Here is a 144,179-nt window from a genome sequence, read left to right as displayed (position 1 = left end):
GCATCCAGCAGAAGTCCAAATCTTTTTTTCTAGTAGCCCAACATTCAGCCCTATGTTTCGTACCAGTGCCAGCAGCCAGCCAATGAACCTTTGCCAGCACCAGTGCAGATTAATATTTATTTAGCTACTTCCTTCCTGCCCCATGTAGTAACTGTGCCAACTGCCAGCTACTCATTAAAATTGTCCAAACTTTCTTTATCTCTACAGAGTGAGCGAAACTCACCAGGGGCCAAGTTCTGTTTCCAATTCCACAGCCGCTATGATGACATACGCACACATCCTGGCTTACAGCGTACTTTATAGCCAATCCTGGTGCATCAAAAAATATTAATTTTAAATGTGTACAGTCTGGCAGGAGGTGGTATTTGGGAGTGCAAAATGAATAATGATACGCGCCAAGGGAGTTGGGGCTGGCGACCCAGTCTTAGGTACATTATTAAACGACATTTTAAAAACTAAAAGAATTTAATGAAAAAAACAGTTGTCTACCCTGCCTATCCCTAGTTCTAGCCTTGTTGCTCATTAATTAGGGCCTCACTGGGCCCTCTACACTCCTGGGCCTCCGCAGGGTCTGCTTCCTCTGTAGTTACGCCCCTGCATCTAGGGGGCGGAAGTGATGATGGTACTCTGTGTTTATGGGGCTGCTGTAAACAAAGTAAACATTTGGGGGTTGATTTACTAAAGGGCGAATTGCCAGCGACCGCTACACATGAATCGCACCACTTCACCAGGAGCAAATGTACTAATCCGCTAATTCACTAAAATGCAAAGTTTCGTCCGGTCGCCGAACGCTGGCAACTTTTCGGTAGCGTTACCTCGGCAGTGCGAACATTTCATAGTGAAGATGCGCTAGTGTACGTTTGTGCGTAGCTAGTGATCCTGCGCTTAGGTCAATTTGCACACGGCGTGTAATTTAAAGTTGTATGGACGTCTTTATTATAAATGTTGGTGCAAATGCTTGAAGTTACCACTTTTTCAAATACATGTCCAGGGAACCTTAATAAAGACAAGAGAGTTAATATAATGCCCTACACATGAGCCCAATGTAAAATGAATTCCGTATGTTATGAAATGTCTGGAGAAAAAAAAATAGTTTGTCAGCCAAAGTCAGGACTTTTGCAGGCAATTCCACTTCAAAAAAGGAAAAGTTTTTTGAACTTTAATGCATTTTTGGCTCACAGGATATGATGTAAGTGAAGATGTGAAGTGTAAGAGAAGATTGAGGAAGATTTAGCTGCTTTTTAGCACTTCTCCTGGTCTGAGGTGGCATAGGCGACCCTGGCGAAAGAGCTAACGTTCAGTAAAATCCACATTTAAGTGAATTTGCGGAGTAATGTCCATTCGTCAGAGCGAAAAGTGGTGCCTGCGAATTGGTGCCTACGCCTGTTAGTAAATTGAAGATGTCCCTGTGGGTGGCAACGCTGGCGATTTAGTAAACTGCCCCTTGGTGAGTGCCATTCAGTGCAATGTCCAGAAGAGATGTCCAAGAGGTGAACGAGATGGGAGCGGGTAGAGTTATGCAGAATCTGTTTAGGGACTGAGATCTCTTTCATATGGCTGAGGTGCCAGTTGCAGGTTCTAGTACTTGCTGTTTCTGGTGTAAAAATGATACTTTTACACAATGAGAAAACTTGTGTAAATTATAAAAGGCAATTAAAGGAGAAGGAAAGGTTAAAATTAAGTAAGCCGTATCAGAAAGGTCCACCTAAATATACCAGTAAACCCTCAAAGTAATGTTTCTCTGAGTCCTCTGTCAAAAGAAACACAGCATTTCTTTCCTTCCATTGTGTACTCATGGGCTTCTGTATCAGACTTTCTGCCTTCAGCTTAAACCTCGTTGCCCCCTCCCTTCTCTGTTGTAATCTGAGCTGAAATATAAGTGAGCAGGGAGAGACTCAGGCAGGAAGTGACGTCACACCAAGCTAATATGGCAGCCTCGCGGTATAATAAATTGAGGGTTTTTTCCACTAAAGATTCAGATTTTAGAGTTTTTAGTATTCAGATAAATACCCCCCTCTGTGTCCACACGCAACATTGTATATGTGCTTTACAATTTGCAAAGTGAAGTCAGAATAAACAGGCTCTTATCATGGTTTGATATAGAATTTGTCAATAAACGATTGCCTTTATCTAGCTCTGGTTCTTTTGTACAAATGCTGAACACATTCTGTAACTGTTTTTGCAGCTGCAAATAAGTAAGACATGGGTGAGAGATGTATGCCTTGATAAAGACTTACATTTCTGCAGAAGACTCCTCTGCATAAGCCTTACGGTAAAATGCAGTATTACCCACATGCCGTGTGAAACTAGAGAAAGTAGTTTGGTGTATGGTTTTTCTAAATGGTGTCGTTTTCAGTTTCGATTCATTTCAACTTGCAAATCATCTGCTTCATGTGGGTTAAAGTAGCAGGCCAAGCCGGTTGGTTTCTATACCCAAGAGAAGATACAGTAATACTGGGACACACTATCCACATTATTAATACAGTGCAGAGTGCAGTTATGCAACATACGCAAATGATTTTTATAGGTGTTTTAATTAATGACACCTATTTGTTTTATTGTCTTTTCTTGACCACATTTCTTTGGAGAGGCTATAGGATGGGCACTGGCTGACACAATCAAGAAGAAAAGATCTGCATCAGAGGATACAGAGCAGGACATGAGCATATACGGTGCTAGCGACCTGTGTTGTCTTAAAGGGGTTGTTCACCTTTACATTCAACTGGCAGTTAGGCAGGTTAAAAAAAGTTAAAAGGTTGAACTTGATGGACTGGTGTCTTTTTTCAACCTAACTTATCATGTTACTATGTTACATTTAGAGGCACATTTAATTAGGGTCGAATATCGAAGTCGAAGGATTTACCGCATTTCCTACGATTCTCCATCGATCGAACGGTTTTCCTTCGATCAGAAAATTGTTAGGAAGCCTATGGGGACCTTCCCACATTGCACCTCGGTAGGTTTTAGGTTGCGAAGTAGGGGGTCAAAGTTTTTTTAAAAGAGACAGTACTTCGACTACCGAATGGTCGAATAGTCAAACGATTTTTACTTCGAATCATTCGATTCGAAGTCGTAGTCGAAGGTCGAAGTAGCCAATTCGATGGTTCGAAGTAGCCAAAAAAATCATCAACGTTTTTTGAATTCTATTCCTTCACTCGAGCTAAGTAAATGTGCCCCTTAATGTTAGTATAATGTAGAGCAGTGATCCCAACTAGTGGCTTCTGAGCAACATGTTACTCTCCAACCCCTTGGATGTTGCTCCCAGTGGCATCAAAGCAGGTGCTTATTTTTGAATCCAGGCTTGGAGGCAAGTTTTGTTGTATAAAAATCAGCTGTACTGCCAAGTAGAGCCTCCTGTAGGCTGCCAGTCCACATAGGAGCTACCAAATAGCCAATCAGAGCCCTTATTTGGCACCCCAGGAACTTTTTTCATGCTTGTGTTGCTCCCCTACCCTTTTTCCATTTTAATGTGGCTCACGGGAAAAAAAGGCTGGGGATCCCTGATGTAGAGTGATATTAAGAGCCGATATGTTATTGATTTTACTTTTTCATTATTTGTCATTTAGCTTTTTATTCAGCAGCTCTCCAACTTGCAATTTTGGCAAATTTGGAGTCCACGCATTGATTTGAAATCAGAGACTGGAATATGAACAGGAGAGGGCCTGAATAAAAATCGAAATAATAAAAAGTAGCAAAAAAACAAATACATACGTAGGACTAGGAAAGCTCAAAAGAGGCAAATAACTCGATAACTATTTTAAAAAAAATGTAGCTTAGAATTAGCCATTCTGTAATTTTTTTTTTTTTTTGCATTTGGCTTTAAACTCAAAAGTGGTGGCTGACAAGTGAATAAGTAGGATTTCCCCCCTGTACCTGGAGATGATCCAATCAGGGGGATGACTTAAAAGGATAAAATGTTTTTTTCAAAACGCATCAGTTAATAGTGCTGCTCCAGCAGAATTCTGCACTGAAATCCATTTCTAATATTTAATTTTGAAATCTGACATGGGGCTAGACATATTGTCAGTTTCCCAACTGCCCCCAGTCATGTGACTTGTGCTCTTACATAGTTACATAGATAAATTGGGTTGAAAAAAGAAAGTCCATCAAGTTCAACCCCTCCAAATGAAAACCCAGCATCCATGCACACACCCCTCCCTACTTTCACATAAATTCTATATACCCATACCTATACTTACTATAGAGTTTAGTATTACAAAAGCCTTTGATATTATGTCTGTCCAAAAAATCATCCAAGTCATTCTTAAGGGCATTAACTGAATCAGCATCACAACATCACCCGGCAGTGCATTCCACAACCTCACTGTCCTGACTGTGAAGAACCACCTACGTTGCTTCAAATGAAAGTTCTTTTCTTCTCTTCAATCACTCTTAACTGCCTTACTGCAAGTTGGAGTGATATCATCCACTCCCTCCCCCCCCCAGCAACCTAACAACAGAACAATGGGAAGGTAACCAGATAGCAGCTCCCTAACACAAGATAACAGCTGCCTGGTAGACCTAAGAACAACACTCAATAGTAAAATCCAGGTCCCACTGAGACACATTCAGTTACATTGAGTAGGAGAAACAACAGCCTGCCAGAAAGCATTTCTCTCCTAAAGTGCTGGCTCTTTCTGAAAGCACATGACCAGGCAAAATGACTTGAGAGGCACCTACACTCCAATATTACAACTAAAAAGAATACACTTACTGGTTCAGGAATGAAATGTTATATTGAAGAGTGAATTATTTGCAGTTTAAAAAGTGTAATTTAGAAATAGAAAATACATCATACAAATCATGACAGAATCCCTTTAAAGTTGATAACTTAAAGTTAACTTAAAGATGAATCGCCCCTTTAATGATCTTCAAAGCAAAATAAGGGAGAGGTGACAGAGCAGCAATGGCTAAATATGGTAAAGGAGATTAAGGTGGCGAAATATGTGGTGGGAGTTTAAGGTCCAAACATATTTCATATTATTTCCCCCATATTATTTTCCCCTTCAGTCTGAAATCATCCAGCTTGGAAAATAACAGGAATAATTAAACAACACCCTCCATCTCAACCCATTTTTTAAAGTGACTTCTTATCACTGTGGGAGTGTAAAGTTCAAAAGTGCAACTGGTAAATAAAGGTTTTTTAGCACTGGGGGCAATATGATCATTGCAGGAAAGTTGGTTCAGAAAGGGAATCGAATGACTGACTGATATTTCCTTGCAGGAACCTCCCAGGAGTAAAAACAGGATGGTGCACAAGACTGGTAAGTAATAATAGTTATTTAAGAAATTAGAAATAATTGTGAATATATTTTCTCACGAGTTGACCCAGAAGAGAAATAGCAGCAATGATTCAGGTACATAAGGTAGGTGGAGACAATTAAAGTGTGTAGCATCAGTAACCAAGAACAGTGAGAATTTAATTTTGTTATCCAATTATGGGACCTGTTATCCAGAGTGCTCAAGGCCTGGAGTTTTCCAGATATGAAGTCTTTCTGTAATTTGTACCTTCATACCTCTCCTCTACAAAAAAGAAATCATTTGCACATTAATTAAATAGGATCATTTTGCCTCCAATAAGGATTAATTATATCTTAGTTGGGACAAGGTACTGTCTATATAGAGTCTATGGGAGCTTTCAGAATACAGTGTTTCTGGATAATGGATCCCATAACTGTATAAGCAAAGGTCTGTCAAATAGATCAGTCCAGTACCAAAAATAGGAAGAGGCACAGAATAGATTGGTTGGAGAAAGCGAGATTACTCTACTGCAAGAAATGGAAGTAACTAGTGGAAGTAGAGTTTGTGGAGAGATCACAGCATAGAATTGAATATAAAATGGACCAGAAGTAAATGGGCAGCAGCAGAGTAGTGTGAAAGCCTAAAGGATAAATAGAGGCAACATATAACAAAAGACTGAACAGGGAAACAATCGTTAAAAGAAGCAGACAGGTTCAGGAAGATCAAGAAGTCTCTGAAAGCTGAGGAGAGAGATTTGACTCTATGAAAGTTAAAATGGATGGTCTGAGTGATTTTTAAGTGTTAGGACATATGCACTCCTCCTAACAAAACAGTCACATGGCACATGGATCATTACATATCCAGCTGGGCCTTGTCCCATAATCTGAATCTGGTGATGACTGTACCATTTCTGCCTCTGTGAAACGAGTCAGTGGGAGTACAAAACAATGCACAGTAGGTTCAGATATATTACTGATTGGTACACTAAGGGGCCGATTCACTAAGCTCGAGTGAAGGATTCGAATGAAAAAAATTCGAATTTCGAAGTATTTTTTGGGTACTTCGACCATAGAATTGGTTAAATTCGTTCGAACGAATCGAACGAAAAATCTTTCGACTATTCGATAGTCGAAGTACTTTCCCTTTAAAAAAAACTTCGACCCCCTACTTCGGCAGATAAAACCTACCGAAGTCAATGTTAGCCTATGGGGAAGGTCCCCATAGGCTTGCTAAACTTTTTTTGATCGAAGGATTTTCCTTCGATCGTTGGATTTAATCGTTCGATCGAACGAAAAATCCTTTGATCGATCGAACGAACGTTTAGCGCTAAATCCTTCGACTTCGATATTCGAAGTCGAAGGATTTCAATTCGAGGGTCGAATTTCGAAGTATTTTTAACTTCGAAATTCGACCCTTAGTGAATCTGCCCCAAAGGGTCAAGTTTACTTATGGTCGAATATCGAGGGTTAATTAACCCTCGATATTCGACTGCCGAATTGAAATCCTTCGAATATCGAAGTCGAAGGATTTACCGCAATTCGTTCGATCGAACCAAAAATCGTTCGATCGAGCGATTAAATCCTTCGAAACGTTCGATTTGAAGGATTTTAACCCATCGATCGAATGATTTTTCTTTGACTCAAAAAAGCATGGGACCTTCCCCATAGGCTAACATTGACTTCGGTAGGTTTTAGGTGGCGAACTAGGGGGTCGAAGTTTTTTTTTAAAGAGACAGTACTTTGACTATCGAATGGTCGAATAGTCGAACGATTTTTAGTTTGAATCATTCGATTCAAAGTCGTAGTTGTAGTCGAAGGTCGAAGTAGCCCATTCGAAATTCAAAGTTTTTTTTATTCTATTCCTTTACTCAAACTAAGTAAATGGGCCCCTTTGTGTAAGAGTGTTTGGTTTCAGTGTGACTCTTATAAAGAGAGGCCGAAGGGCATTTTTGTTCTGGAACCGCTGCCATAGCAGCTCCAAAAACTCATGATCCAATTACCACCAGTTTCTTAATCCCACACCTTCTAGCCAGTTATATCACCAATGGAAGAGTGCATTGGACCTTTCAGAATGTTTTTGTTAGTAAAAGGTGTACTTCTATGTGTCCCTCTTAGGGTGGTGGCACATGTGCAGAGATTTTTCTCCATAATGCATAATTTTTCATTTGCTGACAAAAATTTAAAATTAGCATCACAAATCGGAGGCAATCGCAACAAAAATTTTAGAAGTCCACTTTGTTTCATTTCATTTCCAGCATCTGGTTTTACTTTTTCTTTAGACACAAGTGTGTGGCACCCTATGGAGGTGGGGGTTATTCTGCATCAATAGGTGCAGCAGCGCTCTATTTGAGGAAGGCAGCAGCCAGGTGCATAACAACATACCACCGGCCCCTCCCCCCGCCAAAAAAATTTGTAAAAAAAAAAATGTAAATTGCAGTATGATTTTGACACCGATATAGATTTATGCAGCTTGATTATCACCAAGTACAAGTCTTCTTCTTTTTTCTCTTATTCTTCCTCTTCTTCTTTCTTCTTCTTCTACTTCTTCTTCCTTTTACCTTATTGCAGAGGGAAAGCAAATCCATAAATAAGGAACAACTACTTTGATAAATCTGCCCCTAAGAGCGTGTAAATAAAACCCTTCTATATTTAGGAAAGCTTGTCTTTATTGTCTATCAGGGGAATAGTAGAGACTGTATGTAACTAATTTACTTTTACATCAATACTATATTGCACCAGCTTGGTTACCAGTAGCAAAGTACAGCAATACATTTTGAATAATCTACATCAAGTTAGAAATGAAAGCAAACCTATGACTGGTTGCCAGTGGCATAACAAGTGGGCATGGGCCAGCCCCCAGTAAAAAAAAAAAATAATTATAGTATACTTATATATAGTGCCAGGTATATAATTAATTGCTAGACTAAATGCCAAAGCAAATATCACTACTGAAATAAATGAATCATAAAAACGTATATCAAGTGCGTATATTTATAGCAGAAGTAGCCATTTCCAACTTCATTTATGCGTAGGGCATGGTTACTTTATATACTTGTGTAATAACCAGTCAAATATTCCAAGTTTCAGCCTTTGCAACAGCTAAAGGAAGTGAAACTCGTTGGCTTTAATCCATCTCACCCCCCACATCTCCCACAAACTTGTCTTGTGGTTTCAAACTGTCAGCTATATTGTGTGGTGGAATAGCCGGGGCCACCTTCTGCAACGCGCTTGTGATATCGCACTCTCTGTTTCTCCATTTTCTCCCTGAATTATGCCTTGGAACCTATCACACTCGAAAAATGAAACAGCAAAATGAGATTCTGTTGTTAACTTTCCTTTTGGGATATCAACCGACATCTTGCAGTACTACAGGACTCTTATACGCAGGGTCGGACTGGGCCGATGGGGCACCGGGAAAAAACCCGATGGGCCCCGCTGGCCCAGACCCGCTCCCTAGATTAAGCTTCCTGCTGCGTCCTCCCTTTTTCGAGCAGGTTGTGGCAAATACAAAGCATGCACATGCGCAGTACTGCGAGGGGGGGGACCCGGAGAGGGGCCCCGGGGCCCCCAGTCTGACTCTGCTTATACAGCCGCAAGTGCAGTTCCTACCAGGGCAATATTTATTTATTGGAACTTGAGAGCTTGTGCCTAGGATGGCAGGGGTAGATTAATATACAGATTACTCTAGGATATAGCCTAGGGGCCCATCTATCTTTTTTTCAAACATTATTTCTATTTTATTTATTTTTATTTGTAGTTTGGCGAATCCAGATGTGATGTTTTCTGTAAAAAGCGACTTCATATGCACATTGCGTGTGACATTGATCTGCACATTAAGAAGCACTGTAAGGTCCAGTGCCTAGTATGAACCCACTTCTACGTTTTTTAAATGGCCCCTATAGTGTCTTTGTTAACCCTGTGTATGCTTTTGCAGCATACATGAAATAAAATAATGATATGGACCTTTTACCGGGTGGCACATTTGTATTTGGTTTGGCATTGTTACAGATCACTAGATGAAAAAATAGAATAGAATTTTGCTTAGGTAATTAAACATACACAATGGTGACATGAAATCAGCTTACAGCTAGTCTTTTATCGTAGTTTAATAGTTATTCCTTTTACCAACTAAGCTGCAGGTATCTGCACATTTATATTAATATCCTTCCTAAGGTTCATATTCCTGTTAAACTACCAAGGTTTTCAGTCCTACCTACATATAATTCCTACCTAAAATCAGTGCACATATAGATGGCGCTGTAGAGCTTAAAACAATCGCCAGACCTTGCATTACAAAAAGAATATATAAATGCCGGTTCTTATTATTGTTCATCAAGGACAACAAAAAAATAAACAAGTTTCAGTTGGTCTCACTGAAGCATCAGAATGAGTGTGAGGTGCTGCTTTCTCTCCAACCTAGCAGGTGTTTAAAGCGCTCCTTTATATGTTAAGTGCAACCTTTAGGATTCTTTTTATTAAAGTGGTGATATTTTTATGATGGAGTGTGCTTTTGTTGTGCTTAATATTCTCTACTCACATAGGGGCAGATTTACTAAAGGGCGAAGTGAGTAACGCTGGCAACGATTCGCCAGTGTTACCACTTTCAGGCACTTTGGAAATTTACTAATGGGTGCAGGCGTAATTTCGCTAGCGAAAGAGACAGAAGCTATCGGTCATTCACGTTCTATCGCCTGGCGAATTTTCACTCTGGTGAACAAACGTTACTCCGCAAATTCACTAAGATGCGGATTTTACTGAACGTTACCTCTTTCGCCAGACTTGCCTTCACCAGCTTAGACCAGGCGAAGTGTATTGAAGTGCATAGATCTTCCTCAATCTTCTGTTACTTACATCATATTTTGTGAGTGGAAACTTCTAAGTTCCAAAAACGATGGCGTCTTTTTCATTTGTTCAGAGTGATAGGCTGCAAAAGTCTTTAAAAAAAGTATTTTCTAACATATGGAACATAAACTATACACTGGGCTCATGTGTAGGGCATTATAACAACTCTTTTTTCTTTATTAACATTCCCTGGGCTTGTGTAATGTAATGTATTTGCTGCAACATATACGTCCTTTAAATTTCCTGCCATATGCAAACTAGTCTGAGCGGAGACTTCTAATGAAGTTGTGCTAGGCATAATTGAACGCTAGCGCATCTTCGCTTTGATTGCCGAAGTAACGCTAGCAAAAAATTGCCAGTGGCCGGCGCCCTGGACGCAACTTTGTATTTTAGTAAATTAGCGTTGACTGAGCGAATTTTTGCGACGGTTGAGAAGCCATCACTGGCGAATTTTCGCCTATAGTAAATTTACCCCATAGAGTCTGGTAATACACTATAGACACCAGAATTATAAATCTGCCCACCCCCCAGTTCATAATTTGAAAAATGTTATTATTTGATTAAAATGCAGTCTATGGGAGACATCCTTTCCAAAATTCAGAACCTTCTGGATAATGGTTTCCAGATAAGGGATCCCATACCTGTACTAAGGAGGGACTTCTAAACCACCACCAGAGGCACATTTATCAAGGGTCGAGTTTCGAATTCATGTGAGTTTTTTAAAACTCCCATAAACTCCCATAAACTTGAAATATGACCAATCGAAATTTATTAATAAAATCAAATTTTTTTCAACTCAGACTAATTGAAACGACCTGATCAGAAAAAAGCATGAATGTCAGAAATGTTGCAAACATCACCAAATCGATCCCTCTCCCATTTACTTATACAGTAATTTGAGTTCTTAAAGGGACAGAGTATGAAACATCTCAAATTCGAATTTGAATTAAAATTCGAATCGAGTTTGGATATCTTACAATTCGAATTTAAGAGTTTTGAACAAAAAAAATCGAAAATTCAAATTCGAATTTCCACTTCGACCCTTAATAAATCGGCCCCCAAGTGTGAAGTTTTTTGCTTTCTTCACAAAGCTATAGTAAGACAGTCTACTCACTAACTACTAAGGTTAAATAGGATATCAGAACATGTGTCACTCTTTTCATGCCTTTAATTCTCTGTGGAGGTGTGGCACCCATAGCATAATACAAGTATGGGATCCATTATCTGGACTTATCAGAATTACAGAAAGGCTGTCTCCCATAGACAAATAATCCAATTTTTTTTAAAAAAAATATTACATTTTCTCTGTAATAATAAAACAGTAGCTTGTACTTGATCCAAAATAAATATAATTAATCCTTATTGGAAGCAGAACCAGCCTATTGGATTTATTTAATGTTTACTTGATTTTCTAGTAAATTTAAGGTATGGATGTTTTCTGGATAACGGATCTTTCCATAATTTGGATCTTCATACCATAGGGGGCCCATTTACTTAGCTCGAGTGAAGGACTAGAGGAAAAAAAATTTGAATTTCGAATGTTTTTTTGGCTACTTCGACCATCGTATGGGCTACTTCGACCTTCGACCTAGTCCCTTTTGAATTTCCTCATTAGTTATATTACTAGAATTGGGACTATTAAGAAGGAAAACCTCATTAACTAATTCCTCATTTGTGTGGACATACCAAAAATATGAGTTAAGAATCTCTGCTTTTTTTTCTGTTCTCATAAACCAGCTGACCCCCCTCTGATATTAAGGGTCCCACCCCCTCCTGCTTAATTTTTTTTACTATTTAAATAATTTTTTTTTTAAAAAAATATTATTTTTACTTATTGCTGCAATATCCCTTTCCATATCAATTTTAGCTTGTCCTTTTTTTGCATGATTTATTGTCCTCCTTGTCCCTTATAAATGTTTCGTCTGTCCCAGCTAACTTGAAAGCCTTAAAAGCATGCCTTTTCCTACCCAACTCAACACCAACACTTCTATTGAACCACAAAGGTTTTGTTTTGCAACAACGTTCCTTGCTTACAAGAGGAATATACTGACATTTATATTTATTAAAGGAAAACTATACCCCCCAAACAATGTAGGTCTCTATAAAAAGATATTGCATAAAACAGCTCATATGTAAAATCCTGCTTCATGTAAATAAACCATTTTCATAATAATATACTTTTCTAGTAGTATGTGCCATTGGGTAATCATAAATAGAAAATTGCCATTTTAAAAAATAAGGGCCGCCCCCTGGGATCGTAGGATTCACTGTACTAACAAACATACCAACAAACCATACATATTAGGTCACATGAGCCAATTAACAGACAGAGTTGTGTCTTTTGCTTCCACACTTCTTCCTGTTACAGTTAGAGCTGCAGTATTTCTGGTCAGGTGATCTCTGAGGCAGCACACAGACCATCACTAAATGGTGGCTCAAGGCAAGAGATGTAAAAGGGCAATATTTACTTAAATATATATTCCAGTTTGGTGAGATTCTTTAATATGCCACTTAATATGATATGAACTATCTGTTGCTTAATTGTTCATTTTGGGGGTATAGTTTTCCTTTAAGCAGCATTTTAAAAACATCCCATTTTTGTTCTGTGTTTAACCCTGTGAAAAGCATTTCCCACTTAGTATGTTGCAGAGATGCCCCTTATACTGTCAAAGTTTCCACATCTAAAGTTTAGTATTTTAGTTACTCCCTTATAGAGTTGCCTCTGCAACTGAATCTCAAATGTCATCACTATTCCCTAAATGCTCACCCACAAGAATGAGATAAATTTGATATTATTAGTTATTAAAAGATCCAAAAGAGGGTTATTCCTAGTAGGTTCTTAAAAGTTTTCATCCAGCATATTTACAAACCTACTCGATTTTTCTGACTTGGCAACCCCATTACTCCAATCAATGTCTGGATAATTAAAGTCACCCATAATAATAACTTGACCTAGTTGTGAAGCCGTGTCTATTTGTAAAAGTAGCTGGGCTTCATTCTCGAGGTGGTTTGTAGCACACACCAATGATCATTTTCTTTGTAATCTTTTGCCCAGTTGTAATCTCTACCCAAAGGGATTCCACCCCCTCCCCAGTTTTTTTACAGCTCTTACTATAAAAAAATTCTTCCAAATATTCAGCTGGAAGGACCTTATGGTAAATAAAGCATTACAGAGATTATGATGTGATCCCCTTATATATCCACTATTGTTTGCAATAGTCTAAGTGGGTAGAATAAGGGCATGAATAAGTGTTTTAGCAGTTGTCTGTGAAAGAAAGGGTTGTATCTTCAATATTATGGAGGAAAAAAGAGGCAGGCTTTGGTAGTGGCATTAATATGATTAGAGGATGGTAGGGTCTGGTCAAAGATAACCCCCAAGTATCATGCTAAATCAACAGGGTTAATGGTCATGCCATCTGTAGTTATGGTAAAAGGAGAAGAGGAATAGATCCAGGTTTAAGATCCAGGTTTAAGTGGATAGATTAAAAGATGTTTTTTAGCTAGGTCTAGGTTCATCCAGGAGGAGACAGCTAGGAGGAAGTTAGAGATCTGGGTATGAGTGTCATTGTCTGAATTTCTGGATGTCATCTGCATACAGGCAATATTTAAAGCAAAATGAACATATAAGGTGTCATAAAGATACAGTGTTTGGGGCAAACAAGAATATAGAGCCATGGGGAACCCCTGCAATGGGGAAGAGAATTTGTTAGTAAAAGCAACAGAAAGGTAATGGTTAGAGATGTAGGAAGAGAACAGGATGCAGCTCAATCTACCAAGAGAATAGAGAGTTCATTAGAATGGATAAGTCAACAGTATCAAAGCAGAGGAAATCTAAGAGAACGAGAAAAAAAAACCCACAATAAAATAAGGAAAAACCAAAGACCAGCTGCAAAACTGCTTAAAGTACTGTATTTCATGCTACAAAACACTATGGGGTATATTTATCAAAAAGTGAAGTTAGAGGTCGCCACGGTCCTCTAGAGTGAAATTCCACCACTCTCCATTCATTTCTATGGGATTTTGAAAGGCGTATTTATCAAAGGGTGAACTTTCACTTTCACCCATTGATAAATACTTTTAAAAATCCCATAGAAATGAATGGAGAGTGGCGGAATTTCACTCTAGAGGACTGTGGAGATCTCTAACTTCACTCTTTGATAAATATGCCCCTAAGTTTATTTATTTTGGGTGAACAACCCCTTGTGGAGGTATTGTTTCATGATTTGGTTATATTATACTGTATACATTGATCATTACGTCATGGATATACTTGTTACTTGTATTAATGTAATATTATATAATGTACTATTAATAAAATATATTTTTGAAAAATTGTATCAGTGTGCTAGGCCAAGGAGTTTATTGCTTGATTTGCCATGCATTGTGTAATTAAAGGGGTTGTTCACCTTTAAATTAACTTTTAGGGGCACATTTACCCAGGGTCGAATATCGAGGGTTCGACCGTCAAAGTAAAATCCTTCGACTTCGAATATCGAAGTCGAAGGATTTACCGATATTCCTACGACTGAATGATCGAAGGAATAATCGTTCGATCGAACGATTAAATCCTTTGAATCGAACAATTCGAAAGATTTTAATCCATCGATCGAAAGATATTCCTAAAATCAGAAAATTGTTAGGAAGCCTATGGGGACCTTCCCCATAGGCTAACATTGCCTCGGTAGGTTTTAGGTGGCGAACTAGGGGGTCGAAGAATTTTTTAAAGAGACAGTACTATCGAATGGTCGAATAGTCGAACGATTTTTAGTTCGAATCGCTCGATTCGAAGGCAAAGGTCGTAGTAGTCCATTCGATGGTCGAAGTAGCCATATTCGATCATTCGAAATTCAAACTATTTTTCCTCTATTTCTTCACTCGAACTAAGTAAATGGGCCCCTTCATATGATGTAGAGAGTGATATTCTGAGACAATTTATAATTGGTTTTCCTTTTTTTTTTTTTTTGTGGTTTTTAAGTTATTTAGCTTTTTATTCAGCAGCTCTCCAGTTTGCAATGTCAGCTATCTGGTTGCTAGAGTACAATTTACCATAGCAACCATGCATTGATTTGAATAAGCAACTTTAATATGAGTAGGAAAGACCGGAATAGAAAGTTGAGTAATAAAAAAGTAGCAATAACAACACATTTGTAGCCTTACAGAGCATTTGTTTTTTTAGATGCCCCCCAATTTGAAATTTAATTTTAAGCTGGAAAGACTCAGAAGAAGGTAAATAATTCATTTATTCATTCTATTACATACTAAGGGGCAGATTCACTAAGGGTCGAATTTCGAAGTAAAAAATACTTCGAAATTCGACCCTCGAATTGAAATCCTTCGACTTCGAATATCGAAGGATTTAGCGCTAATCCTGCGATCGATCGATCGAAGGATTTTTCGTTCGATCGAACGATTAAATCCTTCGAATCGAACGATTCGAAGGATTTTAATCCAACGATCGAAGGAAAATCCTTCGATCAAAAAAAGGTTAGCAAACCTATGGGGACCTTCCCCATAGGCTAACATTGACTTCGGTAGGTTTTACCTGCCGAAGTAGGGGGTCGAAGTTTTTTTTAAAGGGAAAGTACTTCGACTATCGAATGGTCGAATAGTCGAACGATTTTTCGTTCGATTCGTTCGTATTCGAACGAATTTAACCAATTCGATGGTCGAAGTACCAAAAAAATACTTCGAAATTCGAATTTTTTTCATTCGAATCCTTCACTCGAGCTTAGTGAATCGGCCCCTTAAAGTTAAATTAAAGGTGAACCACCCCTTTAACAAGAGAATTAAAGACAGAATATTTCATAGCATGATCCAACAATGTAATAAAAAAGACTTTTATTTGCTTTTCTTACTGCCCCACCTGCTACTATTCATGCCCATGAGCACAACTGCAATTCTCAGAAGAATATTCTCCATGTATATAAAGGTGTAAATTAGAGATGGCCCTTCCCCTTTGTCCTCAGATTAGATGTAATTAAACTTTATGGCATCAGCTTTCATCAGGTAAACACAACATGAAAGGAAATATAATATCCACTATCTTTCCACATAGCATTTTATAAGCAATAGCCAAGTAAACAGTGATTCATTTCTTGTATGCCCTTCTCTTAGCTACATCCAGTGATGTATTTTAAATGATTCAAAAAAAATATTTTTTTTCCTTTTGGAATAATGACATTGTACTGGATTGATGACACAGACACAACATTTCAGCATTTAGGTTTGATCTAAACTAAAATTAAAGTTAAAATACTTTGAAATTTTAATTCTGCTCATTAGTTTTCAGCAGGCGAATATTTTATGAAGGATTCATATAAAGAAGATATTAAGAAGAACGATAGAGAAGTAATATCCATTATGAAATGAAGATCATTCTGTTTCCTCTGTCTTACAGCACTTTCTTGCCAACAGATTCCTAAGTTATACATCACTATGATCGATTATCTATTAAATTAAGACCAGTAAGATACAAGAATGTTGGTTTATTATTTTGGCAACATTAAAGATAGGGGGTTCAATTACAGACATCCTAAATGAAGTGCTTAAGTGCATCCCGTGGTGTTTATTTAAAAAGCACATGCTTCAGGGGTCTGGGGGTAAGTACAGAGCCTTTGCCTGCAAGTAGCTTCCTAATATGAAAGTCAGAGTTTCTTCACACAGGGCAGGTTGAATATTGCAAATACATGGACATAGTAAATGGTCCCTTCAGCCTCGTCATACTGATAAAGTCTAGGGCCAGATATAGCTTAAAGGAAAACTATACCCCCCAAACAATGTAGGTCTCTATTAAAAGATACTGAGTAAAACAGCTCATGTGTAAAACCCTGCTTCATGTAAATGAACCATTATCATAATAATATACTTTTTTAGTAGTATGTGCCATTGGGTAATCATAAATAAAAAATTGCCATTTTAAAAAATAAGGACCGCCCCCTGAGATCGTAAGATTCACTGTGCACACATACAAACCACATGTAAGGTCACATGAGCCAATTAACAGACCGAGTTCTGCCTTTTGCTTCCTCACTTCTTCCTGTTACAGTTAGTGTTGTAGTATTTCTGGTCAGGTGATCTCTGAGGCAGCACAGATAGAGTCACGAAATGGTGGTTCAAGGCAAGAGATGTAAAAGGGCAATATTTATGTAAATATATATTCCAGTTTGGTAAGATTCTTTAATATGTCATTCAATTTGATATAAACTATCTGTTGCTTAAGTATTCATTTTGGGGGTATAGTTTTCCTTTAAATTAGCCCGCTGAAATCACACAAGGCTTCTGGACGCAATGAGAGAAGAGGAGAATCAATATGTTCTGGACGCAAACACTGAAGAAGATTCTGCTGGAGGTCGGGGGCTTAAATTTCAGCCCTACCACGGGCATTAGCCTATTCTCTCTCTCTCTTCCACATTCAGAAGTTTTGAATCGAAGTGGCGCAAACAGACGTTGGTGGAGTTCGGCTCAAAGTGCAGAGATTTGTGGCTCTTCAACGAAATCTGCAGAGTCTGTTCACGCAACTTCTGATTCTGATTTCAGCTACCTGTAAGCCCTAGCCGTAAAGATGTCACTATACATAAATATGATATGATTTGCATCCCATTCTGCCCCCACTTCTAAAGCTATACCATCTGGAATGACTTGCAAATACCATCTCTTGGCTTTTCAACAGATCTGCCTATCTTGATGATCACTGAGCACTTTTGAGGCACAAAAGCCTTTTGACTGTGAAATGCATGCATCCAAAGTTGCCCCTGAATCGTTATGTTGCTTGTTTGACCCTTTTCCAGTGTTGTTACATGATTAGTAAGTTAGGCTGAAAAAAAGACACGTCCATTAAATTTAACCTTTTAAGTCTATTTAAAACCTGCCTAACTGCTAGTTGATCCAGAGGAAGGCAAAAACCCCATTTGAAGCCTCTTTAATTTGCCTCAGAGGTGGAATTCCTTCCTGACTCCAAAATGGCAGGTGGACTAGTCCCTGGATCAACTTGTACTACAAACTATCTTTTATAACCTTGTATTCCCTTACTTGCTAAAAGCCATCCAACCCTTCTTAGGGCAGAGACACACGCTGCAATTCGGGGAGACTAGTCACCCAGTGACTAATCTCCCCAAACTGCCTTCCCACTGGATAGAATGAAAATCGCCGGCGGGGTGGCACTCGGAAGGCTTTGTTTTCCAAAGTCGCCCGAAGTTGCCTCACGGAAAAAAACTTTGGGCGATTTTCATTCTTTCTAATTTTTATGGTGTAGTTTTTATTTCTAAATAACACTGTTTACTGTTTACACTGAAAATAATTCACTCTACAATATAACATTTCATTCATGAACCAGCAAGTATATTTTATATGTGTCTAAGTGAGACCTGGATTTTACTATTGAGTCCTGTTCTTAGATCTACCAGGCAGCTGTTATCTTGTGTTAGGGAGCTGTTATCTGGTTACCTTCCCATTGTTCTTTTGTTAGGCTGCTGGGGGGGAAAGAGAGGGGTGATATCACAGTACAGCAGTAAAGTGTGACTGATGTTTATCAGAGCACATGACTGGGGGCAGCTGGGAAGCTGACAAAATGTCTAGCCCTATGTCAGATTTCAAAAAATCAGTTTGTTCTTTTTAGAAACGGATTTCAGTGCAGAATGCTGCTGGAGCAGCACTATTAACTGATGCATTTTGAAAAAAACATGTTTTCCCATGTGAGTATCCCTTTAAGGGTAGTGGCACACGCTGCAATACATGGAAATTAGTTGCCCAGCGACAGATCTCCTCTTCTTTGGGCGACTTATCTACCCAAAATGTCTTCCAACTGGCTAGAATGTGATTTGCGGCCGGGATAGCATGCGGATCACTTTGGTTTTCCGAAGTCGCCAAAGTTTCCTCGTGAGGAAATCTCCCCAAATCACAGCGTGTGCCACCACCCTAAGGAGTTGCAAAACACAATTGTAATTGCACTAACAAAATGTAACCATTTTAGTGTTTAATATGTGTTTTTTTAGGTACTCCACTAGGGGGCAAATTCACTAAGCCGCGAAGCGCCGAACGCTAGCGTTAATTCGCTAGCGTTTGGCATTTTCGCTACTGCGCAAATTCACTAACGAACGCTGGCGTAGTTTCGCTAGTGTTACTTCGCAACCTTACGCCAGGCGAAGTTATGCTAGCAACGAAACTACGCAAATTCACTAACTTGCGCAGTGTACTGAACGCTACCTTTTACGCTAGACTTCCTTCGCCACCTCAGACCTGGTGAAGCGCAATAGAGTAGATAGGGATTGTTTAAAAAAAAGTAAATTTTTTTTCTAAGTCCCAAAAAAACGCTGGCGTGTTTTCTACATGATGACTGATAGGCTGAAAAAGATCAAAAAAATTTTGGGGCTCCCCTTCCTCCCCCCTACATTTCCTGATTCATGGCAACTTACCTAGACAGTGGGCACATGTGTAGGGCAAAATAAAATTTTTATTTGCTGATTTGAAGGTCTTCTAGGCATTTGTAGTGCAGATACGTGTTCCTCCATTGAAATTTGAATTTCGCGCCGTATGCAAATTAGCCTTCGCTAGCGTAAGTTCGCTTTATATAGGGAATCAACGCTAGCGCAACTTCCCAACCTTACGCTACCCTTGTGCGCAACTTCGGATTTTAGTGAATTTGCGGAGCCCTGGCGAAACTACGCCTGGCGAAGTGCGGCGAAGTTGCGCCTGGCGCAACTTCGCATCTTAGTGAATTTGCCCCTATGTATCAAATTTGGAAACTTATCTAGTTACATTGTAACTTGTTCAAAGGATAATGGACTGTATCACTTGGGAAATCACGAGTTTAAAGACTTTCATAATTTTTTTTGTATTTTTTCACTTTTCTTCGCTAATTTTATTTATTTTTCATTTGGAACTCATTGGATCGTTCTGTATATAATTGTTACCTAATTATTGCTGATTGTTTTACCTTTAAATGTACTTTTGCACCGGGATCCACAATGACAAAGGGGCGTGCCTCGAAACGTTGCACTTCCACAATAAAAAAGTTTTTGTGTGCCTACTTTCTACAGATATTGGGAGGTTGTCGTTACCTCTATCACTGTGCACCAAGAATCTTTGGAATTATTAAGTACCGGTGTGCGAGTGCCAATTTGTGTCCGAAAATTACACTTTGCATCATATAAATGCAGTTGTGTCTTGTATCTTAAATAAAAGGACAAGATAACCATGAAGCCATTGGTTCAAAATACATTTGCATCTCTGTGTTTTCATATTTATTGACCTAGCTTTTCTTTTTTTATAGGTTGTACTGAATTCCATGCAAATAAATGAGCTTGCCCTCAGACTGCTGTCTTTATTTTTACAGACTCCTTGAATTCAGCACACACCATATATTGCAAGGTGGTGAGAGAATGAATTAGAAACATTTAAATAATGTTGTGTTTATCACCAAACCACTATGAATCATCTCCGACATTCCACCGCTGTTGAGTGGAGCTTTCAATGGCAGCTTTGTGCAAGCACTTCTATTTAGTATAGATAGGTTTAGAGTAAACACATACTTGTGAGTGCAGAGGACATTATCCTAAAAATAAAAATTCTCATTTGTGCTAGGAAACAATATGCTATATGTTGTGGGAAGTAAAACTGGCTTGGGAAGAAAAAAAATATTACTCTTTAGGTTCATTTCACTTTGGTGTGAGCAGCTAAGGTTATGTTTAAAGCCAACTTTGAGCAAGTAGGACTAGAACTAGTCAGAGCATTCACAGGGTTGGAGCAACATGTTGCCAATCAAACACTGGAACACACACAGTTGTCCCGGGCGCGGAGTGGTTGTGCGTGGGCCCCTGATGTGGCAGCCCCAGTGGGCCCGGACCCCTCAGTCCGACACTGCCCCTAGTCTTGGTTCTAGTTTAGGTATACAAAAAAGTTGGATGTGTGGGAGCACTCCAAGGCCAAAAAAAATACAATGGATGTGCAGCTGATCTGGCCAAGATAGTTACAAACATACAAAAAAGAAAACATTGATCAACGCACATTCCCTGGTTCCGTTTCACAAATGAATTTAGGATTTAACCCTTTAAGTGCCAGCCGTTTTTGAAACATTTTGTGCTCTCTCACTTTAGGGGCATTTTCTGAGGGGAAACCTATAGTTTACCTAGGAAAACTATACATTGTTTTTTTCGGTAGAAACTGAGCTTTCTAAATCTGCCTGAGTTTTCATGTATTTCCACCTGTGCAAAAAAATTTATAGTGCTAAATACCAAAAAAAAATGAAAAATTACCATTTTTCATCGTATATCAATTTATACCAGAAAAATATTTCATTTTACGGATGAAAATCCAACTGATTTGGAAAGCCTTATGTCTCTCGAACGTGCCAATACCAGATATGTATAGTTTTAGGGAGATTTAGGACTTCTGTACCTCAAAAACTCCCGGCAATATATTACCAAATTTTGAAAGCACTAAGGCAGAAAACGGCATGCTTTAGATTCCAAGGCAAAAAACTCCTGAAACCGTAGGTTTACCCCAGAAAACCATACATTTTTGAAAAGTACACATTCTGCCGATTACAAAATGGGTAACTATGTCTCTCTACTCCCAACTACCAAACATAAATGCTTGTCTGAACATAGCGGTTTTTCAAAAAAAAATTCTAAATTCTGAAAAATCATTTCAAAGGTTTTATTTTGCTGCTCCGCATATCCCAAACTATATTAGGTACCAAGAAAAAGCACCTGCAATATGATTGTCAGGGGTCCACTGAACAGTTTGATAACCATTATGCATAGGTTTACCAAAGTATCTGGCATTTAGAGACACCAATATGAAGTTAGCACATCCAAATTGATCAGGACTTTACTTCAGCTACTAAGAAATCAACACATTGACTGCATTTTTTGTGGGGTAAAAACACAGAAATATATGTTTACCCCCCAAACCCATATATTTTTGGAAAGTACACATTCTACAGAATCTAAAATGGGTACCCATGCCTTTCTGCTCCAAACTAATGAGTCGCAAGGCTTTCCCAAAATTGTCGGTTTTGGTGAAATATGTGAAAATTGCCTCAAACCTTCAACTTCCCAGCACCATATCACCCATGTATCATTATGTACTAAGAAAAAGCACCCTAAATATGATTGCCATGGTTCCTCTGAACATTTTGGTGGCCATTGTTCATAGGTTTACCAAAGTATCTGGCATTTAGAGGCCCCAAAATGAAGTTAGCGCATACAAACAGTCCCGTGGGTAACTTCAGCTAATGAAAAATCAACACATTGACTGCATTTTTGTGGGGTAAAAACACAGAAATATATGTTTACCCCCAAAACCCATATATTTTTGGAAAGTACACATTCTACCGAATCTAAAATGGGTACCCATGCCTTTCTGCTCCAAACTACTGAGTCGCAAGGCTTTCCCACAATTGTCGGTTTTGGTGAAATATGTGAAAATTGCCTCAAACCTTCAACTTCTCAGCACCATATCACCCATGTATCGTTACGCACCAAGAAAAAGCACACTAAATATGATTGCCAGGGTTCCTCCAAACAGTTTGGTGGCCATTGTTCATAGGTTTACCAAAGTATCTGGCATTTAGAGGCCCCAAAATGAAGTTAGCGCATACAAACAGTCCCGTGGGTAACTTCAGCTAATGAAAAATCAACACATTGACTGCATTTTTGTGGGGTAAAAACACAGAAATATATTTTTGCCCCCCAAAACCCATATAGTTTTGGAAAGTACACATTCTACCGAATCTAAAATGGGTACCCATGCCTTTCTGCTCCAAACTACTGAGTCACAAGGCTTTCCCACAATTGTCGGTTTTGGTGAAATATCTGAAAATTGCCTCAAAGCTTCAACTTCTCAGCACCATATCACCCATGTATCGTTATGCACCAAGAAAAAGCACCCTAAATATGATTGCCAGGGTTCCTCCGAACAGTTTGGTGGCCATTGTTCATAGGTTTACCAAAGTATCTGGCATTTAGAGGCCTCAAAATGAAGTTAGTGCATACAAATAGTCCTGTGGGTAACTTCAGCTAATGAAAGATCAACACATTAACTGCATTTTTGTGGGGTAAAAACACAGAAATATATGTTTACCCCCCAAACCCATACATTTTTGGAAAGTACACATTCTACAGAATCTAAAATGGGTACCCATGCCTTATTGCTCCGAACTACTGAGTCGCAAGGCTTTCCCAAAGTTGTCGGTTTGGGTGAAATATCTGAAAATTGCCTCAATGCTTCAACTTTCCAGCATCATATCGCCCATGTATCATTACGTATCACAAAAAAACACCCAAATTGTGATTGCCAGGGGTCCTCCAAAAAGTTTGGTGCCCACTGTGCATAGGTTTACCAAAGTATATGGCATTTAGAGGCCCCAAAATGAAGTTAGCACATACAAATTGTCCTGTGGGTAACTTCAGCTAATGAAAAATCAGCACATTGTCTGCATTTTTGTGGGGTAAAAACACAGAAATATATGTTTACCCCCCAAACCCATACATTTTTGGAAAGTACACATTCTACAGAATCTAAAATGGGTACCCATGCCTTTCTGCTCCAAACTACTGAGTCGCAAGGCTTTGCCAAATTTGGCGGTTTTGGTGAAATATCTGAAAATTGCCTCAAAGCTTCAACTTTCCAGCATCGTATTGTCCATGTATCATTACCAGCATAAAGCATCCTAAATATAAACATAGGGGTCTACTAAATAGTTTGATGCCCAATGTGCATAGATATACCAAACTATGTGGCGCACAGAGACCCCCAAATGACAATATGTATAGACATTTTCACGGCTGACGCGCTGGCTGCTGCAACATAACCACCCGGTGTGTGTATTATGCGACATTAGACCACCTAACAGTACAGAGACCCCAGAAAACCATATATTTTCAGAAAGTACACATTCTGACGAATCCAATATGGGTAAATAAGTGTTTCTACTACAAACTGCCAAACTGCAAAGCAATGCTGAACATAACGGTTTTTATCAAATTTCTGAAAATCGTCACAAAGCTTGAATTTTACCCCATTATATGCCCCACATTTCGTAACTTATCAGCATAAAACATCCTAAATATGAACGCCAGGGGTCTACTGAACACTTTGATGCCCAATATGCATAGATATACCAAACTATGTGGCGCACAGAGACCCCCAAATGACAATAGTGTATATACATTTTCACGGCTGACGCGCTGGCTGCTGCAATATAAGCACCTGGTGTGTGTATTATGCGACATTAGACCCCCCTAACAGTACAGAGACCCCAGAAAACCATATATTTTCAGAAAGTACACATTCTGACGAATCTAATATGAGTAAATAAGTGTTTCTACTACAAACTGCCAAACTGCAAAGCAATGCTGAACATAACGGTTTTTATCAAATTTCTGAAAATCGTCAGAAAGCTTGAATTTTACCCCATTATATGCCCCACATTTCGTAACGTATCAGCATAAAACATCCTAAATATGAACGCCAGGGGTCTACTGAACACTTTGATGCCCAATATGCATAGATATACCAAACTATGTGGCGCACAGAGACCCCCAAATGACAATAGTGTATATACATTTTCACGGCTGACGCGCTGGCTGCTGCAATATAAGCACCTGGTGTGTGTATTATGCGACATTAGACCCCCCTAACAGTACAGAGACCCCAGAAAACCATATATTTTCAGAAAGTACACATTCTGACGAATCTAATATGAGTAAATAAGTGTTTCTACTACAAACTGCCAAACTGCAAAGCAATGCTGAACATAACGGTTTTTATCAAATTTCTGAAAATCGTCACAAAGCTTGAATTTTACCCCATTATATGCTCCACGTTTCGTAACGTATCAGCATAAAACATCCTAAATATGAACGCCAGAGGTCTACTGAACACTTTTATGCTCAATATGCATAGATATACCAAACTATGTGGCGCACAGAGACCACCAAATGACAATAGTGTATATACATTTTCACAGCTGACGTGCTGGCTGCTGCAATATAAGCGCCTGGTGTGTGTATTATGCAACATTAGACCCCCCTAACAGTACAGAGACCCCAGAAAACCATATATTTTCAGAAAGTACACATTCTGACGAATCCAATATGGGTAAATAAGTGTTTCTACTACAAACTGCCAAACTGCAAAGCAATGCTGAACATAACGGTTTTTATCAAATTTCTGAAAATCGTCAGAAAGCTTGAATTTTACCCCATTATATGCCCCACATTTCGTAACGTATCAGCATAAAACATCCTAAATATGAACGCCAGGGGTCTACTGAACACTTTGATGCTCAATATGCATAGATATACCAAACTATGTGGCGCACAGAGACCACCAAATGACAATAGTGTATATACATTTTCACAGCTGACGCGCTGGCTGCTGCAATATAAGCACCTGGTGTGTGTATTATGCGACATTAGACCCCCCTAACAGTACAGAGACCCCAGAAAACCATATATTTTCAGAAAGTACACATTCTGATGAATCCAATATGGGTAAATAAGTGTTTCTACTACAAACTGCCAAACTGCAAAGCAATGCTGAACATAACGGTTTTTATCAAATTTCTGAAAATCGTCACAAAGCTTGAATTTTACCCCATTATATGCCCCACATTTCGTAACGTATCAGCATAAAACATCCTAAATATGAACGCCAGGGGTCTACTGAACACTTTGATGCCCAATATGCATAGATATACCAAACTATGTGGCGCACAGAGACCCCCAAATGGATATATAGTAGATAAAATTTACAAGGCAAAACAAAATAAGGCAGTAAAGAGTGAAATGAAAAAAAATCCAATAAAACCACAAAAATCAATGTTTTTTTTCCAGACTAGTGTTATCGGCCGTCAGAATCACAGTTTAAATATTTTAGCTGGGCCAAACAGCTTATACGGCTAGAAACAAGTGAACACAACATATGCAGAGCTGAAAATGCAATAAAATGGCTAAAAATTCAATAAAATGGCTAAAAATGCACCAAAATACCCAAAATTGCAATATAATCACCGAAATAACATACAAAAGATATTGCACAGTACGGTTAGCGAATACGCTATTCGTAATGGCAATAAAACATTTTTTTCAGCCAAAAAAAGAGACGATGCGATAAGAAAAAAAAAAAAGCCACAATGCCATGTATGTGCGTGTGCGTGTGTACAAATGGTAAATTACATGTTATGTGCGCGTGTGTGCGTGTGCGTGTAAGTGCAGTGAGTGTAAGTGACCCCCCCAATCCCCAAAAATGTATGTGTAAGTGTGTGTAAGTGTGAATCTAAGTGTGTATTACTGTAATAAGTGTGTGTTGGTGTGTTTGTGTGTGTAATTGTTGCACTAACCTGAAAAAGTCGCTGAAGATTGTTGCACACGATGTGGAGGGGTCCCAGGAAGACATCTGCAACGATCTGCGTGTTCCTGTGCTGTAGGGGCGGAGATCGACGGCGCAGTGCAGGCTGCAGCAGCAGGACAAGTAAGTAACACGTGCCTGCTGCGGCTTTTGGGCCCCTGGGCGATCGCGCCCCAGGGGCCACTCGATCCCCTGCTCTGCTCGTTGCCTAGGGGCAGGGGATCGAAGCGGAACGGAGCGAGCGGCTCTAACAGCCGCTCCTCCGCTCCACAACCCGGAAGTGCTGCAGAACGTAGAATCTACGTTCTGTGGCATTTCAAGTTACTTTTCCACAGAACGTAGATTCTACGTTCTGTGGCACTTAAAGGGTTAAGCTAATGCATGTATTTTGCAAAACAGGGGTTTTTAGTTACAAAATTATGACCATAAAATTGAAAAGCCACCATACCACGACAAGATAAACCCCATATGGTGGTCCTGTTTACCACTGGTCAAGTTTTTTCTGGGTTGGCATCTCCCTGCATAACTGCTTGTCTCAGGGTCAGTGTCTCCAGACCAAGGCATCGGCTTAAATGGGCTTGATCTTCAACCATGCCAATAGCATTTTATAAGGGGAGAGGTTTGCCAGTACCAAAGTTCAGGTATTCCAGTTTGGAAACGGACAGAAGAGAGAACAATTACAGAGTAAATAGAAATAATGAAAGAACAATTGCAACATTTACTTTTATTTAAAGGGATACTGTCATGGGGAAAAAACATTTTTTTCCAAAATGAATCGGTTAATAGTGCTGCTTCAGCAGAATTCTGCACTGAAATCCATTTCTCAAAAGAGCAAACAGATTTTTTATATTCAATTTTGAAATCTAACATGGGGCTAGACATATTGTCAATTTCCCAGCTGCCCCAAGTCATGTGACTTGTGCTCTGATAAACTTCACTCACTCTTTACTGCTGTTCTGCAAGTTGGAGTGATATCACCCCCCTCCCTTTCCCCCCCAGCAGCCAAATAAAAGAACAATGGGAAGGTAACCAGATAGCAGCTCCCTAACACAAGATAACAACTGAATGGTAGATCGAAGAACAACACTCAATAGTAAAAACCCAAGTCCCACTGAGACACATTCAGTTACATTGAAAAGGAAAAACAGCAGCCTGCCAGAAAGCATTTCTCTCCTAAAGTACAGGCACAAGTCACATGACCAGGGGCAGCTGGGAAATCTGTTTGCTCTTTTGAGAAATGGGTTTCAGTGCAGAATTCTGCTGGAGTAGCACTATTAACTGATGCGTTTTGAAAAAAACATGTTTTCCGATGACAGGATCCCTTTAAGGACATATGTCACAATGTTTTATATTATACATTGTACCTGGACTAATGGATTTTAGAATCCTCAAATCCTTATTCTTACTTTCCTTTCCCTTCTCACTTACTTCCTATCCCTACAATTCTATCCTTATAGTTGCTAGTTCTTAGCTTGTCACTATCTCAATGCTGGACCAACTCCTGTTGGCACCCGGACATCCTGATAGATAGTAGTGGATTTAGAGAAGGGCAACCCAGCAGGTCACCTAATAACTCAAACGGCGCTTAGTCCCCTTTTGTGAAAAGGGGTTTGGGTGGATCAGGGCAAGGGCTGGGTGGATCAAAGTGGCGGCAGAGAGGAACCAGAACCAGGGTCTGAAGAAATAATGAATCTGCCCCAATGTGAAAGGTCTAAATAAAAGGTACATGGACACACAAGAGTCATGGAATTCACATCTTCCTTGACATGTTGTGCCTACACACCAGATATAACACATTCTGCATACATAAAAGAGGGGGGAAAAAACTTCCAGCTCTCAAATTCAGCCCATATGAATCCGTTTGAATACATTTTACAAAAGTTTGAGGTGTTAGTACCACATTTTGGCCAAAATATGCCTCATGCCACATTAAGGCCCCTCGATGCCTACTATGTACCAAGTATGAAGGTGCATTTAAAAAATTTAAAACCTAACAAACCCCTTGCAAAAATGTACATAATGTGTGACTGAGTGGTACAACTGTGTTCACTTAACCTTTGCACCTCAGAAGCTATAGGAGAATTTTGATTAATTGATCTCTAAGCAATAACGTTGTATTATGTGCAATTGAGTGGTGGAATCATGCTCAGAAAGGCTAGTGAGACCAGCAAAGAAGCATTTAAGTCCCTGTGCCTGAATTCTTTTCCTGTAGACTGAGTGGCAGCTTGAAGCAATATTCCGCTACAATATATGCACAAAACGAAGAGAAATTGTGAGCCAAAATGTATTGTTGACCTACTGCTATTTTTTACAGTGCTCGGGCAAACCTATACTATGAAGTTGAATAGCTGCTACAAACTGCTAATAAACAGCCAGAAAACACAGGAAAAAACTTTCCAGCACTCAAATCCAGCCAGGATAAATCCCTTTAAATACATTTTACAAATATGTTAGGTATTAGTACCACATTTTGGCCAAAATCACGTGCCACATCAAGGCCCCCTCAGCCAAATAAAAGAACAATGGGAAGGTAACCAGATAGCAGCTCCCTAACACAAGATAACAGCTGCCTGGTAGATCTAAGAACAACACTCAATAGTAAAAACCCATGTCCCACTGAGACTCCTTCAGTTACATTGAGAAGGAAAAACAGCAGCCTGCCTAAAGCATTTCTCTCCTAAAGTTCAGGCACAAGTCACATGACCAGGGGCAGCTGGGAAACTGACAATATGTCTAGCCCCATGTCAGATTTCAAAATTGAATATAAAAAAATCTGTTTGCTCTTTTGAGAAATGTATTTCAGTGCAGAATTCTGCTGGAGCAGCACTATTAACTGATGTGTTTTGAAAAAAACATGTTTTCCAATGACAGGATCCCTTTAAAAATCCTCCTATTCATATTCCAGTCTCTTAATCAATGCATTGTTGCTATGGTAATTTGGAGAGCTGCTGAATAAAAAGCTAAATAACTCAAAAAACGCAAATAATAAAAAATGAAAACCAACTGCCAATTGTCTCAGAATACCACTCTACATCATACTACAATTTAATTTAAACCTGAACAATCCATTTAATTTAAATGTATACAAAACATTTAAGGCTCAAATTCAAATGAAAGTAAGGATAAAATAAAACAAAGCCATGATTGATTTGATCCATTTTACTTTAGCATGCGTTGGTCGATATTTGTATGTTCAGTATACATATCCATTGTACAGTATTCTACTAAGTAAAATGTTGGTGCTTTATGAATAAATGTTTATAATAACTGCTGCTCATTTGATAAAATTAATTTTAGGAACATTAATTTCAATTTCAATAGTTTAAAGGGAATATCATCCCAATTTGTTTTTTGCCTTACAAAAGAAAACATTATTCAAAGCAACTTTGCAATATACATTCATTAAATTTTTTCTATGTTTTTTTATGTTATGTGTATGGCTACTTAAAGCAGTCTGTCCCTTTCTATTCTCTGCCCTGATGGCTCAGATTGCTGATATAATGTAAGACAAGGCAGCTCATTAACAGACCTGTCTTTGCTGCTGGGGAACTAAAGGTGGCCAAACACGGGCAGATTTTTTACTTCCATACGGCCAATTCCAGAATGTTCTGACAATAACGGTAACTTATAGGATGGTTGATGGTGTACAAATGATTGTCGGACGAATGAACGGCTCAACATTATCGTTCGCAAAATTGATCGGATGAGTTTAAAAATTTTGATCGTTAAGGGATAAAGTCAGGCAATAGGTTTAATTACAGACATTTGTCGTAGAACGATCATTCTTTGCGCATGTCAGGATTGTAGCACAAGCCAACGAACATAGGGGCAAACAAAGTGAAAATTCCCCATTGTGACGTCATTTCGGAACTTTGCCAATTTACGGTCGCTGGTGTAACTTCCCTAGCGACATAGACTCTAGCGGTACTAATGCCAGGCGAATTTGCACTCTGGCGAATGGACGTAACTAAGCAAATTCACTAAGATACGGATTTCACTGAATGTTAGCTCTTGCACCAGACTTGCCGTTGTCAACTTAGACCAGGCGAATTGCAATAGAGTAGATAGGACTTCCTCAAAAAATAGTTAAAAAAAGTTCCAAAAAACGCTGGCGTCTTTCCTTTTTTCAGGGTGATAGGCTGCAAAAGAGTGTAAAAAATTGTTTGGGGTAACTGGCTTCCCCCCTACATTTCCTAACATATGGCACATAAACTATACACTGGGCTCATGTGTAGGGCAATATAACAACTCTATTTTATTTTATTAAACTTCCCTGGGCTTGTGTAATTTAATGTATTTGCTGCAACATATACGTCCATTGTACTTAAACTTCCAGCTGTATCCAAATGAGGCAACGCTAGCGCACCTTCGCTTTGCTTGCTGAATTAACACTAATGCAACTTCGCCAGCATTTGGCGCCCTGTTGTACGCAACTTTGGATTCTAGTGAATTAGCGTTATCCTGTTGAATCTACACCTGGCAAAGTGTTGCGTTGTGAGGGAAGCTGTCGCTGGCGAATTTTCGGAAGGGCGTTTTTTTCTGAAAGCTTCCTTTGTATATGAACTATGTAAAGAAATAATTTGTGCTGACTGCAGGAATATCACCCTATCACCTCATTTGTGAAAGAAGTTTATTATGACATAGCATAAATCCATATGTCTGCATGGAGCAGCAGGGTAGATCGTTTGTTGAACAACGTTCGTCCGTACACGAAGAAACTTTCGGCCACAAACCATCCACCGATGACTAATGTTTTACATCACTTCCTGTATGCTGTACATCCTGCTTCCGCCACAAGTTTATATTGCATCGTACGTTGATGTATAATCTTTCATTTCCTTCAGCAAACAATACGTTTATATCTGTCCATATGATCTTTCTCCGTGGATGGCATTTAGCATGGTAAAACAATCGTCAGGCAGTCGCTTAACGATACGTTCGTTCAACGAAGAACGATAAAAGTATGTCCGTGTATGGCCACCTTTAGCCTATTGCAATATAGTTTAAAAAGTAACAAACAGGAGTTAAGCAAATACTGCTTTCAATAGCAATTGATTTTACATATAACATTAAAAGCACTGAAAACATTTAATATATGTACTGTATATTGAAAAGCTGCTTGAAATTATGTTTTCTTTTATTAGGCACATTTTTATTTTGGGGTTGATTTGCCCTTTAAGGAAATATTTTTCCCCCCAAATGTTACATTTTTAAATATGTATGTACAGAAACCACATCAAACTTTACTTTAAAGAGGTTTTGTCTCCCCAAAAATAAAGTTTTCCTTTATGTTAGTGGTTGAGAATATAAGCAAATAAGGCCGAAGTGGGGGCACTCATTTTACAAAAATAATATGATTTTCAAGAAAATTGCAACTTTAGTGTAATCTGAGTTTGCAAGGTGTTTACGAGAGCGAGCCTATTGCGTAATTTTGTTTTACTGAACCACCATAATTATGAGCCATGCACTCAGTATGAACATTATGTGATATTTGTATTCTAAGCCTTGCCACAGTGGGTTTCTTTAAATAGAAGCTATACTTTACTCCCAAATTGCTTCAGGCAAGGGAAGCTGAAATGATGTTTAAATGCAAATGGTACTACAGTGAATACTGGCTAGTTAACATCAAAGCTTTACCAAAGTCTCTGCATTAATGAGCCTCTTTGTTTCCTCAATCAGACCTTAAAACAGGTTTCCAACCCATTGCCAAGGCTTTATCTTCATTTGGGAGGGCTGTCATTTTAAAACCATTTTTTTTTCACATGCAAAACAAGAGTATCTGCTTAATGGGGAAAAAATGTGCTTAGAAAACAAATGGAACTAATCCTTCTCATCGCTGCTTGTAACGTTTAAAAAAGAAGAAAATACATCACATTCGGACTGCTATAAATTGCGCCTGTGTGAGCAAACCCATTTTAAATGAATACTAAGAAGCTAGATAGCTGATGGGTTAAAGTGTTTATATTTGTGCTTTGAATTGAAAACTTTGAATAACAGTACTACAAACTCTGGCCCTTTAAGAACTCTAATTCAACTATTTACCACCTAAAACCTGCTTTTAAGGGCGACTGATCTCCTCTTCTTCGGAGCAACAATCTCCCCGAACTGCCTTCCGCTAGCTAAAATGAGAACTCGCCTGTGGCAATGCACTCGCGGCGCTTCCATTTCCGAAGTCGTCTGAAGTTGCCTCACGAGGAAAGTTCAGGTGACTTCTGAAATCGAAGCGCCGCGAGTGCATTGCCGCGGGCGATTTTTCATTTTAGCAGGTGGAAGGCAGGGAGAAGGCAGTTCGGGGAAATTGTCACCCCAAACAAGAGGCGATTAGACGCCCGGCGACTAAATTTCCCCAAATCTGCCGTGTGCTAAAGCCAATGGGAGACGTCCAGGGATCAATTTGGAGTTGCTTGCAGCCTCACTGACATCAGATTCGATTAGAGTTTTCGGGTCGATTCTATTCCCCATGATTTTTATAATAAATTTCGATTGGTCGAATTTCAAGTTCACATGAATTCAAAATGCGACCCTTGATAAATGTGCCTCATCGGTTATGGTGGCCAGACCTTTACATTTTTCTCTCCCTAACGACCAATTTTACAGCAATCCGACAAAACATTGCGAGGTTAGTGGGCACTAAACGATTGTGCATTTAACGGTTTTTCGTCCAACATCGGTCAGAAAATCGATTGGTCAGGTTAGAAAATTCAGTGTTCACATTGAAATGTATCCATTGTACAATTGTTTTTAGGGCCAAGCAGGCAGATACCTAGTTTTTACAGCTTTAACTAGACAATATCACTTGATATGGCTGTTTTAGTTGATGGACAAATCATACATTTAAACGATCATTTCAAGATAAGCTTGCTCCTACGATAATGAAAAGATCTTTTAAAAATGTTAACGTCTATGGCCACTTTTAGCCATAACTGTGCTGTAGTCTGTCTCCTGAATTGTCCAGGCTCCTTTTCTAAGAAATTACAGGTGTTACCGAGATTCCAGCAAAGAAGGAGATTGACAGATATACCTTAAATTATTAACAGATTCAAAAGGATCATTTATAAACTAAGAACTATGGTAGACTTGGAGATTAGGCTCTTGCTGTTAATCTGCTCAACCAGGGCCAACTAATATCCTGAAAATGCTTTCCCACCAACAATGTAAATCGGTGGTGGGAAAAACATCACTTCGGCTTTCCGAAGTAGCCTGTCATTACCTTGCAAGGAAACTACTGCCAACTCAGGAAAAATTATTCAATGTATACATTTCCCCACTGGCAATTTACAATATTGTTGGTGACAAAGCCTTTTCAAAGTTGTCTCCTGCATACTTTTGTGTTTTGTGCATGCACGCAGGCAAATGCTGTACTTGTCAGTGTAGTCACAGCAGGAAGCAGATCCATTTTTCATTGCATGAGATTCTGTGCCGGCAGAGAAACAGCCTGGTGTTTTCACCCCTTGCACACTGCCCTTTCTCTGTTCCTGAATTTTTGCAGGTCTCTGCTTCTGTTCAACAGCACTCCATTCACAAGCGGCGGGCAGAGTAAGTCATGTAGAGATTCATTCCCACACCCTTGTTCAGTAGCGGATTAATGACATATGGGGCCCCTAGGCTACATCGACACAGGTCCTTCTAGGCTACTGCTGGTTCCAGACGTGTGCAGGTCCAGGCGCACGTGCATCCATGCTCTCTACGATGAATCAGGTTCAGCATGTGCCAGTGATGTTGCTGGAACTGCACCTCGCCTGCGTTATTCTCCCTGCAGGGTCGTCAAACTGGACAAAGCAGTGCAAATAAAACATAAGTAATAACTGAAAAAAGCTAGATGGGCCCCTGATCACCCTATAGCCAAGGGTAGCCTGTGCATTAATCTGCCCCTGCTACACGGGGCTGGCCTACCCAGGGCCAACAGGAAAAAAACCCGGTGGCCACGGCCCAGACACGTTCCCCCGATCGGCTGGCCCCCAAAAAAACTATATGCGGCTACTCACGATGCACGCCTGCTTTCATGCATGTGCACTGGGCCCCAGCATTCATGCATGGGGCCCCGATGGTTTGGAACCCGGTGGGCCCCAATTTCCAGTCCCACCCTGGGCCTAGCCCCTCTGATGCTGCACATCGCAATAGACTGAGAAAAAGGAGCTTGCTGAATGACTCTTAGTATTCTGTACTTCTTCCCCCAGTCTGTTGTAAGTGACCCCTATAACAATGTTCTTTCTTGGTTATATGTGCAAAAAAAATAATTTTCTGCGCACATTTTGTGTGCGCAGGTCAGAATAAATGCAATATTTTTTGTTCTTTGTTCACGCCACAATTTGCTGTGTGCCCTAGCATCCGAATTTGTGTGCGTGTGATGAGTGCACAGCTTAGAGGTAACATTTCCTAGGAACCCTTTGTGCTACTAGTTAAGCAACTTCATACTGCTAATAAGGTTAAGGCAAGCCTTTGAAGTTTTTTTAACATTTAAGCACTGTTTTTTTAACAGTTTTACTGCATAATGGGGTCAAAATTGGGAGGAAATTATATGAATTATACGTTGTAGGGTGAAAAATCATAACGCTATCCCATTATTCATTTAATAAGTCGGCAATAAAGTAATCAAATCTTTCTTAGAGAAATGTATCACATTCTAAGAAAAAACAGGTTTGTTGCTTTATTCTGTGTTCTGTAGGATTGCGTTAAGAAATCAGCCCAAGCCAGTGTAGTAAAGACAGTCTGTTAAGCAATCTTTAATGTTATCCCAGGGTACACACATGGAGGACATATAATTGCAATTATGTGCAGTTATGGAATATTATATTCTATGGAAAACAGATGTTCTCTAGATATGTGTTTCTCATTATTAGCACAGCAATATGCAGAGGAACGATTACAGTTGGTTCTCTTTACATGATGCACTTTTACTGTATTTGATTTTTATATTTTAAGTTATATAGACTAGTCATTAGTAGTAATTTTTTCTTTCCCCTAAGGGCTCTTCCACACATTCAACCAAAGGGGAGCACAGGCCAGGACACAGTAAATTCTTCTGTATGGTCCTGTCCTCATGATGACGCAAGTAAGCGCTGAACGCAGGTGGAACACAACATGCTGTACATTCTGCACTTAGGGCTCTTACTGATGAGCGGTTGAAGCTGCGCTCCCCTGCGTTCCGTTTTTCTGCATTCAGCCGCAGGGGAGCGCAGGAATAGACGCATTAGGTTTTTTTCAATGGGGCTGTACTCACACAGACCCGTGTAGGCGAAAAATGCAGCATGTTGCATCTCAACCTGCGTTCGGCGCCTACACGCGCCTGTGTGAGTACAGCCCCATTGAAAAAACCTAATGCGTCTATTCCTGCGCTCCCCTGCAGCTAAACGCACAAAAACGGAATGCAGGGGAGCGCAGCTACAACCGCTCGTCAGTAAGAGCCCTTAAGCTGGCCATAGACGCAAAGATATGATCGTACAAATCGAGGATTCGTACGATTTTCGGCCCGTGTGTATAGAGCCCTGACATTTTTCGTCCGGCGGAGATCGGACGTTTGGACAGATTAAAAGATTTCTGACAATGGAGGGAGAAGGAAAGCGTTGCAAGGTAGGAGCAGCGAGTGTACGCACGCAATCCACCCACCGGTGCGTCCACAGATTCCGCTCTGGCCGCGGCAAACAAATAGTCCAAAATGATAGTCGCGGACTCCACCGGATAAAGTTAAATTCACTTGCGAACCAATATGTTAAAATAAATCCATCTTTATTGTGTAATATTTAAAAATAGCGGGCAGGGGATGATTTGCTCGATGCATTTTTGTGATGAAGTGACTTTATCGTCACGAAACGCGTCGAGCAAATCATCCCCTGCCCGCTATTTTTAAATATTACACAATAAAGATGGATTTACTTTAACATATTGGTTCGCAGGTGAATTTAACTTTATCTGGTGGAGTCCGCGACTGTCATTTTGGACTAAAAGATTTCTGTCGGCTGCCGATAATCTCTCTGTGTGTATTGCCGATCGTACGATTTTCAGAGGGGGACTGTCATTAGCTTTGGTCAGACATAACTTTCGTACGATTGCTGTCAGGGGCAGAACATCGGCTGATCTGTTCTTTTCTACTTTATTTGATCTGAATGGTTAGTGGCAGGTTGGGAGATGGGAAAGTCCGATCATACGATGATTCGTAAGATCGGATCTTTGCGTTTATGGCCAGCTTTACTGTGTCATCCTGAGAATGGGACTCTACGGTTGAACAGATTGAAATGGAAAGCAGGGGACCGCAGCCCAGAGTGCTTGTGTCGAACAGCCCTTATATATCCTGGAAACTTAATTCTATAAAACAGCAGTGCAAATTGTTAGGGCTCATTTACAACTGCCACAATTTCAGGAGAAATATGGCAGGAGGCAAGTACAGGGCACCATTGCAGCCTGCAGCCACTTCCTACCTTGCATGTTAGTTGGGAAACAAGTTACTTGTTGGAGAAAATGCCTGGGTGCACACTGCAGAAAAGTCCCATAGAATATCATGTAAAGCATACTCTGCTCCCTTCCATAGGCATTGCATTTCTCCTAACCTACTGTATATCTCTCAGTTTTGCAATTACTGAATCTTTTGGTATGGTGACCATCTATGACAGCAGGCAGGCACTCAAAGGACCAGTCCTCCAAACAGAGGTGTAAAAGAATTATGTAGTTTATTCAGTATTTACAGCATAGCCTTATTCTTTTTGTATCCTCACAGATACTTAATCATCCACTCCCTTAGCTGATGGTTCAAGGCAGCACACCTGAACCTCCTCCTATACTGGGAGAGTCTACACAATGACCATTGTTCTCTTTTGATATATTAACCATCTATGACAGTCTAAAGGCTGTGCCTCCTCCAAAGCCCCTCACGCCCCTCTTGACCCTCAATTTAAGGTGGCAATATGTGGTCTGATATAAGCTGCTAACAGACTATCAGTCAGGTCTAAAAATCCCATTGGTTCATTGATGTGGTCCTTGATGCGACCACCTGTAATTTCAGCGTTGTGATTCGATCATTAGACCCTAGGGCACACAATTGGATCAGCCCGATGTCGCCCTCCTCAGGGTGGGAGTATTGGGGAGAGATACGCTCATCTGGCAACATCTCTATATGAGTGGATCTTTTCATGTATGGGCCTCTTTAGGGTCTGGCCACACGGGTAAAAATCTTCTAACCTGTCCGATCGACTACATGACTGATCACTATGGTACGGAAACTACTGGGACGCTCCACACACATTCATTAATGACTTAGGGGAAGGTATTGTAAGTAATGTATCAGTGTTTGCAGATGACACAAAACTATCCAGCCCAATTAATTCCATCCAGGATGTGGCACTTGCAACATGATCTTAACAAACTGACAATCTGGGCAGCTAAGTGGCAAATGAGATTCAATGTTGATAAATGTAAAGTCAGGCACCTGGGATGTAAAAATATTTATACCCTTAATGGGACTGCACTAGGCAAATCGAATATAGAAAAGGACCTTAGAGTCCTTGTAGATAATAAACTTGGCTGTAGCAAGCAATGCCAGTCAGCAGCATCAAGGGCAAATAAGGACTTGAGCTGTATTAAAAGGGACATTGATTCACGGGAGGAGGGGGTCATTCTCCCACTGTATAGAGCACTGGTAAGGCCCCATCTAGAATATGCCATACAGTTTTGGTCTCCATCACTCAAACAGGACACTATTGTATTAGAGAGGGTACAGAGAAGGGCAACTAAGCTGGTAAAAGGTATGGAAAATCTTAGCCAGTGATTTAGATTCTAGCCGGCGGGAGGCAATTCGGGGAGATTAGTCGCCCCTGAAGAAGAGGCGATTTATCACCGGGAGACTAATCTCCGCGTCTGCCCTTAGGGCAGGGTCACACTTGGGGAGATTTATTCACCTGGCGACTAATCAACCATTCTTCGGGGTGACAATCTCCCCAAACTGCTTTTCCCCCTGCTAAATGAAAAATCACCTGCGGCCATGCACTTGCGGGGCTTCGATTTCCGAAGTCGCCCGAAGTTTCCTCGTGAGGCAACTTCGGAAACCGAAGTGCCACGCGAGCCGTTGCGCTGGCATTCTCTCATTATAGCAAACGACTAAATCTCCCCGAATCTGCACGCGTGCCCCGGCCCTGCTACCGGCTCAGACATAAAGTTGTAAAATAACTACAAATTAGGAGATAAACCATACAAACGAACAAAACATCAAGGCAAGGGAGGAGGGGGAAGCTGAAAACTGCAATTATTTAAAGGTATTTGCATCTGACATGAAACCCATACGCCGAGTATGTCGGCCGCTGTGATAATGACTAGCAGCGCATTCCTCTGGCCGGCAGTGCGAATAATGAAGTCACTGTGACTTTAAGAAGCGATTGCTCAGCCCCCGAGCCGCTCACAATCAGCAGGAGGTGCGCTTTGATCTGCCTTCCCTTGTGCTCACACAGTGCATCGCTCTCTCGTCACCTTCCATTGCACTACTTTCACTCGTCACAACTTCTCCAGCCTCCCCACAACTTTCTCATGCTGCACCGCCGGCCGTGACTTCCAGCAGCCTCTTAGTCTTAGCACTGCCTCCCCCTTCCCCTTCACACACGCAGAGAAATGCCCCAAATGAACAGCGCCGGGGAGGATGACTTGGGCGCCAGCGATGAAATGATCTCGTTTAAGGATGAAGGGGACCAGGAAGAAAAGATACGGGAGAACGGCTTTACCGAGAGGGACCTGGCTGATCTCAAGTCGTCGCTCGTCAACGAGTCCGAAGTCGCCTCACATCCCCGAGTCCCTGAAACTCATCCCGAGGTAAGGGCCAAGTCAAGTTTCGGGGGGGGGGATGCTTAAAAGTTTTCGGGGGATACCATAAGTGGGGAGGTGTACAACTTCTCAATCCCTGCTGTTTCCACAGGCGATCCGTCGCGCACAGGATGTCCAGCTGGTGTATCAGGACAAATTCTCCGCTCACATGGAAGATGGTAAGTTCCATTAGCAACAAACCCCCCTCCTCCTCCTCTCTCTCTCTCTCCCTCTCTCTCGTTTTCATTCAGGCACGAATCCTGCAGATCTGGGATAGATTGGCCAGGCTTGGGGGTCGCTTTACCTCAGAGAGTTAGGGGGTACCTGTGCCTGGACATGTTGTGGGTGGGCAATTATTTGTTTTTAGTCACAGTATCAAGCTTTTCTCTTCATTCCCTCTTCCCTTTGGGAAGTGAACTCTGGAGCAGGGGATTGTGGGATTTGTAGTTTTAACACCTGTGGAACCTGTGCAAGGATTGTATAAACAAATGCTGTAAAAAACATAAAAACAGGGGAGAAACTATGGCTGTGGCTGCAGGGGGGGCCCAGGAGTGTATAGTGGCCCCATGAAGCCCTAATTCATATCCAATTTTAATAAATATCGGTAAACGGGTCAACCTCTAGACATTTTAGGGGCCTTAAAAATAATTAATTGCCCGGAAATATCTAGTTCCGCCATTGCATAAGAAGTACAGGTATGGGATCCAGAAAGCACCAAATGACAGAAAGGCCGTCTCCCATAGACTCCATTTTATCCAAATAATCCAGATTTTTTTTTTTTAAAAAATTCCTTTTTCTGTGTAATAATAAAACAGTAGCTTGTACTTGATCCTGACTAACATATAATTAATCCTTATTGGAGGCAGAACCAGCCTATTGGGTTTATTTAATGTTTACATGATAACGTTAAAAAACCCTCCCCCCTACCTAAGTGGTACCCAGGGCAAATGCCCCTAACTCTTAACTCAACCCTTGGTTCAGATTCAGGCATCAGAGTTCACAGGCGCCATTTTCAGCCGATTCGGTAATCTTCGTAATGAGCCCGGCAATTCTCGTGAGTTTCAGCGCATTCGCACTTGTCGCTAAAACAGAAAAATGCTCCAACTGCACATGCCGGTCTCATTATGAAGATTTCTGAAGAGAAGAAGATGGCGCCTGTGAACTCCGATGCCTGAATCTGCACAGAGAGGTAAGTAAAACGTTAGAGGCAATTGCCCGGGTAACACTTAGGCTGGAGGGAAGGGAGTTTATGTAGGGTAGGGGATATGGTTTTTTAAGTTTAGGGTTGATTTCTCCTTTAAAGAGGTTGTTCACCTTCAAACACATTTTTCAGTTCAGTTGGTTTCAGATCGATCACCAGAAATAACGACTTTTTCCAATTACTTTTTATTTTCTATGTGCGACCGTTTTTCTAATATTGAAGTGTAATTTTCACCCTCAAAAGCAGCTCTGAGAAAAGGGGGGTCGCCGACCCTGTAACCTTGATACATTTAGTTGATACATTTCTTATCTTTGTCCCTGCTGAGCAGAATCCCTGAGTTTTAGTAAAGGCAGCTGTTAGAATTGATACAATAGTTGCTAATACTCCAGAGATGCTGCTTAGAAATGTAACAACGTAAAGTTGCAAAATTGTAACAGTTTAGAGTCTGCGCCTGAATTACTGAGCTGCCAGACTCAAACGACATTCAACTTTGAGCTTAGATTTTGACAAAACCAGTAAAAAATGGAAAGTAATTGAAAAAACTCTCTTTCTGGGGAACAATCTGAAAACAACTGAACAAAAAAAAAGTGTTTGGAAGGTGAACGACCCCTTTAAGTTACAAAGATCCAAATTAACCGGATAATTGTTAATAGATCAGTTATCTGGAAGCCCCAAGTCCAAAGCATTCTGGATAACAGGTCCCATACCTGTATGTGGATACATGAGACTGCTCAGTTAGATTTCATATTATCCAGTACAAGGGTTCTTCGGATACTTTAGCTACCAGCTTATTTAAAGGGGTTGTTGACTTTTAACAGTATGTAGAGCGTTATCTTCTGAGACAATTTGCATTTGTTTTTCATTTCTTATTATTTATAGTAGGGATGCATGAATCCCATTTTTTACTTCCTTGTTTTGTGACAAAAAGTCAAGCGATTTCCCTCCCCACCCTAATTTGCATATGCAAATTAGTAGGGATGCACTGAATCCAGGATTCGATTCGGAATTCTGCCTTTTTCAGCAGGATTCGGCTGAATCCTTCTGCCCGGCCGAACCGAATCCGAATCCTAATTTGCATATGAAAATTAGGGGCGGAGAGGGAAATCACGTGACTTTTTGTCAAAAAACAAGGAGGTAAAAAATGTTTTTCCCATCCCTAATTTGCATATGCAAATTAGGATTTGGTTCAGTATTCGGCTGAATCTTTCGCAAAGGATTCGGGGGTTTGGCCGAATCCAAAATAGCATCCCTACAAATTAGGATTCGGACTTGGTTCTGCTAGGCAGAAGGATTTGGCCGAATCCGAATCCTGCTGAAAAAGGCTGAATCTCAACCGAATCCTGGATTCGGTGCATTCCTAATTTATAGATTTAGAGTTAATTAGCTTTTTATTCAGCAGCTTGCCAGTGGTCGATAGGGTCCAAATTACCCTAGCAACCATGTATTGCTTTGAATGAAAGACTGGAATATGAATAGGAGAGGCCTGAATAGAAAGATGAGTAATAAAAAGTAGCAATAACAATATATTTGCAGCCTCACAGAGCATTTGTTTTTAGATGGGGTCAGCGACCCCCATTTGAAAGCTGGAAAGAGTTAGAAGAAGGAGGGATATCATTCAAAAACTATAAATACATTTTAAAAAAATTACATAAATTATGAAAACCAATTGAAAAGTTGCTTAGAATTAGCAGTTCTGTAACATCCTAGTAGTTGACTTAAAGGTCAACTACCCCTTTCAAATCTGGGCTGCTTACCCTAGTGGCACTTTGCACATTAAATTTTATGTATGTTAAAAAAAAATATGTGAACTCTGAATCGGAATGTCGTCAGCGTATCACACACAGAACATTTTCACTGTTCACATATATGTAGATATACAGTATGTATAACTATTTACACAGTCCTGTAAAATTTGGCAGTGTAGAACATTGTATACAGGGAGGAAATCATTATAATAATGAATAAAGAAGTTTAAATATACAGTTTTGAAGTGCCATGTGGCTTGAGATACTGCAGGAAGAAGGTCCTAGCCCCACAGAGCTTATAATATAAATTCACTTCCGGCCTATAAAGTTTGTAATCTGATTTCTCTATCGGAGGAATCCATGATTCCATAGAGATCAGTCTTTCTATCAGCAGCTGATGAGATGGCCACAGGAGCTCCATGCATCTAGTCTCCTGGTTTGTATTTAACCCAAGGCTCATGCTCTGAACATGCACTGAACATTTACATTTCCAAAACAGATTTGAAATAGAAATATTTCTAAGCTGTAATTATTTTTCCTATACAGTCATTTTTGAGTCCATTTTAAAGGAAAATGAAAACCTGATTCATTGGGGGTTCCAGTATTTAACCTCCAGTTAAACCGATTGCTATGATTTTTTCCCCCAGGTCAGTGCACTTCTAGGGAAAAAATGCACCAGTCTGGAATAAAAAAAAACCATTGCAGCACTGTACCCTCTTACTTACCTTTCCCAGGTGTACCTAGCCCAGACTTTACATTTTTGAAGTTTACGCTACTGCTCTTGTGTGAATCATAGTCTGAACAGCTAGTATACAGAAGTATATGGTGGGACTGCGCTGATTGTCTTTTTTTCCACCGGCCTGTGCAAATATATTGTGATTTTTTATTTTTTTGTGCCCCTGATGAAGACCCTTAAGGTCGAAACGCGTTGGGTTCATTATGATTTGATTTTTGTTTTGTAATTTTTGTATTATTTTTTCTTTTTTGTCTAATAAATTAATTTGGTTTTTCAAAATTAGGTGTGCGATCCATTCCTTTTTCTGTCAAATATATTGTATGTCAGGTGTCTAAAGGTGGCCATAGACATAACAATTGCGATCTTTCCAAGAAAGATTATTCATTTCAACACACACATGTAGAGCTCGGCTGTCAGATTTACAGGTAGAAACAATAGACGATTGACGATTCAGCATTAACAGTGGCCTGACGTTTGGGTGCCTTCAAAGGGTGCCTTGCCGTTTTGAGCGGGACAGTCCCGCTTTTGACAGCTTTTTGTACTGGAAAGTCCTAATTTCTCTGCATTGAACAGCCAAAAAAAGATACAATGTTTCTAACTTTATTGGCTTTTGGCAGAGAGCCCGGAATAGATACTTAAGATACATTTGTAACAGTTTTGTCTCTTGGGAGCCGAACCGATATCCAAGCCTTCTGCAGATGTTCGTCAGCTTGTCTCCCACCATACACCCACTGAATACTGTACGAAAATTTGTTTCATACAATAATAGTGGTGCATGTATTGCCATCTTTACATATTTGCACCCCTTGTCCTTTATCATGTGAAAGGTACCAGCAGTGTCTTGAGGCCTAGAAATTTAGAGGTACGGGTATGGGACCCGTTATCCAGAATGCTCGAGACCTGGGGTTTTCCAGATCTTTCTGTAATTTGGATCTTCATACCTATTAGAAATCTATTAGAAAATCATGTAAAATCATGGTTTTGCCCGCAATAAGGATGAATGATATCTTAGTTTGGATCAAGTACAAGGTACTGTTTTGTTATTACAGAGAAAAAGGAAATTATTTTTACAAATTTGGAGTATTTGGATAAAATGGAGTCTATGGGAGACCGCCTTTTATGTAATTCAGAGCTTTCTGGATAACTAATCCCATACCTGTACAAAAGTTTTGGAGGGTAATGATTCTTCAAAATGTTATGTCGTGTGGCCTGCCGGTAGGGTTGCCACCTGGCTGGTATTTTACCGGCCTGGCCGGTAAAAATTATGCTTGGTGCCAATGTTATTAATAGTAAAAAGCAAGAATATAGAAAGGCCGGTATTTTTTTCCAGAAAAGGTGGCAACCATACCTGCCTGGTAAGCTGCTTGCTGACTTCAGTTCTTATGCCTCCATTTTCGTTCTTCGGGAGAAAAGTGTACCAATTATAATAACATTTCGGCAAGCAAATCACATTTACCGGATGCAGCTGCAAATCTGCAAGCATTGCACCTACTTGTTTACATTGAGAGAGCTCTGTAGGAATGAAGAAGCCTTTGATTTCAATTCAAATGTTGCAAAACTACAACGGGCAGCACCCCACTATTATGTTAGCCCTTGGAGGGATGCTGAGATTTGTAGACCACCATGTTTTCTTTAACGTGTCAATTCTGCCAGTGTAAGAATCGTTGTCAGCCATAGTATTTAGTTGTACTGGATGAAGCACAGATTGTAAATTCCGTGGCATAATTAGATGTTACTGGGCCCCCACGGCAAATTAAGTTTAGTGCCCCAAATAGGAGGTTGTCCTGTTTTACCAATATATGTTGAAATTGCTCATTAATTACGGTCTTCCTATACCTCCTGGGCCCCCCTGTTTCCTCTGTAGTTACGCCCCTGCTTCCCAGCCATACTAGCTGCTAAAAATGTTGTTTGTGATCACAAAATATTATTTGTGCTCACGCACCACATCAGTGGCATTTCCTCTGCGACTGTTGTTTATTGGGTCAGGGGAGTGGTACTAAAATACCACAGGGGAAAATATGTTGTCAGAAAACTTTCACCTCAACACTGGAGCCAACAGAACAAGAACGCCATCCTTACTGTACCCGTGTTTTGATTAGTTTCTCTTGCCGACCTCTTTGTGTTTACCTTGAAGTGACTTCTTGTGGGATTAGTCATTGCTTTGCCTGTGATCATAGGGTAAACAAAGCTCAAATAAATCACGTTTGAAGTGCACAGATAAGTCCGATTGATCAAGAACAAAAGCTGGGTGTCTAGACCTCTGTTTGATAAGGAAATTTAAAAAAAAAAGAAAAGCCCTATTAATGATTTATTGATGAGAATATATTGATGCAATAAGGGATTTTGATGCAATACATTTAAATGGCTTATTTTGGAAGAATAATGGTGATTATTGATTACTATAATATAAAATTAGCCCATACACACTACATAGCCCTTAACTTTATTTTGAAAAATTGCAGTATAGGAAGTAAATATATCTCTTTATTTGCCCTCCAAGGTATTAAACACCAAGACGAAGGTATGTACAAAGGATCTGGATATCCCGGCTACCCATTCCTTATGTTATCGGATCCCTACCTTTCCAACGGATCTGTGTCGGCGCTGGTGAGTTTTGCATCTATTTATCTTAATTGTAATATGCAGAACAGTTTCTGGAAGGGCAACATATGCAATGCACTCAGCATTTATATAGTGTTGTGTATTTTACATAAATAAAGCAATTTTGAAAAAAAAAAAAAGACTTTCTGCTGTACTATATGAAAACACCTCAACTGAGAAAGTGATAGGAACAAACACTTTAGTACAGAGTAGACTTCTCAAGCTATTTTTCTGTTCAAATTGGACCCATGTTTATTTCAGAAACCGCTTTGCAGATCAAAATTTGCATAATAATTAATGAGGTATCACGTTTTAATGTAAATTATTATTTGGTTGGTATCCATATACATAGCAGCAATTTTATTGCTTGAGAATAGCATTCTCTACATTTTGTCTCGAACTTCTGAAACTCTTCATTACTTGTTCTCATAATATGTATTTGCTGTGTTGTGCTAAGGGGGTCTTGTGTGATTTCAGTCCATCGGAACATAAATGTTCATGTTCTGTTTAATTCTCTAGCAGTGTGCCTGGGTGAACATGTGTTCTAATAATGCTTTGAGTGGGAACAAAAGTCACTGTAATGGTCATTTTGTGTTCATGTGCGCATTGATCCAAGGTAGCTTATATCCAGATAGGGTAATATCGACGTGTTTTTACATTTTTACATCAGTGGGTCTGTTTTTAAAGGTCTTGATTGATTGGCATTGATTTAAAAGATTTAGGATTCTGGTTAGGATGGACAATGTAGGTAGCCCACTAGGGGCCTTTCATTAAGTACTACTTCAATTTGAGAGGGGATTTACACAATCCAACAACAAATATTGTGATTGGTCTCCATCTCAGAAGGTTAATTTATCTGTTGTGTGTCAGTCGGCCAGCCATCCTTTTGACGTGTCACTGACTGGAGAGGGTGTTGATGTTTTCCATTGCATTCTTTATCCGCCCAACCCAAAAGTGGTTTATATGAACTTTCTATTGTTATTATAGAAATCCAATAAAAAAAAAAAGTTTCCTCGAATAATACTGTAATACCTAGATCCTTTATAATTTGTCAGTTTGTATAGAAGTAGTAGGAAACTAAAGAGATGACATTTCCTTGTTCATTTTCATTAAAATGGGTTTGGTGTCTGATAATAAGCAGCATGTGGTATATATTAAAAAACAGATGTGGCCTTTCACATATAGTGTCCTACCCATACCTTCCACCATATTTGTTTTCCTTATTTAATTAAATGAACTCATATCACTCGGCTTACTTCTAGAATGATTTCCTATGTAAAACGACTATTTTTCAGGCTACATTTTAAAGAGAAATGTATTTCCTGTCTGAATAAAATCAACTATATTTTACGTTGTGCTAACATTCATGCAAAATTTGACTTTAAATGATCAAAAAAAATGTTATAATAAAACTGGTGGGAAACCAGTAGCTCTGTAACTTATCAATGCCATTCTCCTAGTGTCCCGTTTAAACATAACTTTTACAGCTGACTAATCTAGTAAAAGTCCACGCTCACAGAAAACAATCTTATTAGGTTTTTATCCCTTTAAGGGTTTGAATAGATCGTAGGCATGGTTTTGCACAAAACAGAGAAAGCCCAAGGTCTCAAGCATTTGATATTTTCACATTACATTACAGATCCTCCACCTGTACATACAGCTAGATATAAAAAAGTACCTTATATCAGTGTAAATTTGATAGATTATAGCATTACTTATGTAAACAATATAGTTTATCCTTTGCACATTTCTTTTTCCAGGTGTACTGGGCTCTAATAGCATTTTTACTAATAGTATTTGTTTTTAATGTTCCATTGTAATGTATACAGAAAGTGAAATCATACTTTCAATTTACTGGCACAGTGTGTCTGTGTATTTTATATATATATATATATATATATATATATATATATATATATATATATATAGGGTTTGTTGTATCCTATATTTATATGTATACAATTAAACATTTTTTATGTGTTTGGGGGGGATGTTCAGAATAATCTCTTATCAAATTTATGACACAAAGATGGTTTGCTACTAATTTCTAAAGTCGTAAGGATTTTTAAAAATGAAATACTTAGAACTTGTGGTTGGCAAAAGGCAATGGTGTCCCCATGAAGGTAACAAGATAGATGAAGGTTTAAAAAAAACACATCTCCGTCATGTCTAGCATTTTAACCAAGTGAAACCTGGTTAATCCAGAAGTCAAAATAACGTCATCTGAAGCTTTTTCCAATTTGCCAAAGATGGGGGAAGGTTTACTTTGTGACTCCAATTGGATAAGTCCCTGGATCAACTTTGTTCTTAGAGTTAATTTTAGTAACCCTGTATATTTTTTTGGTCACGTAAATCCTGCATGGCTTTTTGCTAATACATACGAAGGTAAAAACCCAGCTGCATTTGGTTCTGGTTTGTCCTAAATGGTCCCAAAGGCACACATAAGTGAAAAGGGGTGCCTTGAATTTTTAGGCATCAAAGGCATCAAACTCTTTCTTGAAGCTATACAGTAATAATAGCTTTAAAATTTGTATTTTGGATAAATGAAGATGAAGAGAAGATGGAAGTATAGTGAGAGAATAATGAGGAAATCATTCGTATTTTGTCAACACATGGTAATGGGTCTGACTGTGAGTCTATAAATGTAAAGCTTTAAAATTGTTGATTTCAGATATCCATTGTTTTCTTGAAGACACAAGGCTGTTCAAAAATTAACTCTGCAAATTAACTCTGGAAATCATTCTCAAAATAATGAGGCCAATGATTACGCAGGTCTTAAATTTGGTCCACCAAGGACTAAATGATCACAGAAAAAAAAGTAGCAATGGTAATATTTAATAATATGTTGACCAATCAACCTGTGTTTCTGTGTTCCGTAGAAAAGAACTTGTAGAAACCATGACACCAAATAAAAATGATTGGCTTTACAGTGTAAAGCTTCTATAGAACACATCTTAAAGGGCTGAGCCACTGTCCTATTGGTGAAGTTTAGACTAGAGTCTACATCTAAATGATCATTATATTTCTACCTATGTTTATAGTTTTATTTAACTTTTTTTAACATCAGTCTGATAAGGGGCCTTTTCCAATCTCTTGCCAAAAAAAGTTGCTAAAAGTTAATTGTAAAACACAGATAATCCTATTTTCTCTCTCCTTGCTATTATAAATGTTTTAAAGTTCTCTTTATTACACTTTTTCTGAATGCTATAGATATTTCATGTGCTTTTGCTTCACTGTCTATAAGATTAGGAGCTTGAGAAACTGAAAAGGGGAAATGTGCCATTTTGTTTGTACTCCTGAGTAAAGTTCTATATTTTATGATATAAAATGTGCCATAGTATAGAATGTTTATCTTCAATCCATTTTCATATATTTTAAGGTATTCTCAACAGGTATTTCTCCTTATATAAAAAAAAAAGTCATTAAAAAAATTAAGATTTTTTTTAGACAGTCCCCAAATGATGTGCTATGAGAAGGACTCTTAAACTATCCACACTAAGGTACTGCTGGACTATTCAGTTTGCATTAGATTTAGCCATACACTTTGATGGACATTGTGAACTAGCTGATACACCTGCAAAAGCCAAATAACTGCACAGTTTGGTAAGTGTACCCCATCTTTCTTCTGTCTTCAGAGCAATTCTGACATTGAATTTCACAAAGCATGAGACATGTACCCATTAATGGTCTCTTGTATTTTTGACTTTCTTGAATTAGCACTGGAAAATCACTTGCAGCATAGATCAGGGTGTCCCAAGACTTTAGTAGCTGTAAACCAAATACATTAAAAAAAAAAAAAACGACACCAGTGTAAATAATCAGATTTTAACATTTTATGCCGCACTCTAAACCTTGTCGTGCACCAGAAAACAGCTATCTCTTTTACTTCTATGACGTGCCCCATTTTGCTTCCAGACTCACAAAGCAAGTTTCAATGGGGATAAGTTGATAGTATGGAGTCACATCACCTTATCCTCACTGAGACCTGCTTTGGGAGTCTGGAAGCAAAATGGGGTGCTCCATAGAAGTGAAAAAAACCAAATACACATGCCATTTTAAACAAAAGGCTCTTTTGGCTGTAAGATCTATGGTTTGCTGTTCTTCAGCCTCGTGCGGACTACAAATTCATGTTCAACTTTTTGCTTGTAAAACTAGCCTTGAAGCCAGGAATTATAAAAGTAGTACCTGCTTTCATTGGGAGAAACCTCACAAAGGTGGTGAGCAACTTCTGAATAAGGTGCGGTTCGATTAATGGCATTGATTAGAGATATTTAATTTTTTACAAGTAATGGGCAGATTATTTCCTCATATAGCTTGATCGAGGACTAGATTTTGTTAAAATGATGCTGTCATTCAGTGAAGTCTGTTGAGCCCTTGATCAGACTGGGGGCTATTAAAATCAATTGGAGGGCCACATTCTGCCTCCAGCTGGACAGCCCTGGCATAGATGAATATAAAGGTACCAAAGAATCTCAAGTGCTCTTGATAAAGGATCTCAGGTGGAAAATGGATATATTGCAACCCTGTGCTCTGTGATTTGGGAGGCATATCCCTACTGACATTATGTATTTGCAGAAGGATATGTTATCCCAATAAAGAAAGAATGAAAAAGCAAGTTTGAAGATCTGCCTCAAATTTAGATTCTGCTATTGTGTTAATAAAGATATTTTAAATTCCTACAGAAAAGCTTTGTCTGGTTGCTAATGATCTTTTGAATTTTTTCAAGCAGTATTACGAGCATCCAAATAAAAGCACAGCTATCGGTTCCAAAGCTGATTTTGAAAGGATTTATGCTAAAGCAAAAAATGTATTGGTTTTGAAGTCTATTTATTTGGCATGGCTGGGTGAAACTTCTCACTTCTGTAGCTTTTGTTTCGTTTTGTATTCAAACAAAACAAAATTCTCTTAGTAAACGCCACGGACCACTTAGATTTGAAATGGGACACATTAATATGTGAACAGGGAATAACTCCAGGGACGGTCTTGTTACTCCTTTCCTTCTTAAAGGAGAAACAAACCCTTGCTACTAAAATCCCCTACCCTACATAGACCCCCCCTCTCTGCTCCCACCCAGCCTAGGTGCTAACTTTGCTAAATGTCCCTAACTCTTTACTTACCCCTCGGTGCAGATTCTGTCCAGTGGAGTTCATGGGTGCCATCTTCTTCTCTTCGGTAATCTTCGTGAAGTAAGTGCCGTATCGGCGCATGCACAGTCGGAGCAATTTTCTGTTTCGGGACAACTGCGCATGGGCCGAAAGTCACGGAAATTGCCGAAGCACAGGTGAAGACCCGAAGATTACCAAAGTGGCCGCTGGACAGAATCTGCACCGAGGGCTAGGTGAAGAGTTAGGGGCATTTAGCAAAGGTAGCACCTAGGCAGCAGGGAGGGGGTCTATTTAGGGTAGGGGGTAGGGGATTTTAGTAGCAAGGGTTTACTTCTCCTTTAACTATTCCTACAAATTCAGTTATATATTTCAATTCTTTTCTGCTGTGGTTTTCAGTGAGCTTTCCATCACAATAAGATCCACTCGTTTGGCGAGGTAGCCAAAGAAATGTTTGACCCACCAACAGCGGGACGATAACGCGTTTATTCAAATGGATTACAACAAAGAGACTGGGCACCGGCGGAATGAGGACCACGTGAACTCGCCTATGCAGTCCTCAATTGCCAGAAAAATCAAACCTCCTTGATCGATACCTTGGCCAGATATCAATCGGGGAGACCCGTCGAAAGCCCCCACACACGGGCAGATAAGCTGTCGAATCGGTCTAAAGGACCAATATCGGCAGCTTTATTGTGCTCGGGTACAGCCACCTTATGATTTGGGGATGTGGCACACATTAAAAGGACAATTTGAGTGTTGAAAGCCGCATAGCATGTTTGACTCATTTCAGAATGAAAATATTCTTAAATCCTGTGAACCCACCGAAAAATAATAAAGCACTAAAGGTCAATTTGCAATCATCAAAAAACACAGGGTTTCAGAATCTGTTGACATGTTTAAAACATGAGAATTGAGCAACAGATTCTGGTTGCCTTTGCCACCTTAAATGTATACTCTCATTACATAATATTCTAATCCATCTCAACTTCTTCCTACTGTTCTGTTTTGTTACTTAAATCAACCTTGTATACAATCATACTTTCGTAATCTTTAGATTCCTGTTTTTTTGCTCTTTTATAGCTTAACACTCAATATGGTGGGCAGTAATTGTGGGACACACACCCTTAAATCAGTTTAGTTCCGAACAAACTCTAATCGCGTGTGTACCCTTAAAATGAAATTTGCCGATCAAATTGATTACCCCAAATTTGAAACCCGACCAACCATTGATCCACAGGTGTGTGTATTGGATTTTCAGTGAACTTGATATGTGATCAGTTTCTCTAAAAATTCTCTGTTAAAGGGGTATTTTATCTTTAAGTGGACTTTTTTTTTTTTGTATTTTATACAATGCCTTATTCTTTGCAACATTTTAATTGGTCGTTTTTCATCTTTTGTATTATAGCTATCGGGTATATTTTGTGGAATCCTTGGGGGTTTTCCCATAATTTTGATTACCATAGCTTAAGTCTACTTAAAACTTTTTTTTAAGTCCATAGAATTGCTTTGCCTCCAATATGGATTAATGAAGCTTACTTACCAATGAGTACGATATTCTGTATCATTAAAATGATTTTTCTTGGCATTTCTGAGCTTTCTGAATAATGAGTCCCAGATAACAGAGCCCATATTTCCCTCTCTTCTGCCTTTGGGAGACTACAACTGGGGGACTACAATTTTTTGTTATTGTAATATCTTAATATTATTTAATTCAGGTCCTTCTAGTCTTTCATTCAAAACACTGTCTGGTTACTAGAATAGATTGAATCCTAGCAACCCCATACCTGTTGCATTTTCAAGCTGAAGAGCTGCTGGACTAAAGGTGAACCGTCCCTTAAGCATGGCACACTCTTCAGGCACAAATAATAATGTATACATACAAAAACAAGTATGACTAAGCCAGCCAAAATGTTGTTTAATGTTAAAGGTGATAGCATGAACACAATTTATTCTAATTTCAAGAAACATGTTGTCATATAGCACATGCAGGTCTAATGGGATGCACCACATCCTACATACACAGAGATCAAACTGATCTGTATACTTACATATAATTTACAATACCACCCAAAATTTCAGCCTCACTAATTAAATGTCTACAGGCACTGACAGAACCAGTCCGGTGGTGGCAAACCTTCAACACTAGTTAAACTTCTGGACCAAACACTGCCCATAATTGTTATTTCTCAGAAAAAACAGAGAAGGACAATGGACTAGCAGACACCTTCTCTTCCACCAAAGAGGATTGACACTGGATGGTGCTTTTCCTCAACAGGTAAGGTGCAATATTCGGAGGGGGGGATGCAATGATAAGGTTTGGGAGGCTGACCTCTCTAGAGCTCCTATCTTATATAAGCCCTTTTTCATTTATCTTTAAACCAAAATAGAAAAAAAGATGAGCTCTGTACTGAATTACAACTTTGCGACTCAGAACCCTATACTATAATTTTCCATTATGCAAGGCTGCCGACTAATGGACTTTTTTTTTCGAAGCGTGCGCCAATTTCCATGTAGCCATGCATTGTACTTCTAAACAAATTTCTTATAAGCCTGATTGGAACACTGTTTAGATTTAAATAAAGTGTTCACATCTCATCGTTTAAAAAGTGACACCCCTAAAATACACATCTTGCATGTCTGATGAGTTTCTAGTTAGTTCATACTGCATGGGTGCGCCAATACAATCTGCAGCATTTGACAAGGTTTAAATAATTTAAAAAAAAAACATAAATATTCATGGTTCCTTTTGAGGTGTTTTTTTATTTTTTTAAGGATAATTTCACACTGGTGTCTGCGCACAATGAGCAGATCGTGGCTATTGCTGACACTGTCTGCAGGCATTGGACTTTATTGACATTAATGCCTCTAGAGTCTTTTACTGGCCAATATAATTTGTTGGAACTGTGAATATGAGCCCATATGCAACACAATGCAACATATTTTCTGTTTTATGACTAGTAAACCAGTCGATTTAGCGGTTAAAAGTCTAGTTCAGCAAATTGTCATGTACTTTAAATGCTTCATTTTATCACTAGCATCTTCAGCCGGGATGTTGTCTCTGAAATTTCAATATGCATCCTTCAACTCCATTTTAAGGGCAAGGACTCTTCCGTCTTACTTTACTTTTTTTTTTCTTTTGGGCTGTATTTTTTCTCATAGAACTGAGTTGTTCTTTGACTCAGCCATATGAAACCCATTAAAATCACTCTTGTAAAATCCACATCACTTTACCACATGAAAGAGTGAATCCTATAAATAACCCTGTTCAGAGGATGCTGGGGTAGTCACAATTTCACTGATCGTGAAACGGGTTTGTTCTTAATCTGTGCCTAGAACAAGCCTGCGCTTTGAACTTTCTAAACCGTGTTTGTTTTGGGTGTCCTCCCATCATTTATGTCTCCCTTACCCATTTATAAGCAGCGCCTTCTTACATAATTAGAGTGTAAATGAACAGTCCCACAGCACCCAAATTTGCCTTCCTTGTGTCTTGAAGGAGCGTTCCAAATAAGTGTCTGGTTCAATTCCTTCCCGTTCTCTGCAAATGCCCAATTAGTTACTTGTGGTTGTAATGCAGACTGTTGGACCCTTTAGAAACCAATAAATCTACATAGAACTCTTTTAAAAAAAAAAAAAAAAAGTTTTTTTTTATCTCTTCAATGTTGCAAACTTTATGTTGTATGTGTGTTATTTTGGTGTTCCCTGAGATCATAAAACACTTTGATTTTAAAAGTGTTTTATCTGTTTCTTATTACTTTAAGGTCTCTCCTATTACCCTACCATGGGAACTATTTATGTACCTATGAAAGTTTTGTTTTAGGGGTCATTTTTGTCAGCAGTCAGTTGAACGTTAAACCTCCTATATTAAAGGAATTGGCATCAAAATGTGCTCTTTGCACTTCCATAAAGTTACAACCAGCGCTGCTCTGTCTATCCTGCCTCCCATTTTGAAAAGAGTGGAGTTGCACAGAACCCTGGTCCGACGATGGTGGAAGCTTCAATGCAATGAGGTTCCCCCAGCACCGTGTGTCAATAGACGCAGTACACTTGCGGACAAAAATAACCCCCCCCCTCTTTTGTTTCAGGACAACATAAATAGCACCACTTCAGAAATAACCATATTTAAGATTGCAAGGATAAAAATGACCGTAAAAGTAAATTTACTCCAGAAAAGCATATATTTTTTAAAAAGTACATATTCAAATGAATCTAACTTGCGTAAATGTGTCTTTTTACATCAAACTACCTAACTGCAATTCTTTGCTAAATTTTGCAGTGATTATGGAATTTCTAAAATCACATCAAAGCATTTTACAACATTATTGTCCACATACTCTTACTCAAAATGATAAAACATCCTAAATGTGAATGCCAGTGGTCTGCTGACCAGTTTGATAGCCAATATGGAGTCACTCAAATGAAATACTAGTATCCAACAACAATGCCGAATATAATAAAATTACTGAGATCCAATCAAAGTCATAATAACTGCACAGTTATTATGTTCTGGCAGCGATGTGGAACTGAATGTGGAACTGAAATTTAATGTGTGTGTGTCTGTGTGTCCACTGCTGTTGGGATGCTCAAATGAATAATGGCAGAAAGATCCGCACCTACGATGATAAAGTGAGGATCTGCTTTACCCTAGCAACCAGGCAGTAATTTGAATGAGAATATGGAATGTAAAAAGGGAATGAACCGAAGTATGAGTAATAAAAAGCAACAATGAGCACTGATGTTTTTGTTTTGGTTATGTGCACAAAAAAAATTCTTTTGTGCACACATTTTAAACTTGTTACTGTCACACCACTTTTAGAAGTGTATACACACGTATACACAAAAAACTCACAAAGAGGGCTTTTTTTTTTTTACTTTTTCATTTTACTAATTTGTGTAACTTTTGTGCTCAAGTTGGAATAAATGCTAAATTCTTTGTGAGAACCACAAATTTGTTTTATGCACTGTCCTCAAAATTTGAGGGAACCCTGTTAAGACACACCCCCCCCATTTGAAAGCTGGAAAGAGGCAGAAGAGAGAGGTAAATTATTCAAAAATGATTTTAAAATATTAAGATCAATTACAAAGTTTCTAAGAATAGGACATTCTATAGCACAAGTAAAATATGGTCAAGTTAACTCGAAGGTGAACTTCCCGTTTAAGTCTACTTAACAGAACTTAAAAATGGACTATAGGGGCAGGGGCCTTCCCATATTTCAGATATTTCTGGATAATGAGTTTCCAGATGAAGGATCCCATACTTTAGCTGCCTGAGCTGTTCAAAATGGAGGACTCGCCACTGCTTTGTTCAAAAGTTTTGTGCTTAATGTGCTTGAAAATGTAAAGATATGCAGTACCAATCTTTTATCACACGTGGCAGCAGAGAAGTTTTCCAATATTGCAGCAAAGACTGAGATTTAATCAGCCTGAGAAGCTTCACATTTTAATTTAAATGAAAGAGGTGATCATTTATTTAAGGTCATCAACTCACACAACTTTATTTATATCTATATATTTATGTCCATATTTCTTTGTAATAATAAATAAATAAAATCCAAAATAGTGGATTCGGTGCATCCCTAGTTTAGATTAAACATCACAGAGTATTGACAACAGAAGCTGCAATACCATATATATATATTATTCAGAATAAGGAACATTTATTAAAGGTTGAATTTCTAATTTATGTGTTTTTTTTTTTTAAACTCTTATTTAATTCGAATATACTCCAAATTCAACTGCGGGGTTATTTGTAAAAAAAAAAAAAATAGAATATCAAAAAATTGGACGAATATTCCCAAACCCGAAATCCTGAGGCAATTTCGAATCAAATTTGACTAAAAGCTATTCGAGTTTTTTTCTCTGAAAAAAATCCAATGTCAGGAAGGCTACTAATATGTCCAAATTGGTCCCTGGTCCTCTCCCATTGACTTATACATGAACTTGGCAGGTTTTAGGTGACTAATAGTCGAATTCGAATTTGGATAATTCACAATTCAAATTTAAGTGTTTTGGCCATGAAAAAAATGTAAAAATTAGAATTTTCAATTCGACCCGTACGTTGATTCGTACTATCGGATCTTTGCCTCTGTGGCCAGCTTTACTGTCCCAGGTGTCTCAGGAATTCCACAGTTAAGAATAAAAAATACAGGAGAGGTATGATATCCTTTATCCGGAAACCTTTTATCCACAAAGCTCCAATTATGGAAAGACCTTCTCCCATCCCGTCCTTTTATGCAAATAATACAGATTCTTAAAAATTATTTCCTTTTTCTCTGTAATAATAAAACCGTATCTTATACTTTATCCAAACTAAGATGTAATTAATCCTCAATGGAAGCAAACCAGCCTATTGGGTTTATTTAATGTTAATATGATTTTCTATTAAACTTAGGGCGGGGCACACAGGCAGATTCAGGGGGATTTAGTCGCCTGGCGACTAATCACCACTTCTGCGGGCGACAATGTCCCCGAACTGCCTTCCGCCTGCTATACTCAAAACGGCTGCGCCAATGCACTCGCGGCGCTTCGATTTCTGAAGTCGCCCAAAGTTTCCTCGTGAAATCTCATTATAGCAGGGCGAAGACAGTTCGGGGAGAATGTCGCCCCCACAGAAGAGACGATAAGTTGCCAGGCGACTAAATCTCCCCAAATCTGCCCATGTGCACCTGCCCTAAGTTTACTAGAAAATCATATTAGTGTGACATTAGCCCCGCAGAAGAGGCGATTAGTCAACAGGCAACTAAATCTCCCCGAATCTTCCCGTGTGCCCCTGCCTTTAAGGTCTAGTATACTGAAAATCCAAATTACGGCAATATCCATTATCTGGAAAACCCCAGGTCCCTAGCATTCTGGATAACAGATGCCATACCTGTATAAAACAATTTGTTAATTGTAATAGTGTAGGAGTGATAAATCACTTGTGCTAAGTGCAACAAACTGTGGGCTATTGTACAATGCGCTCTTTTAAAAGATTGCGTTAGAGAACATAGTAATCAGATCGCAATATCAAATATTGCAATAAAACGAATGCGAAAAATATATTTGTTTCTTGGGTTGCTTATGCTGGTAAGCATGAAACACTAGGGACTAGGGAAAGTGATTTTTTATCTTTTACTCCTTAGTTGCATGAGTACTTATGATTGATCAATCTTACTTTGGCCTTCTTTTTTAGGATCATTTTCCTTTTTAGAGTGGAACCTCACTCGCCTCACTTGAAACCTCCTTGCAGCATTGTATTCTACACCAATCAGTCTTGCTTGTATTTGGCCAAAATACCATATACCCTGCTATTATAAAGAAGCCCTGCTGCTTGATGCTAGCACCACCATACATCTTTAGCTATCGGGTCAACCATATTGAATGTTCTGCATAACACTATCCTCTATGGGATGATGGCACAAGAGAAGCTATTATTCAGAAAGAACCATGTGAAAGTGTATATGAAGGTTACAAAAAAGTGACCCAGTTACATTATTGGAAAATGTTTTGTGGTCAGATAATTGTTTACTAAAGGTATTTTGGGGGCGTTTGTCAGCTGCACAGGAGGCTGTTTCACACCCAAGTGCGGTTACCCTTATTGACAACACTAATCTTCTATTTGCTGCATTGGATATTGCCCATATTGATTACTGTGCCGAGGCACTCACAATTTGCGTATCCAGAACAGAAATGGTTTCACCTATATTTCTTCTGTTTGTGCTTTTATGCAGAACTGGAGGAACCCTCTGCTATATAAAAATACAAATATGTAAAGGAAGATTCTTTTGCAAACAATTTATTCCCATATATTTTATTCAAAACCCAACACAAACTGTTGTGCACTGCTTTCCCACATGCTATAAGACTCTGCAGATCTACTTTGCCTGGGAGTGGAAGAGACGAGGGCTTTACAACCAATCAGATGTTTGCTTTGATTAATTTGAATTACATGAAGAAGGGGAGAGTGCAGGAATGCCCCTGCTGCAAGTCTATTGTCCACAAGGGGCATGCAGTTTTGTGCCCCATCGTTCTTCTGGACTGCAGCAATGGCAGAAATAAATCACTCATTATATCTTCATTGTTCTTCAAAAAAAGGAACTGAAATGTTGTTAAAATCATCTTTGCCACCTTTCCACCACTTTTTTTTGTTTAATTCCAGCAACATTACCCTGTAACTTTTTAAAACGTAAACATATTGTGGAGCAGGCACTCAAATGAAGGCAATCTTCCACCAGGTAGTTGAAGCAAAGTAAAAAGATTTATTGTGTTTGCAGCCTTACACGTTTCGTGTTACAAACACTTAATCCTAGGCCATGATATGCGTATGATTAAGTGTTTGTAACACGAATCCGAATCAACAAACAGATGCGACCGCGATCCAACGGGATTTTTTACCCTGCCCGATCGACATCTGGATGGCCCCACACACAGGCCAATAAGCTGCCGACTGTCTGTCGGCAGCTTTTATCGGCCAGTGTATCGGGGTCTTAAAGCGTTCATAGCTGTTGTAAACTCATATAAAAATCTCAGCTGTCAATCAAATATTGCCTGCCCCTCCTCTATGCCTTAGGCATAAATGTGGGGCAAGCAATTACTTTCATTTTCCATTCAGCCTTTCCTAGATGTCACTGCTCTACCCACATTCCCCCGTTCTCTTCACCATTTAATTGTGTAGCCAGGGCATGTGGATGGACATCAGGTCCCCCATTCTGGTGCACAAACAAGATTCTTAAATGATACAAGGCTTGTCTTAATAACAGTGTCCACAAAATGGCTCCTGCTTGCTTGCTATAATTATGAGTTCCCAGACTGATGGAAACAAGATTCAAATAATGTATTCAGTGTAATTAAAGTTCATTTTGCTTGACTAGCATGATAAAATAGGATTTGGAATAATTTTTTTGGGTGACGGGTCCCCTTTTAAGGCTGCAGATACAATCTTTTTACTTTGCTTCAACTACCTGGTGGAAGATTGCCTTCATTTGAGTGCCTGCTCCACAATATGTTTTGGTTTATCCGCTCCCCGTGCTGAGGGCTCAGGGCGTTGCACCTGGGCCACTTCCTTAATGTGGTGAGTAACAACTTTACTTTTGGAGACCCTCGTTCAAGTTTTATTATACTTTTTAAAACATGCCAATTAAAATTATGAAAGGATAACTTATGTAGTGAATACCAGGTCTCGCGTATCCCAGATATTACAGTTCACTCAATAAAACATATGCTTGGTGAGTAGACCTAAGCACATGGCAATGAATATTTAAAATTCTGGTGAATGATTCTAATTCTCTGATGGGCTGGAACCTTGCAAGTATACAAAATCTGCAGACAATCATTTAATACCGCCAATTAACTGGCAGCATTTAACTAAATTGCTGCCTGAAGTGAGGCTTATATGAAATCCAGTGGTGCTTTTAAACATATGTCTGTAATCCCCTTTTTAAAATACATTAAATGATTACTACAATACAGTACATCACCCTTAAAGTTATAGTTTTACTAGGGCTTCCTCTCTGGACGAGGCAGCAGACTTTATTATATTAAGTACATTAAGTACTGTGTTTCCTATGTAATTTAGTAGCCATTTTAGATTCCCTTAATATAATCTCCTTGCTCTCTGATCTGATGAAAAATGTCAGCTTAATTACTTTGAAGCACTTTCAAAGTTTTGTGTTATTGTCTGGCAATCTATGGCCTGTGTCAAGGGAGTCTCAGTGGCTCACCAGTTGCCATAGAATTAAATGCTGAAGATGTAGAATCCATGAGCATAGCCCATATAATCATATAAGGTAAGGTCCCCATAGACGCAAAGATTTCTCTTTTGCCGAACGACCGATTTTAGGGAAGCCCGACCAATCCTTCGAAATTATCTTGCGGTTAGTGGGATTCGAACGATTGTACATCTTACGATTTTTCGGCCGACATCTGTCAGGAAATTGATCGGCCAGGTCAAAAAATCTTTGTCGGTCCCAGTGCAATCTATCTATGTTTGCAGGGCCAAGCAGGCAGCTCCCCTTTTTTTTTCCTGGCAAATTGGTCTTTTTAGTTGATGGTAAATTTGTACGATCGTTCCGAGAAGATCGTGGTCTCACGATCAGGATCTGATCTTTGAAAATCTCAACATCTATGGCCAGCTTTACACTCACAGCCATAAAATATAGTAGGGTCAATTAGACAGAAACCAAGGAGGTTAAATGAAAACTAATTATAAATTGTTCAGCATGTCGGTAGCTCTGGTCCCTGGAAGGTTGTTCCTGTACTCAAGAAATGTTTTGCCAACCCAACACGCCTCTAAGTTTTTATATAAGGCTTGTATGAGGTCTTGCTGACGATATGGCATTGTACCAGTCTCATATGCCCACTGAAATTACCCAATGCAAATCTACAGGGATTTTGGAGAGCTGTGATGAAGAATTGGCTCCTTCCCTACAGATTTCAGAAGGCACCATAATTTGGGACAAGGGCAGTTTGGGAGGCAGACATTTTGAAAAATTAGAAATATTCTTGCTCAATAAACATTGATATAGACGGTTCATCCAAAATAAATCCATCTGTACTGATACAAAGTTATCTGTGTTTGGTTTGGGCAGATAGAAAATGGTCCTAGAACATTTTATAAAGGGTATTGTGTACCCTTATCATAAAATATAAGGGCAAGGGAACCCTGGACTTAAATGGTAATTTCAAGGTTTCTTTGCGTGTTTTCACATTTATATTTTTAGGTTAATATTTTACATTTACATAGTATGATAGGTAGGGATTCTTTGAATCCAGGATTTCATTTGGGATTCAGCCAAAACCAAGCACTTTAGGCAGGTCTCAAACTCCATAGTGTTACGAACTCTACCTATGGACATGTGCCAGTGGGACATCATCTGACAGAGATCTGGTTTGGGGGTCTGGGTGGAGCTCGTCCAGTGTGGTTCAAATAAGTGTTACCTTAATATATATCCTTGTAATACTTAGAGGGACTATTTACTTACTTCGACTTTTTCTCACTCTACTCAATTCGACTAAACTCCCAAACCTGAATCCCCTTAATTTACCAATAATTATTCTCGAAAAATCGGTGCGACAGTATAGAGCTTCATTTCGAATCGTGCAACGTTTTCAAATTGTCGCTCTGAAAATTTGGATTTATCAGATTATTGAACAGAAACTAGATTTTTTATTTGAAGGCACATATACCACTGGGTGTGGATTGTACCCTTCATGTGACCTGTTTGTATGATCTACATTTTGAGATGGTTTACAATGTTTGCAATGTTTACTGTTTCTGAAAATTGTATTGTCAACTATAGTTAAGTAGCATTTACATTTTATGTAACCCTGTAATCTGTAGCGTGGCCCTATGCTGGGCAATAGTTAGTCTGTGGGTGCCATAGATTCGTCGTGCGGCACTCGATTTTTCCTCCTTGGCTATCTCCTATAAGAAAGGTAGGGAGGAGAAATCAAGTGCACTCTCTGCTCGTGTCTTCTTCCATAAAGTGTTAAATTGTTCATTCGCATTAACTGACACTGTATTAAGCAGGCAAAAGTGTTTGCTTTACCAATACTGTATTTTCTTATACATTATTTATTTTGCCATGTTCAACTTTATAGATGGGAGTTATTCATTAGAAAAGGGGTCCCCAACCTTTTTTTACCTGTGAACCACATTCAAATATAAAAACAGTTGGGGAGCAACAGAGACATGAAAAAATCCCTTGGGATGCCAAATAAGGGCTTTGATTGGCTATTTGGTAGCCCCTATGTGGACTGGCAGCTTACAGGAGGCTCTACTTGGCACTGTACTTAGTTTTTAGTGATTTAAAACTTGCTTTTAAGCTTGGAATTTAAAAATAAGCACCTGCTTTGAGGACCATGAGAGCAACATCCAAGGGGTTGGAGAGTAACATGTTGCTCACGAGCTACTGGTTGGGGATCACTGCATTAGAACATAGTTCAAACCTACAGGCCTCTGCAAATTCTATTTAGCCCTCCTGTTAGTATTAAAGGTGCCATATACACCTCTGTACATAATTTCATATATTTCAATTTCACCAATGGAGAATTATTGTTTTTTTCCCAGAACTCACTCCCCCCTCTTCTCTTGTATAAGGGTAGAACTCCACAAGCGTTTTTCACCGGATCGACGCCCGCCGACAAAATGCACAGGACAAGTCTGATGGAAACACAGGCGCAAAATTCTAATTGGACTGATTGGAAATTTGCAGGTAAAAACTACATTACATCCGACGCAACACAACTGTCGAATGTGGATACAGAAAGGATTCGTCTTCATCCGATAGTCGGGACGTGTAGTTGTTACCTCCGACTTTTCATTCAGTCCAATTCAGGCCGCCCGTTGTGCTTACCTTGAAATCGTCGGCGGGGGTCCGGGGGGGGGGGGGTGCACCGCTAGTGCAGAGAGTGAAAATTTAGCTCTCTGCGATAGAAAAGTCGAATTTACGGTTTAAAAACCAGAAATTCAGCTCTCTAAAGTTATCAGGAGTGGCATTTTTGCCGACCCTGGCAACAGGGGCGCTGCCGTCTGAGACGAGTGCCTAAGCTCGCCTCATTGGTGGAGCGCTCCTGGTCCAATTATATCTTGATGCGTGCGTCTCCATCCGACTTGTCGCATACGTTTCGTCGACCGGCGTCGATCCGACGAAAACTGCTCGTGGAGTTCTACCCTAAAAGTAATGTGTTTAATAAGACAATGAGCTCTGTATAAATACAGCCTAAGCCACAACCTTTGTTAGGCTTTAAGATAAGTAGCAGCTTTTTTTCTAACTAACTAACTTCATGTCTGCAGCACCAGGGAGTGGCACAGGAAGTTATTAAGTGTAAGTGGTTTCAGTGTGCAAGAAAACATAGATATTTCTTAATTATAAATAAAGGATAAGACCAAGTCCTCTTTATTCAGTTAACGGGGAGGTTCACCTTTTGGTATATCATAGAGTGGCCAGTTCTAAGAAACTTTTCAATTGGTTATTTGTTATAGTTTTTAATTATTTGCCTTTTTCTTTTGATTTGTTTCAGCTTTCAAATGGGGGGCACTGACCCCCATCTAAAGAAAAATGCCCTGTAAGCATACACATTTATTGTTATTGCTACTTTTTATTACTCCTTTTTCTATTCAGGTCCTGTCCTATTTACTTTTTTCATAACAATCCGTGGTTGCTAGGGTAATTTGGACTCTAGCAACCAGACTGGGGAAATTGCAAACTGGAAAGCTGCTGAATAAAAAGCTAAATAATTAAAAAAACACAAAAAATGAAAACCAATTGCAAATTGTCTCAGAATATCACTCTACAACATACTTCAAGTTAATTTAAAAGTGAACAACCCCTTTAATGTTGAACAAAGGGTGAATATTGGCACTTTAAATTGCATTGTTTAGTCCACTGTTCATATTATTGTAGATGCTTAAAAAAAAAGCCCTTATAAACACCAGGAAACTTAATTCACTGTATAAAGTTACACTTGGAGGCACATTTATCAAGGGTTGAATTTCAAATTCATGTTTTTTTAAACTCTTTAAACTATAAACTCCCATGAACTCGGAATTTGTCCAGTCGAAATTTATCATTAAAATCTAATTTTTAAAAGTAGAGTGAATAGGATAGGAACTAGGGTTGCGGTCTGTCCGGGACAGCCCTGGTCAAAACTTCCTGGCCTGTTTTCTAAATGAAGAAAACCAGGGAGGATCCTCTTGATTGACACGGCTATGGCAAATAGCCATAATCCCGCCCCCTGACTTCACGTACGCTCCCACCTACGTCACTGCCCTGCCCCCTGACATCACAGCCGGCCCCCCTGCTCGGTCTACACCGTTGCAAAAAGTGGCAACATGAACACTCAAATCTAATTCGATTTTCTCCGAAAAAAAACTTAAATGTCAGGAAGGCTGCAAATATCATCAAATTGATCCCTGGACCACCCCCATAAACTTATAAAGCAATTCGGCAGGTTTTAGGTGGCAAATAGTTGAATTTGAGTTCTTAAAGGGCCAGAGTATGATAAATCTTGAAAATGTTTGTGGTTTTTTTTGGGTTTTTTTAAAAACTCGAATCGAATTTGGATAACTCCCTAGTTGAATTTAAACATTCTGTCCATAAAAAAACTTTTTGTTTTTGAATTCATAAAAAAAAATTTGAATTTGAAATTCGACCCTTGATAAATCTGCCCCTGAATTCTCACTTAGCTTGAACATTTTCAAAATGTATTTAGTTAAGTAACAATCAGTGGCGGAACTATCGGGGGAGCAGGGGGTGCCCCCTTACCCGCACACAGAAGATCTCTTCCGGTGGGGGCAGGGGGGGTCTGGCTGCACTTTCAACACCCGGCCCGACTCCACTTAGTTACGTTACCAAACCCCCGAATCCTTTGCGAAAGATTGGACCGAATACCGAACCGAATCCGCACCCTAATTTGTATATGCAAATTAGGAGTGGGAAGGGGAAACATTTTATACTTCATTGTTTTGTGACTTAATGTCACAAAACAATGAAATTAATCTTCCGGCCCCTCCCTGTCCTTTGGATTTGGTTCGGCCGGGTAGAAGGATTCGGCTGCATCCGAATCCTGCTGAAAAAGTCCGAATCCTGGCCGAATCCCGAACTGAATCCTTGATTCGGTGCATCTCTAGTTACTGGTACCAATTTAGTTTAATGGGCATGGCTTTGGCATGTTTGCGTGCAGCAGCAATACTGCAGAGACTTTTGGACCCTGTGTGAACGGTGACATGTCTTTGCAGGTGTTAAATCAATACTAGTTGTACCTAGTATAATGATGGATGCCTTTCTGATGTTGTACATTATCCCGTGGTTGAAGGGCGGCACAAATAAACAATTAAAAGCGGCTAACCACAAACACACCTGGCTGTTTTCAACGAAGTGATGTAGAGAGCACAATATTTTTGTGGTTAAAGCCAATGTAAGCTTGAAGCCGACCGTGTAACACTATAGATGCAAACGTGTAAAAAAAAAAGAAAAAAAAAAAGTAGTTATTATACACAATGTAGAGCGATATAATTTGTTACTCTTGTCACCTGTTAACGGGCTACTTTGATCTGGGTCAGAAAAAATGTTGACAGGGTGATGACTGCATTGACCAAGACGATCTTTTAAAGATAATGTAAAGTCATTTCTAAGAAGTGTATGTATAGATTCTTAGCCCTAAAAAAAACAACTTTGTAATATATGTCTGTTTAAACTTTTGTACCTGTTTGAGATACAGGCTTTCTCTCCTCTCCGTTGATCACGATCCCCGTTAAAATTCATCTGCAGCTGGTTCTTAAAGGAACAGTAACACCAAAACATTAAAGTGTTTTAAAGGAATGAAAATATAATTTTGCCTCTTTATAGGTCCCTGGTTAGGCCTCATCTGGAGTATGCAGTGTGGTTTTGGGCTCCAGTCCTCAAGAAGGATATAAATGAGCTGGAGAGAGTGTAGAAACGTGGTTAAATGGATGGAGGATTGAAAATAATGAGGGTAGACTGTCACGGTTGGGGTTGTTTTCTCTGAAAAAAAGACTATTGTAAGGGGACACGATTACACTTTAATAAATCCATAAGAGGGAATTATAGACAGATAGTGGGGAACCTTTATTCCAATAAAATGGATCACCACACCAGAGGCCACCTCTTTAAATTAGGGGAGCAGAACTTTAATTTGAAGTAGTGTAGGTGGTTCTTCACAGCGAGGACAATGAGGTTGTGGAATGCACTGCCGGGTGTTGTTGTGACAGCTGAGTCTGTTAATCCCTTTCAGAGTGACTTGGATGATTTATTGGACAAGCGTAATATCCAAGAGTATTGTGATACTAAAATCTACTATTAATATAGATGGGTATATAAAGTTTATGGGAGTATATGGAGGGGTTAGTATAAGTATGTATGTACGTATGTGCACTGGGTTTCACTTGAAGGAGGTGAACTTGATGGACTTTGGTCTCTTTTCAAACCAACTTAACTATGCAACTTTTATGTCTATGTTCTCAAGCCTTTTCTAAAGACAGTCACATTTAAAAAAAAAAACTCTACCTCCCAATAAAGAGTATTGCAGTCAACTTGCTGCCTTGGGTTTGTTCCACAACTAACTGCATTATTGATACATTGATTTGGGATATCGAACACAGGATAACCCGTGGAATTAAACCAACAAAGACTTTTGGTGAGCTGCGCCCATTCCTTTATTTGGCCAATGGTTTCTGCTGTATCTAAGCAGCCTCTCCTATTATCTGGCCCTGGCTGTAATGTGGTAGGCTCTCCTGCATCTGCCTTCCTAAGGCCACCACCTAATTCCTTTATGCTGATTATCTTGCCTAGCAACTACTGCATACCTCCCTTTACATTTCTTTATCTAGTAGTTAATTGGCAAACATCTTCAGCACTTTTCTAGCATTGCGACGTGTCGGGTCCAAGCGCGTCATGTAGTCCTGCCCTTAAGCAACTCGGGGAAGGTTTCAGTGTTTGAAAAATTTGCTGACCGTTATAGAACTATAGAACTAGAATAACCTATTTTACATATCAAAACATATAACATTTGATTTTTTTTTTTTTTTTTTCACATACCACTGAAATATGTGATTGAGCCATAGTGGCTGTCCTTATGTACCTTAAATGGGTTGTTCACCTTCCCCAAACACTTCAATTGTTTTGAGATTGTTCTCCAGAAATAAAACTTTTTTCTAGTTACTTTCCATCTTTTATTTTGGACCGTTTTCCCGAATCTAAAGTTAAATGTTTTTGTCTCTCTGGTTTCAGTCTGATCCGGGTGCAGAGTTTGAACTGTTACAATTTGCTCCATTAGTTGATACATTTCTCAAAAGCATCTGTGGAATATTAGCAACTATTAAATAATTTTAACAGCTGCCTTTAATGAAACCCATGGATTCTTCTCAGCAGGGACAAAGATAATCAACTAATGTATCAATTTAGAGTAGGGATGCGCCAAATACCGAACCGAATCCTAATTTACATATGCAAATTACATGTGACAAAAAGTCATGCAATTTCCCTCCCCGCCCCTAATTTGCAAATGTTAATTAGGATTCGGTTCAATCTGGGCAGAAGGATTCAGTGCATCCCTAATTCAGAGCAGTTACAGAGCTGGCGCCCCCCCATCCAAGAGCTGCTTTAGAAGGTGAAAAATTAAACTTAATACTTCAACATTAGAAAAATGGACATAAATAAAAAATAGAAAGTAATTGGGAAAAAAGTCTTTATTTCTGAACTATCTGACAACAACTGAACTGAAAAAGTGTTTGAATGAGAAAAAACACTTTAAAGGAGAACCAAAGCTTTACTAAAGAAGTAGGCAATAACGGGTTATTTACTAAAACTCAACTTTTTCTCACTTCATTAAGAAAAATTCTACCAAACTCCCAAATACAAATTCTCTTAATTTACCAATAAGTCGTCCCGAAAAAATCACGCATCAATTCCACTTTTTAGAATTGTCGCTCCGAAAACTCTAATTTATCAGATCCTCAAACGAAAGCTAGCTCAAACAGTCTGAAACTATCGAGAATCCTGAAGAAAAATAACATGTTCCAATTCTTAAAGGGACCATCTGCCATTGACTTCTACATGACTTCTATAGGTTGTACCTGAAGTATTTTTGGATTTCAATTTTTAGCAATTTTGGGGGCATAATAAATCTCGAAAAATTATTTTTTTCTCTCTAAAAATGTTTTTTTTTCCCCTTTAAAAACGCAACCATAAAAATTGGAGGTTTAATAAATAGGCCCGTTACGTTATGTTTTGGGTCTTTGTACCAGCCCAAGGCAACCACAGCCCTTTAGCAGAAAAGATCTGTGTCTCCAAAGATGCCCCAGTAGCTCCACATCTTCTTTTCTGCTGATTCACTGCACATGCTCTGGGCTTTTGAGCTTAAGGACAGACTCTACCCTACCTGACCTCTTATTCCTATTATTCGGGTGACTAATCTCCCCTAGATGTATTCCTTCCGGTTAGAATGTAAATCGACAGCAAGTTGGCCCTCTGAACACTTCATTTAGGGGAGATTAGTCGCCCGAAGAAGACACGATTTGTTGAATCTTAGCGTGTGTCACCACCTTTAGGCGTGAGCCCTGATATATAGATAAGACCATGATTTTTAAAATTTGTGATATCTCTTAAACCTCTCTTTGTATAGTGTGTTTAGTGCCAATTTATGTTGGACACTAATAATGTAGAGAGACTTTTCTCTCACAAATCGCAAATTTCACAAACTCTCCTTCTGTTTTATATACTTTGGTCAGCAGTTTGGAAATGTAGAGGCCATGACCATAAAGCTACCAGCGTCACCCACATTTATCTGTCTAGCACGTGCGGTTTTTCTTGGACTCTGGATTCCGTGTGCCTTTTTTTTAAATATAATTCTCAGTCTTGCCAGTCTTCAACTCAGTCCCGTGGGTGTTTCCCCAGTGAGCCTGTGTCACAAAAAAATATATAAATTCAGGTTACCATCAGGGATGGTTTTACACTTGACTCAAATTACCAAGAATTTACTCTTGTCTAGCGCTCTACAAAAATACTCAACCCATTTTCTTACAGGGTTCACATTAAAAGGCACTGACCATTTCCTCTGAAAGGCTACACATTTCCTACTATCGCCCTGTGTTGCAAGGTGTTCTGTTAAATGCACAGGAGTGAAGGTTAATTGACTCCTTGTGGTTAGAGTTTGAGACAAATCATTTTACATGTCGGTCTGCTTTTTCCACCGTCAAGTTCAGTGGGTCAAAAAAACAAATGCGATGGGATAGCTGAATGTCTTACATTTTTGGCCTTGCAACATTCATCTTATTTACTTTTTTTTTTATTAGTTTTAAGCGATTATTCTTAAAGAAAACCTTTAGGAAAGTAGGTTATTAAAGGGCTTTAATTAATTACCTACCAATGAATGCTAAAATCTAAAAATGTGAAATATATCTGTGACATTGCTCATCTCTGCGCCAAATATCATACGGGCCACATACACCGATTTCATCATTTTTTCCTGTCTGTGTAATGTTTGTTTAACCTGCCAACTTTAAAGGGATATTGTAATGGGAAAACATGTTTTTTTTTTTTTTTAAAACGCATCAGTTAATAGTGCGGCTCCAGAAGAATTCTGCACTGAAATCCAATTCTCAAAAGAGCAAACAGATTTTTTTACATCCGATTTTGAAATCTGACATTGGGCTAGACATATTGTCAGTTTCCCAGCTTCCCCCAGTCAGTATCCCTTTTAATGTTTAATGTTCTTGCAGTGATCCAAGAATTCCTGCTGTGGAGTAGGGGTTAATTCCCTTGCCACTCCAGCAAGTAATCTCCTCCCACTCAAATAATAAAATTTAACTGATATGGCCAAATATTGCTACAAGTTTTCCTTGGATGTCTGGAGGAGACAGGTCTCTCCTGTGTGTCTGGAGAAGAGACACTGCCTTGGCTGTGCCTAGTTTGAGAGGATGCCTGAGACAAGAGTGTCTGAGCTTGAGAGACAAAGCGAGTGCCAAGGGGTCTGTGACTGTACCTGTAGAAAAACATTGTTTGGGAAAGTGCAGCAGAGAAGATGTCTTAAAAGTAGGCTGTGTGGCCCAGGGGCGCTCCACCAATGAGGCGAGTTGAGACACTTTTCTCAGGTGGCAGCGTCCCCCTGGTTGCCAGGGTCGGCAAAAATGCTGCTCCTGGTAACTAAGAGCCGAATTTCTGTTTTCCAACAGAAATTCCGCTCTTCTAGTGCAGAGAGCGCAATTATGCTCTCTGCACTAGCGACTGGACCGGCCACGACCCCCTCCGGCGCAACGTGGACGAGGAACAATGATAGTTGAGTGCCGTGGGGAGGGGTGGGGGTGGCAAAATGAAGGCCACCTCAGGCTCCAAAATGGACAGAATTGCCCCTTGTGTGGCCTGGCTGATAAATAGAAGTTCTATCTGAATTGTGAGTAACTGGGTGTTAGCCTTGTGTGGTCCAGAGTCTGGGAGAGGCCCTGTGGAAGTCAGAAAGACTATAATCTCATCTGTGTGAGAGACTGGTCATTATTTTTGATGCCATATGAAGATAAGCACCATTTCAATGTGTTTTGATTAAATATTTAAAGGCGAAGTTTTTTCCTGCATTTTTTGTGTCCATGTGTCTTTCCTGCTTTCCTTCCATTACAAAAGCTCATCTTATCACAATTTATTCTGCTGTGTTCAACCTTATAACATTCATTTCATTTTCAGGAAATTTTATTGTGCCACATTGTTGCAACTTTAGAAATATCAGCCAAGCCAATTCAACCCTATTTTAACCATTTTCAGAGACAAATTCCCCTTGATATACCTAGCCACGCCACCAATCCGTGCCCACCTACCCCCGCTGGAAACATTTTTTACTAAAACTGTAAGATATTGCTGAAAAGGAAATTCAGAAAATTCTAAAATGTCTTATGGTAGGAGGGGCAGTATGCAAAATTGCATTAGAAACTAAACCTCATTTGCTATGGGATTTTAGACAAAATTATATAATTTAGTATTCTCTACATATATTCTATTTCAATGATAGTTTTAAAGGAAAAGGAAAGGTGAAAAGTAAGTAAGCTTTATCAGAAAGGTCTATATAAATATACTAGTAAACGAGCAAAGTAATGCTGCTCTGAGTCCGCTGTCAAAATAAACACTGCATTTCTTTCCTTCTATTGTGTATACATGGGCTTCTGTATCAGACTTCCTGTTTGCAGCTTAAACCTCCAGGGCTAGGGCTTGAGCATGCTCAGTTTGCTCCTCTCCCCCTCCCTCCTCCCCTCCCTGCTCACCTCCCTGCTGTAATCTGAGCCCAGAGCTATGAGTGAGCAGGGAGAGACTCAGGCAGGAAGTGATGTCACACCAAGCCAATATGGCAGCTGCTATCCTAAACAAACAGAGAGAGGTTCTAGAGCTGTTTACTAAGATATGGTAAAGCACTCTGCAGAATAAATATACTTATAGCTTGCACTATTGTGGCTAATCTATTGGCAAAAAACTGCTTCGGTAGTTTTCCTTCTCCTTTAAGGAAGAGGTGTGTTGTTTTTTTTCAGTATAGTTTTACATTGAAAATATCAACACTTCCAATGCAATATTTCATACTGCCAGTGTTGTACCTAATCTATATATATATATATATATATATATATATATATATATATATATATATATATATATATATATATATATATATATATATATATATATATAAAAAAATATATATATATATATATATAGCCTTTAACCATTACATGGCAGTGTACAGATATGTTGATGCATCTTTTTGATTTTTCTTTTGCAGATTGTGCTTCTTGTTCCCTTCTTGAGCGAGTAGCAGCCTGCTATTATTCCCATGCATAAAGGAAAAGAACACTAATCAGTTTATGCGTGTCATGCTTGCTACAGTTGTTTTCAATCACTGCCTACCACTAGTCCATGGTTGCATTCAAACCAGATTATATGCTATGGCTTTTGTGTGGTTGCTTAGTTGGCAACATTTGTCAGTGAGTCATTAACAATGGCTCTTCTTATTTTTGATTACTAGATCTACATATGGAAATGCTTTTGCTGAAGACTACTCATGTCTGTGCAAAATATATATTTTTTGTGTATGTATGTGTGTGTATATATATATATATATATATATATATATATATATATATATATATATATATATATATATATATATATATATATATACACACACACATACATACATACATACATACATACATACATACATACATACATACATACATACATACATACATACATACATACATACATACATACATACATACATACATACCTACAGTACATACACACACACACAGTGGCATAACTAGATGTTACTGGTCCCCACAGCAAATTAATTTTAGCACCCCCAACATATCCAGAGGTTGGCCTGTATTACAAATATATATTCAATATATGCCCATTAGTTAGGGCTTCATCTGCAGCAGGGCTTGCTTTCTCTTTAGTTACGCCCCTGTGTGTGTGTGTGTGTGTGTGTGTATCATCCTTGAAAAAGGTCCCAAAAGGGACCGAAACGTTGGAGAAAAGATGCAATAAATGATTTTCTGTTTCACATTAAAGGGAGTGCTGGTCTATGAAATATTGGTGTATATATATATATATATATATATATATATATATATAACAGGGGCGTAACTACAGAGAAAGCAAGCCCTGCTGCAGTGAGGCCCCCCATGAGGCCCTAACTAATGGGCCTATATTGAATATATATTTGTAATACAGGTCAACCTCTGGATATGTTGGGGGCGCTAAAATTAATTTGCTGTGGGGACCAGTAACATACATATATATATATATATATATATATATATATATATATATATATATATATATATATATTCAACTACAAGAGGTCCTCTCAACCCATTATCAATATATTTAAGACAGCGACATTTTGTGCATACTGCTACTAAAAAATGCCTTACCCTTTAGGGCTATTCCACACGGGGAGATAGCCTTGCGTTTGCGGTCGCGGCGACAAAGCGCCGCGCCAGTCGCCGCGACCGGCGCAGGCGACAGTTTTGTATGGGCGCCTATGTAAAAACGCCTGTGCTAACCACACGAGGCGATGCGCTTTTCAACAGTCGCCTGAAAATGCCTCGCCAGGCAAACGCAGGGCTATCTCCCCGTGTGGACTAGCCCTTAAACAAAACAGGGATTGTTTGTCCATATATTGCAATATATTTAAGCTGGCCAACTACGTCAAAGTCATCCCATATCTGGCCAGTCCTACGCTTAATTTTCATCTGATTCATTAAGAATTCAATTGCTTAATTATACATTTTACAAAGGGACTAAGTTTTACCTGCAACTTACTAGCTGCTTTCAAAGTAAAACTCCCAAACTTGGCTGCCCTTTTATTAGACACCAGTGGGATCACCTGACTATAGCTGGGAGGGGTGGGAGCTACAATATATATATATATATATATATATATATATATATATATATATATATATATATATATATATATATATATATATATATATATATATACAGTTCGTATGGACGCACACCTTCAGCCAAAAACTTAACCTGGGTGCTGGTCAAAAAAATCAATGTATAGTCCTGCAGTGTGACAGCACTCCAAGGAATTACAAACAAAAAGAAGTTGATGCAAAGGAGGTTTTATTAAATCCGACGTTTCAGCTCCATCTTGGAGCTTTCATCAGGGAAAGAAAACTTTTTTTTTCTTTCCCTGATGAAAGCTCCAAGATGGAGCTGATATATATATCTATCGTACACATTTTTTAGGGGGAATTTTGTAGCAATGATTAAGAACAGTTCCAAACTATGTAAGTTAAATTGCTTAACAAAGATACTGCTTTCACTTTGTCGAGTCAGCTAAATGAATAATTTAATAAAAACAGGACAGGTCTATGTATACATTCTTTGCAAACTAGGCTTTGTGCCCCATTCCTTCTAGCTAGGTCCATGTAAAGGTATGGGATTCATTATCCAGAAAGCTCTGACTTACGGACTCCATTTTAGTCAAATAATTAAAAATGTTAAAACCTATTTTCTTTATTCTCTGTAATAATAAGAGTACCTTGTCCACAATCCCAACTTTATGAATCCTTATCGGAAGTAAAATAATCATATTGGGTTTACTTTATATTTAAGTATTCCATATTGGGTTTACTTTATATTTAATTATATCAAGTATTTTTTTGCAAACTTATATGGAGATCCAAATTACAGAAAGATCCCTTATCTGGTAAACCCAAGGTCCAGAGGATTATGGATAACAGGTCCCATACCTGTATTTCTCTGTCATCAGCCCCTGACAAGACTGTGCGTACACCATGATTAGCAGTACAGGCATGACACCTGTCACCCAGAATGCTTGGGATCTGGTAGTTTCCAGATAATGGGTCTTTCCATCAATTGGATCTCCATTAGAAAATCATGTAAACATTTAATTAAACCCAATAGGCTAGTTTTGCTTCCATTAAGGATTAATTATATCTTAAGGTGGCCATACACGGGCCGATAAAAGCTGCCGACAGACCAAGTCGGCAGCTTATTGGCCCGTGTATGGGGGCCCCCGACGGGCTTCCCCGATCGAGATCTGGCCGAAAGTCGGGCAGATCTCGATCGGATGGGATTAAAAATCCCGTCGGATCGCGGGCGCATCTGTTCGCTGATGCGGTCCCGCGATCCGACCGCCCGTTTGCGAATGCTAGGATCCGATCGTTGGGCCCTAGGGCCCAGGATCAGATCTACCCAATATTGCCCACCTCAATGTGGGCATATCGGAGGGAGATCCGCTCGTTTGGCGACATCGCCAAACGAGCGGATCTATCCATGTATGGCCACCTTTAGTTTGCATGAAGGTACTGTTTTGTTATTAAAGAGCAAAAGGGAATCATTTAAAAAATTTGGATAAAATGGAATCTGTGGGAGATGGCCTTTCCATAGTTTGAAGTTTTCTGGATAATGGGTTTCTGGATAATTGATCCTATCTGTATGAAGTAAAACAAAAAATAGAAAAAGATGCATCTTTCTGCTATGTTGATTATATCCAGCAGCTAACATTCCATTGGCAGATTTCTCTGAAGAGGAAACTCTGGAGATCCTTACCCAAACATGGTATGGTTCTATACAGCTTTGGCTAAAGACTGGTGCTGTAATTAAGATACAGAAACCTTTAAAATAAGTGAATGTAAAACTGATGAGCGAATATTCTAAGCAATTTTGTAATTTACATTCATTATTTATTTTGGTTTTATTCCAAGATTTTAAGGGATACATGTACTGTTAATATGAATGAATTTTGTTCCAACATCACCACCTGCTGGTCATTTTCCGACCAGTGTGACCACCAAGTAGTCAAGGAAGTTGTCAGGAGAAAGAAAGAGGCTGCTCTGATGTTCTTCTGCTTAGGAAAAAAAATTAGAAACCTTTCTCACATCTTTCCTAAGCAGAAGAACATCAGAGCAACCTCTTTCTTTCTCTTGACAACTTCCTTGACTACTTGGTTGTCAGAAAATGATCAGCAGGGGGTGATGTAACAAAATTCAGAAGAAAAAGGAGTTGGGGAGCAACACAAGCATGAAAACTGTTCTTGGGGTGCCAAATAAGTGCTGTGATTGGCCACTTGGTAGCCCCTATGTGGATTGTCGTTGAGGCTCTGTTTGGCAGTGCACCTGGTTTTTATACAGCCAAAACTTGCCTCCAAGCCTGGAATTCAAAAATAAGCTCCTGCTTTGAGGCCACTGGGAGCAACATCCAAGGGATTGGAGAGCAAAATATTGCTCACGAGCTACTGGTTGGGGATCACTGCTTTAAGCAGTTGCTCAAAAGGAACATCCCAATCATTTTAGGACAAAAAATGTCTTCATGTTTGTGTGTGTGTGTGTGTGTGTATGTGTAAGCCAATATAGAAAGGTACAAGAAGGGCACTCCAATAAAAGAAATGGCTCTTTTATTCAATAAGCATTGTAGACTCAACACTCCACATTTTGGCCTCTTGGCCCTTGTGTATAAGCCACTTGTAGTAAAAAAAAATTCTAGTCTAACCATGTACAGTTGTGCTTGAACGTTTGTGAACCCTTTAAAATTATCTATATTTTTATATGAATTTGACCCAAAACATCATCTGATTTTCAAACAAGTCCTAAAAGTAGATGAAGAAATCCAAGTTAAACAAAGTATTATATCTGGTTGTGTATTTGAAAAAAAAAAAAGATCCAATAACATATCTGCGTCTGGAAAGTAATGGAATCCTAATCCTAAGTAAGGGAATCCTAAAGACCCCCATACACAAGCAGGTTAGAAAATCCTGTCGGATCGTGGCCGCTTCTTTTTGATGATGCGGTCCCGTGATCCAACCACCCGCTTGACCTTTGTTCGGATCAGCCTGTTATCACTTCAATGTGGGCATATCGGGGAGAGATCGCCAAACGACCGGATTTCTACGTCTATGGCCACCTTTAGGATTATCCTATAATAATTTGAAGGTGAAAACAGAGTCTGGTGTTTTCAATCAAATGGGATGACAATCAGGTGTGAGTGAGAGACCCTGTTTTAGTTAAAGAATGGGGATACAATGAAGCCTGATCAGACAAACACATTTGTAGAAGTGTATCATGGCTTGTACAAAGGAGGTGTCTGAAAAACAGTTGAAGATGCACATAAAGCTGGAAAATATTGCAAGGCTGTCTCTAAAGGGTTGGACAGATTGTGTACAAATGGAAAAAATTCAAGGCCATTCAAACATTTGATGTTTGACCATCAAAAATAACTCCAGTTGCAATGTGTCTAATAGTCCAAAAGGTTACAAAGGAACCCAGGGTAACTTCGAAGCAGCTGAAGGTCTGTTTCACATTGGCGAATGTTGATGTTCATGAGTCCATCATCAGGAGAACCCTGAACAGCAATAATGTGTAGGAGAAAGCCACTGCTCTTCCTCAAAAACATTGCTGCTAAAGGTCATGTGGACAAACCAGAAGGATACTGGAAGAATGTTTTGTGGATGGATAAAGCCAAAATAGGACTTTTTGGCTTTAAAGAAGAGCCTTACATGTGGAGAAAGAAAAACACTGCATTCCAGCATAAGAATCTTATCCCATCTGTGAAACATGGTGGTGGGAGTTTTTTGGTTTGGGCCTGTTTAGCTGCATCTGGGCCTGAACGGCTTGCCGTCATTGATGGAACAATGTATTCTAAACTATTTCAGAGAATTCTAGAGGAAAATTGCAAGACATCTTTCTGTGAACTGGATCTCAAGAGACAGTGGGTCTTGTAGCAAGACAACAACCTTAAACACACAAGTTGTTCTACCAAAGAATGGTTAAAGAAGAATAAAGTGAAAGGCCAATTCAAAGTTCTGACCTTAATCTAATTAAAATGTGGAAAGGTGTGGGTTGTTCATGTAACCCACCAACATCGAAGAGCTGAAGCTTTTTTTGTATGGAGGAATGTGCAGGACTGATCAACAGTTACCGCAAACGTTTAGTTGAGGTTATTGCTACACAAAGAGGTCACTCCAAATACTGAGAGCACAATTCACCTACTTTTGTCACACATATATTTTTATTTTAATTAAAACATGACTAAATATAATACTTTTTGTTTCATTTGTTTACCTAGGTTTTCTTCATCTATGTTTAAGAAATAGAACATTTTGAAGGGTTCACATACTTTCAAGCACGACCGCATAACTGGTTTCTGAATGCACCTCTGTTTTCCCACATAACAGTAAAATTTTTGTAACCGTGTGTGTGTGTGTGTGCACAGTACTTTCATATTTCAGCACTGGTTACAAAGTACTCATTTTAGGCATTAAAATAATCGCAGACAATGGAAATTTGTTAAAAAATGGGGAAAGTTATTGGCTAACCTCAAACGTTTCTGACCCAAAAACCTGTTACATTCTGCTTATCACAAACCACATCACTTGAGCACCACTTAGCATGCAATGACATTAGGTAGGCTTCAGTTTCAGCTGCTTTTTTTTTTTGTCTTGAAACCTCATGTACTGTAAAAAAAAAAAAGTTTAGTTTCAAAATGTTTGAAGTTGACCATCATATTTGATGCCGTTTGCCTTTATGTCTAGGACAAATAGTGTTGGTATTTTGATGTTCTATCAAGTGTTTTCATAGCATGCCCTATTTTACATTGGACAGGCTGTTTGTGAGAGAAATTGTGAATTTTTTTGTTGAAAGATCTTGGGGCAGATTTACTAAAGGTCGAAGTGAATTTTCGAATTAAAAAAACTTCAAATTTCGAAGTATTTTTTGGGTACTTCAACCATCGAATAGGCAAAATTCGACTTCGATTCAAATAGAAAATACTTTGAATGTTCGACCATTCGGAAATGGAAGTACTGTCTCTTTAAAAAAATTCGACTTCGCCACCTTAAACCTGCCAAATTGCTATGTTAGCCTATGGGAACCTAGAACTTAGTCAAAATTTGGCTGCATTTTAAAAAGTTGAAGGATTTTTTTTGAAAATCGATCGATTAAATCATTCGAATGGTCGAACGATTTTATTTCGACCGAAAACGGCCAAAAAAATTCAAAAAGAAAAGTTCAAATGGTCGAATTCAGCTTTTCAATTGAACTTCATTATTTATTTTGTATAGTTTTTTAATTAGTTTGCCTCCTTCAGATTATAAATGGATTGTTATTGCTACTTTTTATTGCTCATCTTTATGTTCAGGCCCTCTTCTATTCATATTTCAGTCTCTTATTCAAATCAATGCATGGTTGCTAGGGTAATTTGGACCATAGCTACCAGATTGCTGACTGCTGAATAAAAAGTTAAAAAACTCAAAAACCACATATAATAAATGGAAACCAATTACAAATTGTTTCAGAATCACTCTGTACATCCTACTAAAAGTTGACTCAAGGTGAACAACCCCTTAAATATGGGGTATTTGGCTTTCACCAAAAAATGCTAAAAACCTCTACCCTAGGACATAAAATGTGTTTTAAAGGGCCCCTTAAGATCATGGAGTGAGTGGAGTTGTTACTAATTAATGTGCACAAAAACGTTCTGTACAACTGTTTAGAAAACTGTAGTCAGGTGTCCCGTGAGTTGTTGTAGTATTAGTAGTAGTAGTAATAAGCAAACCAACAGTCATAAAATAAATGAAGTTCTATTTATTCCTTCAACGCCAGCATGCCAATCCAAATTAACACTGACAGGCAAATCTTCAGACATTCAATAACACGGCCACTCTTTCCAGGAACCTAGCCTCCTTTAAGTAAATGGCTCTTGAAGCTCTCTGTTTGTTTAGGATAGCGGCTTCCATATTAGCTTAGTGTGACATCACTTCCTGCCTGAGTCTCTCCCTGCTCGCTCATAGCTCTGGGCTCAGATTACAGCAGGGAGTGGAGGGGGAGTGAGGAGCAAACTGAGCATGCTCATGCCTTAGCCCTGGAGGTTTATGCTCACAGCAGGAAGTCTGATACAGAAGCCAATGAGTACACAATAGAAGGAAAGAAATGCAGTGTTTCTTTTGGCAGAGCAGCATTACTTTGAGGGTTTACTGGTGTATTTGTGTAGACCTTTCTGATAAAGCTTACTTAGTTTTAGCCTTTCCTTCTTCTTTAATATCAATGGGCCGCACCTGCCCTCAACAACCCGACACTCCTCATTGGTGCCCCCTTGCTATTCCGGACAGGACTTTTAACGATGGCCACAGTCCAATAGCCCTCTCTTTTACTATCCTGTTTCCTATCACTACATTCCTGACTGGTAGAGGATCTAGTAGAAAAGGTTAGTTCCACTTACTCCTGGTTGGGGCTCTTAACTGCACTTGATACATTTTCCTAACTGCCTTGTACACCTGGTGCACACTATAACATAAATCTCTTTTCTTCCCTCTAAATCTTTTTCTTCCCTCTAGTGGCCAGGGTAAAAATTACATCATTACATAATTAATAGGACCCTACTGCCCTCTTGCTGCCAAACCCTGTAAACACACTTTTAAAACATTACAATTTTCAACATTCAAAACCCATATACACACATAACAGGCATTTTCACATTTACACTGTCATACACTGCACTTTTCACATGACATCTTCACCCACCTTACAAACCGAGTTGTGGGGCAGCTCCAAGAAAAACACGTACCACTCTTGTTTCCAAGCATACACACTACACAATATATTAACTTTTGGTGCTATAATGATGAATAATTATATGTTTAACATGTATAATAATGGATGTGAATTTGTCAAATAATTGTATCTCAAGAAATGTCAGAACAATGCGCAGCACTTGGAACATTGACCACAATGCCACAAAATGTGCCTATCTGTAATGCTATGGGATCTGTTATCCAGAAACCCAGAATCCAAAAAGCTCCGAATTACAGACAGGCCGTCTCCCATAGATTGCATTAAAATTAAATAATCCAATTTTTTTTAAATTATTTTATTTTTCCCTGTAATAATAAAACAGTAGCTTGTACTTGATCCCAACAAATATGTAATTAATCCTTATTGGAAGCAAAACCAGCCTATTGGGTTTATTTCATGTTTACAAGATTTTCTAGTAGACTTAAGGTATGAAGATCCTAATTAAGGAAAGATCCGTTATCCCGAAAACCCCAGGTCCCCAAGCATTCTGGATAACAGGTCCCATACCTGTATAATGGAACCATGCGGCTAATAATATTGCCACTTTCTTGCTTCTCAGAGGAAGAACATGGAACTCGCTGAAAGCCATTGCAGTATAAATTACATGAGGCCTGCTGGGTCATTCTTCATAAAATTCAGTTACCACCACGGGGGGGGGGAGATACCCATTGCATAAAGCACGGTGTACTGTGGTAGGCATTTCCAGTCCTTGAAGATGGTTATGAAGCATAAGAAATGAATGGGTGATTCAGTGGCCTATTTATTGCAATAGATCCAGCAGATCTTATGTGGGACTTTCATCCTCAGTGCACGTCTGCCCTAGTAGAGTACAGACTATGTGGGTGTTTTGTGTGGCAGCTCCCGCTCTATGTCTGTAGCTGAAAGGAAAGATCTCCCTTCCATATTATGCAAACTGAGTTTCATCCCCACCTAATCCGGCACCATTACAAATGCAAATTATTATTAAGTAAATTCTGAGTCTGGGTGTTGTGTGGTCGGCTGTGATATTAATCATGGGTTTCTGCAGGATCGCTGGGGATTTTTCTTTCCCCTGTCTACATTTATGGGTTGACAGAAGGCAGTGCAATGGTGTTGATGTTTGTTGTTCTCTTGTGTTCAATAAATACATGTTCCCAAGCAGCATTGAACTGGAAGTGTGTGGGCCCACTTGTGCTCCTACATCAGGGGCTTGCACCTCCACTACCCCAGTGTCGGACTGGGGGCCCAGGGCCCACCAGGCCTTCAGCCTCAGGGGCCCCCACACCATCCTCCACACGTCCCATCACCATCATCACCCCCCCTCCCCACATGCATGCCCGGTTTACCGGCACAGCACCACGCCTGCAAATGGAGTGTAGGAGCGGGTCTGGGCCAGCGGGGCCCCAAAAGAGCCAGGGCCTACCAAGTTGTTTCCCAGTGATCCTGCGTTACTTTCAAGGACCCTCTGCCTTCCTCCCCCAGTGCTATGCAAATACATAGTGTAGAAGGATCTTGGAGTCCTTGCAGATGATAAACTTGGCTGTAGCAAGCAATGCCAGTCAGCAGCATCAAGGACCAATAAGGTCTTGAGCTGTATTAAAAGGGGCATTGATTCACAGGAGGAGGGGTCATTCTTCCACTGTATAGAGCACTTGTAAGGCCCCATCTAGAATATGCCGTACAGTCTTGGTCTCCAGTGCTCAGACAGGACATTATTGAATTAGAGAAGGTACAGAGAAGGGCAACTAAGCTGGTAAAATGTATGGAAAATCTTAGCTATGAGGAAAGACTGGCCAAGTTGGAGAAGAGGAGCTTAAGGGGTGATATGATAACTATGTATAAATATGTACATATAATAATAAACTTTCTAATGCTTTGTGGGATTCTTTCCCTGAATCAGTTGTACAGGCTGATACATTAGATGACTTTAAAGGAAAACTATACCCCCCAAACAACGTAGCTCTCTCTAAAAAGATATTGCATAAATCGCTCATGTGTAAAACCCTGCTTCATGTAAATAAACCATTTTCATAATAATATACTTTTTTAGTAGTATGTGCCATTGGGTAATCAAATAGAAAGTTGCCATTTTAAAATATAAGGGATCGTAGGATTCGCGGTGCACACAAACAAACCATACATGTTAGGTCACATGAGCCAATTAACAGACAGAGTTGTGTATTTTGCTTCCACACTTCTTCCTGTTACAGTTGGATTTGGATTTGTAGTATTTCTGGTCAGGTGATCCGGAGACCATCATGAAATGGGGGGTTCAAGGCAAGAGATGTAAAAGGGTAATATTTACTTATTACTAGGCTGTGCAAAATAAAAAATGTTTTTAATACAGTAAGTTAGGCAAAAATGTAATGTATAAACGCTGGAGTGACTGGATGTCTAACATAATAGCCAGAACACTACTTCCTGCTTTTTAACTCTCTTGGTTTCCAGTGACTGGTTACCAGGCAGGAACTTGAAGGGGGGTCACATCGGTTATATCTGTTGTTTTTTAATCTGAGCTGCATGCTGAAGATCAATTGCAAACTCAATGAACAGAAATGTACCATGTGGCCCCCCTTCAAGTCACTGACTAACTCAGAGTTATAGAGCTGAAAAGCAGGAAGTAGTGTTCTGGCTATTATGTTACACATCCAGTCACTCCAGCCTTTATACATGACATTTTTGGCTAACTAACTATGTTAGAAACATTTTTTATTTTACACAGTTTTTATTTTCACCTGAACGATTCCTCTAATACAGGGGTCCCCAACCTTTTTTTACCCGTGAGACACATTCGGATGTAAAAGTAGTTGGGGAGCAACACTAGCATGAAAAAGTCACTTGGGGTGCCAAATAAGGGCTGTGATTGGCTATTTGGTAGCCCCTATGAGGACTGGCAGCCTACAGGAGGCTCTGCTTGGCACTATACTTAGTTTGTATGCAACTAAAACCTGCTTCCAAGCCTGGAATTCAAAAATAAGCACCTGCTTTGAGAACACTGGGAGCAACATCCAAGGGGTTGGAGAGCAACATGTTGCTCGCGAGCTACTGGTTGGGGATCACTGCTCTAATATGTCACTTAATTTGATATAAACTATCTGTTGCTTAAATATTCATTTTGGGGGTATAGTTTTCCTTTAAGAAGGGGTTGGATTGCTTTTTAGCAAGTGAGAAAATACAGGGTTATTGAAAATAGGTACAAAGTTGATCCAGGGACTGGTCCATTTGCCATCCTGGAATCGCGGAGGAATATTTTCCCCTCTCAGACAAATTAAAGAGGCTTCAGATGAGGGGGGTTGCCTTCCTCTGGATCAACTGACATCTAGGCAGATTTTACATTCAAGTGAATAGGAAACTGCTGACCATATCCTGATGATCTAAATGGCAGCGTGCCTGTTGCCACTGGCATCTAAACGTATTGATCAGATAGAATCTCTGATAACTATGCTCTGTTATAAATAGGGTTGCCACCAGTCCGCGTTTGACCAGGACAGCCTGGTTTTTTTGTAGGGCTGCCCGGCTCAAAACTGCCTGCCTGGTTTTCCAAATTAGGAAAACTGGGTAGGATTCCCTATGACTGACGTGGCGCTATGTCATAGCTCCGCCCCTTACATCATGAACCATCCTTGCAGCGTCACAGCCCCGCCCCCATTGCATAATGGCCCCACCCCCTGCCGGGCCAAAAGGTGGCAACCCTAGTTATAAAAAATAGCTAGAATCTAAGCCATAAAGCATGACCGAACTGCAGATATTTAATAGAAGGGAAGAAGAATCATATGAATACACTCCCGAGTGCCAACATTAAAGTTTATACAGATTTCTTTTAAACAATCTTATTTCTATTATACTCACCAAACCAAAAGTTTCTTTATTTTATACTGTATTTTTATTTAAACATGACACCTTTTAAAGGCAATCAACATCTTCTTTGTTGGTATTCCTGCAGTTGTTCTGGTAGGTTTGAGGGCACTGTCCTGCTCAGTGGAAGGTATTTGTCATGTTTCTTAAACCCCACAGTATTTTAGAGATACTGCCCACACAAAGCAAACGCTTCATATGAGAAATAGAAGTTCAGTCAAAAACAAATGTTTGATATTTTCCTTTGGTGCTGCTTTCTGTTTGTTGTGTGCTAACCCGGCTGTGTTTGATTTGGCAGCTGTTTGTTGTGCGGTGTCATGAGCAGCTGTAGAAGGCAGGTAGTGGTAAACCAATACCCCATCTCTCAAACTCTCAATTTTCAGTTAGTTTGGTTGGAGACCAAGATCCTTATTCTGTTCTAACCCTCAGGCTTTCATCTGCTTTGTTAAAGGAAAACAATACCCCCAAAATGAATACTTAAAGGAGAAGGAAAGTCTATTTAACTTGGGGGTGCCAAAACGTAAGCTCCTCCAAGTAGATGTATTTACTTAGCTGACACCGGCCTGGGGTTCTGCCAGTGAGCCCCATGGCGCGACCGACTTCTTTGTTCTTCAACATTCCCAGGGCAGACGCATGCGCAGTAGAATGAAATAGCTGGCTTTTTCATTAAAGATCGTCTTTTTACTCTACTGCGCATCCTTAGCCACGAGAAGAAGCAGGAAGAGGATCCATGGTGCTCGCTAGAAGAACCCGGGCCAGTGAAGTTTTCTACTGATAGGAGCACCGGCCCAGCGTGTCTGGTAAGTAAACACAATCATGTGGGGGTGCCTAACTTTTGGCACCCCCCCCCCCACAAAAAGACTTTCCTTTTCCTTTAAGCAGCAATTTATATCGGTGACAACAAAAGAATTGTGTTATAAGGAATGACAATATAATGTATTGCTGGCCTGCACCGGTAAAACTGGTGTGTTTGCTTCAGAAACACAAATATAGTTTATATAAACAAGCTGGATACACAGTATAGAACAGATAAGTTCTGAAGAATCCCATTGTATACCATACAGCTAATCTGTTTTTCAGCTTTGAATGGCTACACAGCAGCTTGTTTATATAAACTATAGTAGTACTTATCTGTTATCTACTGTGTATCCTGTGCTTGAATGGCTGCCCCCATGGCTACACAGCAGCTTGTTTATATATACTATAGTAGTATTTATCTGTTATCTACTGTGTATCCTGTGCTTGAATGGTTGCCCCCATGGCTACACAGCAGCTTGTTTATATAAACTATAGTAGTACTTATCTGTTATCTACTGTGTATCCTGTGCTTGAATGGCTGCCCCCATGGCTACACAGCAGCTTGTTTATATAAACTATAGTTGTATTTATCTGTTATCTACTGTGTATCCTGTGCTTAAATGGCTGCCCCCATTGCTACACAGCAGCTTGTTTATATATACTATAGTAGTATTTATCTGTTATCTACTGTGTATCCTGTGCTTGAATGGCTGCCCCCATGGCTACACAGCAGCTTCTTTATATAAACTATAGTAGTACTTATCTGTTATCTACTGTGTATCCTGTGCTTGAATGGTTGCCCCCATGGCTACACAGCAGCTTGTTTATATAAACTATAGTAGTACTTATCTGTTATCTACTGTGTATCCTGTGCTTGAATGGCTGCCTCCATGGCTACACAGCAGCTTCTATATATAAACTATAGTTGTGTTTCTGAAGCAAAGGACCAGTTTTACCAGTGCAGCACAAAAGTACATTATTTATTCATTACTTTAAAATACTTTCATTATTTTGTTTTACTGTTACTTTAAGTGGCATATTAAAAAATCTTAACAAACTGAAAAGCTGCTTGATAAAAACTAAATTACTCCACTACAAAATACAACAAATAATTTAAAAAAATTGAAAACCAATTGCAAATTGTCTCAGAATATCACTCTACATCATACTTAAAGTTAGGGTTGCCAACTGTCCGGTTTTGAAGGGCTTCCCGGGTCAAAACTTCCTGCAAGGTTTTCCAAATAAGGAATACTGGGCAGGATTCCCTTGATTGACACAGCGATCAGCCAATCGAAGCCCCACCCCTGATGTCACAAACACTCCCACCTATGTTCTGCCCCGCCCACTGACATCACGGCCAAGCCCCCCTGCCCGGTCTCAGCCGTATGGAAAGGTGGCAACCCTTAAACTTAAAGTTCAATTTAAGGTGTGTTTTGGATAAGTTATTAGCTGTCTGCATGGAGAACACCAGCACTCACATGGCTATATCTATTGCTTTTCTAAAAATCAACATAAGCTCTGTTTTGCTTTATAGTAGACAACTTAAGCAACTTTTTAATTTACATTGATGGCAAAAATGGCAATGTATTTAATGTTACCAGTATTTTTTTAAATATCATTTACAAATAACTTAAGAGCGATTTAAAATGTTTTCATTCATGCATATTGGAAAGTTACTTACAAATAAAATGTCTTTCTTTAGGCCAAACATTTTTGTTTAGGGGTTCACCTGCCCTTGCCAGAAGACATGTCAGTAGTTTTTTTTTTTTTTTTTAATTTTGAGGTCATTGCATTCAAATATAATTTATGACATCACAACAAGTCGTTTTTTGCAAACACATAATTTAGGACTAGATTCAGCGCAAACCACTGGTTTGCACATAGGGTTATTTTTATTAAAATCCAATTTTTTCCTGATTTTTTTTAAATAAAAAATTCAATCCAAAATAGAATCCACAGTGGGACCTTATTTATTATTTAAAAAAAAAGCATGATTTAATCGGACTGGGGACAAACTCGATAAAATCGAACAAAAATCCCGAATTGTTCAGATTTTTGCCCGAAAAGTCCAAAATAGTCAGATTTTCAGGCTAATTCCAGCGCAGACCACAGAAACTTCCAAATAAGATAGAGACCTCTCCCATTCACTTATATACAACCTGGGCAGTTCTGAGATGCCAATTTCAGATTTAGACTTTAATAAATCCCAAAAAAAGCTTTAATTTTTCGGATTTTATTGTAAAAAAACTTTTTTTTTTTTTTTTAATTTTATTTGGACTAAATAGGGACTAAATAACCCCCTTAGTGTATGGCAATCATCTTCTCCCCATGTTTTGTTTGCTGCCACAAAAACACACTGTCCTGTCGTGTTTTCTGTATCATATCAGATCTAGTTTTCCTAAAAATCTTAATTCTGTTGGGATCCCTGCATGAAGATAAGCAATGTAAAGCCTTTTTCTTTCATACAAGATAGATCATTTAGAACCAGGAATGTGAAATCCGGCCTATAGCTGCCAACTGCTTTTATTCCTCATACTGCAGTAGACCCATAAATGTACAATGATGATTAAATGCAATGCAACTGATGGGTATGTAGAGTATATGATGACATGCCTGACATGCCCACAATACATGGTACCATTGCTGTGGCCCTACATTAAGCCTTGAGCTAACAATTTTCCTAAGACATTCAGGTGACTTCCCACCGCACTTAATCGGTACAATTAAGCCTCCTAAGTCAATATCCTAATACATATATTAACAATAGCCTCGTATGATAAATCCGTTACCTAGCATACTTCTTAGGTTTTGTCGCTTGCATATATAAGGTTTCTATTTGAATAGTATATTGGACTGTAAATTCTTTTAGATTCTAGTAAATGAACTATACCTATTTCCAGTCATAAAAGCAACTGCCTTGCTGGAGATCTATGTGGTTCCCCTCTGATTCATATCTACTAGTCATCGTTTAACAGTGACTGTCAGATGCACTAGGTAGATGTCCCTTGGTTTTAAAGTACTCACAAAGTATGTGTGCATACAACTCTGCACAGAACCATGAGATTCCAAGTTTGTGGGAACTGGGTCACAGCAGGAAGCCATTGTCCTCTAAAGAAAGTTTCTCCTTCTTTAACAAATCATATTCTTCTTCTTTCACTATTCATCTTCTGCTGTCTCATTCTGTTTCTTTCGTTTCTCTTTCCCTACCATTCAGTCTACTGTTCAGTCTTGAAGAAGAAGGCAAAAGGCATAGAAAGCCCAATGGATTGGCAAACAAATGGTAATGTACAGACCTGTAGGCCCAAAGCAGAAGCAGGGTGCTCCCAACCTAAAAGGGGGTTTCAGAAACTAGTTTTTAATTTTTTATTAATATTACTGTCTTAAAGGGACAATAAAGCCCCTTTTTAAAGGTGGCCACACACAATAAGAGATCCGCTCATTTGACGAGGTTCCAAACGAGTGGATCTTCCCCCGATATTCCCACCAATGGCAGGGAGATATAGGGTTAATCCGAATGTTTGGCCCTAGGGCTGAATGATCGTATTACAGCGAAAAGACTGGGCGCCGACGGGATGAGGACCGCTTCAACTAGCCGATGCGGCCCTCTATCACCAAAAAAATCAAACCTCCCCGATCTTGCCAGATGCACAGTAATTTCAGTACTAAAGAGGAGGATTCCATGTATATTGAAACAAATGTAAAGTTGCTATTTTTTTTAGCAGTCCTTGGAACAACAGTTAAAGGGATACTATAATGATTTCTATGGTGTAGTTTTTAATTTACATTGTTTACATCGCAAATAATTCACTCTACCTTGTAAAATTTTATTCCTGAACAAAGAAGTGTATTTTTGTTTTAGTTGTAATATTGGTGTGTAGGCAGCCATCTTAGGTCATTTTGCCTAAACCGGTTCTTTCAGAAAGAGCCAGCACTTCATGATGGAACTGCTTTCAGACAGGCTGTTGTTTCTCCTATTCAGTGTAACTGGAGGAGTCGCAGTGGCACATGGATTTTTACTATTGAGTGCTGTTCTCAAATCTACCAAGGAGCTGTAATCTTGTGTCAGGGAGCTGTTGTCTGATTGCCTTCCCATTGTTCCATTGTTAGCCTGCTGGGGAGGAAAGGGAGTGGGTGATATCACTCCAACTTGCAGTGCAGCAGTAAAGAGTGACTGTTAGAATACAAGTCACATGACTGGGGGCACCTGGAGAACTGACAATATGTCTAAGCCCATGTCAGATTTTAAAATTAAATATTAAAAAAATCTGTTTGCTCTTTTGAAAAATTGATTTCAGTGCAGAATTCTGCTGGATGAGTTTTGAGAAAAAACATGTTTTCCAGTGACAGTATCCCTTTCACTTCGGTCTCTCGCAGTGCTAAACACGGTTAAGCTGGCCATAGATGTTGATCAGATCCTGATCGTGAGACCACGATCTTCTCAGAACGATCGTACGATCATACGAATTTACCATCAACTAAAAAGACCAATTTGCCAGGAAAACAAAGGGGAGCTGCCTGCTTGGCCCTGCAAACATAGATAGATTGTATTGGGACCGACAAAGATTTTTTGACCTGGCCGATCAATTTCCTGACAGATGTCGGCTGAAAAATCGTAAGATGTACGATCGTTCGAATCCCACTAACCGCACGATAATTTCTAAGGATTGGTCGTTCTTCCCTAAAATCGGTCGTTCGGCAAGAAGAATCGTCGCGTCTATGGGGAGCTTTAGAACACAGGTTGTTTATAGAAATTGTTTGCTGTCCCTCGTCTGAAATTTAAAAAAAGATAATCCTGCTTTTTCTTTAGCCACATCAGCCACAGTCTAGTCACAGTAGTCACAGATCTGTGTATTTTTACTGAAGCAGGTATTTAAAACACAAGATTAGACACATAGTAATAGTATAAAGATGAAGGGAGTCTCAAACTGGCCATACATCTTGAGATCAGATCAGCATCTACTATTTAACTATATATTGTTCTTAGGGGAAGAACTTTACTGAACCAGACAAATATTTGTTCTATAAATTATTGTTCGTGTTGCAACTAAGTAGGTGGTTACAATATGTTGCACTAAAAATATAAAAAATTCTAAGAATTGTTTGAAAAATGTATCCGCTCAGTTGTATAGGTCTCAATAATGTGTCGTGACTGTCTCGGGTTTTGCTATTTTAATAGATGTTTCCTGTGGTGGTTGCCCCTCTGACAGAAAATCTCCCCACAATGAAACTTAATGGTCAACAAGAAGGTGAAACATAAATATGCTAGACAAAACAGAGAAACCGTTATCTCTTTGTTGAAATGTAAACATTTTCCGATTTATGCAATATAATCAGCATAAGCAATAGGTCCAGGCAGTGTAAAATAGGGATGCACCGAATCCAGGATTCGATTCGGGATTTGACCACATTTTCTGTCTTTTTCATTCAGCTGAATATGATTTTTTTTCGTCATACAAACAAGGTTGAAAATTTGCTGAGGTCATGGTACTCTTTCCCACCTAATTTACAAATCTGGTTTGGTATTAAGCTGAATCTTTCACAAAGGATTCAGGATTTAAGACTAATCCTAAAATAGTGAATTTTGTGTATCCGTAGTGTAAAATATTTTATTTTCTGGATGAAGTTTTCCTAACTCTCATATATTTCAGGATATATGAAAAAAAATTTTTGACGTAATAATATAGAGAAATATCACAGAACATCTTTTATTGTAGGTGTGAAAACAGGCCTGATTTTGTCTACCAAATATGCGTAGTTTTATGGAGATTGCTGACTTTAATTAAAAACCTAGAAATACTTTACTTTACATACTTTACTTTGCACTGCCTCCTAACAATATTCCTAGAAATACATGTTTTTGGAAATTAAACATTCTTTCAAAGATGGGTAAATATGTTTCTAGCTCAATTTGTCATTCTGTGCTAGCGTTAGGTGTTTTTCGGAAATTTTTGAAAATTGTCCAAAACATGCATTTCACAGCATATTATCTGACACTTTCAGACAATGGACAAACATCAAAAACAATTATTCATGTCATGGGTCTTCTGAACAGTCTGATATGCATAGAATTCTAAAATTACTTAGCATTTAGATGCTCCAAAAAGGAAACCTTGCACACACATTTTACATTCAAAAAAACATTTGTCAAGAATAATGCTGAATGCAATAGAATCACAAATCATCCATTAATATTAATCAAAGCAATAAAAAAATTAATTACACACTGGAGTGGTCAAAATATCACTTCCAGTAGTCATTTAAGGTTTTACTGGCACAGAAAAAGAAATAACCAGCATTGCTGAAATAAAAATTGCTGAAATGAAAGTATTTGGTATGGTAGCCATATGCGGCCAATAAAAGCTGCCATCCTGGTTCCTCTAAAATGGTTAGCCAGGTTATTGGCCATTACTGTATATGTAATCCATTGACTGACCAATATATGGCCATAAATTGACCAGATAGAAGTCTGGCAGATTTGATGTAGTCCTCATCCAAAGGAGCTTTAGAGGCCCCATTGTCTGAATTGACCCTGCATGTGGGTGGCCCAGTTGGGCCCAGATCCACTCAGCAAACAATCAGATCTTCTTTGTCTGTGTGGCTTGGTGCAGGATGGTAGAACACTCAGGAGGGCCATTGGAAGAGGAGGGCCACCATGTTGTCCAAGATGGAAGGGAGGGGCTAGATATAGTGACAACAACAGACACATGGCTTTTGACATGTCTAGTGTTGTGCAGGGCACTTAGGACTATTGTTCTTAAATACAGATTGACCCTCTCCAGCTTCCTTAGCTGATAGAAGGTACTGTCCTTGGTCAGTTTAATAGCACTGCTGTTAAAGTTATTACAATTTAAGTTCTGTCCATTACATCTATGTTATTGCTTCATGTTAATTCTAACTTTAAACATTTTTCTTATTCCGTTTTTTCCCCTTAGTCCAACAAAGTTCCTGTGGTACAGCCGTCACATGGTGTTCATCCTCTCATTCCCTATAATAGCGAGTCCTTCAGCCATGGCTCCCATTCTCCACACCTTCCTGTCGATCTGAATCAGAAGCAAGGTAAGATAATTAGTGTAAAATTGCCTGTATATGGCTTGTATGTGCATTTATACATATATACTGTATATACAGTTTGATGCAGTCTAAACATGCCCCTTTTTGCTGTTAGTATTTTATGGTGGCATTCTGCACTCAGTGGAGATATTATTAAGGTTGTTGCATAACTATGTCTTATTAATATTTAAAAACACGAGTGTGAGATAATTTTCTGTTTGTTTTCAAGTGAAAAAAAAACTTGTTAGTGAATTGAATACTCCCTCTGAAGTGTGCCCATGAGATAAGTTCCTCCTAGTTAAGGGGAGAAGGATTTGTGTTACTCTGGAGGTGGAAGAGTTTTAGGTAGCCCCCACTGTTATGTTGAATCTACAGGTGGCTGGTCTCTCGTGTGGCTGTATAAGGCAAATGAGTGCTCTAGGTCTTTATCTTACATGTATGTTCTAGTGTTACGCTGGAAGTTTTAGTGCTGCCCCTTACTGGTGGTTTTTAGAATAACAGTGTTGTCACATTATGGGGATCACAATGATGTTCTATGTAGTGGGGAAGAGTCATTACAATATGCCCTATCTAGCCAGCACCCCAAAGCAACCTGAATTGAGTTGTAATTTGCTATACCCTTAAAGTCACAGTACTTTTATTGGAATGCTGGTACCCAATTTGTCTACCAGTGTAATACGCTTGGGGTGCCCACTGCATTTTACTGTATATAATGCACATGGGGTACCACGCACTCTGACTGATTCATTTGTTTGTGGTGCCATTACGGCTCTAGAGGGCTCATCTATTGCAAGTACAAAAGCCCACAGCTGGATACAAAGCAGTTTTTATCCCAGAATACCAACAGGCAATAGTTGATGATAATTCATAGGGTCCCATGTGTAATTCATCAAAGCAGATTGTTAAAAACTATGTATAGATGCAAGTAGTTTTCTGAATTGTGAACTCAATTTTGCTTCTATTTTAGTACTTTGCACTTGTTTTAGACCGATTCGGCAGCTTATCTGCCCGTGTGTGGGGGTTCCCGACGGGTCCTCCCGACAGTTATTGATCGGTCAAGTTTGATTTTTTTTTTCCCACGATCCAGGACCGCATAGGTTAGTTGATGCAGTCCTGCGACCCATCGGTGCCCATTTCTAGCATTGTAATCCGATCGTTCGGTCCGAGGGCCAAACAAGCGGATCTAATAGTGTATAGCCACCTTAAGCAACTTTTCAACTGGTCTTCATTCTTTATTTTGTATCATTTTTGAATGATTTGACTTTTTTTCTGCTTTCAAATGGGGGACACTGACCCCCATCTAAAAAAACAAATGCTCTGTAAGGCTACAAATGTATTGTAAAAGCTACTTTTTATTACTCATATTTCCATTCAGGCCCTCTCCTATTCATATATTAGTCTCTTAGTCAAATCAATGCATAGACCATAGTTGCTAGGGTAATTTGAACCCTATCAACCAGATTTCTGAAACTGCAAACTGGCGAGCTACTGGATGAAAAGCTAAATCCCTCAAAAACCACAAATAAAAAATGAACCAATTGCAAATTGTGTCAGAATATCCCTCTCTACATCATACTAAAAGTTAACTCAAAGGTGAGGAACCCCTTCAAAGAAGCTTTAGTGACCTTCACTGATGAGTTTTTTTTTTTTTTTTTTTAATATGAACATTCAATGTTATAAAGTACTTAGTGCAGTCCATTTCCGATGTGACACATCCATAGATGATTTACAACTTTTAGCAAAAACTTTGGCTGCAGGGGTCAGTCATGAAATACTAACCCAGCATGAAAAAAGTGGTCCTGGTGGTGCTTACTTTCACCAGTGCTTCTATGTTTGGACCTGAAATAGACATTTATATCAATAAGATGGAGGAAAGTGCAACTTTCGTCCCCAGGAGAAGAAACTCAGTGCAGTCAGCACTCTTTTATGTCCTTTTCTTTGGTAAGCACACTCTGCAGAACTCTGAATTTCAGGTACCTTAAACTACCTTCTCCAACCACAATAGAGCTACAAAAAGACTTCTCTTGGAATTACCAAAGGTGCAACCCAACCAGATATATCAGAGCAAATCCTGCATGAACCTCATGACACCAGATTTATACAATCTTTGATGGGGTCTGTTCATTGCTGCACAGGTCCATCGCCATCTTACTTAGTTAGGGATGTTATTAGTTGCAATTTTCTTGACAGAAAGCGAAAGCATAATCCATCAATTTGCCATACAACTTTCAACTAAACTTTCTACAAGACCTCATAGAAATTAGTCTGGAAACTAGTCAGTTCATTAACGATGGAAGGCTATGCTCAGTAACTTACAGCTTTTTGAACCCCCAAAATCGATCTAATGTGGCTAAAATTAAATTTCCACCATACCAGCTTCCACAATACTTCACCAGATGCCAGGATCCACAAGATTTATTGGGATGTCATGACCACTCTGTGACACTTTGATATACATATTTTGGTATACATATTTCCTAGAATTCCAATCGTCCATACAATTCTACAAAGGTTTCAAACAGTGGCCATGGCTCCATTCTGGCCTAGAAAGGTGTGATAGTGGTATAGATCTGTAACCTGTCCTTAGCCCACCCCCCATGTGAACTTCTTTAGAGGTCAGGCCAACTTAGGGACGATGGCCTGGCTATTGAAAGTGCCATTGGGCAGGATAGAATTTCTCCAGCAAGGTGAGAAGACACTTCTGCAGGCATAAAATGCAGGTCTCGCATTTGGAGATCTTTCTCCAGATGCAGAAATTGAAAGCATAATCCATCAATTTGCCATACAACTTTCAACTAGACTTTCTACAAGAGATCATAGAAATTAGTCTGCAAACTACTCAGTTTGATGGAAGGCTTCTGGTCGCTCTGCAAGTGGTAGGACCCATCAGCACCCAAATCCGATGTTGGATATGAACCTTGTGTTACGATTTCTCCAGAAAGATTTTTGAGCCCTTGGCTTCCATTGACATGAAACTTCTAACATGGAAGGTAGTTTTTAGTAGCTATATCTTCAGCTACTACAGGTATGAGACCTGTTATTCAGAATGCTTGGGACCTGGTGTATCCAAATAATTGGATCTTTCTGTAATTTGGATCTTCATGCCTTAAGTCTACTAGACAATCATGAAAACATTAAATAAACCCAATAGGCTGGTTTTGCTTTATAATTTTGGATTATTTGGGTAATGGGAGATTACCTTTCTGGAGTTTCCAGATAACTGATCCCATACCTGTATAGTAAGAGGCCTCCATTATAGCGAGCAATGCATTTAAGGTACGTAGGATCTACAGTTGCAGCGATTGTTCAGATCGCTGCTGTGTTTACATGGAACAGTGATCTGTAAACGGTAACTAGAAATGAATACTCCTAGACTTGAGTTCCTTGTATTGGTTTGAGAAGCAGAGCAAGAATGATGAGCAGCTCCTTTGTGTTGTCTACTGGCCCTTAGTGTTGCTGTGGTTATTCTGGGAATAAATGGACAGCCCAGCTTTTAGCCAGTGCACTAAGCGATTCATTTTGACTGTAGGTGTTTTATATAAGCTGTTTGTGTGTGGTAATAGAAAATGGAAAGTCATTTTCTATGCTTTATACTAAAAATGAGACTGACATAGTCATCCCGTGAAAAGCACAAGCATAAGACAGGAAATAGTGAAGTGCCTTAGCGAGTATTTTTGGTTTGGTTTTGGATTATGCAGGGCTATGCTTTACATAGACAGGTTTATGTGGTCACTTCTATGGACTAGATAAACTACAGTAGTATGTCAACAACCCCTATGTTTTTAATCATCCAGTTTTATGTATGGCCAGGACGTCAAACGGGAACAATGTTACTTTTAAACAATACATACAGATGAGAGGCATTATGGCAAACACAGTTTTACTGGAATTGTGTTATCTATAGATTTTCATGTTGATAAGTTGGTAAAATAGCAAGCGAATGTTATTGGCTTTGCACTGCTAACCCCCCCCCCCCACACACACACACACACACACGTGATTATACCTTTTTTTCTCCAAAAGGGAAAGTTTTGCTCACTAATAAAAATTTTAGAGATCAGTAACACATACGTAACTTCTGCTCTGCACAAGTTTCATGCAGAGCAGCAGTACATTATATTTTTAATTACTTTGATATACTTCCAGTTTTTGGTGTAACTGTTCCTTTAAACCGTTAAAGATCTTCTGCACTCGCCCATTATCAATATATTAAGCATATTAAAGGAGCGGTAACACGTAAAAAATAATGTGGATTAAAGGAAGGACGATATAATGTACTGTTGCCTTGCACTGGTAAAACAGTTGTGTTTGCGTCAGAAGTACTACTGTAGTTTATATAAACAAGCTGCTGTGTAGCCATGGGGGCAGCCATTCAAGCACAGGATACACAGTAGATAACAGATAAGTACTACTATAGTTTATATAAACAAGCTGCTGTGTAGCCATGGGAGCAGCCATTCAAGCACAGGATACACAGTAGATAACAGATAAGTACTACTATAGTTTATATAAACAAGCTGCTGTGTAGCCATGGGGGCAGCCATTCAAGCACAGGATACACAGAAGATAGATAAGTTATAAAGAATGCCATTGTATACTACAGAGCTTATGCGTATCCTGTGCCTTTTCTCCCTTATGAATGGCTGTCCCCATGGCTAAACAAGCAGCTTATTTATGTAAACTATACTTGTGTTTGTGATGCAAACACACTAGTTTTACCAGTACATTATATTGTCATTCCTTTAAAACACAGTAACGCATTTTTTTGGTGTTACTGTTCCTTTAAGACATTCTTTGCATAAAATGCCCTCCACTTTAGTCCAAGTTCAAGCTGGCCAACTACATTCATCATCCCTGGTCTGGCCAATCCTACACTGACTTGTATATTGATAATGGGCGAGTGGATCTCTTGACTTAGGCTTAAAATAAATGCCAAATGGAGTTGCCAGCTATAACAGCCTGGGGAAAAACACTCATTGGCATCTCACAACCTGCTAATAAAGTCATTTTGCTTCATCTAATCAGTGAACTGTTTTTCTTGTCACTGTACATTTACTGAAAATAGTGTATGTGGAAACAAATGTTAAACATGTTCATATCTCACTAGGTGTCCACAGACCTTCCCAAACACCTGATGTTCCCACCTTCTACCCCTTGCCTTCTGGAGGAGTTGGACAGATATCCCCTTCCATGGGGTGGTAAGTATTGACTTTTCTTAATGTACAATGCTCTAAGTTTGGCATTATACTAAAATGATACGAGGCACGTTTGCACCTATTGATTGAGAAGTAACGGTACAATGGCAAGCAGTATCTAGTAGAATTAAGTCAAAGGCAACTGGACATTTAGAGTTTTTCTTGAAAACGTTCTTCAGTTCAACTGAATTAATAGGGAATTCCCCGGCATTTAAACCCTTGAGGGTAGTAAAGTCACAGACATCCAATCACAATGCTTCCATTGAACTTCAGTAAGGTTTTGCCTGAAACTCACAGATGTGTGAAAGTGTGATCCAGTCAGGGGGTTTGTGGACCCTGTCACCTGCTAGGGAGACAATCTCCTGTGGACATTGTATTTAAGACCTGTAGTGTAGTGATGTGAGGGTGGACCCATAATCTGCTCTCTCCTAACCTTAAACCATCCCAATCCCATGTGCTATCATTTCTATATACCCCGAGCCTGACCAACACTCTTTGATGTCACTGAAGGTGCTGGGGAAAGCACAATTCTAAGCAAATTTTCAGTTGGTCTTCATTTTTTAACTTTGATCTAGTTTTTGAATTATTTGCCTTTTTATCTGAATCTTTCCTGCTTTCAGATGGGGGTCACTGACCCCTTCTAAGGGTCAGGGCACACACTCAGATTCGGGGAGATTAGTCGCCCAGAGACAAATCTCCTCTTCTTCGGGGCAACTACTCTCCCTGAACTGCCTCTCGTCGGCTAGAATTTAAATCGCCGGTGGAATGGCACTTGGAGCACTTCGTTTTCCGAAGTCATCTGAAGTTAGCTCACGAGGATTTACATTCTAGCCGGCGGGAGGTAGTTCGGGGAGATTAGTCGCCCCAAAGAAGAGGAGTGTTGTAGTCAGACAACTAATCTCCCCGAGTGTGCCCTGACCCTAAAACCAAATGCTCTGGCTACAAATTTATTGTTATTGTGACTTTTACATCCTCTTTCTATTCAGGCCCTGTTTAAAAATCAATTTAAAGGTGGACAACCCATTTGAAAAAAAAAAAAACGTGTGAATGCTTAGTTCCGATCAGTCATTATTTGTCTATCTTTCCTGCTTTCAAACGGGGGTCTGACCCCTTCTAAAATCCAAATGCTTTGGCTACATATTTATTGTGAATTTTTATTACCTCCTGTTTTTATCCAGGCCCTCTTTAAAAAGGAATTTAAAGGTGGACAACCCATTTAAAAAAAAAAAGACGTGTAAATGCTTCCTTCCAATCAGTCGTTATTTGCCTTTTTTTCTTTCAAACAGGGGTCACTGACCCCTTCTAAAACCCAAATGTTTTGGCTTCAGTTTATTTGTGACTTTTTATTACCTCTTCTTTTATCCAAGCCCTCTTTAAAAATGAATTCAAAAGTGGACAACCCATTTAAAAAAAAAAAAAATGTGTGTGAATGCTTCCTTCCGATCAGTCATTATTTGCCTTTCTTTCTGTATCTTTCCTTCTTTCAAACAGGGGTAACTGACCCCTTCTAAAATCCAAATGCTTTGGCTACAGATTTATTGTGACTTTTTATTACCTCCTCTTTTATACAGGCCCTTTTAAAAAATGAATTTAAAGGTGGACAACCCATTAAAAAAAACAGACGTGTGAATGCTTCCTTTCCGATCAATCATTATTTCATCCTTAATTGCAGTAATTAGTACCTCACTTATTTTGGGCAATGGTGCAAGGAAAAGCTTTATCCTGTTTTATTCTAACAATTGTGTCCAATTGAGTAACAAAATGTCAGCAGTGGATTAACATTGTGTGATTGTTGAGAACGTGAAACTTCAAAGACTTCTTGATATATTGTAGTACTTGGATGATTGTTAATGTGATTAGAACATACATGATTAAGTTCTAAGCAGTGTGGGAGTGACTGCTGTCTGGCACCTTGTACTCTCCGCTAGTTCTGGTTTCACTGAAGGTACGAGGGCTTCTCTATAGAGGTAAATAAACATCCGGTTACAAGCCATCAACACGTCCAGCCGCATAAATGTACAGTTGTCTTGAAGGAAGCCTTTATAAAAACACAAGTCGTGCGTCAACCATTTATAGATGAACATTAACCACCAGAATTAAAAGAGCTACCAGCATATTGCACCTTGCGAATGATATTGTGGTGCAGTAACTGTGTAAGTCTATGTATTCTGTTTACGCACACCACAGGAAATGGTTATATTCTCCACTTCCTGGTCCGTTCGGGGCAAGGCACACCATTTTACATATACTACTTCTCCAAATTGTTGTTCAGTGGCAGCTTTTATGTACGTTTTTATCTCCACTTTCATGTTTGAAAGGCTGCACCTTGTGTTTCAAGGAAAGACCCACAGTATAACCTGGTATATATGGACATACATCTGATGCCTCTGAAGAGTTTCCAAATCACACCTATAACACTATAGAAACAATCTGTTACAAGGCCTATTGTTATACAGTTAGGCCCATAAATCTTTGGACAGAGACAACTTTTTTCTAATTTTGGTTCTGTACATGGCCACAATGAATTCTAAATGAAGCAACTCAGATGCAGTTGAACTGCAGACTTTCCGCTTTAATTCAGTGGTTTGAACAAAAAGATTGCATAAAAATGTGAGGCACTAAAGCCTTTTTTTAACACAATCACATAATTTCAGGGGCTCAAAAGTAATTGGACAAATTAAAAAACTGAAAAAAAAAATGTTAATTTCTAATACTTGGTTGAAAACCCTCTTGCTGGCAATGACAGCCTGAAGTATTGAACTCATGGACATCACCAGATTCTGGGTTTCCTCATTTTTAATGCTCTGCCAGGCCTTTACTGCAGCAGCTTTCAGTTTCCGTTTGCTTGTGGGCCTTTCTGTCCGAAGTGAAATGCAGCTCAATTGGGTTCAGATCAGGCGACTGACTTGGCCATTCAAGAATATTCCACAATTTACAGGAAGGCCATCTCTCAGAAAGTCCATTTTAAGCAAATAATTAAAATTTTTTAAATGATTTCCATAACTGTACAGTTATGGGATGCTTTATACTGAAAGCTCAAAATTACGGAAAGGCCGTCTCCCGTCATGATTTCTTTTTGTTCTGTAATAATAAAACAGTACCTGTACCTTGTACTTGATCGCAACTAAGATATAATTAATCCTTATTGGAAGCCAAACCAGATATTGGACATTTATTTAATGTTTACATGAATTTCTAGTAGATTTAAGGGATGAAGATCCAGATTATGGAAAGATCCTGGAAAACTACATGTCCCAAGCATTCTGGATAACAGGTCCCATACCTGTACCTTGCACTTAATGCTAACCAAGTTACATGAGGCTATATTGGTGGCAAAACAATCCTATTGGTTTTATGTAATGTTTAAATTAATTTTATCAGATTTAAGGCATGAAAATGCAAATTACAGATAGATCCTTTGTATGGAAAACCCTAACATGCTCAACATGAGATTGTTGAATAGGCCGTGTGCTAAACATATTTTTTTGCCTATGGTTATAATGAATGAAAATCAGTTTGTTTGTTTTTTAGCTAAACCGGAGAAATTGAAATTAGTTTAATTTTTCAACTTCCTGGCTCTTGTTAGCAGTTGTAAGAGACAGAGAACGTAGTTATTAAATTAACCAATGCCTAGATAAACAGGGATGTGGAGTCATAGGCTTGTGCTACATAAATCCTTAGATTCCAACTCCTCAGTTTATGGTACCACAGACTCCAACTCTTAACTCCTCTGTTTTTAAAGGAACAGTAACACCAAAAACTGAAAGTGTATCATAGTAAATGAAATATAATGTACTGTTGCGCTGCACTGGTAAAACTGGTGTATTTGCTTCAGAAAGACTACTATAGTTTATATAAACAAGCTGCTGTGTAGCCATGGGGGCAGTCATTCAAGCACAGGATACACAGTAAATAACAGATAAGTACTACTATAGTTTATATAAACAAGCTGCTGTGTAGCCATGGGGGCAGCCATTCAAGCACAGGATACACAGTAGATAACAGATAAGTACTACTATAGTTCATATAAACAAGCTGCTGTGTAGTCATCGGGGCAGCCATTCAAGCACAGGATACACAGTAGATAACAGATAAGTACTACTATAGTTTATATAAACAAGCTGCTGTGTAGCCATGGGGGCAGCCATTCAAGCACAGGATACACAGTAGATAACAGATAAGTACTGCTATAGTTTATATAAACAAGTTGCTGTGTAGCCATGGGGGCAGCCATTCAAGCACAGGATACACAGTAGATAACAGATAAGTACTACTATAGTTTATATAAACAAGCTGCTGTGTAGCCATGGGGGCAACCATTCAAAAAAATTGGAAAGGGCACAGGTTACATAACAGATAAAACACCATTGTATTGGACAGGGCTTATATGTTATCTGCTATGTAACCTATGCCCTTTTTTCTTCTTTTCCAGCTTGAATGGCTGCCCATAGCGAAACAGCAGCTTGTTTATATAAATTATAATAGTCTTTATGAAGCAAACACACAGCTTTTACCAGTGCATGCTTTACTGTATATTAAATGTCAATTACTTTAAAACATTAACGTGTTCTTTTAATAAATGTATATTTTCCATGTTGATTGAAAAAAGTTAAGTACACAACATACAGGGCATTTTATCACTGCCAAAGCTCAGAAAAATAAACCATGTACTTTGGTAATTCTAAACCAAAATCAAATTTAAATAACATGAATCAAAACCAATTGGAAAACCTAAAACAACTTGTACCTGACATATAGCTGTAGAATAGCTGTTACATACAGTCCAAAATTAACTAAAATATTCTTTTTAGAAACAGAATTGCTTCTGCCAGATCCTCCTTAATAGAAGCTCTTAAATCCGATTTCATTATTTTCAGTGCCTGTCACCTTAAATCTGCTCTACCGTGGGGGGTAAATCTCCCAAAAAAGACTTTCCATAGTACAACATTAAGATTGGTTGCTAATGCATAGGGAGGACATTTCCTGCGCTTATGCCAGATTGCCACAAATAATAGGTTTTAATAATAGGTTTTTTTTTTGCAGCAATCTTAATGTTATAATGTGGGAAGTCTTTTTTGGGAGATTTGTTTCTATTGTAAGCTAACTGTTGATTACAGGGGAAGGAAAAAAGGAAATGTGTTAAAGGAGAAGGAAAGTTTGCATTTGGGGTTGCCAAATGTTAGGCACCCCCAAGTGATTTTATTGACTTACCTGAAACCCCGGGCCGGTGCTCCTATAATCAGAAAACTGCACCGGCCTGGGGTTATACCAGTGAGCTCCACGGAGTGGTCCTTTTCCGGCTTCTCCTTTCTTTAAATTTCCCAGGGCAAACGCATGCGCAATAGAACGAAACAGCCGACTTTTTAGTTAAAGTTCGGCTTTTCGTTCTACTGCACATGCGTAGCTGCGTGAAAAAAGAGGAGGAAGAGGATCGCTCTGTGATAGGAGCACAGGTAAGTCCATAGAATCACTTGGGGGTGCCAAGTGCACAAAACCTTTCCTTCTCCTTTAATGCTTTATAAGATTATTTTTTTTTATTATTTGAAAGAGTAGGTACAAGTTCTTTGTTATGCATTTTTTTAAGCTATCACGTTACAGAGCAACCATACACAGTGTATTTTAGAGCATACCAAGTGCTAGTTATAGTGTAGAAACTGAAAATATTTTATATAGTGGACCTGTCACCCAGACACAAAAATCTGTATAATAAAAGTCCTTTTTCAAATTAAAGATGAAATCCAATTTCTACTTTTTATTAAAGCATTCATAGCTGTTGTAAGCACATCTTAAAATCTCAGCTGTCAATCAAATACTGTCTGCCCCTCCTCTATAGAGGCGGGGCAGACAATTACTTTCACTTTCCATTCAGCACTTCCTAGATGTCACTGCTCTCCCCACATTCCCCTGTTCTTTTCACCATTTAATTGTGTAGCCAGTGCATGGGGTTGGACATCGGCTCCCCCATTCTGGTGCACAAACAAGATTCTGAGATGATACAAGGCTTGTCTTAATAACAGTGTCCACAGAATTGCTCCTGCCTGCTTGTTATAGTTATGAATTCCCAGACTGAAGGAAACAAGATTCAAATAATTTAAATAGTGTAATTAAAGTTCATTTTGCTCCACTAATGAGATAAAATAGGATTTTGAAAATTTTTTGTGGGTGACGGGTCCCCTTTAAAGAAGGTTAGGCACCCTCAGCAATTATAATAGCTTACCTTATACCCCGCCCTGGTGTACTATTGTTCACTAAAAATTGCAATGGGTAGTTCCGGAGGAGCCAAACGTCACCTCTTGTCGTTCTGCTCCAGGTACACATGCAAAGTAGATTAAAATGGTGAACTAAAAGTAAACCTGATACGATGGAACCCAAAGCCCTAAGTCCAAGTAAGATATCATGTGTCTGGGGTAACGTCGATTTACCTGTCGATACAAATAAAATATGGCGACATCATTGTCAGCATAACCTAAATACACAAACATGCCGGAGGCATTCACTGAATACCATATATGTATCATATTTATCCTCTGTGCCTGTGCTTGGGTGTATGAGTAACAAAACTAGCCCTAATACCCCACACCTATAAAATCTGTAAGTGACATGATTCCTAATTACATCCAAAGAAAGAAATCCTGTAGCACACTTAAATTGATGCAAAATCCGTGGTGATTTATTTTACAAACAAGGGCAACATTTTGGGCCCTACTCGACCCTTTATCAGGCTTGATAAAGGGTCCAGTAGGGCCTGAAATGTTGCCTTTGTTTGTAAAATAAATCACTACGGATTTTGCATCAATTTAAGTGTGCTACTGGATTCTTACTTTGGATGTATCAGTTGACCCAAAAAGCAGACAAGGGTCTTCCAGTATAGCACAGTAGCACCTGAAACCTATATAGGTTCTAATGAGGGTAGAGCACTCCTAGTTACTACTAATGATTCCTAATTACAGGGATGCTTCTGGGGTCTTTGCTGCCTGAGAATGAGGAGAAACAGATGCCGAGAGACGGATAGTGAAGAGAAACTTGATTATTTCAGAAACAATGCTATTTAATTGATTGTATTTAGAAAGTTGCTTACTTCAGTATGAGGAAGCTTATAATAAATTTTCCTTTTTTCGATAGTTCCCCTTTTAAATTACCAGAGGCGGCTTTTTGCTGCCCTTGGTAACCTGTGGGCTGCTGCTGCCTGAGACGAGTTTCTCAACTGCTCATGGCGGCAGTGCCTCTGCATAATTATACAATAAGGCCAGATATTTCAGCAGAGTTTTGATGTGACACAGCTCGGTGCATATGTGAGCAGAGCTAAATGCTAGTTATTGGCTGTGAGGGGTGTTCATGCACAGCCCTCTTAGAACAAGGACCCCTGTGCCTTTTTCCTTAAAAATACAAATACTGACTCGATGAGTTGTTTCTTCCTGCTCACAGGCAAAGCCAGCCTGTCTATCCTATCCCTTCTTGTGGGTTTAGACAGCCATACTCGGCGACAATGTCCTCCGGCCCTTCCTATTCCAGGTAAGTATCATATGGACAGGGCAGTGATCTGTATTACGCAAGCTTATCGTCCTCCGTCTCCCAGCATTCCTTGTGTTTCCAGCAGGTCTGTCCTGAGCTTATTGTGCTGCAGCATTGTCTTTCAGAAACACAGTCACGTTGAAAAATGTCACAGGTGTAAATTTCAATGCAAATTGTGTCTTAAAGGAACAGTTCAGTGTAAAAAAAAAAATGGGTAAATAGATAGGCTGTGTAAAATAGAAAATGTTTCTAATATAGTTAGTTAGCCAATAATGTAATGTATAAAGGCTGGAGTGACTGGATGTCTAACATAATAGCCAGAACACTATTTCATGCTTTTCAGCTCTCTAACTCTGAGTTAGTCAGTGGCTTTAAGGGGGGTCACATGGGGCATATCTGTTAGCAATTGATCCTTAGCATGCATGTTAGATTCAAAACAAACAGTTATGACATGTGCCCCCCCCCCCTCAAGTCACTAATTGGTTACTGCCTTAATGCCTCGTAGCCAATCAGTGGAAACCAAGAGAGCTGCAAAGCAGAAAGTAGTGTTCTGGCTATTCTGTTACACGTCCAGTCACTTTATACATTACATTTTTGTCTAATTAACTATATTGAAAACATTTTTTATTTACCCACATTTTTTTTATATTGAACAATTTCTTTAAATAATCATTGTGCAGTAATGCCAGAGCCCAAGGTGACCCGTTTTTAAAAAAAAAAAAAAAAAAAAAAATATATTTTGTCTTGTACATATCGTTTACCTTCGTGCTAGGCCATTTTCAATCAGAGAACAATCCACGTTTTAGACCAGGGGTCCCCAAACTTTTTTACTCGTGAGCCGCATTTAAATGTGAAAAAGAGTTGGAAAGCAACACAAACATGAAAAAGTCCTTGGGGATGTAAAAAAGGAGCTGTGATTGGCTGTTTGGTAGTCCCTATATGGACTGGTAGCCTACAGAAGTCTCTGGCAGTACATTTGGATTTTATACAACCAAAACTTGCCTCCAAGCTTGGAATTCAAAAATAATCACCTGCTTTGAGACCACTGGGAGCAACATCCAAGATGTTGGTAAGCAACATGTTGCTCGCGAGCTACTGGTTGGGGAACACTGTTTTAGACCATTCCGTATTCTTTTTATTTATCTCTGAATAGAAAGATGAATAATACAAAGTAGCAATATCAATAAATGTGTGGCTTTACAGAGCATTTGTTTTTAGGTGGGGTCAGTGACCCCCATTTGGAAGTTGCTAAGAATCTGATAAAAGGCAAAAAAAAAAAAAACTAAAATAAATAATTAAGACCAATCTAAAACTATTAAGCATTGGCAATTCTATAACATACTAAAAGTTAACTGAAAAGTGAACCACCCCTTTAAGTCTTGAGACTTGTCTTAGTGTGAATTGCAGCATTGTCTGTGTAGTTACAGATTTACACTTACATGCTTCTACCATGAAAGTTCAGTGGCAATTAAATTCCCAGGAAACTTGAAAAAACAAACAAAAAAAATTACATAAAAAAAATGTAAACATGTAATTTTTGCATCTGTCGAATTTCCCTTATCTGCAAACCCCTTATCTAGAAGACTCTAGGAAGGCCATCTACCATAGAGTCCATTTTAAGCAAATAATTCACATTTTTAAAAATGGTTTCCTTTTTTTTCTGTAATAATAAAACCGCACCTTGTACTTCATGGTAACTAAGCTACACTCCATATTGGTGGCAAAAAAAATCCATAGGGGTTTATTTAATTTTTAACAGTTTTTTTAGCACATTTAAAAGCATTCCGGATAATAGATCCTATACCTGTAATACTATACAAACACTGTAAAATTCAGAACCTCTACTGTCTGCCTGCCAAACATATTGCACCATCTAGTGTTAAATCTTTATACCAAGCCTGCTTGTTGTTTAAATATGCAGTAGTAGACATTAAGTGCATAATACAGGTTTCGGATGCTTTATCCGGAAACCCATTATCCAGAAAGCTCCAAATTACGGAAAGGCTGTCTCCCATAGACTCTAATATAATCAAATAATCCAACTTTTTACAAATGATTTCCTAATTATTAATCCTTATTGGAAGCAAAACCAACCTATTGGGGTTATTTAAATATAAATACATAAAAAAAATATATATATATATATATATATATATATATATATATATATATATATATATATATATATATATATATATATTCTCACGTAGGCCGCACTCTCCCAAATATCTCTCTAGTGATGTCGGGTGCTGCACTTAGTTGTATATTCACATCAAAGTCCAAGAAAATGTGTGCACTCCATCAAATGGATGGACCTGATGTATTGCGCACATTTTCTTGAACTTATATGTATGTGTATATATATGTGTATATATATATGTGTGTATATATATATATATATATATATATATATATATATATATATATATATATATATATATATATATATATATATATATATATATATATATATATATATATATATATATATATATATATGAAGCAAATAAAGCCTATTGGGTTTATTTAATGTTTCAATTATTTTCTAGTAGGCTTAAGGTATATTGATCCCATATCTGGGAAACCCTAGGTCCCCAATCATTTTGGATAATAGGTCCCTTACCTGTATATTAAAGTGGACTTGTCACCCAGACACAAAAATCTGTATAATAAGTCCTTTTTAAATTAAACATGAAATACAATTTATATTTTTTATTAGCGTTCATAGCATCGCAGGAAACAACTACATTGATCCGACTGTCGGATGAAAACGAGCTGCGTTTTCATCCGACAGTCGGATCAATGTAGTTGTTTCCTGCGATTCTCCTTAACTACCGTTTTCGGTAAAACACTAGACGCGTTGCATGCGTTTAGTCGCATTTAAACGTGTCGGGTCCAAGCGCTTCATCTAGTCCTGCCCTACAAGCCAGTTAGTGTAGCACCTGATACTCCTATTTCAGTTAGGAGTAAAGAATTTAATATAGAATTCAATGCAGTCCTGATACTCCTAAGCTCAGTTAGGAGTGCACAATATAATATAGAATTCAAAGCAAGTTTTTGGCATTTAGATATGACACCCACCCAGCATGGGCAACACTTGTGTGACTATATGTGCAGCAGTTGTGTTCCGACAGAGTAGTCAATAATACGGATACTTCTCTAAAACAAACCCCCAAAGCCATGTGAAATTGTCTTTATAAATTACTACATCTTCATTGCTTTTTTTTTTTACACTTTGATTTGTTAATAGTAACAAAGTAAAGTCCTGTAACTACACAAAATGGCGAAGAATTAAGAAATGCACACAATTGTTGCTACACGTTTTCCAATTGATGTTGGTTTTCCAGAGTGGCTTCTTTGCCATGTAAAAAAACAACTTTTATTGGCTTTGTCTTGCTTTTTCCCTGCTTATTTTTGCCTTTGCAGTAGCTTATATCCTTTACTCCAAGGTCCCTCGGACTGCAATGTATAAGCAAAGCATAATGGCTCTGCTGTTTTTTCATGTTTTGCCAAGGTTTCCTCATCCTCTGATGCTCAGCCCCAGCATGCACACAACAGGGATTCCTCACCCAGCCATAATACCCCACTCAGGAAATAAAGACATGGACATCTACGAAAGAAATATGTGAGTACTTTAGCTACACGTGTTATGCTATATCATGAACCTGGGTGTTGTGTGTTTTCAGGAAACTTCTTATGGGGAGAATTCACAAAAGTGTCGGTAAAGTAAACTGTCGTATGGCAAATTCACATATTCGTCGCTGAATATCTCATAAGTCGACAATTTTCTAAAATGTCGTATATATCTTTTCGTCGGACAGACGTCATTTTACCGAGCGTTTTCAAAAGACAATTTGACCGACATTTTCATTTTGGAGCTCCTAATGTGTCGGGAAAATTGTCGGGAAAAGTGGTGCAGAAAAAAAAGCTCCAACTTTTAATGACGCTATTTCAAAAGTGTCGTACATGTCGGAAAATTGGCTGGTAAACGCTCTGTGAATTTGTCGGCTGTGACTACGAAACTTTCTACGACATTTAAAAGACATTTTTTCGTTCCTGACACTTTTGTGAATTCCCCCCTATGTGTTTGTGTAGACAGACTCAGTGTCCCAGAACAGGGGTCCCCAACCTTTTTTTTTTTTTTTTACTCGTGAGCCACATTCAAAGGTAAAGAGTTGGGGAGCAACACAAGCACTAAAAAAGTTCATGGGGATGCCAAATGAGGGCTCTGATTGGCTATTTAATAGGCCCTATGTAAACTGTTAGCCTATAGAAGGCTCTGTTTGGCAGTACATCTGGTTGTTGTGCAACTTAAACTTGCCTCCAAGCCAAGAATTTAAAAATAAGCATCTGTTTTGAGGCCACTGGGAGCTAGAGTCCTGCGCGGGTCCATTTTTTGGAACCTGCAATCTGCAACCCGGAACTGAAACCCGCATTCTTACCCGCTTGGACCCTGTACCCGGACCCACTGACCATCAAGAATCAGGAAGTTCTGTCATTGTAAACTGGAAGTGACATCATCTGAAGTAGGCGTGATCAGAAAAAAAGGAGTAAAAATAGCTATTGAGAAGACCCGCGACCCGTAAACCAGTATAACCGCCGACCCGCATCTATACCCGCACCCGGAACTTCTACCCGCAACCCGCAGGTTTTTGCGGTTACCCGACCCGCTGCAGGACTCTACTGGGAGCAGCAAGGGGTTGGTGAGCAACATGTTGCTCATGAGCCACTGGTTTGGGACTACTGTTCTAGAATATAGGAAGTCTATGGCAAGTTATGGTGAGAAAACTGTAAACTAGAAATCAGAAGAAGCTTAGTGTATGTTGCACAAAGCATTATGAATGTAGAAAATTGTTGCATTCATTTTATTCCCTTCTCAACAGGAAGCAACATTCAGAGCCAAAGAGAGAAAAAGAGCCCAAGAAACCTGCTATTAAGAAACCATTAAATGCCTTTATGCTCTACATGAAAGAAATGAGGGCAAATGTTATTGCAGAATGCACGCTAAAAGAAAGCGCAGCCATTAATCAGATCCTAGGGAGAAGGGTGAGGACAAAATTCTATTTCCTGTTATTTCTGATACATCATTTATGAATTGTTTATAAACAATCTTTGGTTTGTAATATTTCTAACGTCATAATGTTCCTAACATAATAAATAAATATATAATATAATAATAATAATAATAATAATAATAATAATAATAAAATATAATAATAAATAATATAAATATATAATAAATATTTTTTGGGTTTTTTTCTCAGACATCCCTTATTTCACAGACTGAAAGCAAACCGTAATGGTCTGTCTGTGTTCACAGGAACCAGTTCCCCCCCCCCCTTAGGCTCACGTTGTAATGCAGCCCCTTCATACATTGATCTATTGTGAAGTGATGGGTTTTGGCACTTGAAGTGCCTCTGATTTCCAGAGAATCTGGCACCAGCCACTGTGGAAAGCGTAGGGACTTCAAGTTCCAGAATCCATCACTTCACAATGGAAAATGTGGGGGAAGTGGTTGCATTACACTGTGAGCCTACAGGGGTTGGGGAATGCTTTGCTTCCAATCAGGTTTGTGTGGACTGTGTAAAAAGTAAAAAAAATTATATTCTTTTTTGGACGTTTAGACTGTGTTATGCACCGTTTATAAATTAGCCTCAACCAATTGGCAAATTCCTACCTGACCGCAAACAGCTGTATCTAGAAGGTGTAAAAAAACTGACCATTCATTAAAACCACACTTGAAATTACAGCCATGTTCACTGCCTGCCACTTCCCAATCTCTATTCATTAGATGAGGGAATATTGAGTTTTGGAATAATAGTTTAATCCCATATTTTCTTTTCTCCTATTAGTGGCATGCATTGTCCAGAGAAGAACAATCAAAATACTATGAATTGGCCAGAAAAGAGAGGCAGTTACACATGCAGTTATACCCAGGCTGGTCTGCAAGAGACAACTATGTAAGTATATCACTAAATCATTCTAGACCAAACAGTGTTACCATAAGCACTAACATATTCTAGTAGCTCAAGCCTCTGTGCCTTGCCTATATCCCGTGCATGAATTCAGCAAATCAATCCTATAAACGGAGCGGTTGCACAGAGCTGCATTTTGTTGCCAATTGTGAATATAATCTGCTACCAGGATGCAATATCGATCGGGGAAGCCGTCAAATGGCCCCATACACCGGCCAATAAGCTGATTTTTTTGGCCCCTGTATAGGGGCCTTTAGAAGATAAAGTCAAGGACTCTAAAAACTGCTCATGCAAAGCCAAGATCATAGGATTTCCAATTATATAAAATACCTTTGTGCAGAAATGCCATAATTTATTACTCTGCAGACTCACCAAAAGAGAGAATAGGATTAGACATGGTTCATGGAGCACTTAATTAATTAAAGGGCAAAAAGGAGCAATAAGAAAAGACATTAAATCTATCGCTTCAGTTCTAATTGCTAGAAAACCTCTGCTACCAATGGGCCTTAACTTTCAAATGGAACTTTACCTGAATGAAAATATCTTTACCTGAACCCATGCTTTTGCACAAGTTTTTTTTTTGATCCCTAAGCAAAGCAACTCAAATGATATCCATAGTGGCAAAGCAATAGATTAAGTCGATAGGCTGCAGGACCATGAGGGACCATACATTATCATCACATAGGGGACCTAAAGCATGGTGAGGGGGGGTGGGGCAGTTTGATATCCGGTTTGGGTCAAATGTTATGGTAAATACAAATTTGCTATATTTTATATTACCGGAACTGTAGCAAAACATTTATATATCTGTAACTCCATTATGAAGTAATTGGGATGGAAAAAAATGTTCAACCACAAAGTGCAGGCCTGAACCCAAAAATGATGAAGACCTTACACTGTCAGAGGCTTTTACTTTCCTGTCTCCACTTGCAAACTTAATGACTCCTCAGATGATCTGGCCAGAGATCTTATCACAAAGGCAAATGCTCAGATTTAAGCATGTAATGGGACAGTGGCAGCTAATCTCTTGAATATTGTTTCTGGATTTTTGTAATAAATAGGCACATCATGTTAACTTTTTTAAGGCCGCATCAGATTCCAGCATTTGTGTGAGGGAGGAAAGCATGATTCCGAATTTTAAGATAAGAAAGAATTAAATTCAGGACACGTATCACGTCTATATTGCCCTTGTACACAAATTGATTAAAGCATGTCATATAAACTTTATTGTACCATAAAACAGAGCCTTATTTACACTATATTAACGACACTCTGTATTTCAAGGGAAAAAGAAAGAGAAGAACCAGAGAAAAGCACCAGGATTCCAGTTCAGGTGAGAATACAAAACCAATTCCTCACAATGGTGTTATATTAATTTAGTGGTTCCCATCTAGCTTCTGGTATCCTTGGTAAGACTATATTTAGCATACAGATTACTATTGGTAGTTGCTGGAAAAAGACTTGCCCTGTATATAAGGGGATCATGTACACCCACCTGAAACATAGGTCCTGAGTCCTGACCTAGACCATAATCTACCCTTACATAGTTACATAGTTACATAGTTACATAGTTAAATTGGGTTGAAAAAAGACAAAGTCCATCAAGTTCAACCCCTCCAAATGAAAACTCAGTATCCATACTCACACCCCTCCCTACTTTTAATTAAATTCTATATACCCATATCTATACTAACTATAGAGTTTAGTATCACAATAGCCTTTGATATTATGTCTGTCCAAGAAATCATCCAAGCCATTCTTATAGTCATTAACTGAATCAGCATCACAACATCACCCGGCAGTGCATTCCACAACCTCACTGTCCTCACTGTGAAGAACCCTCTACGTTGCTTCAAATGAAAGTTCTTTTCCTCTAGTCTGAAGGGGTGGCCTCTGGTACGGTGATCCACTTTATGGGTAAAAAGGTCCCCTGCTATTTGTCTATAATGTCCTCTAATGTACTTGTAAAGTGTAATCATTTCCCCTCGCAAAGCACCTCTTTTCCAGAGAAAACAACCCCAACCTTGACAGTCTACCCTCATAATTCAAGTCTTTTACCCGGTCTCTTAATCTTGGAATTCGTTTTTGTTGTAATACAGTAAGCAGTGTTGTACTGGTATTCTAGGGATTCCCCAGAAAACCTTGATCTCTATCATCTTCTCACTGTCTTTATTTTCTAGCCTTTTCTCTTTACAGACAATCATCTATCTCCCCCTCCATTTCTCCTCTTTGTTCTCAAATAGAGATGGGGTCACTGACCCCATGTAAGGGTGGTGGCAGACGGGGAGATTAGTCGCCCAGAAGTTGCCTCATGAGGAAACTTCGGGCGACTTCAGAGATTAGTCGCCCGCAGTAGAGATTTGTCGCTGACTAATCTCTCCGTCTGCCACCACCCTAAAAAAACAGATGCTCTGTAAGGCAACAAATACATTGAGATTGATACTTTTTATTACTTCTCTTTCTATTCAGGCCCTTCCTTACTCAAATTCCAGCCTCTTATTCAAATCAGTGCATGGTCGTTAGCTGGAGAGCTGCAGAATAAAAAACCAAATAACAAAGGCCACAAATAATAAAAAAAATTAAACCCAATTGCAAATTGTCTCATAATATCACTCTCTACATGATACTAAAAGTAAATTTAAGGATAAACAGCCCCTTTAAGATTAACAAATTAGGGAAATTATGCCATTGCCCATTGTCATGAACGCTACATGGTTTGTATTCGTTTTGTACATCAACACTTTCCTAATTTCTCCATATATTGAAACATGGAGTCTCCCTTTCCCATGGGACATCTTTATATTACAACAGCATCTTTGATTTGGCCTGCAGCAGAATTGACACGTTAATTTTTATCAACTGAATCGTGCTGGAAAGTGATGAGACAAGCATCTGGAAAGCAATGTATTGTCTATGGGCAGAGACACACGCAAATTTACTAAAGGACGAAATGGCCAACGCTGTCAAAAATTCACCAGCGTGACGTCATTTGGGCACTGATTTACTAACGGTCGATGGAATAATTTCGCTAGCGAAGGAGATAGACTCTGGCGCAACTTCGCACTCTAACGCCAGGCGAATTTCCGCTCTGGCAAAAGAGCGTTAGTACGCAAATTCACTATGTTTTTTATTTTACTGACCGTTACCTCTATCGCCAGACTTGCCTTCGCCACCTCAGACCAGGCGAAGTGCAATGGAGTAGATAGGACTTACTTGAAATTTTGTTGAAAATTTTTCAAAGTCCCAAAAAACGCTCGCGTATTTTCCTTTTTTCAGGGTGATAGGCTGCAAAAGTGCGTAAATTTGTTTAGGGTACCCGGCTTCCCTCCCCTACATTTCCTAACATATGGCACATAAACTATACTCTGGGCTCATGTGTAGGGCAATATAACAACTCTACTTTATTTTATTAAGGTTCCCTGGCCTTGTGTAGTGTAATGTATTTGCTGCAACATATATGTCCATTGCACTTTAACTGCACGCCATATGCAAATTAGCCAACACTAGCATAATTCGAACTGCTGATCGTATTATCGCTACTGCAACTTTGGAAGCATTCGGTACCCTGTGCGCAACTTCAGATTTTTGTGAATTAGCGTTGTCCAGGCGAATTTACGCCTGGCAAAGTATTGCGATGTGCGCAAAACCTGCGCTGGCGGATTTTTGGATGTAAGTAAATTGCCCCTTGGGTAGATTAGTCGCCCATCGACAAATCTCCTCTTCTTCGGGTCGACTAATCTCCCGGAACTGCCTCTCGCTGGCTATAATGTAAATTGCCGGCGGAATGGCAATCGGTGCGCTTTGTTTTCTGAAGTTGCCTCACAATGAAACTTCAGACGACTTGGGAAAACAAAGTGTTCCGAGTGCCATCTAGCTGGCAGGAGGCAGTTCGGGGAGATTAGTCGTCCAAAAAAGAGGCGATTTATCGCCGGGCGACTTAATCTCCCCGAATCTGAACGTGTGTCTCTGTCCTTAAAAGCCTTTACCCATTGTTCTATACTTAAAGCAAAGCCATTATTTCGGGCCTTGGTAACAATGACAAGACCCCAGTTCACGTTATACACCTTACATGCAACTGAACTTTCTTATATTCATGAAGGCATAAAACGAAATAATACATAAATATTGGAGTGGAGTGTAAATGCTTTGAATTATTTTTATACATGACGATAAGCATAGAGCAAATTCATTTATAAGGAGTGGCACGATGTTATTACTGCAGTGCAGTGAACAAAATTCACATAAAAAACATGTTTTTCTGGAACCACACATATATTTTGTATGATTTCACTCATTTTATTTCAAGATGTTGTGGTTTTTGGAATCTTCCCATAAGCTTTGCCGACGCCCTAAAAAAGCCGATAGATGTGGCCAGTCATCATGATGTGCCAAGGGGATAAAAAAAAAAAAAGATTTGAAGGGTAACTCATGAAGGGCAATTTGTTATCTTCAACAAAATAATGTTATTGGCACCTTAAAGTTAATAACGGCATTTCATTTGCCAGCCTGCCTCCTACTCGTGGTGGGACCTGGGCTTGGCAAAAAATGGTGAAATTCTTAAAGCAAGAATAGACAGACAGACAGACAGACAGCCACGAGGAGTGAATGAAGGCTGATCCTTCTTTCAAAGGAGGTGTTGAGATGTACAGAGCTGAGATGTGGATGGAGGTAATTCTCTGCCATCTCTTTGCTGGAGCACATGTGCCTGGAGCCATAGAAGGAACTTATTGGATAATTATAGCTACTGTCCTAACTTTACATTATGTAGGGATTCTGTGTCTAAAGCAAAATTCCTATAAAGTGTTGGTTGACTAAAATGTCAGCTCCTACATTCTGAACAAAGAACTGATTTTCAGCTGCCTGTGATTAAAGGAGAACTTAACCCCCCCCCAACTTGCAAGCATTGCCCCCCTCTCCCTCCCCGCAATGTGCTATTGTGTAAAAAAAAAAAAAACCTTTAAAAAAATTCTCACCCTTAAAGGAACAGTAACATCAAAAAAATAGAAGTGTTTTAATAAAAATATAATGCAGTGTTACCCTGCACTGGTAAAACTGCTGTGTTTGCTTCAGAAACACTACTATTGTTTATACGTTACTATTGAGTAGCAATGGGGGCAGCCATTCAAAGGAGAAAAGGCTCAGGTTACACAGCAGATGAGCTCTGTAGAACATAATGGTGTTATCTGTTATTCATTACTTAACCTGTGCCATATAGGCTTTTTTCAATTTCTGCCATTACACAGCAGCTTGTTTATATGAACTATAGTAGTGTTTCTGAAGCAAACACATCAGTTCAACCAGTGCAGGGCAACAGATCATGATATATTTATTACTTTAAAACCCTTTTATTTTATGGTGCTACTGTTCCTTTAAATGCAGAGAAGTGTTGTGGAGCTCCTGGTCGCCATCTTGAGGATCTTCATGTAGTCTTCAGGTCTTCAAGTCCAAGCTTCAAGGTGTGGGTAAGACCAGAGCTGGACTGGGAGGATGTGAGCCCACCAAGGCTTCCACATCAGGGGCCTGCTCCCCCCCCCCATTTACATTCTAGCCGGCAGGAGGCAGTTTGGGGAGATTAGTCACCCAGAAGAAGAGGCGATTTATTGCTGGGCGACTGAATCTCCCCAATTCTGAGCGTGTTTCTGCCCTAAGGGTCCCCTACCCAGGAGCATATCCCCCTCTACCTCCCCCCCCCCCAACACATACCTTTGTGCACTGATGTGTGCTATTTCAGCTGTGATAAAGGACGGGGGGGGGGAGGCCAGGAAGGAAGCTGCTCTGTGAGCCATGAGGATCGGATCTTGCCCCCTGGGCAAATGGCCCTAACTTTATACTTACCCCTCTGCACAGATTCAGGGATGGCAGTTCATCGCAGCCATCTTTCGGGTCTTCGTGTCTTCTGGCGATTCAGCAATTTCTGTCCATTTCGGCGCAAGTGCAGTTGTCGCTTCCCCGGGAAATTGCTCCAACTGCACATGCGCTGTTTCACCGGTCTCCCACTCGGCTTACCGAAGACCCAGAATATGGCTGCTGAACTGCGATCCCTGAATCTGCGCCGAGGGGTAAGTAAAAAGTTAGGGCAATTTCCGAGGGAGGGGGTCTACATAAAGTAGGGGGGGTAGGGTTTTTTTGAATTCTACTTTAAGCAATACACTGAGAGGCAGATTTATCAAGGGTCGAATAGTACATTCGAATTCGAATTTTTAAGTTTCAAAAATCCCTACATTCGAATGTAATGTGAGATTTATCACTTCTCAACCATGGAAACAGTCCTAATTCAAATATTCGGCACCTGAAACCTGCAGAGGTCTGTTGAGCCATTTGGAGATGTTAATAGCCTTCCTGACATTCAAGTTTTATTTTCGGGGGTGAAAAACTAGATTTGTACAAATCAAATACAAATTGAATACAAATCGAATTTTCCGGGTTGGAACCATTCGATCGAATATTAGACTTTTTTTCCTTAAATAACCTCCCAGTCGAATTGTGAGTATATTCAAATTAAAAAAAAAAAAAATCACACAAATTCAAAATTCAATAAATGGGCCTCCCCATGTAGAGTTATATACTGTCATTTTAGTGATACATATCCTCCAAACCATTGATAGTGATAAGTCGTCCACTCCGCGATCCTCATTTGGATGAACTTGAAATGTGGTTAAGACATAAAGAGACATTTTAGGTTTGCCTTTGCTTTTGTTTTCTAACTTGAAGGGGACTGTTCAAATCTAATTGCCGATTGGTTGCAATGTGCATTAAATATCCCCTTACTGTATAAATCTGTTCTCTATTTGCAGCAAACTGTGTATCTACATACTACCAACTGCAATGCCATGTTTAACATGCACTTTTAAGGTTGTTGTTTTATTATTGATAACTGTACTGCAGTTCTGGCAGGTCACTAATAAATGCAGTGCACATTTTGACTCCTCCCTCCACTCTTTCGTATATATCTGGGAGGGAACCAAAGAAATTGGGTGCTTGCCAATCCAACACAAAGCTCCCCTGCGACACCGGCCAATAAAAAAGGGGAAAGGGCTCCACTCATTCTCCCGGATTAAAAGCAGTTTTTTATTAAAAACATGAGCAGCTGCCGTGGACCAAAGGCCTGACACATTTCGGGCATAAAACCCATAATCAATTGAGGTCACGTGCTGCTGGTTGCCTTAAAGGAAAACTATACCCCCAAAACGAATACTTGAGCAACAGATAGCTGATATCAAATTAAGTGGCATATTAAAGAATCTTACCAAAGTGGAATACATACCTCCCAACATTTTGGAAGTAAAAAGAGGGACAAAAATGTTTTTCACACGTAGAACAGCAAAATGTTTTGACCATGCCCCTTTCTGTGGCCACACCCCCTAATTACCATGTTCATTTTACAAAATTTGGCAGGTTTTTTTGAAAGTTTGAAAATACTTCTCCTTATCTAAACTGTTTTTTTGTGTCTCAAAATTGTTACAAAGTATCTTATTTGCACCTGTTCGCTGTTCTGTGCTCTCTGCTAAAAGCCAATTAAGTGAGAAATGTTATTTCTTTTTCTGGCTGTTCAGTGCAGAGAAAATAGGGACTTTCCAGTACAAATGAGGGACTGCGGGTTGAGCTGTAAAAAGAGGGACTGTCCCTCCGAAAAAGGGACAGTTGGGAGGTATGAGAATATATATATTTAAGTAAATATGGCTCTTTTACATCACTTGCTTTGAACCACCATTTTGTGATGGTCTATGTGCTGCCTCAGAGATCACCTGACCAGAAATACTACAGCTCTAACTGTAACAGGAAGTATGGAAGCAAAAGACAGAACTCTCTCTGTTAATTGCCTCATGTGACCTAACAAGTATGGTTTGTTGGTATGTTTGTGTGCACCGTGAATCATACGATCCCAGGGGACGGCCCTTATTTTTCTAAAATGGCAGTTTTCTATTTACGATTACCCAATGGCACATACTACTATAAAAGTATATTATTATGAAAATGGTTTATTTACATGAAGCGGGTTTTTACACATGAGCTGTTTCATGCAATATCTTTTTATAGAGACTTAAATTGAGGGATATAGTTTTCCTTTAATACATTCAAGTAACGTTGATTAATGCATGCTCTTTGCGCTAGCCCTAACATGAGAATTACTAGAACTGGAAAAAAAACATTTATTTTTTTCTCTTGCCATCTGACATGACCTTTATCCAATAAACACGTCACTAGAATGAAACCTTGTGCTTACCAGACACAGAGAACTCATTACATGCTAGTCCATGTAACCCTATGGCACATTCAGACCCAGAAATCTTCCCTACCTCCATCCAATCAGCCATGCCATGTCCTCCTTTTTCTCTGTGCACCTGTATTTATCACATACTCATTTTAAGCCAAAGTTTAGAGAAAAGGATTCAGGCTTTTTGCTTTTTTGAGCAGCTAAATTTATGTTGCATCTTCTCTTCCTTTTTTGTGTGTGTGCATCTGCATCCCCTGTGCATGTTGCTATACTCAGACCCCGGCTCCCCTAAGAAATGCAGAGCTCGCTTTGGCCTCAACCAACAAACGGACTGGTGCGGCCCATGCAGGTGTGTATGACTTATGGTCTCATGTGCTTGCAATTCTTTCCTTCCCTCACTCTTCTGCATGCTCACATCTAACTGCCTTGCTGGTACCAATACCACTCAAAGCCTCTCAGTAATGGGATTCTGTTGCACAGACCCCATGTTTAAAGGAATCCTGTTATCAAAATAAACCTTATCTGTTTTAATACCAGTGTGTAAATAATATACAGTGTATTCATCAAAACAGAGGAGTTGTGCGCCCCTGACCAAAATTTTACCTTTTAGGGCAGGGGCACACGGGGAGATTTAGTCGCCTGGCGACTAATCACCTCTTCTTCGGGGCGACAATCTCCCCGAATTGCCTTCCCCCTGCTTTCTGCCTGCTATAATGAAAAAACGCCAGCGCAATGGCACTCGCTGCACTTAGATTTCCGAAGTTGCCCAAAGTTGCCTCACGAGGAAACTTCGGGCGACTATGCAAATGGAAGCACCGCGAATGCATTGCCGCAGGTCGATTTTTCATTTTAGCAGAGGGAAGGCAGTTCTGGGAGATTGTCGCCCCCGAAGAAGAGGCAACTAAATCTGCCCGTGCGCCCCTGCCCTTAAAGTGGACCTGTCACCCAGACACAAAAAGCTGTATAATAAAAGTCCTTTTCAAATTACATGAAATCCAATTTCTATAAGTATTCATAGCTGTTGTAAGCTCATTTTTAAATCTCAACTGTCAATTTTTTGCCTTATTCTGATTTTTTACAGTTTTCAAATAAGGGTCACAGACCCCATCTAATGTACTGTAAGGCTACAAATGTATTGTTATTGCTACTTTGCATTACTCATCTTTATATTCAGGTCTCTCCTATTCATATTCCAGTCTCTTATTCAAATCAATGCATGGTCGTTAGGGTAACCCGATTCTCAGAATATCCCTGTCTACATCATGCTAAAAGTTATCTCAAAGATGAACAACCCATGTAACACAGGTGGACTTCATTGTGCTAACTGCATAACAACTGAATTTGTTATGATTTATGATTTGGCCTAGAGATGGTTATTAAAGGAGAATGAAGGGTACAAACATTATATAGTGTGTATAGACTGAGCCCACCAAATTGTCCTAAACCATATTGTGAAACCCGTATTCAGGGATCCATTTTTGGCAGCGTTTTCTTTATTGTGCCTGACTTCTTACTTGCAGCAATGTCACTTCCTTCTGATGCTCAATAAATCTGCTCATGCGCCAGCAAAGGCGGAAAAGATGAATTTTATATGAGGCATAGGCAGGATTCAGGATGATTTTTGTGCTCATGCTCTGGCCCAGGATAATATCATTGGAAACCGCAAACAAAAATACAACAACATATTATAACGGATTAGGGTAAGTGGCAGAGATTGAGGGAAAAATCCAGCAGCGCAGTAAGTTTTAGTCTTACCGAGCTCTTTAAGAAGAATATCACTTTAACTTCCATTGTCTTTTAGGGTCAGGGCTCACAGGCAGATTCGGGGAGATTAGTTGCCTGGCGACAAATCTCCTCTTCTTTGGGGTGACTAATCTCCCCGAACTGCCTCCCCGCCAGCTAAAATGTAAGTCGCCGGTGTGCCCTGAAGGATTTCACGGCAAGTGAATATTTACGCAAACCAAGACTTTACCTTTTTCATTTGCCAATCATTTTGCAAACGTTGTTGATCATTTTTCTTCCCTTCAACATTATTTTGTGAAAACCAGTGACGCAAAAACCCAATTCAATTCATTTGAATTCTAGGTCCCAGCACCAAATAATGTGAGTTATTAAATAATGAGTGTTGAATACATATGCAAGCACTGTACATTCAGGTTTCTCTCCTGTCTGAGTATTAGTCAGCAAAGCCATACGCAAATACACATTGACTTTCATCCAGAGGCTGTGGAAACACTTTGCCCCAAAATGAATCTTGACTTCATTCGGAGGATGCACTTGGACCTGCATTTTTTCAAACCTAACTATAGTGGAACTTCATGGTGGACATTTACAACAGCAGTGCTGCAATTTTAACCTTGCCCTGCAGTAGTGTGAGCACATTGTTATTTATAAGCGGCCCTACCATTGCATGCAGTGAGCGGAATGAACCATAAAGCCCGTGGGCTGGTTAGTCTTATACTGTACAGATTAGCATTAATCATTCAGCCAGTGACCCAAAACAATTCATCTGCATAGAAATGCAGCATCTCTTTATTCAGATCAGGCATTGTCCCATTCATGCCAAGATGCATCCGCAGGGGAAATTCTCAGTATAAGCAATCCAACTGCAGTCCGGATGGTCTGTCAAATTTTCCCATGAAATGGGCAAGCGGCAAGACCACAGTTGGCCAAACAATCGTACCAGATCCTTAAATGTATGTCCTCCTTAAAGGAGAACTAAAGCCTAACTAAAGAAGTAGCTAGAAATGTTGTACATTATGTTTTGGGCTTCTGTACCAGCCCAAGGCAACCACAGCCCTTTAGCAGTAAAGATCTGTGTCTCCAAAGATGCCCCAGTAGCAGGCCAAACTAATTTTCTGCTTGATAATTTGCAACGACCCCTAAGCTTAGCTTCTCAACAGCTGCTCAGAGCCCACTGAGCATGTGAGTGTCACAGACACTTTCCAAGATGGTGACCCCCTGTGACAAGTTTGAAGTCCTGGATCATTGCTGCTATTGACAAGCTGAAACTTTAGGTTTCACTATATAAAATATGGCATTTTTAGCCACATCCATTTTTAGGGTTTAGTTCTTCTTGAAGGCTTCTCCATTTGTAGCAGTACAGAAGCTTAGATGAACATGTAGTAGGAGCACCCTTCCAGTCCCAGCGTTTTCCAGCAAGCTACATCCCTAAATGCTATTGAGACCTACAATTTTACTGTATTTGTCATTTCTTTAGTTTATGCCTATAGCTAGATGTCTGCCTTATAAATGTGTTTTGATGTATTTGATTTCAATATATGAAATGATGGATTCACCCTTTGTTTACAGATAACTCTCTTCACTGTTCTTAGGAGGAAAAAGAAGTGCATTCGGTACTTACAAGGAGAAGGACGATGTGGCAGCCCAGTTTCTTCCGATGGAAGTGCTATAGACTCTCCTCCTTCTCCAATAAATTCACTGCAATGCCTACCATCTTCTGCTTATCCTTCAGCCAAGCTTTCTAGCCCTGCTGATACTGCAGAAAGTGCTCAGACTTTCTCTCCATCTTCATCTAGCACGGCCAGATCCAGCCTTGTATCCGCAGGATATAAGGGAGCATTCTTGTCCGAAACTGTCAATGCATCTAAAAACTCTTGAATTCGGGACCCACTTTAAAATACTGTAGCACCATCTTGGTCACAGTAACTGTTTTTAATGCTTCATTGGACATTTTGTAACTGCTCTTACACTTTTCTGTAGCTTCTGAGGGCTCCTCGGTTATGGTTTGTAAGCTCAAGACTTGGGAAAACGTTGCATTGTTGCCCAATCATTTGGACTTTTTATAGAGCTTCATCATTTTCTTTCTCCCCTGTTCGCCTTGGAAAGCTTTGGCTTTATACATACTGTTTGCAACCCCTGCAACATATCTTAGTGCACAATATTTTTTATTGCTTCCTATTGTACGTTATTTTGCAGTAATGTTTACCCAAGTCTATAACAAAATCATAAGAACTAGATAAAAAAATCCACCCAAAACCTAGCACTTGAAATGTATGTGACGGCAACATACCGCAGCTTTAGAACAGGAATTGGTCGGAAAGCAGATCTAGAGGAGCTACAAGATTTTTTTACCGAGGCAGAGGGCTATTTTGGCACCAGTTCTTAACTTTTTCCCTTTTAAACTTTTGTTAGAGGCCAGGCAAAGGGCCTCATTCAGTCTCCTGTTAATAAGATTCTACAGAGATTAGATACCACTGAATTTCACCTTTGAATATTGTACACCAACCGAATGCAAAAAAAAAAAAAAATATATAGAAAATAAAATACAAAACAAAAATAAAATTCTGTAGTCTAATAAAGAGTTTACTGATCATATAAATGCGCAGAACCACAAGTTATAACTATTTCTTAGCAAGATATTTTCCATAGTAGGTTGCCCACTTTCTTAACATGTGTTGCACCCTTTAACCCAATCAGAAAAAGGCGACTTATTCAAGAAATTCAGCACCAGCAGCCAATAACTGCATTTATGGGCACTTATTGTTATAAATCTGTCCATGTATTCTCATTATGTGTTTACAAAAATCTTATACCCAACAGTATTAAATGGTGAATCGTTTTGTAAAACTGAGCCAGAGCCATTTATACCCTAAATAGCTAATGGTCATGATGTCAGAGGAAAAGTGTTGAGCTGGTCATAGACTAACCATTCAGATCCAATAATGTAGTAAAAGAACAGATCAGACGATGCTCTGGACGGGATGTACGAATGTTATGTCCGACAAATTGTAGTGACAGTCACCCATTGATACATGCAGAGGAATTATCGTTGGCCAACAGAAATTTTTTTTATCTGTGCGATCGACTAAACAACTGATCGACATGGCACAAAAAATATCTGGACAACCCGTTTTCCGAAGTTGCCTCAAGAGGAAACGTCGGGCTACTTCGGAAAATGAAGCGCCCCGAGTGCCAACCTGCTGGCAATTTAGATTCTAGCCGGCGGGAAGGCAGTTCAGGCAGATTAGTCGCCCAAAGAAGATGCGATTTGTCGCCGGGCGACTAAATCTCCCCTAATCTCTACGCGTGTCTCGGTCCTTAAAGAGAAATGCATACTTCCACTCAGCTTGCGTAGTGCTGACATCAGCTGGGATTTCTGGGATGCTTTTCTGTCTGTACCACTCTGTTACCCCAAACTTGTGTCCAAGTTTAATATAAGGTCACTTATCCACATTTTTATCCTGTCTGATTCTAAGAGTCTGTGCACGCAAATGTTTGAAGATGTTGTGCTCCTAAGCATATGGATTCCTTGTCTTCTTCGTTTGCTCATCTTTTTTTGTGCTACTGCATCTCCTCCATAGAGACAGGACTCGGGGATACTCTAAATCAGTGATCCCCAACCAGTAGCTCGTGAGTAACATGTTGCTCCCCAACCCCTTGGATGTTGCTCCCAGTGGCTTCAATGCAGGTGATTATTTCTGAATTCCAGGCATAAAAACCATGTGCACTGCCCAACAGACCCACCTGTAAGCTGCCAGTTAGCATAGGGGCTACTAATAGCCAATCACAACCCTTATTTGGCACCACCCAGGAATATTTTTCACGCTTGCGTTGCTCCCCAACTCCGAATGTTGCTCACAGGTGAAAAAGGTTGGGGACCCCTGCTCTAAAGAGAAACTCCAGTCCATAACGGAATCAACTGCTATTTACATCCAAAGACCAATATTTTAATATATAGAATTATAAAAATAGCTGCATCTGTTGAGGCCCAAGTAACTGTGCGTATAACAATACTTGCCTTCCTTGGAACAGCCTACATGTTTTGTGCCGTGCAGAATCCCAACCAACTATTATTTTAATATTTTTTGGAGGTAGAAGGAAAACAAATCCCCAGTTCTAAAGCTTAATTCTGGAAGTGGATATAAACCGGTATCCAGTGGGACATTAATAAGCTTATATTAAAGCAGAATGGGTACCATGATGAAAACCAACTTCTTTAAAAAGTCCACAATGTGGTGCTTTACATCATCATATTGATGAGCAACGGTTATTTGGAAACAAAGTGGGGCCTTATGACATCATTTCTTCTATTTTTTTTAATTTTACAACTGTGTGTATTTGTGTCATGGAAACATTGGCTTTTGGGTAAAATGATGTATTTTAGCAGAGTACCTATTTAGTCTTAGTTTATTCTATTTAGTCCTTTCCATATGCGAGTGCTATCGGCAGTAACATTTTCTCATGAGGCATGCTCTTTTTGCAAATGTTTTTGAATGGAAGGAAGTTGAATGTGCCTTGAAATTTCAAGAGATCCACTTCTCTGTGCCACAGAATAAGCTTTAAAATATTATGCCGTGTCAATTCATTGTTTAGTTTTTCAGTACAGTATTTGTGTGCAGAGAGAACCCGACCAGTGGCTCAGGGAAAAGTCGGGCATTGTTTTGGTGAGAAATGTATTAGCTTGATAAGACTGGTAAAGTATTATGGACTAGAAACAGAACAACACTTGGGCTACATTACCAGAAAGGAAACGAGCAACAAAAAACAAACGTTCGCCATGAAAAAAAAAACTGGCTGGATCGCCTTGGTAATCTTTGGTTCAGATTTTTATGGGTGACGCAAAAATGTTTTTTTATGAGGAAATGCATGAGACTGCTTGACTATTTCTAACCAAACTGGCAGATGATGCTTTGGGCCAACTTATTCTTTTTTTTTTGTTGTGTGTGTTTATAGTTTTTTTTTTTTTTAAGTTGAATAGATATAGGTTGGTCAGAATAGAAAATCCTCTTTCCAAATTAGCAAACTTGTTGCCATGTGCCCACAATTGCTTGTCTACGAATCTGCAACGAAGCCAAACCAACGGTTCTACCTTCCGTAACTAGTAAAAATTTGTGTTGTTTTTTTAAATTTGTATGACTTTAAATGGTTAGTATGTTAGCCCCGTATTTAACATGAGTTTTATGAGTGGCACTTGTGATTAACATACATTTTACCTGCTTTTTAATTAAACACCTTTAAGTTAACTTTTAGGGGCACATTCACTTAGTTCGAGTGAAGGAATAGAATAAAAAAAACTTTGAATTTCTAATGTTTTTTTTGGCTACTTCGACCTCAAATCGAACAATTCGAATTAGAAATCGTTCGAATATTCGACCATTCGACAGTCTAAGTACTGTCTCCCTACTTCACCTCCTAAAACCTACCGAGGTTTGACTCCCTACTTCACCTCCTAAAACCTACCGAGGTGCAATGTTAGCCAATGGGGAAGGTCCCCATAGGCTTTCTAACAATTTTTTGGTCGAAGAAAAATCGTTCGATCGATGGATTAAAATCCTTCGAATTTAACGATTCAAAGGATTTAATCGTTCGATCGAGCAATTTTTCGTTCGATCAAACTATTTGCGGTAAATCCTTTGACTTCGATATTCTAAATCGAAGGATTTACATTCGTCAGTCGAATATCGAGGGTTAATTAACCCTCGATATTCGACCATATGTAAATCTGTCCCTTAATGTTATATAATGGACCATTCTAAGCAAATCTTCAACTGGTCATCAGTTTTTCATTTTTTTATAGTTTTTGAATTATTTGCCTTCTTCTTATGACTCTACAGTCTACAAATATATTGTTATTGCTACTTTTTATTACTCGTCTTTCTATTCAGACCTCTCCTATTCATATTCCAGTCTCTTATTCAAGTCAATAGATGGTTGCTGGGGTAATTTGGCCCCTGGGGTAATTTGACCCCTTTAATAACTTATACTTTAAAAAATCTATATGTTTCATTTTGGAGCTAAATTCTAACAATTTCTAACTTTTTGGTTTAGTTTATTAGATTATCAGGGCACAGATGGCAAAACAGTAACAAAAGTGATGGGAGGGAGTTGTTTATTCAGAGCTCATTATCTGGTTCAACTAACTCTCATCAAAACAATACTCGACTAATGTTTATAATTTAAAAAAAAAAAAAAAACAATTAATGCATAGATATTTTATCAAGGAAAGGAAAAAACACTGGGAGGGGGATTCCAAGTTGTTAGTCACCCCCAGTGATTCTAGTTACACTGGCTGGTGTTCCTCTTCTCCAAAAAGGGCACATTCCTCTCTTTGTTCCCATCAGTGCAAGTGGGGTGCATGGGCTGTGCAGAACTTTTCCTGAGATTTCTGTACCATACATGCACCCTGCCAAATTGTCGAAGGGGGAGCCTTCGATAATGCAATGAAACGTTGGCATCCATTTTTGACCATGGAGTTTCCCCCTGTGTATATAGCACAATCTTCTAAACCAACTTCTTTGGCTCAGGTTTTATTGAACGGTTTACTGTGTTTCTCTGCACCATGAAACACTTGCGCACGACTCCCCATGCAGAATTCTCTTTGCATTCCCTCAACACAAGTTTCTTCCTCCTTGATCCATCCTTTGCAACCTTTCTCCAACTTGCATAGAAATAGACAACTGTCATCTTTGCCCTTAAGTGCAATTATCATTTATTATTAGTGGTGGCCAAAAAAAAAAAAGATATCCGGTCTTGAAGGAGTTTCATGACCATAAATATTATATACCGAAATTTTATCCATGAAACTCCAAGGGGGACACCTGTACGTCTTACAGCAAGGGAATGCACTATCCCTTTTAGAGTAATGCATGATGTTTTATGATTTATGTGTAGAAAGTGCAGCTGTAGAGTTTCCAAAGGCAACAGAGACACAGAGTGGTGCTACTAAGGGCAGACACCGTCCGATTCGGGGAGACTAGTCATCGGGCGACAAATCTCCTCTTCTTTGGGGTGACTAATCTCTCCACACTGCCTTCCCGTTGGCTAGAATGTAAGTTGCCGGCGGAATGGCACTCGGATCGCTTCGTTTTCCCGAAGTCACCTCACGAGGAAACTTCACAAAACGAAGCGCTCAGTTGTCGCTGGGCAACTAATCTCCCTGTATCTGACCGTGTGTCACTGGTACCTGCAGAAATATCTATTTTGGTGGTCTTTAAATCTTTACACATACAACCCATATGAACACGGCTCAGGACCAGAACTAGGGTTTGGCAGATATTGATGCTTGTATGGTTTGCTTTCAAAAGCTCTTTGATGATTTGGAGGTGTTGTACAGGTATGGGGACTGGTATCCAAAATGCTCAGGACCTGGGGTTTTCAAGATAAGGGATCTTTCCATACATTTTTAAGCACACGGGTAGATTCGGTGAGATTTAGTCAACTGGCGACTAATCGCCTCTTCTGCGGAGCGACAATCTCCCCGAACTGCCTGCCGCCTGCTATAACAAAACGCCAGCACCAATGCACTCGCGTCGCTTTGATTTTCGAAGCTGCCTCACGATTAAACTTCGACTTCGGAAATTGAAGCGCCGTGAGTGCATTGATGCTGCCGTTTTGTCATTATAGTAGGGGGAATGCAGTTCGGGGAGATTGTCGCCCCGCTAAAGAGGCAATTAGTCGCCAGGCGACTAAATCTCCCCGAATCTGCCTGTGTGCTACTAAATCTACTAAAATTATACTGCTATATCTACTAATTATATCTTAGTTAGGATCAAGTACAAGGTAGGGTTTTATTATTAAAAAGAAGAGGGAAATCATTTTTAAAAAATTACAATTATTTGATTAAAATGGATGGCCTTCCCATAATTTGGAGCTTTCTAGATAATGAGTTTTCGGATAATGGATCCCATACCTACACTCTGAGAATGATGTGTATTGCCCTCATCCATATGATTACTTTTTATTTTTTGTAATGTAAAATTCACTGCTGAGGAATTGGTTCACTCTTTACTGTACTTACTGTTACTTTATTAAATATCTCTTCTTAAGAGAAGAAACTCAAACGGGCAGTAGGAATCTTCTTTTTTTATAGTGGCTTTCTGTTGGGTTAAATGTTTGTTTCAGGGTTTTTTTCTGTAATGGGAATGGTGTTTTATTTTATATTTTCTTTTGGCACTTACTTCGATTTTGGAATCGCTGACCTTAACCCAGGGCCGACGACTGCACTTTCCCCTGATAATGGTTATTTGTAAAAATAAAAATGTCCATTAGTTGGTATAACAGTATTTAGAACTGGTCAAGGGTCCAACGTTTATGTTGTACTGATACAAGAAAACATTTCAAATCTGATTTTTTTTTACTGTACAAAAAACAAATACTATTTTTTAAGTGAAAATATTTTTGGGGATTGTTAGCTTTTATAGCCTTCTATTAGACGATAGCATGAACAAGGTTAGGGATGCGCCGAATCAATAATTGTGGGACCACGTGAATCCAAACCCCGGAGTTGTATATTTGTGTATGCAGAATCAAGCAAAATCCATAAAAATGCTTCATCTGGGGAAAAAAATGTTGGCTTCAGTCGCCTGTTAAGGGTTTGGATTGGGTTTTGGCTTCATCAAAATCTTGCAGAATGTGCTGGGGATCCTGATGGAAATGTGTATTCGGTGCATCTCTAGTTTACAAGGCCGTTGCACTACAACATTTTGCTTCTTTGCTTGCTTTTTCTGCCTTCTGTTTTGCATTTCTATGTGAATATACGGCCATGTTCCTAAGGAGAAGTGTTTTTAACACTGGCTTGTCTTATGTTCATTGGTTTAAAACGATTCAATAAATTGTAGTTTTACTATGTTCTTTGTATTTTGTCTTTATTTTGTCGTTGGGGAGCCGTGGATCAGCGGAAGGTTAGGATTGACACTAGTAATGCCATTCCAACCAGTGGTGCAACTATAGAGAACACGGGCCCTGGGAGGGTCCAGAGAAATTACATTTCAGTAGGATGAATTTAGAAATGGATACAGTGTCGGATTGGCCCACCGGGATACCAGGAAAACTCCCGGTGGGCCCTCATGCTGCTAAACAATTGGCCTATGTCATGGCCATTCCCTATTTCTATGGGAACAAAGAGGAATAATAATAATAATAATAATAGATGGAATAATAGATTATAGTATGTAAAGAAACTAGGAAAATAGAGGTTGAGTAAGGAAATGAAGAATAATAGCACTGTTAGTGGGCCCCTGGTCTAAGGTTTTTGGGTGGGCCCCTGGTGTCCCAGTCTTACACTGAATGAATAGTTTGAAAACACTAAAACCGACACTTGCACAGGCAGAATACAAACCCCTGCTGTTCCTGTTTGTGATGTGCGTGTCCACAAAAGTCAACCAACACCCGGTGGGCACTTCTAGGGCAGATGCATACTTATAAGTGGCTGCTGGACGCAGAAGCCGGGATCTCCAGTTCAACCCGTACCAGCCTGGGAAGCGCATGTGTGCAGAAGTCGGCTCACACCCACCCGACCTGTGGATTTCAGGCCATCACTAGCTCCCACACTGGTTCTCTCTCTCTACGTTTTTTTTTCCCTCTAGATGGAGGGAGCTAAGAAGATCCAAGGAAAAGCAGGGCAATGTATAACATTTAAATGCAAATTGCAGGGGAGTGGTAAATGCCCCTATTAGTGGACGCCCCAGCGAGCGAATGTGTAAGCGCTACAGTTACCAGATTTCCTGGGTAAAAAATCCAGGACTTCTATATTTTATATTTTTATCTTTTCTCCTTATACGGTAATAGAGGTGATTCACCTTAAAGTTACCTTTTAGTAGTTATTGGTCTTCATTCGTTACTTGATACAGTTTATATAGTATAGGCATAGATTTAAGTTTTTAAAACGCTAGCCTTACAGCCTTACAGAGCATTTGTTTTTAGATGGGGTCAGTGACCCCTATTTGAAAGCTGGAAAGAGTCAGAGGGCAGCAACGTTTTAAAAAACATATATCTATGCCTATACTATATGTATTGTTATTGCTGCTTTTTATTACTCCTCTTTCTATTCAGGCCTCTCCTATTCATATTCCAGTCTCTTATTCAAATGAGTGCATGGTTGCTAGGGGAATTTGGACCCTAGCAACCAGACGGCTGAAACTAAAATAAATAACTCAAAAACTGCAAATAGTACAAAATGAAAACAATTGGCAAGTTGTCTCAAAATATCCAACATCAACTCCTGAATCACTACGGAGCGCTGATCGAAGTATGTCTCGGATTCCGGCATATTTAGTAACAACTCTGCTTTTTTCAGACGCACATTCAGATTACATTGTAATGGTGGGTTTATTTTTCATAATTTAAATGTATTAGGGATTCGGATTCGGCCGAATCCTTCTGCCAGGCCAATCAGAATCCAGATTTGCATATGCAAATTAGGGGCGGGGAGGGAAATTGCGTGACTTTTTGTTACAAAACAAGGCATTAGAAAAAGTATTCCCCCTTCCACCCCTAATTTCCATATGCAAATTCGGGTTTGGTATTCGACCGAATCTTTCGCAAAGAATTCGTGGTTCGGCCGAATCCAAAATAGTGGATTCAGTGCATCCCTAAAATGTATTCTGTGTTGTGCACCATTAGACTTGGCAAAGGGTCTTGTATAGGCCCGAAACGTTGCCACAATTATTAGCTAATCAATAACCCACGACTAGTTTAACAGCATCGGATGTGCCATTGGTGTTTTGTTTGTGGATACTATTTTTGGGCAATTGGCCATACACCTCGGGGCAAATTTACTAAAGGGCGAAGTGACTAACGGAGAAAATTCGTCAGCGTAACGTCATTTCGGTACTTTGCCGATTTACTAACGGGCGCAGGCGTAACCGCTAGCAAAAGAGACTGACGGTGAAGTTTCTCTCTGGCGAAGGGACGTAACTGCGCAAATTCACTAACTTGCAGATTTTACTGAACGTTAGCTCTTGCGCCAGACTTGCCTTCGCCACCTCAGTCACCTAAGTTTGGATCGCTCTTCCAGTGGGTGAGAATGTTTTTGTGGAGTTGCTGGAAGTGGGTGAACAGATACCTCCCAACTGTCCCGTTTTGAGTGGGACAGTCCCTCTTTTGTAGGGATGCACCAAATCCACTATTTTGGATTCGGCTGAACCCCCGAATCCTTTGCAAGAGATTCGTCTGAATACCGAACCCTAATTTGCATATGCAAATTAGGGGTGGGAAGGGGAAAAGTTTTTTACTTCCTTGTTTTGTGACAAAAAGTCACGCAATTTCACGCAATCCTTCTGCCAAGTTCGGCCTTTATTTCTCTTCCTCGTTTTGCTTTGTCACAAACTTGTGGCACGCACATATTCTGAACCCCCTGTGCAGGATACTTTCAGGCATGAAATCTGGGTGTTACAGTATCTGAGAGATGGGCTGGGAGCTTTAATGGCTTCCAGGTGCAAAAAAAAAACAAAAAAAAACCAAAGTAAATGGCTGTTTTACGGCAAATGTTCCTCTTTCCATTGTGCATTGGTTTGGGGGGGCATCCGGAAGGCCAGTTAGTGTTGGAGTTTTGGGAAACCTGCCTATCCTGGAAGCCTTGATCGAGGGTGAGATATAAGTTGTACATTTAGATACTCTATTATTTTTTAGACACATACAGTACAAGTATGGGATCCGTTATCCTGAAAGCTCCGAATTACAGGAACGCCATCTCCCGTAGACTCATTTAAACAAATAGTGATTGATTTTTTCCTCTCTTATAATAAACCAGTACCGACTTGATCCCAACTAACATATAATTAATCCTTTATCTGGAAAAAACCCAGCTCACAAGCATTCTGGATAACAGGTCCCGTGCCTGTGTTTATAACAGTGTTATCAGCTAAGGGCTTCAACAAATGTTGGACATCAAAGAGTAACTTGAACCAAAAAGAGAGACAACCAACAATTGAATGAAAGTTTTGATTATTTTGGGTCTCTACTGTCCCCCATAGCATCACTGACCAGCATTAGGGGGGAAAAGTCTTGCCAAAGTTTTGAAGCTGGAATTAGGGAGAACTGGCCTGGAATAAACTTTCCTTGTCCTTTACAGTCCTTAAAGGGCATGTAAAGGCATAAAAATAAAATCCCATATTTACTTCTTTTAATGAAAATCTTCAATATACTTTGATTAAAAAATCTGTACCGTTTTAATAAGAAACCTAACAGTCTGCAGTGAAATTCTCTCTTCATTTACTGCTGTAGATAGGAATTGTCAGATGGTCCCTAACTGCTCTGCAGGGAAAAAATCATAGTTAGGAACAGCAGGGGGAGCCCCCGCCTTACTTCCCAGCCATGCAGAACTCAAGCAGCTTTGTTTGTTTCCCTGTAGAGCAGTCGCCGAAATTTTTATTGGATTTTATTTTTACATCCCCTTTACTGTTTCCAACTCCAGCTGCAGGGACAAAGATCATGGAGCCAGATTTAAAAAGATAAACTGGGATTCTATTTGGAGGATTATTTGGCTGCAGCCACTGGTTCTGCAGAGTTGGAGAAAGTTTATATTAAACAATACAAAAACTATAAAATCCACATTAGATTACATGACAACACAGGACCCAGTGCAGTCTGTATATTCTGATTATTAATCAGTCTTGCTGTATCGGCTTCTGGCAGATATTTGACTTGTGCTGTTTTAATAATTCATGACGGTCCCTAAGCAGCACAGATCACACTGAGCATGTGCACAGTCTTGGTCTTGCAAAGATGTATAACAAAGTTACAAGATGGTGACCCCTTGTGGCCAACTTTGAAAGCATAAATCATTTGTTTGATTAGGCTTGTGGTGCAGTCAGTTCATGTTTAGTATACAAAATACAGCATTTCTAGTCTTTTCTATTTAAGACTTTAGTTGCCCTTTAATATCTGAACTCAGTTCAGTTTATACCTCGAGGTCTTCCATTTAACAGTAAGCGCAGCTTAACTCCCTTAAATTCGAATTAATTCAAAATTCAACTTGATTAATCCCTGGACCTCTCCCATTGGCTTAAACAATAATTTGGAAGGTTTTAGGTGGCAAATAGTCAAATTTGGATTCTTAAAGGGCCAGAGTATGATAAATCTCGAAAATCGAATTTACATTTTTTTAAAGAACTCGAATGACGTTTGGATAACTCCCTAGTCGAATCTGACAGTTATGATCATAAAAGTTTTTTCCTGTTCGAATTTTCAATTCGACCTTTAATAAAACTGCCCCCAAGTGTATGCAGGAGATGAGAAAGAAAGGATTAGAGTAGCAGAGACAAATTTTCCTTGGTTCAAAAAGTAAAGAGGGATTTTCCAGGGATAAAACAAGCCCCCATCAAAATAGGGCAATGCAGAGTTATACAGCAGAAGAACAAAAAGTTGTCCTTTAGCAGGAATACTGTGACCGTGAGGTTCTAGGAGGCCAATGAAGAACGTCCGCACATTTACTGGGCAAAGACAGGCTGAAAGGACGAGTAAAGAAGTTCTGCGTGAAAGAAAAATAAGAGGGTTTAACCTGCAGGATCTTTTTTGTATCTTGTGCCACGTCCTGGAAATATTGACTGGCAGTGCTGCAGGGTCATACAGTAAGGGGCAGATTTACATAGGGTCGAATATCGAGGGTTGATTAATATCGAAGTCGAAGGATTTAGCGCTATTCCTGCGATCGAAGGAATAATCGTTCGATCGAATGATTAAATCCTTCAAATCGAACGATTCGAAGGATTTTAATCCATCGATCGAAAGATTTTCCTTCGATGAGAAAATTGTTAGGAAGCCTATGGGGACATTCCCCGTAGGCTAACATTGCCCTCGGTAGGTTTTAGGTGGCGAACTAGAGGGTCGAAGTATTTTTTAAAGTGACAGTACTTCGACTATCAAATAGTCGAACGATTTTTACTTTGAATCGTTCGAGTCGAAGTCGAAGTAGACTATTGGATGGCCATATTCGACCATTCGAAGTATATTTTCTTCTATTCCTTCACTCGAGCTAAGTAATTGGGCCCCTTAGTGTCACTATTCGCATCATGGAGGCAACTGTCGCTTTCATCTACGCCGGGCAGGTTGTTCATGAAGTTGGTGCTCACAAGGCCGCACTCAATGAGGCTCACGCTTTATTCAGAGGTGCAACATCAGGATCACATTGCAGTGTAACAGCCACAGAGTGAATCTACATGATCTATTTGTGTTGCCTGCAGTAAAACATTCATTTTGACAACTGCCTGTTTTTTTTTGTTTTTTTTAAAAGGACCTAAGAAAAGGGATGCATTTAAAGGAACAGCAACATCAAAAAATTAAGTTGATTTAAAGTAATAAAAATATAATACAGTGTTGCTTCAGAAACACCACTATTGTTTATATAAACAAGCTGCTGTGTAGCCATGGGGGCAGCCATTCAAGTACAGGATACACAGTAGATAACAGATAAGTACTACTATAGTTTATATAAACAAGCTGCTGTGTAGCCATGGGGGCAGCCATTCAAGTACAGGATACACAGTAGATAACAGATAAGTACTACTATAGTTTATATAAACAAGCTGCTGTGTAGCCATGAGGCAGCCATTCAAGCACAGGATACACATTAGATAACAGATAAGTACTACTATAGTTTATATATTATAGTGTTATTTGCTATCCACTATTTAACCTGTGCCATACAGCCTTTTTCAATTTCCACTATGGCTACACAGGAGCTTGTTTAAATGAACTATAGTAGTGTTTCTGAAGCAAACATCAGTTGTACCAGTGCAGGGCAACACTACATTGTATTGTCATTCCTTTAAAACCCTTTAATATTTTGGTGTTACTGTTCCTTTAAAGCAGAGCCCTGAAAATACAGCAGCTCAACAATCAGACCCTCTCTACTTTCCAGCTTTCGGCTGTACCCCCTGATGATGTCAGCACACAGTATACCCCTGGCCTAGGTTGTCTGTAAAGTATCTCAGCATGGAAAGAGCTTAAAGGGGTTGTTTACCTTTTAAATTAACTTTTAGGGGCATATTTATCAAGGGTCGAATTTTGAATTGAAAAAAACTTCCAAATTCGAATTGAAAAAGACAAACCGAAATTAAGTTGAAGTTTTTTTTTTTTGGCTGAATAGGTCAGTTTTCGATCGAATAGGTCCGTACTTGGCTGAATTCATGGTCGTATTGGTGGTTTGGCAGAAGGAATCAAACCCGGTTCTGCATTTACGACAGGGGCTGTTCCCTTTCTGGGGTACAAAGGTGGCTGTTAAGAATTCTAACTTGTTAGTCTTTTTACATACATGGAGGATAACAGAGACTGCCCGAATGTAAACCATCACAGCTGTAGCCACATGTTCCAGTAACCAGCAATAGCAGTGCCCGACCCTGGCATCATCCAACATTGCCATGCTACAATAAAGAGCTGCATTCCCTAAAGGAGTTGTGTTGTGTGAGTCCTGCCCTATGCCCAGGTCTTCTCGTGCGAAGGTGTCGTGACAATTGGACCTACAGCTTAAAACTTTTCTTTTTGTCTTAAAGGCACATTGATTATAAAATATGTCTGTTTTGTGTCTACAAAAACAATTTGAAGCCTCTCCAATGCCTCAGAGTAGGAAAAAATTCCTTCCTGAAATGGCAATGGGACCAGTCCCTGTATGAACTTGTACTATGAGCTATCTCCCATAACCTTGTATTCCCTCACTTGCTAAACACCATCCAAACCCTTCTTAAAGGACAAGGAAAGTCTAAAATAGAATAAGGCTAGAAATGCTGTATTTTGTATACTAAACATAAACATGAACTTACTGCACCACAAGCCTAATCAAACAAATGATTTATGCTTTCAAAGTTGGCCACAGGGGGTCACCATCTTATAACTTTGTTATACATCTTTGCCTGACCCTGCACATGCTCAGTGTGATCGGTGCTGCTTAGGGATCGTCAAACAAAGCTGCTTGAGTTCTGCATGGCTGGGAAGTAAGGTGGAGGCTCCCCCTGCTGTTCATAAGTAGGATTGTTTCCCTGCTCAGCAGTTAGGGACCGTCTGACAATTCCTATCCACAGCAGTAAATGAAGGGAGAATTTCACTGCATAGTCAGGTTTCTTATAAAAACGTACACATTTTTTAATTAAAGTTTATTGGAGATAGGTTTCTTTTCCATTAAAGAAAGTAAAAATGGGGTTTTATTTTTTTTTGCCTTTCCTTGTCCTTTAAAGCTATCTAATGTATCAGCCTGTACCACTGATTCAGGGAGACAATTCCACATCTTCACAGCTCTCACTGTAACAAACCCCTTCCCAATATTTGGCCAGAAACATCCCTCGGCTACCATTTAAGTTGCTCTGGTATTCTACTACCCAAACTTTCACTTTTAAGGTGGCTATAGACGCAGAGATCCAATCCTTTGGCGATGTCGCCAAATAAGCTGAATCTCTCCCCAATATGTCCTCATTGAATTGGGCGATAGGCTGATCTGATCGTGGGCACTAGGGCCCAACGATCAGATCATAATTCATCCAAAACGGATCGCGGGACTGCATAAACACAGATGCGGCTGCTACCTGACGGGATTTTTTTTAAACCTGCCTGATCGAGAGCTGTCATCAACGAGGGAAGCCTGTCGGATGGCCCCACACACAGGCCAATAAACTGCCAACTTGGTCTGTAGGCAGCTTTTATCAGCCCGTGTATGGGGGCCTTTAGCTAGAGCACGACTAGGCACATCTCTGCTGCTATCCCTGATCATCCAGACTTCATTCAGTCTGAACCAAGCAAAAATAAAACCTAATCCCCCTGCACAAGGCAGGGTCATTATCCGTTGTTTCTTACATTAACGGCAAAATAAGAGGTGTGGAATAATGCACGACATTAAAGTACCTTCAGAGGTTACTTCTTACACGAGTGTATCAAATAAAAGGCACAATTTTACAACTGAAATTTTCATTTAATGATAATGCATTGAACCAAAAAATCCTTTAAAGTCAGTTTATTAGGAAAGTCCAAACCTTCTCCATGGAACACCAGATAGGACAACAGGAAAGCCGCACATAAGGGGACGGGCAGTTATTATACTGTACCCCTCCGGTGATTAGAATCACTTAAAGGAAACCTATACCCCTCAAACAATGCAGGTCTCTATAAAAAAAAATTACATAAAACAGCTCAGGTGTAAGACCCTGCTTCATGTAAACAAACCATTTTCATAATATACTTTTTTTAGTATTCTGTGGCATTGGGTAATCCTAAATAGAAAACTGCCATTTAAAAAAAAAAAAAAAAAAAAAATGAAGAGCCACCCCATGGGATCGTATGATTCACTGTGCACCAATTAACAGAGATTGTCCTTTGCTTCCTGTTACAGCTAGAGCTGGTCAGGTGATCTCTGAGGCGGCACACAGACCATCCCAAAATGGTGGTTCAAGGCAAGAGATGTAAAAGGGCAAAATTTTTAACAGTTTGGCAAGATTCTTTAATATGCCACTTAATATGATGTAAACAGTCACTTAAAGGTTAATTAAACCTTTAAAATGAGTGTAAAATTGATGAGGGGGCTATTCTAAGCACTTTTGTCATTTACATTCATTATTTATTTTGTTTTTATTCCATGATATTACGAGATACATGTACTGTTATTATGAATACATTTTGTTCCAACAGCACCACCTGCTGGTCATTTTCTGACCACCAAGTAGTCAAGGAAGTTGTCAGGAGAAAGAAAGAGGCTGCTCTGATGTTCTTCTGCTTAGGAAAACATCAGAAACCTTTCTCACATATCTCCTAAGCAGAAGAACATGAGAGCAGCCTCTTTCTTTCTCCTGACAACTTCCTTGACTACTTGGTGGTCAGACTGGTCAGAAAATGACCAGCAGGTGGTGCAGTTGTATCAAAATTCATTCATATTAACAGTACATGTATCCCTTAATATCTTGGGAAAAAAACCAAAATAAATAATGAATGTAAATTACAAAAGTGCTTAGAATAGCCCCCTCGTCTGTTTTATATTCACTTATTTTAAAGGTTTACTTATCCTTTAAGTATTCATTTTGGGGGTAAAGTTTTCCTTTAAATCGAGACCCCAGTTGGTGCACCTGTTCAATGAAATCTGCACTGTCCTGGGGAACAACTGAAGGAGTGATCTTGTAAAGCTTCTTTGTTCTCAGGGTGGGAATGTGCATCAGTGAAAAGCCACACAAGAGTGAAAAACTGGACTTTTGCTTCCACTTGCAGCTTTTCACTCTATTGTACAAACAGACCAGAACTTAGAGAAGATATTGAACAAAAATAGCAGTTAATCCGGCACTCCTAACATAGTACTCTAGATTTTTATCAAACCGGAGCACTGGCCCCGGGGCTCAAGCTGCAATTATAATTACAGGAAGGGAGCGTAACACCCCCGATAATTATAGCTTTACTTCTCCTTTAAGGAAGTGAAAGAACAAAATAAATATATATATATATATATATATATATATATATATATATATATATTTTTTTTTTAATAAACAGGCTGCTGTACTGAACTATTTAGTTCTTTGTTGCTGCAAAAGTTTTGTGGTGCTACAGCCGCCACTAGCATAGAATCAGCAAGCAATCACAAGCAAGCGTGGCAAATGTCTATGTGTGAACATCTACTGGATGACGAGTCAATTCAGCTTCCACAGTTTTGAGAGGGAAAGGCAAACAATTAATTTTTTTCCTTGTGACATTCAGAGCTGGGACAAAGCACAAAATAAATATCTGCAGTTGCTTCAAAGAGCTTAAAGGGATTCTGTCACAATTTTTATGGTGTAGTTTTTATTTCTTAATTAAACTGCAAACAATTCACTTTTTTTTTTAAAATTTATTATATTGGTGTGTAGGTGCAACTCATGTCATTTTGCCTGGTCATGTGATTTCAGAAAGAGCCAGCACTTTAGGATGGAACTGCTTTCTGGCAGGCTGTTGTTTCTCCTACTCAATGTAACTGAATGTGTCGCAGTGGGACCTGGATTTTACTATTGAGTGTTGTTCTTAGATCTACCAGGCAGCTGTTATCTTGTGTTAGGGAGCTACTATCTGGTTACCTTCCCATTGTTCTGTTGGGGCTCTTACAGACGAGTGTCTTTAGCTGTGCTCCGGTTTCATGCGTTCAGCCACAGGGGAGAGCAGGAGTAGACACACTAAATTCTTTTCAATGGGGCTGTACTCACACAGACGCATGTAAGCGCCCAACGCAGGTTAGGATGCAGCATGTTGCATTTTTCCTGCGTTTGGCGCTTACATGCGTCTGTATGAGTATAGCCCCATTGAAAAGAATTTAGTGCGTCTACTCCTGCACTCCCCTGTGGCTGAACGCATGAAACCAGAACACATTGGAGTGCAGCTAAAAACACTCGTCTGTAAGAGCCCTTAGGCTGCTGGGGGAGGAGGGGAAAGGGAGGGGGGTGATATCAGTCCAACTTGCAGTACAGCAGTAAAGAGTGACTTAAGTTTATCAGAGCACTTAAGACAATATGTCTAGCCCCATGTCAGATTTCAAAATTAAATATAAATAAATCTGTTCTTGAGAAACTGATTTCAGTGCAAAATTCTGCTGGAGCAGCACTATTAACTGATGTATTTTGAAGGAAAAAAAAAAAGAACGTTTTCCCATGACAGTATCCCTTTAAGACTTAATACTTTAATGTTCTTTAAAGTATGAAATCAGTGTCTGGATGTATAGAAGGTGGACTTTATATAAAAACAAAAATTCATAACACTCATAACTGCCTGAGTGGCCATTACACGTAACGCAGACTGTCATGTACATGTTTCCTGGCGGATTATTTTGCCATACACACCTGGTGATCTGCTGAAATGCCTCGTCAGAGAAACCAAAATCTAGTAAGTGTAAACTCCTGTCAAAACTTCCAACTGCAATAACAGGAGTAGACTACCGGGATACAATCTTTCATCTTCAAAGCGCGCAGCCAACAGATTTATTATGGTTTTAAAAAGGAAAAGTCACACAAGATTACAATGGCTAAAACACGGCTTGAAGATCTGAATTACTCAAAGAAGAAAAAAAAAAAAAAATTGAGAGACATAACACATGCAGCAAAACATCCTCCTGCTAATTTAAGCTGCTGAATTGTCTAGTATAAACAGAGCAGTGCAACTAGTTGATTTGGAACGACTTGTACAGTGTTACAGGTATGCAACTTCACTTTTCTTCACACCACTGATTCTCTTTGCGTACCTAAAATGAAAAAAACAGGATACAAAAAGGTTCAAGGAAAAACTCTCTCTTTAAATACACATTTAGAAGATGGGTATCCTTTGGAAAAAAAATAAGAATAAATAAGAATAAAACGGAAAGTGGCTGTGTGGAATTGTTCATCCGAGCGTTAAAACAATATCTGTGCAGACAAGCTGCAACCTGCGTGAGATATTAACGGAGAAAATTGGAAAGGAAATAAATCTGTATCTCTTTATATAGATCTACCTGAGCTTCTTCCTCCTCAGTAAAGTCGTTTTTGATGTTGAAGGTCTTTCGAATTTCCTCTGGTGTTTTTCCTTTAATCATGTTTGCGACTGTCTTGCAGGTGACATCAAGCAATCCTTTGATATCCAAATAGTTGGCAGCCTTAAGATACAAAAAAATAAAATAAAAATGCAGTAAGAGCACAACAGGAGAAAATTACGAGCTTATTAAAAGGAATAGTTCAGTGTGAAAATAAAAACTAGGTAAATAGACAGGCTGTGCAAAATAAAAAATGTTTCTAATATAGTTAGTTAGCCAAAAATTTAATGTATAAAGACTGGACTGACTGGATGTGTAATAGAACAGCCTGAACACAACTTCCTGCTTTTCAGCTCTATAACTGAGTTAGTCAGCGACTTGAAGGGGGCCACATGGTACATTTCTGTTCAGTGAGTTTGTAATTGATCCTCAGCATTCAGCTCAGATTCAAAAGCAACAGATATGACCCATGTGGCCCCCCTCAAGTCTCTGATTGGTTACTGCCTGGTAGGTAACCGGTCAGTGTAAACCAAGAGAGCTGAAAAGCAGGAAGTAGTGTTCTGACTGACATGTTATACATCAAATCACTCCAGCCTTTATACATTACATTACATATTTACCCAGTTTTTATTTTTACACTGAACAATTCCTTTAAGAAACTAACTGGGCGTATAGTGAACTGCTAAAAGCCAAAGTAGTTGCAGCTGGGAGAAGAGGGAGATTGTTTATACAGTGGGCTCCTCAGTGAACTCATTCCTAGGGTTTACCAACAACTGTCCTCTAAGGGCTCTAACAGACGAGCATTTTACCTGTGCTCTGGTTTCATGAGTTCAGCCACAGGGGAGCGTAGGAGTAGATGCACTGAATTCTTTTCATTGTGGCTGTCCTCACACAGCGGCACATAAGCACCGAACGCAGGTAAAATGCAAAATGCTGCATCCCAACCTAACCAAAAGGATGGCACTCTGGCAAAGGGCAGGTTTATTGCAGTGTCCTGCAGATATCAATGGCCAGGCCTATGATTAAGGGATTGACTGCCGAAACGTGCAAGGCAATTGATATCTGCAGGACACTGCAATAAGCCTGCCCTTTATCAGAGGGCCGCCCTTTTTTGTCTTTTTACTTACTAAAGACTCACTTCCACTTACCGTATATACTCGTGTATAAGCCGACCCGTGTATAAGCCGAGGTACCTAATTTACCTAAGAAAACTGGAAAAATGTATTGACTCGTGTATAAGCCTAGGGGCCCCATGTCAGATTTCAAAATGTGAATGTGACCCGGCCGCAACAATTGGGGGACACTGGGCAGGTACCTGTTACTGTCTGTGACTGACTGTGTCGCCGCCCGGATTTCATGTTTGCTTCCCTCTGCCACCCCCATTTCATGTTTGCTTCCCTCTGCCACTTCCCCCCCCTGCCCTCCCCATCTGTCGCTCTCCCCACCCCGTCGCTCTCCCCACCCCGGCACTCACGTCTGCTGCTCTTCCCTCTGTCCTTCCCTCTGTCACAGTAAAACGTGACCCGGCCCCAGCAGGACTGCCTGTGACTGCCTGTGTCGCCGCCCGGAGCAGGTCCAGGAGCTCCGGGCGGCGCGTCCTTCCCTGCCGGCGTTCGCTTTCAAAATGGCGGCGCCCATGGCCGCCACGTGGGTAGCGGCCGGCGCCGCTACCCACGTGGCGGCCATGGGCGCCGCCATTTTGAAAGCGAACGCCGGCAGGGAAGGACGCGCCGCCCGGAGCTCCTGGACCTGCTCCGGGCGGCGACACAGGCAGTCACAGGCAGTCCTGCTGGGGCCGCGGAAAGGTATGACCCGCGTATAAGCCGAGTTTGAGTTTTTCAGCACATTTTGGGTGCTGAAAAACTCGGCTTATACGCGAGTATATACGGTACTCACGTTCGGATTGTATAGAGGTGTAATTACCAAACTGTATTATTCTTAGGTAGAATAGCAGTAAAACCCCACACTCTACAAATATTTTCCAAAATTGATTTTAAAGGAGAATTCAACCCTTTAGCAAAAACCCTCCCCCCCCATTAGACGCCCCTCCCTCCTCCTCCCAGCCTAACTGGCGCCCCGGGGAAATGCCACTAACTTTTTACTTACCTCTCGGCGCAGATTCAGGCATTGGAGTTCACCGCAGCCATCTTCCGGGACTTCTGTAAGCGGATACGGAAACCGGCTCATGCGCAGTTGGAGCAATTTAATGGTTTGCGACAACTGCTCATGTGCTGAAATGGACGGAAATTGCCGAAGCCCCGGAAGAAGACAAATACCTGGAACATGGTTGCAGTGAACGCCAATGTCTGAATCTGCACCGAGGGGTACTTATAAAGTTAGGGGCATTTCCCAGGGGGTGGGGCAGTTAGTCTACATTGGGTGTTGGGTATGGTTTTTTTTTTTATTTGCAAAAGGGTTGAATCCTCCTTTGAATAAATATAAAAGTGCAAAGATTATTATAAAGTGTTGAGTGCCATAATTTCCAAATCAATTATGTGCCATCACCAATTAAATAAAAATTAATCAAATATTCCAGTAAATAATTAATGAGAACCAATTAATTAGTGCATATGCTTAATAAATGTTCAAAATTAGAAAATGAGTTCATTAACTTAAAATTTCAAACGCCAGCAATTCATGAAATTTAGATCAGAAAAGTAAAATAGCATAGAATTGGAGCTGTCTCAAAGATTCCTAAGCGTTTCATTTTCTACCTAGGCCCTGAGACACCCCACACGAGAGAAAATAATATGCTAAGGACTGTGATCTCGTATTTTAACTTTCTATCAATTGATTTGGAAATTATGGCACTCAAGCACTTTTGGAGAGAGCGTGAGGGTTATTCTACCTTACTTAGCAGCATAAATTAGAAGAATATCTTCTATGGGGTAATTATTTATGCTTATGTTGACATAAAACGGGAAAGGTCAGGCCTTATTCCATGAAACAACTGTAGAGAAGGACTTCCAAAGAGTTGGTACGAGTTTAAATACTGTATAAATCAACTTCAACCCATTACAGACACCATTAATGTTTCGGATATGTGGCCTCCGTGTAGAAAGCATTCCATATTGGATCCTTTTAAAGGCAAGTTTTTAAATAAGTTAGAAAGAGTTAATAGTACTAGAAATACAGTATGTTTATAATATAACCTTGTGAAATTTTGCTGGGTTCTATATATGATTTTGGGTTGGGTGATCTAGATTTTTATGTTGTTTACTTCTAGTTACTTTCAGTTATAATCT

At 39.4% G+C, this 144,179-nt stretch overlaps 2 protein-coding genes across 12 annotated transcripts in view; one reads left to right on the top strand and one right to left on the bottom strand.

Annotated features, from left to right (window-relative positions):
• The first annotated feature begins 38,685 nt into the window (after nucleotides 1-38,685).
• Nucleotides 38,686-125,651, top strand: tcf7.S (transcription factor 7 S homeolog). Of its 10 annotated transcripts, none has more exons than XM_041587542.1 (12): nucleotides 38,686-39,221; nucleotides 39,325-39,391; nucleotides 45,395-45,501; nucleotides 91,746-91,869; nucleotides 96,971-97,061; nucleotides 104,484-104,570; nucleotides 108,085-108,195; nucleotides 109,454-109,616; nucleotides 110,423-110,530; nucleotides 111,830-111,878; nucleotides 119,037-119,109; nucleotides 122,096-125,651. In XM_041587542.1, the coding sequence occupies exons 1-12, from the start codon at nucleotides 39,024-39,026 to the stop codon at nucleotides 122,379-122,381; spliced, it is 1,464 nt and encodes a 487-aa protein (XP_041443476.1). In that variant the 5' UTR covers nucleotides 38,686-39,023; the 3' UTR covers nucleotides 122,382-125,651.
• Nucleotides 125,652-140,380: 14,729 nt separating this feature from the next.
• Nucleotides 140,381-144,179, bottom strand: part of skp1.S (S-phase kinase-associated protein 1 S homeolog) — an 11,403-nt gene continuing 7,604 nt past the window's right edge. For both annotated transcript variants that reach the window (XM_018254913.2, XM_018254912.2), the window contains exons 5-6: nucleotides 140,917-141,057; nucleotides 140,381-140,670 (exon numbers count right to left, since the gene is read on the bottom strand). In XM_018254913.2, the coding sequence (XP_018110402.1) occupies nucleotides 140,635-140,670; nucleotides 140,917-141,057 (177 nt within the window). In that variant the 3' untranslated portion in view covers nucleotides 140,381-140,634. The remainder of the gene's footprint in view (nucleotides 140,671-140,916; nucleotides 141,058-144,179) is intronic.

This window comes from Xenopus laevis, chromosome 3S, assembly GCF_017654675.1.
Source record: "Xenopus laevis strain J_2021 chromosome 3S, Xenopus_laevis_v10.1, whole genome shotgun sequence".
Lineage (NCBI taxonomy): Eukaryota > Metazoa > Chordata > Amphibia > Anura > Pipidae > Xenopus > Xenopus laevis.
The sequence above is the reverse complement of the archived record's forward strand: the minus strand, read 5'-3'. Positions and strand labels throughout refer to the sequence as shown.

Excerpts from the sequence above, each read along its gene's own strand:
- tcf7.S (XM_041587542.1), top strand. The coding sequence starts at position 39,024 with ATGCCCCAAATGAACAGCGCCGGGGAGGATGACTTGGGCGCCAGCGAT. Across the intron at positions 97,062-104,483 it reads ATATCCCCTTCCATGGGGTG|GCAAAGCCAGCCTGTCTATC; the intron begins GTAAGTATTGAC and ends TCCTGCTCACAG. Across the intron at positions 111,879-119,036 it reads GCACCAGGATTCCAGTTCAG|ACCCCGGCTCCCCTAAGAAA; the intron begins GTGAGAATACAA and ends TGCTATACTCAG.